Below are 134,156 nucleotides of genomic sequence, written 5' to 3' on the forward strand. Positions count from 1 at the left end.
CTGCAGATGCTGGACCCTCCTGTTTGAAGCCACACGTCAGTGCACATTCACCCAAGGGATTTCGTGGTTGACATGCAGGATGAGGGAGGACACCCTGCATCCCACGGGCTGGCCCCATGCAGCACTTAGAAGGGTGTGCTGTCACCAAGTGTCTGCCCCATGTGCAGGAAGACATTGCTGCCCCCAACTACAGCACTGCTGGCTGAGCTGACCGCTGACCTCTGAGGGTGTGTATGAAGCTGAGAGGAAGGAAAGTGCTCCCAAGGAGCAGCCTTCAGCTGGCTAATTCAGCTGGGTGGGCCCTGCACAGGGTGATGCTGAGCCCGCACAGAGCTGCCCATGCCACCTTCATCCCAGCAGTGTCACAGGTTATCTTGCTGGGCCTGCTGGCTGCAGGGTGCTCTCATGTTGCCCTCTTGTGGTCCTAGAAAATGTGAGACCGTCTCAATTCCATTTACTTTCCAAGGCAGAGTCAGAGGAGGGAGAGTCCTTCCCTAGAACAGTTCAACCAGTCCAAGTGGCCACATCACTCACCCTCGCAGGCTGCTGTGGGGTTGGCAGTGCAGCAAAAAAATTGGAGCCTCAGTTGCAAGCGTTTTCCCCTACAAGAGGATTCCTACAAGATACCACCCTCTGGAGGTCTCTCTCTGGACTGGGATTTGTCGAGCTCATTCTCCTCCCAGCTCTGAATATTTTTCTGTTGAACAATTTGGTAAAGCTCCACTTGGCCGTGGCTGAGGTCTCCACGTGAAAACATGGTTACAAAATGTTTCTGAGGCAGGACTTTTAAGCACGCCCCTCAAAGACTTGCCATGAACTTCGCCCGCAGTGTTGCAAGAAGCGTGGGCTGAAAAGGGCACAACCTTTGGATGTAACATCTGCAGGATAGGGATTTCTTATGCTTTTGAGGTTTCAGTCAAGGCAAAAACAGTTGACAGGTTTGTGTCAGAAAACACAGCAAACAGTCAATCCTCCCCATCTTCTCTGGGCCACTCATGATTTTGCAGACCTCTTCCCCACCGTATGTCCTTCTTACAAGCTGAAGAGTCCCAGCCTACAGCTTTTCACTGTACAGTCTGTTCCCATGTCTCTGAGCATCCTTACCGCCTGCCTCCAAACCTTCTTCCACTCCCTGTTACCCTTTCTGAGATGAGAGAATCAGAACTGTATGCAGACCCTGGAAAAACATTTAAACAAACTGAAGCCAGGCCCAGTAAAATGAACCAAAAATTCTTATAAGTAAAACTGTGAGAATCTTGAGATAACCAGGAGGGTGGATAGAACTCTGCATGCAGTGCCTTCTCATTTCTGTATCTGGCATGGAGGAGGCAGAAGAGGGGAAAATACAAATAAGTGAACTCAAAGAAGAGTGAAGCAGCTTTGATGGAGATGTCAGCAGACGAGAGCTGGTCATGGAAGTGACCTGAAAGGCTGAAGGAGGGATTGGGATGATGAAAAACGTTCAAAACCTTCTTGGCAGGCAAGAACAACAGAAATTTTGGGTCAGAGGACATCTAGAGCCCTGTGGCAGGGGCTGGTGTCCATTCCTCAGCACCAGTAAACCGTCTACAAGCATCCATACCTGCAGGGAACAGAGCACCTAGTTCCCTGTGCAGCTTCAGGCCCCCTGCCCACGGCATCGTGCCATGGCAGCAGTGTGGGTCCCCACCTCAGGAGAACAGACCAGGGACCTCAGGGAATCAGCACCCAGCCTGTGCACGTACCAACACGACTCTGAGAGCGTGCGTGCGATGCGTTCCGCACACCCGCTCCTGGCTGGTGGCAAGTCAAGCTGAGATCTGTGTGGTTGCTATGGAGAAGTGTAGCTAAATGCACAAACAAGTGCCAAACAGTGGTAACTGCTCAGGGGGACTTAGAGACTCCAGGCTTTACAACGTGTTGCTGAGGGATGGTATCCCTTGGGGCATGGAGGCTTTTTTTAGTCTGCCAGGAAATCCAGTGCGGGACCGACTGTACTTGGTATGCCAGAAACTCTTGTGATGCACAAACTGGCCCTCTCTGTCATGGATTTCTCCCGAGCTATTTGTTTTTCTCCATCTTGATGCTTTGGCATGATCATACAATGTATCCAAGCAGCCAAGGAGGCTGCTAGCGGCAAAGCCGAGACTGCACCAGATGAACAGTGCAGACCCACTCGTCAGCTGCTGCCAAAGCTGAAGCCGGCAAGGCAGCGAGATTCCCATAAGGCAGCAGCGTGGAAGGGGAGCCCCGGCAGTGTCTGCGAGGCGGCAGCGCTCCGTGGGGAAGTCGAAGAGGGTTTGCACAGGCAGCTGCCTGCCGTGCTCCGCGCCGGGCTCGCGGGTGCTCTGCCGGCAGCTTGGTCCGGTGCATGGCGCACGGGTGCCGTGTCCAGCCTGGAGGCCACGGGGACACTGTGTCCCGCGGTGGCCCGTCCCCGTGGGCCGCCGGGGGAAATGCCTCGCAGCCTGGGGCCGAGCGCGGCCGAACAGGGCGATGTCCCCACGTCACCCGGGGGCCCCGGGCTCCCCAGGCTGAGGGCCAGCCCCGCGGAGCAGCTCCGCCTTCCCAGCGGCACCACGCCGGGCCGGGCCGGGCCGGGCGGAGGCAGCAGGGCGGCGGGGCGGAGGCGCTGGGGGCCGGGCCGGCCGGGACCCGGGCGGCGCTGGGCGGCCACGGGCGGGCGGAGGCGGGAACGGTACCCCCAGGGCCGGAGCGGCCGCGGCGCCCGGAGCGGGCCGGGAGAAGGTAGGGACCCGCCGGAGCGGCCGGGGGGAGCAGGGCGTTCCCCGCCCGCCGCCGCCCGGTCTGGCCACTGCCCCGCCGTCCTCCCCCCGCCCCGCGGCCGCCCCGGCCTGCGCCTCCGCCGGGCCCCGGCGCGGCCCGGCCCCCGCCCCGCTGGCGCCTCCCGCGCTCCGCACCGGCCCCCGCTCGGCTGGGCGTGGGGGCTGCCGTGGGCCGGGGGCTGCCGTGTGCCGGGGGCTGCCGTGTGCCGGGGGCTGCCGTGGGCCGCGCTGGCCGGCGGCGGGGGCCCCAGGCTGGGGTGCTGCGAGCTCGGGTGGGCGCGCTCCCCTCGTGCCAGCCGCGCCAAGGCTGCGTGTGGCCCTCCAGCCCTGCGTGCCCGGCTGGGTGCGCGCTGTGTCCCATCCCACAGCACCCACGCTGCCCTGGGAGCACTTGGGTCACCTGGGCAGCGGAGAGCAGCTGTGCGGCACAGCGGGAGCCGCCCGTCTGCTCCCCTCATTGCATGTTGGGATTGTGGTCTCTTAAGCCGTGTTTGTACAGGCAGTGGTAAGTCTGGTGGTCACCGCCAGGCAGGCAGGCAGGCAGCTGATGGTAGCTGGTGTTGCCTGGACAGCTTGTTGCAGGGGAGCACCTGGCCCTGTAGAAGCAATGTGGGCGTCCCACAGTGGTTCCGCACCCGGAGTCTGTAGTTGTTGCACCGATGAGGGTGGCACAAGTGGTTGTACTCAGAGGGCAGAAGCTCCAGGCTGCAGCACTGTGCCTTTCCCGGGTGCTCTTCCCAGGGCATTCACTCTGTTCAAGGCAGCCTGAGAAGAGAAACTTAAAAGAATTCCGTGTTTGTTTTCACTCCAGCAAACGCAAATCCGTCTTGCAACACGGGCAGCCTGGCCCCGTTGCCTTGTACTTTAACAGAGGTGAACTCGAAGTGTCTCCTCCAGTGGCCGTGCCAGGGGATGAAGTCTTGGATTACTCTCAGCACAGTCTGAGAGGCAGCTGCTGCTCCTCTGCTGTCCCTTTTGCTGATCCTAAGTGGTACCTCAGCTGATCCTGTCCTTGATGCAATTTGGCCTTTGGGTTCAATCATCTCTGCTGCTGTTCCTGGTGTTTGAAATTGTCCCCCCACTTCTGGCCTTTTATCTCTCATTCTCCTTGCCGTAGTACCTAGGAAGCCTCTGGTTGTGTCATAAGCATTAACATCTGCTTTGAGGTTTGTCATGATTCCGTAACTTTCAGTTTCTTCTTTAAAGGCTCTCTTTCCCCTTGCCTCTGCCATCCTCTCCTTTGCTTCCATTGAGATTTTACCTCTTTGTCTGAAAGAGTTCATAGATAGAGAGTTTGCAGTTTTGCAGATGCTTTGCCAAATACAGCCTCTCTACCGAGCTACAAGACGTCACCATCATCCCCCTCATCTTGACTCACTCTGGCTGCGAGTCGTGCTGGGCAGTGTCTAAATGTGTCCTGCTTGTGTGTGAGGCCTCCATAGCGCCGGTAGTGCCCACGTCTCTGAGCTGGCCTCCGCTTTCTGTTCGTGAGATCCTCTGTTCTGTCAGGGCCAAAGGTTTCAGTTTTCGCTCCAGCTGCTCTGCTTAGAATTAGCAGTGACATTAAAAACTAGTATGAACATACAACAGTTTTAAAGAGCTGTTGATATGGGATGGGAGGAGCTGAGCAGTAGGGGCAGAGAGGAAAGGAGTGATTCTCAGAGCTTTACAGGGCACCACCTCTGCTAGCTGTCATGGGAGCCATGGCTGTGTGACCTCTTGGGGTTCTGAGTGCAGCTGAGGTGTCCCTGCAGTGGATGACTTCAGATGGACTTTGTGACAGTAGTGATGTGAGCTTAGGTGGGACAGCCTGAGCTGTGCTTACCTTAGCACTTCACTGCCTTAACTGATGATTTCCCCTCAACCTCCAGCAAAAGTATATTTCTAATCACGTTGCTCAACCCCACTTCTGAGTGACACAGCTTTTACTTTGTCTTATTTTTAGAACCTTTCTGTTGGGCAATAAAATTTATTGGTTCCTTCTCAGGAGCACCTAGGGACTCTGAAAGGAAGAGGTCCAGATAGCAGCAGAACCCCCGCTGGGGATTGAGGTTCTTTGGAAATGGTGGCAAGCAAAGAACAGTTTCCAAGTCAAACTCAAGTAATTTCCAGATTTCTGGATTTCCCACCCAGCAACCAAAGCATCATAATGGGCTTCTGTCCAAAAGTTATTTTGAAGAATATTGTTTAGGGTGCAAAATCAAGTGCTACAGTGTTAAGCAATGAGCCCCAGTTCAACTTGTTTTGGATATATACTCAAGGTGTAATGACTAATTTTGTAATTGTATGCTACTTACCACCAGTAGCCCAGCCACAGGTACTGCACAGTAGTGGTGGTTCTTCTCTTGGGGTTTTGTCTGTTCCTTATTCTAAGTTGTATTGTTTTAGCCTGTCTGCAAAACTGGCAAGAGACACAGCCATGCACCTTGGGGTGGGAGAAGACAGGACTTTGTAACACAGTCTGTAAGGTGAAAGCTGCCACAGCATACAGAATTTGGGAAACTCTTGTCTCTCAAACTGGTGTTCTGGCCTTTGTATGCTTGAGTCCCCACTGCCAGGGATTAAATATCCATCAGGCATCTTGCTCACGTGTTGTGGCAAGGTGTTCTGCTTTGCATTAAAAATTGATGCTGTGCTCTAGTTTCCAGATGACTTTTGTTTGCTTTCTGTCTGTCTCAGCACGAGCTCCTCTTGCTTCCTTGCCATGCCACTCTTAACCCACACAAACACCACCAGCCTGCCCTCAGCCGCGTCCTGCAGCAGAGAAGGTGAGAACACCGACAGCCAGAGCCCAGCAGGAGAGAAGCAGTGGTTTGAATGACTTGTTTGGTACATGGTAGAGCTCCTGTGCCACACAGGAGGCCGGAGCTTGCTTAAGCAGCTCTTTACTTGATAGTCCTGGTTCTTGAGGGGTTGGTGATCCAACCTCAAATGTATTCATATCAATGATTTTTGATAAATCAGGTCACATACAAAAGCTAAAGAGAAGCTATTTCTTTTTAAAGGGAGGAGATTCCTCTTCCTCCTGGGAGCCATGTGGCATTAGGAGGTGGAGTGCAGAAGAGCTCTCATGTTTCCCACTGTGTGAAGCTGAGCAGGGGGACTCTTTGGGATCTGCTGAGACAAGCAACATGTCCTAACAAGAAGCTGCAGTCATGAGCGTTTCCCTGGTGGGAGAAGGATTCTCTCCTCAGCACCATTACTTGGGGGTTTGCCCTGCTTGCTGCACAGTCCATTCTGTTGGGATTCATAGGATCAGCTCTGCATTTGCTGGAGCCGCAGTCCCTGCATTGGCACCATCTCCAGCTGGGGCCCAGGCGGCCTGGCTCAATAGGGTATTGTTTATTCCACCCAGGAATGTGCAGGCGAGCAGGGACCTCGGGGAGCTTTACACAGCAACATGTTCTGCTCTGAACAGGGAGACTGACTGCGGGTGGCCACAGCTCTGAAGGCTGGTGGGAGCAGTCAGGGTGTGCTGGTGTGTGGATAATGTCCTACCCTAGAAATGTGAATGAGGACTGTGCAGGTTGTGCAGATGCATTGGGGTATGGAGGAGGGCTGTCCAGACTTGGAGAACACGGGAAGGAACAGAGAAAAAAGGTAGAAATATCTTAGTATGTAGTTAGTAAGCTTCTGTTCCTGACACAATGGTGTGAGAAGCCAAGCGTTAACTCCTGGTTCCTCCCACTGTGTGCTGGATACTGATCCTGCAGCCTAGAGTGCAGCAAGAGCTGCAGCAGCTCTCTTGTCAAAGCCAGTCCCAGCAGCTGGAGGGTGCACTGAACTGAGGGGTGTCTCTGTCACTGGGGGTGGATTGTGTTTTCAGTGAACAGACATTGAGCTATAATGAGTGGAAGGAGGTATGAAAAGACCTAGGTGAAATGCAAGGTGTTTTTTCAATTTTTAAAAAGATCACTGACAGTATTTGTTTAATATTTTTAATACTAATTTCTCTAATAATTTTGTGTCAAGCTTGTCTTTTGTACATGTCTGGGAGTATGACCGTTCCTCGTCTACTGCTCATGCAGGTTCTGAGATTTTTTTAGAGATTGAGACATCTGGACAAGAATCTACTTGTCCCTCTTGTGCAAATCCTGCGTGCCTGTTTTGGTCTGTTTGGTGAAATGTTAGTTTTTCAGTTACAGTGCTGTCATACTGTCCGTAGTCAGTTCTAACACTGCTGCTTCATGAGTGAGAAGCTGGAATGTATTATTTAGTGGGGAAACAAGTGGGAATAGCACCTGTTAAGTTTGGTCTCCTTGCTGCTTAATTTGTGGCATCCATGCATCACTGTTTTTTATCCCATGGTCTTAGCAGTACTTTGGGATAGGAGTGGATTAGCTGCCCTCAAACCCTTTGGGTCTCCCTTTTTACTGGAGCTGTTAATACTTCTTGTAATAAGTCTAAATGCTCTCTTCACATTGCTGCCTTATCTCTTAAGTGCTTAAAATCGTTGCTTCAGTATCTTTAGTAGTCCTGCCTCCATCTAAGTGAGGGTACTTTTAGCAAGTGCCTGACAATTAGATTTGATGCTGGTGAGTCCGTTATTCAAGATTCCTTACGCTGCACAATTTCACCTGCAAAAAGAGGAGGGATAGAAGAAGTTGTCAGAGTCTGTGTGTAAATGCCTTTTCTCGGCTGCTGTGACTTGACCCAGTCTGTGCTGAAGATCTCAAAACTATGTTGTAACAGAGTTAATGGCCATCATTTCATTCTGGTCCCTCCTCTCATCAGCCCACGCTGGACCAGACACACTCCAGAGCTAATAACAAAATGGGATAAGCAGTGTTCCATGAAGGTAATGTTAGTTAGTATGTGCTGAGCATGCATGCAGGCTGGGGGCAGTGATTAATGCCCTGGGAATCCACTCTCTGCCTTACTGCACAATGCTGTTGTGTCAGGCTCAGAGCCTGGCACCAGGCAGGCTGTGGTCGGACGCCAGGAACACGTTACCTGGTTTGTGCAGGATCAGGCAGTGAGACAGAGCCTGTGTGTTCTCAGCAGGGCGAGTTCCTGCTGCGCCACAGCTTCATACTTGCACAGTGAGGTTCTCTTTGGATGCGGGTCTGCTGCTGGGCGGGGGCAGGAGTCCTGTGATCCGCAGTCCTGACCTCTGCCAACCTGAAATCCCAGAGTTTGCTCAGTTGTGGCAGAGCTCTCCCTCCTTCCCTCTGGCAGGCAGGGATCACCCATCCTTGAGGTGAGAGGGGATGGTGCTTGGCCAGCTGTCAGGAGCCGTGACTCACAGGGGATCACAGGCAGAGCCCTGCTCTCCCTGCAATCTGCTTTTACTTCTGGAGCCTCTGCGTGAGCTGTTGCTGAATGTTTGTTTTCGCCAGATCTAGGATGGATCTCAGAGAAGCTCAGGTCCACTATTAAGCCTAAAGAGTTGGACTCAGTAAGTTTCCAGTCTGGAATATGCTGGGAGGCTTCCTTCTCTAGGTGGGGGTTTGTAGAAAATGTTGGCAGGCAGCACTGCATGGAGTAAGACAAGGCCAAGGTCCTGGAAAACATAATATTTTGCGTTCAATTCATGTCATGGAGCAACCAAACTCCGCAAGACTGATTCAGTACTTGCAAATACAGGGGCATGCTGTCTAGACTCGGACGGAGTCAGGGAGTGATCTTGCTCTTCTTGGTACTGCTGAGGGAACATGAGCCTGCTGGGATTCTTTTTTTGGCACTTTCAGAAGTTGCTTCATGCTTTCTTACGAGCTGCCTCTCAGGGAATGCTTTGGACATGAATAGGTTAGTGGTTTATTATAACTGTAATTAGTATATACATGCCAGAACTATTGCAGCCCTGCCCATCCCTCTCTATCTTCTGTCTCGTTGGAAAATCTTGCACATTTTAATGAGTCCCCAGAGCTGCAGGTGTGTTAAATGAAGTGACACTCCTAGTCTCATGGGCAGGATCAGTGGGAGGGCCATATTCTCAGCCCCAGTCACTACAGCAAAGCCAGGGTTTGGGTCTGCAGCACACATACTGTAATCCTTGCATTCCTCAGCCCATTCTTACATTACACCTTTGACCGAAGAAATACAAGAGATCTCACTGTACCATCATGTGCTCCTGGAGAAACTATCCCAAGGCAGAAATTATGCCTGCAATATGTTTTCCTCTCTTTGTCCAGTGCTGCTGTGAAGTTTGAATATTCAGAGTACGGCGAGGATTCCTAGGAGCCTGAGCTCAGCTGGCAGCCTGTCTGGGGGTGGAGGGCAGCCCGGATGCCTGCAAGGGGCTGCTGCTGCCGCGCCTGTTGCTGCTGCTCCTGTTCCCATGAGAACATGCAGCAGGCGTGCCCCAGCCACCCCACCTCAAACAGCACAAGGATCCTAACTTGTCTTTAGTATTTTCAAGCTAATTGATGGATCTTCCATCTTTTTCCCTGCTCCACATGGTCATGTTTTTAATGCTGTTACTCCTTCTGCTTCAGTAGGTTTCCGCTACCCTGAACTGCAGCTCTTTGTGCTCCTGATTCACTCCAGTCCATTCATGTCTTTTTGGTGGCAGAGTGCTGTCTGCTGCTGGATATTGGGCTCTTTGTTTGTACAGCCAGCACAAAGCTGGTGACAAAGGGACAGCCTGTGTCCCAAGGAGCCCACGTGCTATGGGGAAGGCAGTGGAGAGCAATAGGATCGACAGACAGGATGGCAGAGGTGAGGGTGTCCAGGGCACAGCGTGCTGGCTGCAGCAGGGGAATGGCTGGGGGCGGGGAGAGACGTGATGAGGAAGCTGTTCCCGCTGAGTACAAACCCGCTTTGTTCCCAGGAGGTGAGTCGGACTGGATAAACAGAGTGGTCCCGTCAGCAGAAAGCCTTTCCCTGGCTGGATCCCCCACTGGCACTCTCACTGGAAGTTGGCCGCACCTCGTCAGCAGGGACATATTTCTCCTCGCTGTGTTAGCTTCTCCTCTTCCTGACTCTCCGGGGCTCAGGTGGGCTGTGTGTGACTGTATGGAGAAGAGGTGCCCTTGTGGGGCCTGCGTGTTGGTGTTTTGTTGTGTTGTCACTGTGCTCTTTCTGCCCTGAGCTGGGCAGGGAGTTTGACAAGCTGGGATGGGACGGGTGTCAGCGGCTGGGCGGCGCTCGGAGCCGGACCGCTCACTGTGCGCTTCGAGACACTTGGGGAAAGGAGGAGAATGGGTCCCACAGCAGGGAAGTTGTGTCCAAACGGACAGAGCAGGGACTGTGCTTGTGATGTGGGAGGAAAGCAGCCTGTGCCGAGGGGGCTGGTGGGGAGGACGCTGCTGTCCCAGCGTCGCAGAGGGCAAGGCCCTGAAAGCACCGCGGAGAGGTGTTGGCAGTGCTGTCCTGTGCCTGTAATTGCAGGGGGTCCGGAAGTGAAAGCAAACTGTCACCCGTCTGAGGTGCAGGTGAGGAGTAATCTTAAAGTTTCTGGTTGCTTTGGATGGAGGCACCTTTCTGTTCCCATCCTGAGGAATTTGTGAGGAGGCGAAGGAGCAGCTTAAGCTGCCTTGGTGCCGTGTATTTCCTTGATGGTGAGGCTGAAAAGCAGAAATGGTACAGAAGAGTGTTCTCAACAGCCACTTCCAGAGGAAGGGGGGATCCAGGACATAGTCGTTGATGAGTCTCCTGCCAGGAGGAATTTTAGCCTTGGCTCCTAAGCCTTGGACAGGGTCTGCACCCCTCGTCTTAGTCTGACTTCTGACAAGAACCATGGTGAGGCCCCCCAGGGGACGACTAAGCCAGGTACCTAGCCAGGTACCTAAAGGCAGAAAGGGTATTTCCAGTCTGACCCAAGAATGAGGATGGTGGTGTGAGCTTGCCTGAGTGGACTTTGTGTCTCTTTTCTTGCTGGGCCAGAACTGTGATGCCGGTTCAGCATGCAGTTCCTGTGACCCTGAGTGGTGGCATGGGGAGGGGTATGCCCATGCCCATCCTGCCAGAGAATGTGTGGTGGGACATGCAAGTGGGTGTTGCTGGCTGCCTACTGGGCCCTGGCAGGCTGAGCCCTGCTCTGTATGTCAGGGAAATGCTGTGCTTCCTCCCCTCCTCTTGCTTCCTTCCTGATGGGAATTCACTTCCAAATTTCTTGCTGCTTCTCCCCCCACTTGCAGCACAATCACATGTCCCTACAGAGATAGCCAGAGGGGCCAGACAAGGCAGGTTAGACCATGGGGGCTGCATTGCTGCAGCCCCTTGGCTCCTGCGGCACGTGTCAAGGGGTGGCAGGGAGCTCAGGACAGGACCTCCTCACACTGTTTCTGCTTCTGTGCTCAGGAAGGGTTTTACTTCCTGAGCCTATGTGTGATAATTTCAGGTGTTTCTGGCTGCTGACAAACTTCTCACTGTCTCAGCCTTAGGCACTGACCCACCTTCAGACCCTGCACAATGGAGGCTGGCTCCGTGGTACGGGCAGTCTTTGATTTCTGTCCCAGCGTCTCTGAAGAGCTGCCCCTCTTCGTGGGAGATGTCATCGAGGTGTTGGCTGTGGTGGATGAGTTCTGGCTCCTCGGCAAGAAGGAAGGTGTCACAGGTAAGAGCTGGAAATGCCTGCACCTGGGTCCATAGAAGTGCCAGCTAAATGTCCACTCCATGAGCACATCTTCCCTTGGTGGGGAAGGACCTGATTTGATTTACTAATTCTTTCAGGGGACTTTGATTGGAACTGAGAGTGTAGGTTGCCACTGGTCTCCTGCCAGCTTTGTGTCAATTATTCAGACAGCTTGTGTGTTGTTTTTTGAGAGAGATTAGTAGAGGGTCAGTTCTCAAGGAGATGGGAGCTTCACAGTACTGGTTGTTCCATTCTCTGTGGAGAGACTATCCATTTCCTGGCTAGTTTATGTGCTGGCCTGCTGTGGCAGTGGAAGGGGAGAGAGGAAACAGATGCACTGAGAGTGAAAATGCATCCACTCTGGAAACCAGTCCAAGTGACCTTGTCAGTGGGAGATAGAGCAACAGTGACCATGTGTCCCCCCAAGCCCTCTGACTCAGCCCCACTTCCTCCTTTCTGCTTCAAAGCGTCTTCCTGCACAAATTGTCATCAATATCTAGGTGTCTGAAGGGGTATGCAAGTCTCTTAAACTTTTAGGGGGGTGTGAGAAACTTCTAAAACAGCAGAATGCTCTTAGTGAAACACTAAGAGTCTCACAGTCTCTGTTTAGGCAGCTCTTTCTCATCTTAATCCTGATGTTAAGAAGATGTGTGAGCTCTTGGGGAGATGAAAGCCAGGCCACTTCAAAGCATAAGCCTGCCTCTGTCTTCAGCATGAGGGTGGGACTGATTTCATCCCTGGCTGTAGGGATGGGGCTGCTATTGTAGCAGCAGTCTGGTGTCTCCTAACAGCCACAAGCTGTCTACTGTCTGAAACAAAGGTGGACAGGAGCACTTCCCTCCTGTGCTCCATGTAGCTGATAAGTGACATTGAATGAGCATGTGCCTGATCCTGTTGCTGCTGCTGAAGTCACTGAGCAAGAATTATGTGTGCAGTTTTCAACAGAGTTTTGTCTCCCAGCATAACTGGTGAGGTTGTTCTATTGAAGATGAAGCTATTAAGAAATAACAAACAGATGTATGTCATAGCTCAAAGATAAAGAAACATGCTGAAGTCAAAGTGAATGTTTTTTAATGACCTTTAATTCAAAATCCAGTTGCATTCCTGCTCTCCCTTAGGACAGCTGTTGTAGTTTTCTGCCCAGCTTTCTCAGTTAAAGTTGTAGGGAATTGAAAAAGCACTTTAGAATAGAAGCTGTGGAGGTGTTGCAGCCTAGTACTCATTACTCTGCGGAACAATTACTGTAATTAACTCCATGTACAGTAATTCCTTTCTTACAGCATTATGTTGTTTCCATGTACAGAGCAGGAAGCTAAGATAAGGAAAAAGAGAGCTGATTAAAACTGTAAAGGAGTATAGCAATGCCAAACAACCTAAACACAGTGCAGAGCTCTGGGTGTCTAGAATATGGTGTTTCCACGTTTTATTAGAAAATATTGGGTCATCCAGAGGCAATGCTGGATGTGGTACTAGCCCATACTTCACCATATCCCCTTGCCGCAAATTATGTAGGAAAGACATTTTTAGCGGCCTTTGCATGCCCTATGCTCCCAGGACTGAAAATAGTATCTGGCTGGTATCATGTGGTGGCCAACAAGTGTGCCATGGTGAAACAGGTACACAGAGTGACAAAGTGGGGAAGGTCCCTGGAGTCCCAGCAGTGCTGAAGCTGTGACAGAGCCTGTGACTCACAAGTGAGGCCATCCCGAGTGTGGCAGCCTGAATTCTGTGCTGAGACTGCACAGGGGCCAAGCCCTATGGTAGACAGAGCACTAGGTGGCTATGCCCAGTCAGAAGACACTGGTCTCATGGTCCAGCACTACTGGATCTCTTAGTCCTCACCATGGATCTGAGTTGGGAAGGAAACGATAAGGGCAGAGAAAACCTAGTATGTCTGTTCCTGGAAGCTCCATGCTGATGGCACAGTCCCAGTAATGCACACAGCCTGTGGTTGCCTGGAGTGAGCCAAGGGCTCAAAGCTTTTTGTTCTCTGTTAGTTCTTAAGTACTTTAAACCCCAGGAATTCCTGACTCCCAAACTCGTTCTTCTTCCACAGGCTATTGAGGCACCCAGGGTAACTGGGTATTTTCCTTTAGCAAGAGATGAATAATTGCAAAATCAGGAAGGAGGGTGGACATGGTGGTGGGTCACAGGAAAGACTCATTGCTGACAACTTGTTCTCCTTTTAGGGCAGTTTCCTAGCAGCTTTGTTGAACCTGTGGATATTCCCCCTTTGAAGCAGGGAGAAAAACTGTTTGTTTGTACCAATGACTTCACATCTCAAGAGCCAGGGAGCTTGTCATTGCAGAGAGGTAATCTCCATTCCCCACCTTTGCTTTGCACCTCAAAAGCCTCACTTGTCCTTCCTGCTGGAGGAACCTAGTCACAGCATCCTGCCTAGAGGGACAGAAGAAAGAGGTGAATCTTCTAATACCTCGTGACATGGATCATGTCAAATCCACCATGGTCCTCTGGGCTTCTGCCACTTTGATACCAGTTTCTCATGATCGGTCATTACTCATGAAATTCCAAAAATTGGTGTCACCTGATCATAGTAAATTTACTTTTAACTGGCCTCCAATCCCCAAATCTTAGACTTGCATTTGGGGGAGAATGAAAGCTTTGATGCACCTGCACGGCTTTGCAGCCAAACTGTATATCTTAGATGTACAAGAGGCTGCTGATACTTCATGCTTTAACCCCATCCTGTGCTTGTGTGCATTCCCAGCATGTACTGTGCTCTGACAGAGTGCCAGTCCTCACCCACAGCCAGGAGGGAACACGGGGAGGCAGGAATAAGAGGTGGGAAGGAATAATGGGAGCAGTTTTGAACTGGTGTGTCTCATTCTCTGCAGGAGACTTGGTGATCCTGGGGGGGTCCCTGGCCTCCAGCTGGCTCCAGGGCCGAAGCAGCTGGGGTTCCAAGGGCTTTTTCCCCTCATCATGTGTGAGGGAGCTGTGCCTTTCAGTTCGGAGACGTCAGCTGTCCCAGAGCACTCTCCTGGAGGTGCCTGCCTACTCACTGGGCCAAGCCCGGGCCCTGATGGACCTGTCTGCTCAGCTGGAGGAGGAACTGGACTTCAGGGAAGGGGATGTGATCAACATTGTTGGTGTCCCAGAGCCTGGCTGGTTTGAGGGTGAGCTCAGAGGCTGCAGGGGCATCTTCCCAGAGGGTTTTGTGGAGCTGCTTACTCCTCTGCGAGCACCAGGAACCTCAGTGGATCCAGAGCCCACAGGGACTTGTGACACTAATGGGACAGTAGACATGCCCCCCAAAGATGACAACGAGCCAGGGAGTACTTATGGTGTTGCCCTCTATCAGTTCCAAGCCCTGGAGTCCCAGGAACTGGATTTTGATGTGGGTGACAGAATTCGGATTGTAGGCATTCTGGAGGATGGCTGGCTGGAGGGGGAGCTGAGAGGAAAACGTGGCATCTTTCCACACAGATTTGTGAGGCTGGAAGCCTCTGAGGCTTGCAGGGAAAAGGTGGGTACTGGGGGTCTGCAAGGTGGAGGCAGTTGTGGATTGACCCTCCATCAAGATCCAGAAAGCACTTGCTCTGAATCTCCTCCTTTGCCAGGGAAAGATAGCAGGGAAAAGGAGGATGGCTTGGCTGCATACCCTGAGCCTGCCACCATTTTGTCTCACAAGGCAGGGAGGTCAGAGGGTCCTCTTGGCACTGACTTGAGACAGCACCAGGCCTCTCCCAGCACAGGACCCCAAGAGCCACATCCAAAAGGCACAGGGGGCTCAATCCCCTCTAACCACACGAAGACAGTCAATGGCATTCTCTCCTCTGCTCAGCTGCCTCCCCCGCAGGGCAACAGGCCTGGCCAAGCAGGTGAACTGGAGCCTGGGGGGACCCTTTCAGCCTCCCCAGGAAACTCAGAAACTCACCCCCTCCCTCAGCACGATGGAGACAGCCCCATTGTGCCCTTGCAGGCTCCCCACTTCCCCCAAAATCCTTGCAGGAACCAGGCGATTTCATCTCCTAACAGCTGGGCAGAATCTCAGCCCCAGGAGAGCCAGAGCAGCACCCAGGACCTAGACAACTGGATGGACAGTAAACAGGAGAAGTCCAAGCCCTGTTCCAGCTTAGGAACTGCTCAAGTGGTCCTGGACACACGGGCTGGGAGCTGGAGGGAGTGCTGCCCTCTTGCAGTGCAGGGGGATGGCTGCGTGGACCTGGACTCCAAACTGACAGAGCAGCTGGCCCAGTTTGAGAAGAGTCTGTCAAGTACTGGTGCGGAGCAGGACAAGGTCTCCCGTCACTTCTCTATCTTGGACTACAGCTCTGAGAAAGACATTGTCCGTGGCTCTCCTGAAGCTGTGTCCCACTCCAGGCAGGCAGAGAGGAGAAGGGCCCTGAGGCCACCCCCTCCTCGGCCCAGCAGCCTCGCGACAACCGCTGTGCACGTGCAGGGTGGCCAAGTGCCCAAAGGCAGGTCCCTGTCCTTCTCGGTCAAACCCTCCCGGCCTGCACCCCGGCCTCCATCCAGCAGCCAGAGGAAAAATGTGGTCCCTGCACAGCTTCAGCCCAGCACCCCAGAGCAGCGGGTGGAGGAGGGACGTGAGGACTTGACACAGGCAGGATCAGCCTCCTCCAGCTCCATCCTGCTGACTAGAATTGGAGAGGTGGAGCGAGATCTGGAGGCGTACAGCAAGACCCGTGCCGAGCTAAGCCTGATGCTGGAGGAGCAGCAGGATGAGCTGGTGAGAGCAGAGACCATGGAAAACCTTGATTTCTGTGACTCCAACATTGAGAGCCTCAGCATGGAGCTGCAGGAGTTGAGAGGTGAGTCTGCAGCAGCATGGGATGGGGGATGCTTCAGGAGCACAGGTGCCTCTGCTGTTTTACAGACACTGTTGAAGGCAGTCTTTTATACCCTACTTTAATTCCTGATTTTGGTCATTTTGTAAGCACTGTTGCAGTACAAATCATCATGATTTTGCCTTGGAAAATCACAGTGTCTTTCTCTAGATGTCCCTTTGTCCTGGTCTTCCCCACCCCCTTTTCCTTCCAACTCTCCCATCTTGCCATCTCCTCTTCCAGCCCCACCATACATCCAGAGCCTTCATCTCATCCACTCCCAGTACGCCTGTGATGGAAAGCAAAACCACAGCTGCTGCAGTTCCAACCTCCCTGCCTCATCCCCTCTTATCTGTAGTGGAGTGAGCAGCAACTTCAGGGTGGCTTTGCTGGTGGTCCTGCAGTTGAGATTTGAGTAGTTGTCTGTGCTGTGACTGCCCTCAACCTGTCAGGGCACTGGGTTTCCTGTGGTTTCTGCTCTGGTGCTGATACAGGGGATTTTTCACTCAGAAGAGAAGGGGTACATAGAAGGGGACTGAACCTGGCCTGGGAGTGGGATGGATTAGTGGGCAAAAAGTAAAGCCTGCCCCTGTGTTCCTGCCATCCGTGGAGTCCTGGACAAGAAAACGGCACTGTTCTGTTGGTAATAGCAACAAAGAGTTTTCAATTGTGGCATATCTGTAGCTGAAAATGTGACTTTTGTTCTTGCACTCCAGAAAAAAATTACTCAGGAAAGAGGAATTTGCCATTATTATATCAGCACATTTGTTCTCTGAAACCTGAAGGTGCCATGTAAAGATCAGTGCTGTTAATTACATTCACTTGATATTACAGTAGACAAATGGAAAGATGGGACCACATACATCTTCTCCCACAGTCCCTTCCCAGGCTTCTCCCAGGAGCTCTGACACTGCAGTTCTGTTACCAAAACCCACGACATGCAGGAAATGTGGGCACTGCATGCAGGAGGTGGAGTGAAATGCCAACTCCTGCCTGGGAATTACTCACTCTGAATTCACTGCCTCCATCCTCCCACTGCTTAATCAGCGCTGGGGAGCCCAGGCACTTTGCTGCACGATCATGTCTGAGGCAGAGCACATGGGAACGAAGGCTGATAGAGTGCACCAGGAAAATAGGGTGACAAACAACCTGCATGTCAGTGGTATGCGAGAGGCATGCTTGGAAGGAGGCCTAAAGGATTTGAAGCTAGGTGAAATAACTTGAAGGTAGGAAGCAGAAAATCTAGGCTGAATCTCAAGGGAAATTTTCTGAAGGGATGGGTCTTGCTGGGAAATGTCTCCTACTGTCCCAGTGCTTCCTGGCAGAGGACCGATCCTGTGGAACCTGTCCCCTGTTGGCTTCTGGAAGTGGAAGCTTTAGGCAAGAACTAATGCACTAACTTGAGGCATCCTCAAGTTAGTAAGCTTCCAGTAGTCCTAGGAGATTTTTCTCCAGTTCAAGAGACCTCTCTAGCCCTGTGATAAAGACGTCTCCTACCCAAGCTCTGTCATGTCCCTCCTGACACATCTGAATGTGGCCAGAGAGCATGTCTTGCTAGCCCAGTTCTAGTGCAGCAGGCCAGAACAGTAACTTGGTGTTGCATCAGCTCAGCAAAATGTGTTTGGGCCATGCCTGAGGCGTGACCTCTGCGTTACCACTGTTAGGGGAACATGGAGACACATCGAAGGCAGAAAAGCTCTCACTAAGCTTTGACCAGCAACCAAAGCAGGGCAGGCATAGTCTTGAGGGAATCCAGCCCCTCAGTGTATCTTTTGGGGAGCCAAAGGAAGAGTAGAAAATATATGGTTTTCTACCATAAATCTTTAAAATCATCAGGTTGCTTTTTTGGAGTGTCTTGAGCACACTGGGGTGTTGCTGATCACCAGGCTGGGGCAGGATTAGCGTTTGCCCTCCTGCAGTTGGAGCAGGAGAATTGGTTTTATTTTTGTCTTCTACCAGCTGAGAGCATGGGCTCTGCATTCCTAACAAGTGTTGCAAGAACCTGAGACATGGATGACATCCACAGACTCTCACGCTCTCTGTCAAGGGCATGTTGTGGTTGTCTCTTGGTTTCTTATAGGAGCTCTCTGTTTAGCATGGAAAATTGGGAATATGTTGTGCCCTGCAGTGAGAGTGCATATTTCTATAGCCTCCTGGAAACTTATTTTGTGTGTTGGCACTGGACTCCGTAACCCAGGTAATCCCTTCAAGCCTGTTCCTGTCAGCGGGTGGACCAGCTGTTCCCGCTAGAGCAGGGAACCAGGCATCTGTGGCTGCATGGCACTGTGTAGGCACTGCTCTGTCTTGCAGGGAGCAGCTCCTCTCCTGATCTTCCCATGACTGTGGATGAGGGCTGGGAAGGGAATGGGCTCAGCATCAGGGTTGAGCCAGGGGCAGCCTGAAGGCCTCAATTTGCCCCAGCGAGGTGTGGAGCAGAGCCCAGCCTCTTCTAGACCACGTTGTTGCCTTCATGCTATCAGGGATGGGAAGGCAGTGGAAGAAGATCTGGTATCCCACCTCTGGTTTGTGGCTTCCTGCAGTCTCACACACGCTCTGTTTCCCTTCCCTGAGGACACTGGTCTCGGGGCAGGGCCTCTGCATGCTCCAGTGCCCTCCTCTTCCCCTGCCTCAGAGCTGCCTGCAGAGAGCCTTTGGCAAAGCCGTGGAGCCGGTTTGGGCAGTGAGAGCCTGCCCAGCCTGGCTCCCCTCCTCGCTCCGGGCTGGTTACTGATTACTTTGGGCAGCAGGTGGAGGAGGCCGGGGCTGGCAGTGATTGGGCCCGTGCCTTTGCTGGCTGGTTTCAGGAAGCAGCACCTGCGTTTCACTTGGGACAGGAGTGCTGGAGCAGAGTGGAGAACTGGCGTCAGCCCGGGGCAGGGCTCAGAGAGCAGAGAGTGAGGGGAGTGGGCCCCTGTGCCACACCCCACAGGACTGTGCACACCTATCCTTAGAGGAAACACTGCATGGAGGATCCGAGACAACCGCAGCTCCTCAGCTGGGAATATGAGGACTGTTGTGCTGTACGGAGAGAGGACGTGGCTGGCTGCAACGACAGACCCAGGGTGACGAGGAGGCAGTACCCGGGCAGCCGAGGAGCAGACAGCGGCTGGGACGGTTCCAGGAGACAGGAGGGCATCTCCGTGGACCAACAGAGCAGGAATGGAGACTGTGGAGGTTTTTGGAAGGGAGAGATGCAGTACATGGACTGCAGGAAAGCAGATGATGTTTGGGAAGGCAAAAGACAGGATATAGAGGGCAGAAACTACAGGTTGTATGAGAGGGAGGGTGTTCAAAACAGAAACTGCAGTTCTGAGATAAGAGAAGGGCAGAACCGAGAGGACAGAGTACCTGGGCAGTACAGGGAGAGGGGAAGGCAGTATGGAGAGGACAGGGGTCTTGGAGACTGTAGGAAGGAGGGAAGGTGGTATCAGGACTACAGAGATCCTACGGACTACAGTGAAGATGAAAGATATTCTAGGAAGAAGGAACTGTGGCACAGGCAAGAGAGGGACTCTGGGGAGTATAGGGAGAGGAGAAGGCAGTATAGAGAGGATGGAGGCAATCTAGTATATAGGGAAGGGGAAAGGGGGTATAGAGATGATGGAGGCCCTAGGGCATATAGAGAGCAGGAAAGGCCACATGTAGGTACCAGGGACCAAGTAGACCAAGAAGACACTGAGCAACAGAGGAGACCCAAAGGCCATGTCATGGACCACAGCAGTCCAGGCAGAGGTTGTGAAGTTCCTGCATTTGCAGTCAGGTCCTCAGGAGATGGTGGCATGAACCTGGGGTCAGGTACCTGCTACACACAGTTCAAGACATGCGTTGTTGACTACGACAGCTATGGGGAGCTGGAAGGAGAAGCCCCAGGGCCTGGGATGCCAGCCAAGAGCAGCAGTGGAGCAGAGTGCTCGAGGGTACGCACGGGCCGGCCGGACTGGAGCCAGCTCTGGGAGCAGGAGGCTGAGGAAGCAAACAGGGTGGGCTCTGTGCTGCAGCGGAACAGCTTCTACAGACGGACGGCTCCCAGTGCCCTGCGGCACTCAGAGTTTGTGCAGACCAGGAAGAAAAAGCAAGGTACACAGGGAAATGGTGGGCAATTCCCTTGGGCGTGCCTTTACCCTGCCCTTCACCCAGGCACCAGGGCAGCACTGGGACTCTGGTGCACGTGGGTGGCCAGCACAGACAGGCTCTCACAGGAAGGCTCCTCCCTGGGATTTACTGAAATGAGCATCATGGTCATCACCCCTCTGTACAGCCTCTGCAAGGGGATTTTGTGGAGGCCCAAGTGAGAGGGAAGCACAGGTGGCACAGGCTCAATGCTGTCTGTTCTGTCACTCCTGAGTGTTTCAGGTACACCCTAAAACTTGTGGCCCTGGTTTGTCTGTTCTTTTAGGGCCCTGAGGAGGTTCCTCATGAGGGAAAGGGTGAGATGCTGGGTTATTTCCACTGCCTGTTTTACTTTTATAACCCATCATGAATAGATTCTACGTGTAAGAACCAATTCCTGACCCTGAGCATGGCAGCTGTTCACAGGCAGTGCAAACAGGAAATAGAGGAAACTGTTGTAGCACTCAGATATATGCAGAGAGCAAGTACTCAGAGTTGTGTAATTCACCTGGGCAGGACACTGAGGCACCTGCATGTTGGGGGGTGTCACCGATGGGAATCTCCTGCGTCGCCAGCCCCTCGGTGTTTCAGTGGTCCCTTGGCTGTGCTACATATTGCATGCCCTGTGTTCTGGGTCCCCAAGCCATCCCTGGGTCTCCAATCCTATCAAATAGCACCCTGGAGCTGGAGAGTCACCAAAGTGGAAGGCTTAGGCTGTCTTGGCATGGGTGAAATCATTGCATTGATGTGGCTGTGTCAGAGTCAGCTGCAGACAGATTTGTGAAGCTTGGCTGGTTGTTGGAAGAATATTGGTGTGGGGGGGGAAGTGGCAGCAAGGTGCTGGGGTCTAGGCAGAGGGACAGAAGGAGCCCTTCTTGACGGACAGGCCTCCATGTGTCTGAAAACCTGTTCGTTCCTGTGCCCTTTCTGCCAGCATCTGTCTCATGTAGCTGTGTGTGTGAACTCTCCGTGAAGTGGGATTGAAATGGAGAGGAAAACTGCAACAGCCAAAGCGATGGCAAAGCTGGAGGCAGTGACTACCTTTGCCTTAGCATGAAATCTGTCCTCTGGAGATATTTGATTAAGCAGGCTCCAAAGGCTGCATTTCTGCACTCTCCAGCCACCCTGTTAGGGTGGGACTTTGCTCAGCTGTGTCCCCAGGGCGAGGAAAGGGAGAGGCTTTACAGTGCCAAGACGTCCAAAGGGCAGCAGGGGAGCCAGGAGGAGGCCAGGAACAGAGTGGGATGGGAAATTGTCCACAAAGCCTTAGGAGGCTGGAGCAGTGCTGGCTTGTCCAGCTTTTGCAAGAGTTGAAGGGACAGACTGTGATGCCAAGTGAAAGCTTTCACTCTTCAGGGCTGAAGGATTTTTTTCCCCACTGTGGCAGACTCAGGGGCATGGGAGTAGCTGTGAGAGGTGCCGGGCAGGATGCCCTCATCATCAGCACCAGTGTCTCACAGCAGGAAAGGAAGGATGAATGCTCCAGGTATTTCAAACACTGTCTGTCCATCCTGTGGCCTGTTTCTGGCTGCAATTGTCTGTTACTTTCCTCCTCCTGCCCTGCCGGGGCACAGTGATGGACCAGCAGCAGCTCTCCTTGGTATGTGATGCTTGCTGCTGTAGCTGCCTCAGTGCAAGATCCCACCAGCACCTCCCCAAAAGAGTTCCCATTGTGCTTGACAGCAGACACCCTCCTACGCAGGTGGCAGGGAAAAGGCAGCTCTGGTTTTCCCTCAGTGTGTGCTCCAGGCACCTTTTCTAATGCTGTTTACTTCTCTCACAGGTTCCTCCTCAATCCCCTGAGTAACAGAAATTGGGACTTGAAAGCCTCAGTAGGGATCGTAGAGTCATAGAATGGTTTGGGTTGGAAGAGACCTTACAGATCTTCTAGTTCCAGTGCCCCTGCCATGGGCAGGAATGCCACACACTAGATCAGGTTGCCCAGGGCCCCATCCAGCCTGCCTTGAATACTTCAAGCCAGTAGAGATGATCTTTTCTGTTAGGAGGGTTATCCCACTTCTTACAGATTTCTGTATGGTGTAACCGGGTGACAGCTACTTGGTTAGAGCACCTCTGCTGGGATGAGACTCAGATATGACTGCCTGACACATCAACAGGAGAACCCACCTGTCACAACTTTGCTGCTTAGTCACCATCACTCTTAAAAGTTTTTTGCATATTATGTGTTCTATTTCAGCTCTGAACCCCAACCTTTTTTCCTAAATTGGAGCTTTTTAGTTGATGGATATTCTTCTCAGGCAGGTACTGTCATAAAGTAATTTTTCAGTCTTCAATTCTTTGTAGTGAAGTCTTAAAATACCCATGTCAAAGACTCGCAGGAAGACCTTTATGTGTTTATTCTTCCTGATGCTCACTCATTTTTCAGTTCAGACTTTTAAAACAGTGGACTTGAGGGCTGGGTGAGGGATTCTGGGTGGGTGTCAATACTAGTTTACCTTGCTATGCCCCTGTGCCTTTGTCTAAAACCCCAGTTGTCCTCCACAAGTCAGGGAACTCCTGCTGAATTTTGTCTGATGAAGCAAAATAATTACTCCCCAGAATACAATCCTGCATGTGGCTGTGTTTCTTGTTCCCATTAATACATTAATGCATTTGTCTGCATTAAACCTGCTTGGTTTGAATAATTCCATCTTATCCAGGATACCCTGGATCACTCAGTGACTCATATGCCTCATCTTTATTTTGTGATCCTGTTTAATTGATCTTCAGTTCTCTACATGACAGCAGTGATTTTCCATTTACTTTATTATGTGAGATTAACTAAATCCAGTCTTTGTTTAGAAATGCCTTTTTTTCTGGATAGTCTCCACTGGCAGTGGGTTTTCAAGGTCTTTTTCTTTCTTTCTTTTTAGAAAGAAAGAAGCAGAAAATTCATTGTATAATTCTACCTTTTCGCCAGGGTTGCCAAAAATGTTGGATTGTGCCATTGTAGGTTTTCTTTTGTCCTGGATGGAAATAAAGGTCTATTATAAAGCAGCATTTTATTTCTTCATTTAAAAGATGAAAATTGAATTCTACCATCCATGGATTTTTTTCTTGATGTATTTCTTTTCTCATTTTTCTGTGCTTCAGAGTTCCTGGTGTGTCTATTATCTATTATCCACTTTCTATGCTCATTTATATATTTATATTTGCTGTCTTTATTGAAGCACAGATGCAGGACAGATTTTTCATCAGTACAGTTCTCTTCATGTTTTTTTCATGTCTATTTAAAACATCCTTTTAAAGAACTTTCAGCTTTCATTCTTTTTTCTCTCGGTGTTTTTGCTCACACTTCTGTTGATGCCCTGACTCAGCTTTAGCAGCTTAGCTCTTTTACACCATCATATTACTTCACTTTTTTCTGTGTCAAGGATTGCAGTCATCCTCTGCTCACACCCAATGCCATGGGGCTGTCTGGGCAACCAGAGGCTGTTGGGGGCGATGGTTGTGGTCTCACCACAGAGAGATATCATCAGAGAGGTATCTCCACCAAGCAGGCTCTGCATTAGACATGTTTGGGACACCATGCCATTCCAGTGGCCCTGGAGAAGCATCCCTGTTCTGCCCCCGTTCATCTCACTGGTGTGTTACCAATGTCTGGAGTAAGAGTTTTCGCCCCAGCCAGATCCTGCTCCTGGCAGCGAGTTTAGCCTTTCGCTCAGATTAATTATTCCCTGCCCTAGTTTCATCGCCTCCCCTCTCATGGTCGGCAGTGGCTCCTCCCCTCCTGGCCTCCACATACTTCAAATATTTGCAGCTGGTTTGTTTTGTCCTGAGTCACTGCTTGACTGTGCTGAGCTGTGGGCCCGGGGCCGGGCTTGCCTCGCGGCTGGGTGCAGCTCCACCGGAGATTCCTGGGATTGTCGCCGGCGCTGATGGGCGGCACGTCCCTCTCCAGGTTGCGTTAGCGCCCGCCGGGCTGCGCCGAGCCTGCGGGATGCTGCCAGGTGAGTCCTGAGCAGGAGCAGTTGAGGGGCGATGCAGACTTTTGGGAGAGCCCTGCAGCGTGGTGCACATGCATCCCATCGGATCTGGTCTTTGTGGGCCATCTCTGCTCCCAGAGCCGGGCAGGGAAAACCTGCATGTGTGCTCCCAGTAGGAGGGTGGGTAATAACAACTCAAAGTTTTCGTTAATTGGAAGAAAGCTGATGACGGTGGCATTTCTCAGACGAGCAGGATGAGCCGTGTGATTGCGACAGCAAGTCGCAGCCTCCCCGGGAAGGGCAGAGGTGGGAGTGTGCTCCATCTTCACACCTCGTTGCCAGGGCTGGGTTACGAGCTGGTGTTGGATCTCTCGTGGGTCAGCAGGGGTACTAGCAAAGCTCAAAAGCAGGTGCTCCTGGGAGGCTGACTCAGACCATCAAACCAAGAAGAAACAGGAGAACAAAATCTGAGTCTCTGAAAATTGTGATTGAGAACATTGTTTATGGAAATGTATTTCTGAATGCCTATTTGGCAACTGTGTCATGGGTAAAGATGAATTTGTCACTGGATTGGAATTTGGTGGCTTCATGAGAAATACGAGTCATATTCCTGCAGGCCGACAAAGCCCATTCAAGCTGTGGTGCATGTCTTAGCACCTTCAAAGTTGATGGGCATGATTAATCAAATTGAAAGGTAACATTTAAATTGAAAATCTGTGAAGTAAAATGGAGATCTGTTTCAAAAATACTTACTGGATGACCAAAACCCACAGCTGTGAAATTGGTGGGTTTAGTTAACTGCTTAACAAGCCTCATTTAGGGAAAGCTGCTGTTAGACATACAAGAATGTGTGACAAACAGGAAAAAATAAATTGATGACAATTAACAGAGATAGTATGAAACACAAAAAGTGAGAGTTTTTAAATGCGTCAGAAAGAAACACTAATACATATTGGTTAGATATAAGAGCCAAATATTAAAAAATAAATTTTGTATTTGAATATTTTGAGCTGCAAGTGTTTGGAAAGAAGTAGGACACCTTTTGAGTTCATTGCTGAAGGAGGATGCTGGACTAGTCATAAACAACAAGAATCCTAAGAGGCTTGACTGCAATGTAGCCTTGTTTTTGAAGGAATCTTGAACTTTCCAGAAAGAGCAAGAAGGCTGGAGGAGAATTCATTTGTATGAGTCTTCAAAATCATGCAAATACTAGTACAGTGTAAGTGAGTAGAACTGGTTCCCAGCATTGTGCCAGGTCAACCGAGCTGAGCTGATGACTACTGTGGGCTTAAAATCCGTGCAGGGAAGGTTTTAATTTCTCTTCCATAGGCAGGGATTTGAGACTTGCCGAAGAAGGGTGTCATGGAGCTGGCAATCTCACAAGTGTGGGTTGAATCCTTGCCACAGGGTACTTTCTGTAAGGGCCTAACCTAGATTTACTTGCCTGGGGTTTGCTTGGTGGAGCATGGGGAGCTGCTGCACTTGCCAGCAGCACTGGGCATCCCCAGCTTTGTTTTGGGGAGCTGGAGCCAAACACATGGTGTGACTGCAGTTTAGCTATGGCTAAGGCTGGGAGCACAGCAGGGTTGTTTGGTGGTGCAGTAAACTCCCGAGGTGTCCTGTACAAAACTTAATGTGGTGGCATTTTGCCTGGGGCTAAATATAAAATCCTGCTCTTTGACCAAAGCAAATGTAATCTTTTCCATTTGTCTTCCCAAATGCTGCTGCATGGGTCATTTCTGGCTGTGATTTTGGCTTGTCTTCATTTTCGAGATTCTTCCCAGCCTACCCCATGCAGTAGTATCATCTCACCCGCCCACCCCCTCTGGGTTTCACACACCTGTTTGCATTGCAAATTAACACCTTCCTGTTTCTTCCCGGTTGCCTTCCCACTTGAGCTTGCTCTCCTGCAAAACAAATGCCATGCCTTCTTTAAAATAACTCATTTGTTATTACTTCATTAACTCTGAGCCACAAAGACTTGCTGACTGTATTATCTTGGTGTTTAGTTGTCCCTCCTGTACATTTTTCTGCTCGTATCCTGTTCAGGCTCCAAGTCTAGGGATATCCCTGTGGGTGTTTGTGGAGGACCTTGTGCAGCAGGGCCCAGTCTGCTGCTGTGACTTTGCAGATGCTGTGGAAATGCAAAGAGCAAAACCAGTTAAACCCAGCATCTGCTCCCAGGCCCTCCTTGCAGATTCCTGCTGCGTTAGAGTTGATAAAGTTCATCATCAGGGACTGCTGGAAAGCCAAAGACAGGCTCTGATGGGGTTAGTCTTAAGGATAGTTGCCAGTAGGAATCAGTGAGGCCTTCTCTTCCCAATGATTGCATACTAAATGTAGTGCTGGTTGTGTCACTGAGTCGTCCTCCATGGAGCTGGTCGTTTTGCCTCTCCCCAGGCTAGATTTCAAGGCAGGGCAGCAGAAATGCCAGCTGAGAAAGATGAGTATCTTCCTTCCCACATGGAGGGCATCTGAGCGTTTCAGCTGGGTTTCCCATCTGCCGGGCTTGCAGTGGGAATGATTTTGAAGCTTTTCTTTCTGCAGAGAGGCACAGTGGTTCATCCTCAGTCCAGGTGGCTGTAAGAACTTGCTGCTTGGTGCTGATGCTCCTGGTTTCTTCCCCAGCTGCTCTGCAGTGGGAAGGGCCAAAAGGGCTGGCATGGTTTCAGATAATCATGGGCTGAGTCAGTGTCTCAGCTTGGATGTCTTCTTTCTCGGGTTGTTTCAGTGTGAAGACCCCGGCCTGGGAGAGCAGTGGGCAGGATGCTTAGGCTGAGGCAGCAATTTTCCCATGCCATGTTTCATGCTGCCGTGCTGGGTACTGCCATCACCCCACAGGGCACAGCTGGGGGCTGCCTGCAGCCTGCCCAGCACCTGGGCAGAAGCAGCTGGGAGCATGGGGGTTTCTTGGGGCCGTGCACAGTCGGTGCTGTGGTACCAGGATAAGTCCCAAGCCCTGCTGGGTGTCCCTGGGTTTAATCGATGCTGAGCCTCCTGTTGCCTGAGGCTGTCACCGGAGAGGTCAGGGAGGTGGAGGTCTGGAAGTGCCTGTTCTGCAAAAACATTCCTAGAAATGTCTGAGCTGGGACATGTCTGCAAATCTAAAAAAAAAATCCGCTGATGGAGGGCAGCTGGGGCTCCGTAGCAGACGGCGCATTTGTGGCATCAGCCATTGACATGAAATGGGGTACCCGAGGCAGGCTGGGCGCTGCAAGGGGCTCCGTGCTGCCCTGAAATGGGGGAGACCCGAGTGTTCCTGGCCTCAGAGGGGTGACCAGGGGGCGGTCGGGGAGGGGCGGTGGGAACACTGTGGCCGTGGTTTCGGTCCGAGGGCACAGCCTTTGAACGCAGGCAGGTGGGGCAGAGAGCGGCGGGGCCCAGGCATCTGCGGGGGGATAAAATGCCTCAATGGGAGCGGGAGGGGGCTGGGCCGGCCCGGGGCCGCAGGTGGGACAGAAAACCAGGAGGAGAGGCGGCCGCGGGAGTCTGGACGGGGCCGAGGAGGGCGGCCCGCAGCCCCGGGCCCTGCGGGCGGGGCGGCCCTGCCCGGCCCCCTGGCCGGGATCCAGCTCCAGGCTTTGCCGGCGGCAGCACCGTTGCGGTGCCCGGGGCCCTCCGCGGCCATTGAGATGGAAATGCCCCGCGGCTGCAGAGCGGAGACCCGGTTCCCAGCCTGAGGGAGGGGTGGCCGCCATTGCCCGGCGGGGCAGCGGGGGCTTCCCTCCGTGTCCGCAGCCTCCCGGAGCCGCGGAATTGGAGAGCGGCGTGGGAGAGGACCCAGGTCCCGGCCGGTACAGGGGCAGACCGTGTGGAGCAGGTTTGTTGCCCGGCGCGCCGGTGCCGGGGCTTTGCAGCGTTCCTGGTGCTGCGAGGGTGGGCTGTGGGAGCAGCCGGGTCTGCCTGCAGCCCTGGGGATGGCCGCTCTGGAAAGGCCCTTGGTCTCTCAGTAGTGCTGTTTCTCAGTTTCATGGGTTACATGTGTCGCAGTTCAGGTGCTATTTGTCTCCTGTCCTTGCAGCCTTGCTGGAGCATGATGATCTCGTTTATCTGTCTTGCAGAGATGACTCTCCTGTCCTCCCAGACACCATCCCTGGAGCCATCCTCGGCCGCCACTGAGAGCGCAGAGCAAAGGATGCTGGAGAAGAGGGCCAAAGTTATTGAGGAACTGCTTCAGACAGAGCGGGACTATATCAGAGACCTGGAGATGTGTGTGGAGAGGATCATGGTGCCCCTGCAGCAGGCACAGGTAGGAGATGGGAAGGGAGGGAAAGCTGTGGTGCAGAACTGGTGAATTGGGGTGAGGATACTGAGTCCATTTAGTTCTCTAAGGCGACAAAGCAGCACGGGAACCCAGAGAGGACATTTAAGCTATTCTGAGGGGAGAAGGGTGGTTCCCACAGCTCCATGCACTTGTTGCAATAGCCCATCTGCTGTGAGATGCTGAACTCTCATCTTTGCTGGGAGCAAGAGACCTGGTAGTAAGTATCACAGATTGATTTTCTGGGGCAGGAAAAGTTTCTCTTCATTTGGTTTATAGGTTAAATTCATTGGCAGGAGAAATAAGATATGGAGTCTCGGCATGGGACAGATTTAGTGGGAAGAGAAAGAGAAAACCAGGTGAGCAGAGGCAGAATTGCTGGGAAAGAGAAGGACACATAAGGAGTGAGAGTTTCAGTGCACTGGGGGACAAGGAAATGCGTACAGGAGTCACTGCGACGAAAGGAGGGCGCACCAGGTGCCTGCTGTGAAGCTGAGGACTCATGGGTTGCAGGAGGGCAATGCGGGGGTGGGTGGGGGGCTGTCGGATCTGGCTGGGACATGTTCCCCATCCAGGACATCTCTTTTCCCATTTACTAGATGCAGAACATAGACTTTGAGAGCCTTTTTGGAAACATCCACATGGTAATTAACTTCTCCAAGCAGCTGCTGTCCACCTTGGAGGCTTCAGATGCCATTGGTATGAATTCTGCTGTTACCTTTTCTCAGAAGTCTGGGATGGGCATTGCTAGTGGCAGGACATAACAGTTTAAATGGTGGGAGAGGATCACTGGGACTGGGCTTTCTCCCTGCTGGTCCCCATTGCTACTCATCAGTCCAACAGCGAAGCCAAGGAGATCTGTGTTGCCCGAGAGGTCACCATGCTGAGACACAGTGCCTGTGGCCATCCGTGGCCCTTTGCCCCAAAGTGCTGCCAGCTCGAGTTGTTCAGGCCTTGGGCTGCCTGTGCCTTTGCTCTGTGGCCCCAGTGACCAATGTCTCCACTACTCCTCCTGGGAGACCTGGCTTGATTGAGCTCCCCGTGCTGGTGGGTGATGAGGAGGGGTCCTGCATGCTGTAGTAGCACTGTCTTCTTGAGCTGTATGTGTGGAACAGGGACACTGGATGTCTTATCATGAGACACACCAGTGTTTTTGGAGGCAGCTGGGGACCAGGAGACACTCAAGTCCTGCTTTGCTGCTGTCTGCAGGGCCAGTGTTCCTGACACAGCGTGCAGAGCTGGAGAGTGTCTACAGGGTGTATTGCCAGAACCATGATGAGGCCATTGCACTGCTGGAAACCTATGAGAAGGATGAGAAGATGCAGAAACTACTTCTGGACCTGCTGGATAGCCTCAGGTTTGAGTCTCTGGCTGTGGCAGCCACCAGGCTGGGATAGGGGGATCAGTTTCCAACATCCGTGCCCCTCTGTCAGCAGTGTTTGGACAGTTCAGGTGGTGACTGGAGAGGATCTGACTGTGGCACTGCATAGTTCACCAGGCTCTGGGTTCAAATGGCTCCCTGCCCCAATGCACAGGTTCTGGGAAACCTATAGACCCCCTTAAAATCTGCAGAGAAGCCACCAATGTATAGAGAAGGTGGCATGTCCTGGACTGAGGGCTCCTGTTCCCCAAACCCTGACCCACCATGGCTGGTGAGGAAGAAGCTGCTTTGCCTGGCTCAGCGAGTGCCAGGGCTCCAGCTTGTGGAGGTAAATGTCCCGGCAGCCAGCAGTGCCGACAGCTGCTGTGGGAGAACGGGGCTGCCCACTGCCCTGGCAGCCTCACTGGCAGGGCACAGACACTGGCTGCGGGATTGCACACCTGCCACCCTATTAACCCTTGCTTTTCTTTGCTTTTTGGCACTCTCTGGGCCGGCAGGAGCCTGTACAGTGAGTGGTAAGTGCATCCTTCCTCTTAGTCCCTGCTTGTCTGTCCGTGTTGGTCTGGTCATTCCCTTGCAACTAACCTCCTGCCACAGGCTGGGTGCATGCTGGGGGGCCCTAACAGTGCTTTGTGGAGGCACAGCTGGGAGGAGAGGGGTGTCTGTGGCATAATTGCAGCAGTGGCAGTGGGTAGGCTGCACAGGTAGGCAGCACAAGTGATGAGGTGAGGGGAGGTCTTGGGCAGGAAACAGGATTTGGGAGCCCTCAGCCCCGAGGAGCCAGGAAAGCCTTGCAGTGACTGTAGTCCTGCAGTCAGTCTGTCCTGCACTGGGAGACAGATGTGGGAGTTGTGTGGTGGAACAGCATCTGAAACAAGTGGCTCTCTGGCAAGTGTGAGGCTGTGCCTATGTGGGATTTCATGGTGGGTCTGGTAATGGAGAGGATCCTGGCTGGGAAGGATCACCTGGTGCAAGGGAGGACCAGAAACCTGGGGTTGAACTGAGAGCACCAGAGTTCAGGAGTGCAGTGAGTTTGGGCATAAGGGCAGCATGACTTAGAGAGTACAGTGGATTTAGAGGCATTGTAGTTCTGGGTCTGGTTGGCACTGGTTTGAGGGGGCAGAGTTGGACTGACACCTGATACATCTCCTTTGTCCTGTCTTTCCAGGGGTTGCACAAACTACATTAACCTGGGCTCCTTCCTCATCAAACCTGTGCAGAGGGTGATGCGGTACCCACTGCTGCTGATGGAGCTGCTCAGTGCCACCCCCGAGGCTCACCCTGATAGGGCACCACTCACAGCTGCTGTCCTCGCAGTCAAAGAAATCAACGTCAACATCAACGAGTACAAGCGCCGGAAGGACCTGGGTGAGGAGCTGGGCAGAGAGAGACAGGACTGGGTGTTCTGTGGTTGGTGTCTGCTGGCCACTGAGCCTTAGCTGGCAGCCATGGTCACAGAGGAAATCTCACTGCTCAAGGAAGTTTGGCCTCATCACCTTTGTAACTGCCCTTCGAGTAGCTGCTAGTTGTGAGCAGATCCCCCTCTGCCTCCTCATGTCCAGCTTGCCTGGCTCCCCCAGTTCTCCTTGTGGATTAGGAGCTATGACTCCCCACATCTCTCGTGGCCTTCAGGCACCAAAACTAGATGCAGTACCCAAGTGTAGCCTCCCTGGGACTGAACAGAGGGAGAAAATTACTCCCTTTGATACCTGCTGGCCACCCTCCCTGTTTTCCCTTGGAAGCCCCTGGTTCATGCAGATCTTACACTTTAGTCCTGCCTCATAGCCCCACTGAAGCTGAGGTGACAGAAGCTGCCTATCATTATTGCTTGCATTTGCTAAAGAAGCAATGTAGAAGCATATGTCCAGTGATTGTTGTACACCATCTTCTACGTCATCTTATGCTGGCATTATGCATAATCCTGTGGAAGAGCTTGAATGGTTTGTCTGCAAACTGTAGGGCATCTCAAGAACCAAATAGGTGGCACAGTGCTGGATGGGATGGGAGGTTATGATACAATATTTTACAAGGGCATGTAGTGATAGGACTGGATAAACTGAGAGAAAGTAGATTTAGATTAGATATAAGGAAAAAATTCTGTACACTGAGGGTGGTGAGGCATTGGATCAGGCTGCCTGTAGAAGTTGTGGATGAAAGTGTTCAAGACAAGGTTGGATGGGGCTTTGAGCAACTTGGTCTAGTAGATGTCCCTGCCCATGGCAGAGGGGTTAGAACTAGATGATTTTTAGGTCACTTCCAACCCAAGCCATTCTCTAATGATGCGTGGGGTTCTTCAGACTACAGAGGCTTGGGGAAGAGGAGAACTAATAAGTTGATTGTTGATGAGGCAGTGTAAGACATGGGTATTTGTGCTTACAAAGGTTTTGATTTCTGTATCGATCTCTTTAGTGCTAAAGTACAGAAAAGGGGATGAGGATAGCCTCATGGAGAAGATCTCCAAGCTCAACTTCCACTCTATCATCAAGAAATCCAACCGTGTGAGCAGCCACCTCAAGCATCTCACAGGCTTTGCACCCCAGGTACTGTGCATCAGGTGCACTTACACCCTGCAGTGCTTCTCCAGAGGTACCTGCTGTCCCCCCACACCCCTTCCCCCGTGCAGCTCTCACCCAGGCCAGGGAGGCAGAGTGAGCATAGGGTCTGAACCACCCATCTCTGCTGTCCAGCTTGTGGGCAGGAGGGCCCCACATCTTGCACTCTGGGAGGTGCTGAGTCCTGCATCGCCTCCCTTGAAACACTTTCTCTCACAGCTAAAGGATGAAGCCTTTGAAGAGACAGAGAAAAACTTCCGGATGCAGGAGCGTCTGATCAAGTCCTTCATCCGGGACCTTTCCCTCTACCTGCAGCATGTCCGGGTGAGTCTGTCTGGGTGTGATGCCCAGCCCGTGGGGCTCAGCATGCCCCTCGTGTCTGCATGGTGTGTCCCTGCAGTGCCTCTGGCCACGGCTCCTGCCTCAGCCCTGCAGAGGGGTCTGGGCTGCCCTGGGAGCCCCTTCTGGGCAGCAAGGATGGCTCATCTGACTATGTCTCTCTCCCTGGTGCAGGAATCAGCTTGTATGAAGGCACTGGCAGCAGGGAGCATGTGGGACCTGTGCACAGAGAAGGGAAGTGGGGACTTGGACCAGTTCCAGAAAGTGAATCGTCTCATCAGCGACCAGCTCTTCTCCAGCTTTGTGAGTGAGGCTGTGCTCTCGCGTGCTGGGGATGCCCCTTGGGGCCCATGCTGGGGGTCTGCTGCAGATGGGCAGGCCCTGGGAGGCTGCAGGGAGGGTAACCTGGGAGAGCTGTGAGCATTCCTCCTTAGCTCTGCCCTCCTGAGAGCTTTGATGCCTGGGAGTTTATGAATGTGCCTGTTAGATACACATTTTTTCAGCCATACCTGAAATGCTACAGCTCTTTATGTGAGTGGTTCAGGTGCTTCCCATAGAGTTACCCATGCTGGCACAGTTATGTAAGATTATAGAATAATTGCTGTTGGAAGGGACCTCTGGAGATCCAGTGGGTGCCAGCAGGAGACAGTGACTATACTGTCCTGGGGAGGTTGTGTGCTGGAGAGTGAGCTGCTGGCGTTCACAGTGGGAGAGAGCACCTTGTCTCACCTTCTCACTGCACCTCTGTCCCCCAGAAAGAGCGGACGGAGCGGCTGGTGAGCTCGCCCCTGAGCCAGCTGCTGAGCATGTTTGCGGGGCCCCACAAGCTGGTGCAGAAACGCTTCGACAAACTCCTCGACTTCCACAACTGCACCGAGCGAGCGGAGAAGCTGAAGGACAAGCGAACGCTGGAGGAGCTGCAGTCAGCCCGCAACAACTACGAGGCCCTCAATGCGCAGCTGCTGGACGAGCTGCCCAAGTTCCTGCGCTTCGCCAAGGAGCTGTTTGCCAGCTGCGTGCGGGGCTACGCCGAGGCACACTGCGACTTCGTGCGCCTGGCCCTGGAGGAGCTCAGACCCCTGCTGTCGGTGGGTTCCTGCAGTGCAGGCAGCACCCTGGGCTCAGAGCAGCACTGATCCCTGCAGGGTTTATCCCTGAGCATCACTGGGACCTGTCACATCGTGGAGGAAGCTGCTACTGCGGTTTCAGGCCACAAGTGACTTGTGGAGGGCTCCTGTGGGATGCTCGGGTCAGGCATTGCAGGGTTATGATGCAATTGTGTGTAGAAGGCTCTTGGAGCAGTGGCAGAAGAGCATTCTCCTGGGAGAATCTCGGGTCATGAGTTTGGGGACCACTTAGAGCTGAGTCCAGACAGGACTGCAGACCTGGGTCTTACACAAATCACGGGCAGGACTCAGACCCCTGCCGTGGTCTGCTCTGTAGCTCTTGGCTGCTTCTCCCAGCAGCTGTCACCTAACCAGGATCCCCAACTTTGCTCTGGTTCCAGTTGCTGAAGGTGTCTGGCAGGGAGGGGAACCTGATTGCCATCTTCCAGGATGAGCACAGTCGAGTCCTCCAGCAGCTCCAGGCCTTCACCTTCTTCCCAGAGTCCCAGGCGGCTCCCAAGAAGACTTTTGAAAGGAAGAGCATGGAACGGCAGTCTGCCCGGCGGCAGCCCCTTGTCGGCCTGGTGAGTGCCCTCTGCCCGGTGTCAGGGCTTGCAGAGCCCAGGACAGCCACTCACACCTGCCTTGTTCCTCTGCAGCCGACCTACCTCCTGCAGTCAGACGACATCCGAGCCACCCTCCTGGCCCGCTATCCCCCAGAGAGCCTCTTCCAGGCTGACCGCAATTTCAATGCTGCCCAAGACCTGGATGTCTCCCTGTTGGAAGGAGACATTGTGGGCGTCATCAAGAAGAAGGACCCCATGGGCAGCCAGAATCGCTGGCTCATCGACAATGGGGGTAGGTGGCTGTTCCCTGCCCTTGGTGCCTGCTGTGAGTCCCCTCCTCTGGTCTCCCTGTGCCCCAATCTGAGCTCCCTTCCTCTCCCTCTCTGCAGTGACGAAAGGCTTTGTGTACAGCTCCTTTCTGAAGCCCTACAACCCCCGCCGCAGCCAGTCAGACATCTCTGTGGGCAGCCACTCTTCCAACGAGTCGGAGCACAGCAGCTGCTCTCCCCAAAGCAACGCCACCCTGACCTTCAGCCCCAGTGGGGCGGCTGTCACCTTCACTCAGAAACCCCTGCAGGACTCTGCCTCACCAGCAGATGTGTACCAGTCCCAACAGCCCCCACTGGAGGTGGACTCCCCCTCTCTGCCCCAGCTTGGCTCTGGTGACAGGACAGCCCCACTGGCTGGGACAGTGACGTCTCAGCGCCGCTACAGCCGCCCCGAGCCAGGCTGCAGCCCCAGCTCTCGCAACAGGCACCCCACCAAAGCACATCTCAGGCCCACACCCTCGGTGGAGGACAGAGACTCTGGGCTGGAGAACAGCGAGTCAGAGGGCAACCAGGTGAGTTCAGCCACCCTTATGGGGCTGGGGATGCCAAGGGCTAACTGCTTAGTTTGGCTGGGGACTGAATCATCCTCCTCCCTGGCAGTGACGGGAAAGATGTAGGAGGTGGAGTATGAGACAGAACTAGGCTGCAAATGGGGGTGGGCAGAGGCCAGGATGGGGCCAGGGCTTTCGCTGTTTGGGGAGAAGGACAAAAGCCCACACATCCTGTGCAGTGTCAGAGTGAGGCTGTGTGGTGTGACTATCCAACTGATGCTCTCCCCTTGTCTGGCAGGTCTACTACGCTCTCTACACCTTCAAAGGCCGAAACACCAACGAGCTGAGTGTGTCAGCTAACCAGAGACTGAGGATCCTGCAGTTTGAGGACATCACAGGCAATCAGGAGTGGTGGCTGGCCGAGGCCCATGGGAAGCAGGGCTACGTGCCCTCAAGTTACATCCGGAAGACAGAGTACACGTGAGACAGCAGACAGAGCCTGCACACCATGCCTTGTTCCTGCTGGGACTGCTAGGGGCCTCGGGGAGGCTGGCCAGCCCTACAGCCCCCGCTGCTCACCCTGAGGCTGTGCCTCTTATAGCTGTGCAGTGCTCCTGGGCCCCAAGACACTGTCTGCCATTACCCCTTCAGGGGAGGGAAGAAGGGTGGGCTGGCCAGGTAGGCAGGAGCAGGCAGCTTCTATGAGGGCAGGGGTGAGTTCACCCCTGAGGTGTGTTTGACATCCTGTGTCCAGCCAGGAGCAGGGGAGCAAAGCTTAGGGCTGTGGCCTGCCCAGGAGGGTAAGGCTTGACTAAGGCTGAGGAGCTGTTGTGGATTTAAATTGTAGAAGGCTATTGCTGAGTTTTTGGAGGTTGTCTTTAGTCAAGTAGTACTAAAAGCAGCTCAGACCCTGTGAATGTGCTCCCTGTGCAGCAGGAGCCTAGTCTCGCCTGTCTCTGCAGGACTCGGGGTGGGACATTTACACATTGCCTGGGGAAGCAGCTCTGAGGGTTGCTGGGAGTAGTTGAGCTCCAGGCCTGGGCTGGGTATGGCCTCTGAAACCCTCACAACAAAGCCCCCAGCAGGTGCCTTCTCCCAGGGGCTTGGCCTTTCTAAGGTCTGCTGCTGCCAGCAGCCATCAGGTTCTCATCTTTCAGGTGAGCCAGAAGCCCAGAACACCATACCTTTGCCAGCAAGGCAAGGTATTAGTTGTGCCCAGGACCCATCTATGCACTGGCATGCCCCACCTGGCTGCTCTGGGCTGGGGCAGGGCACAAGCTGTCCTTCAGCCTGTTTTTTGGGGTGTCTGACCAGAATTGCCTCACCTGTGCTTTCCTGCACGGCATGGGAGAGGGTGCTGACATTCTGGAATGGCAGGACCATCCCTGGGAAGGGTGTGTGATACCTTTTGCTGGGTTGGTGTGTGATACTGCTGCTGCCATGTCCTGAAGGGAAGAAGTTCCCTTCATGGGGCAATGTTTGTATCCCCTGTACTGCTGCTCTGTAAATAAAGATTTACCCTTGTGTATAGAAGGTGCCTTTGCAAGTATTGGGAGAGCTGGGAGGAGTGTCTGGCAAGTGCGGGGAGCAAAGACCACAGACTGCATCCAGAACCTACAGGGCCAGGAAAAACATTTCCCTTTCGGTGGGGTCCAGCATTCTGCTGCCTTGGTGTTTGTGCCAGCTGCAGCTCAGGTACGAGGAAACCCTCAGAGGAACCTTCTTTATTAAGATGAAGTAGTTGCACTGCCCTCTTCCCCCAGCTGGGTGAGTGTTTGCCCTGCTCTAAGTGGGCACCTGCTCCCTGCACACCAACAGCTGAGGTCAGGCCCAAGAACAAGTTAAGGGTTTGTCAACAGTAACCACCCTACTTTGTGTGTGCTGGTTGCTCTCCAGCTTGTCTCCAACACAATCAGGTTTGCAGTCTAGAGCCACAGTCCAAAATCTGCCCCACAAGTGGTTGTGATAGCCTCAGGGAGGGCTCATTTGTTTGCACTACAATCAAAGGGAGCAGTAGCCGCAGGCAAGCAGCCCTGGTTTTGCTAGAGAATAGTGTTCTTGGCTGAGTAGAGCTGTGCCACTGAATTTGGACTGCCCAGCTCTGTGTAACCTTTGTTGGCAGCTCTTCCCACCCAAGCACTAGCCAGGCTTAAATCTAAACCGGGGCTTACTTAACATGCCTTGACATCAGCTTTTTAGTTAGAAGACGACAAAGTTACAAAAAGTAAATAAATTACAACATTCATTCTTAGATTAAACTGTAAATTTCATTCCGTAGTCCAAAAACATCTCTAAGGTAGGTTCACCTGGCATGGTGAAGTACAAAAACTAATGCCACCCCCAATGGAGGTTATGTTCTCCCTGCCTGGCCAATAGCTTTTCCCCTCTATCCTGGAGTACATTATGCAGCTCCAGACCCTTGTGTGCACAGCAGGCAGGATGCGGTAGCAAGGTTAAAAGCTCACTCGAGTCCAGATGCTCTGTCCCGGGACAACCAGAGAAGCCTCCCTCTCTGCTTCCCCGCTGCAAAGAGGCAAATTCCTGGGCAGCTTGGAGACACCGGTGCCCACTGGGCGAGTGGCAGAGGAGGAGCTGCCTCACACCCCCGGCCCCTGCAGCGCTCCGCCTACAGGGCGGTGGTTTCTATAATGGCGATGCCGGAGTCCTTCGCCATCATGGAGAAGATGCCCTGCTTCATGAGCAGCTCCTCAGGACTGTCAAATTCCACAATCTGCCCAGCCTGCAGCACCATCACCCTGGCAGAAGGGAACAAGAAGGCATGAACTCCCAGGATCCGAGTGGATAGTGCTGCAGCCTCACCAACCCTCACCCCTCCTAAACCACTTTATGTGGTTCTCCTCTCAGCAGCAATGAGGGCACAGCCCTCCTCCCTGTGCTGGCGGGGTCACACACATGAGGTGTCAACAGCAAATACCTCTATGGTCTGTTGCTGTAAAGAAGGATCCCAGAAAATGTTTCTTCCACAAAGGCATAACTACTGCATGGGCATCCGTCCTCTGCTTCTGTTCTCCTCGGCACGGTGTATTACTGCCTCAGGCACTGCATCCACCCCTGGCCCTCTGGCTGCATTCTTGCTTCTGCTGCTGTCCACCCTCACCCCATCCTAGGAGTCCAGATCCCCATTCCCTTTGCCCCACAGTACTGTCCCGTGATACCTGTTGCTGTCCATGATGGTGTGGAGGCGGTGGGCGATAGTAAGGACAGTGCAGTCAGCAAACTCTCTCCGGATTGTTGTCTGGATTAAATGATCGGTTTCCAGATCCACGGCTGCTGTTGCTTCATCCAGGATGAGGATCTTGGCTTTGCGGAGAAGGGCCCGAGCCAGGCACACCAGCTGCCTCTGCCCAACACTGGGATGAGGTGAAGAGCATGAGTTACTAGACGGACACTAGCAGAGCTTCTGCAAGCCTACTGCCTCTCGCTGCTCCGACCCCAACACCGTCCCTGGCCTTTCCCCGCTGACCATCTGCCACCCTGAGCACCACATCCCTCAGAATCTTGCTTTCTGGGCCACCACAGGAGGGTTGGCTCACACTAGCTCTCTAAGACTCCTCGGCCGTTTTCTTCCATCTGCACTTCCCAGAAGCTTCTGTGCATCATATCCCTGGACAGCCACTTCACTGGAGGCTGCTGTTCCAGGCTGGACCCTGGGACCAAGAGAAGGGAGGGGAGCTGAGCCTGTATCTCTGCTCACCTCAGGTTCTCCCCTCCCTCGCTCACGAGATGCAGCAGCCCCTCAGGAAGGCCTTGCACATATGTCTTCAGATGAGCCAGCTCCAGGGCCTTCCAGACCTCCTCGTCTGAGTACTGGTCAAAGGGGTCCAGGTTCATCCGCAAGGTTCCAGTAAAGAGCACAGGGTCCTGCCAGGGACAGCACTGTGTTCAGCCCCACCACAGCCATTCAGCAGGGGCAATGGCTCCAGGCCTCCAAGTGTGGCCACGTCCTGCCCACAGCACTGCCTGCAGCTGGCAGGGGATGTGGTGACAGCCTGCTCACAGGCCTTTGGCATGTCCACAGCACCCAGGGACGCACTGAGGCCATGCACTGCCTGTGGGGGGCCATGCAGCAGTGGGATGTGGAGAGGTGGGGATCAGCTCACCTGGGGGATGATGGTGAGGTTCTTGCGCAGGTCATGGAGGCCAATTGTTGCTATGTCCACTTCATCGATGATGATCTTCCCTCCAGCTGCCTCCAGCACCCGGAACAGGCAGTTGGTGAGGGAGGATTTTCCAGCACCAGTCCGGCCCACAACCCCAACCTGTGGAAGCAGCTTTTTAGACCAGCTGACAGGGCTGTAGAAAACAGGGCAGATGGTCTCCATCTTGGTCTGGTGGGCCTTCCTGCCCTTACCAGCACCCAGGTTGTCTGCTTTGGTTCCTTTTCTGCAGTTCGAGTCCCCAGGAGCCACATCCCATCACCATCCCACCCCAGTGCACAGACTGAAGCCAAGAAGAAGAAACAGCTTTAACAGTCTCTATATAAAGAGTGTAGTGAGGGCAGAGGCACCTTCTCAGTGCTCCCAATATTACAGGAGATCCCCTGAAGAACCAGGTCCAGTTCAGGTCGGTAGCGAACTTGGTAGTCAACGAACTGGATCTCGCCTTTGCTGGGCCAGCCACGCGGTGGACGCTTTTTTGTCACCCATGGAGCCTGGGGGAGGGCACAGGAGCATTAGGGGGGCTCACTCTGCGATGCTGCCTAGCACCAAGCTGTGCAGCTGATGGTTGCCTGGACCCTGGTTTCCTCACCTCATTCTTCACCTTCATGTACTCATGGACCCGCTCCACAGCCACAATGTTGGTCTCCAGCTCCGAAGATGTCCTCACCAGCCAGTTCAGTGTCTGGGTCACCTGCATGGCAGAATCAAAGGATGCAAAGCTCAGTGGCCCCCAGGAACAACCACCTCCCACCTCAGCCCAGGACCGAGACTCAGGGACTCATCCTGGGCACAAGCATCCGTGGCCTGGTTCCTAATGCTCCGCTGCCAAGAGACAGCCCACCTCTCTCCAGCCCTTCAGAAACTTTACTGCACCATCTCTGATACACAGCAGGGCCATATTCCTCCTCATAGCAGCAAGCATCCCACTCACACTGGGATGGATATATGCTTCCCTGGCTCTATAGCCACTCCCTAGCTGGTGGGACACCCCAGATAATCCCATTTCCATGGATGACAGCTGGTGTCAGGGCAGCATCCTGCCACCAGCCCAGAGCTCCCAGAGACAACCCTGTCCTGGAAGGATAAAATGCTTTCATTCACTCACATTGAGAGCAGAGGAGACAGAAAGACCCACGATGCCGCCCTCCAAAGTGCCCTTTGCAATCACTGCTAGAAGCGCAGAGAAGAACACCACCAGGCTCCCCACGAACTCCAGACGGATGGCCAGCCACCTGTACCAGGAGAGGACAGCTGAAGGACAGTGAGAGAGGCAGGGAGGCATCTGCCTGTGCCCAACACAGAGCCCAGCAGTAACAGCAGCACTGCAGCAGCATCCCCACACCCAGGCATGAGCCCAGTGCTCTACACACAGCACACAGTTGGTACATGTACACAGCAGGTTGTTTGTGGCCAATTCTGCAAGCAGGTTCATTTATGTCAGTCCATGTCTCACACATAACCTCCTGTACTGGTAATGCCATGTATGAGAAGAGCCCCAACCATACAACCCTCACACATCCAAATCATTTACCAGTAAGATTCAAAACCAGAAAGTGCCCACATCACACTCCCACTGGGCCTGGAGGATCACCTTCTTCACAGAACTCACCAAGGGCATCTCAGCCCTTGACTGCACAACTCATCCTGCCTGGCCTCTGGACACTTTGTAAGGGGGCATAAAAAAATCACCCTAAAACATCCCATTGCCACAGATGGTGCCCCTATCCTAAACTCCCCCAGTACCTACACAGACCCTCAATGCTGAGATCAAGAGGGAGGACTGCAGCATCTCAGGGACCTCCCTCAGGACCCAGAAGCCCCTGGGCAGAGGTGCTGCAGGCTGTGCTGTAGCATAAGGGGTAAAATTCACCTATTTGATATTATCCAGGAATAAACACTTTTCTGATTTATGTCCATGGTGGTCTCATTGTGCTTCAGGAACCGTTCTTGGTGTCCATAGGCCCTGATCACGGAAAGGCCTGACACTGTCTCACCAAAGTGAGAGTAGATGGGAGACCTGGTGACAGAGTCCAGACGCCTTAGCTGGCGCGACGTGGAGATATAGAAGCGCTGAAACGAGGGACACAGCTTGGTTACCAACACAAAGCCCAGCAGCCACAAAGACACTGCTCTCAGCAGGGCAGAAGCTTAACTCGAGGCCCAGTTAACTCACCAGCACAAAATAGTAGAAGACACTCAAGGGAACGATAACGACAGCAAAGAATGGAGTGGCCAGGCAGATCATGATCAGTGTGCTAATGATGGCCATGAAACAGGAGAGCCAGGTGCGGAAGGACATGGGAATGGTCTCATCCACTGTGAAGATATCCTGGAGCATATAAAAAAGTATAAAGAAGCAGTCAGTGACCCCAGAGAGAAGGAGAAGCCCAAAGGTCCCATATATACAGGGTTCCTACACACTCGTACGGTAACACAGTGCCAGACACTTGTAAAAATATTGGATGACCCTGAATCAGTGTTATGGTCACAACATCATTTAGGGCCACAGTTCTTAGCTTGGGAACAGCTGAGTTAACAGAGAAACTTCCTGTAATATTCCCCTGTTACACAGACCAGCTTTAAGAACTGCATCTTCATCAGGACTGAGGATGCAGGAGCAGTAATTGAAGCAAAGAGAGGGACAGGGCAAACTCCAGGTCCATGCAGGTGCACCCAGGTCTCCATCTGGTTCATCCATCTCCTAGCTCGGCACCACATACTCTCACAACTCAGAGTAAACCCAGCAGGCCCATAGGCTTTATTTCAAGAGAAATTTTTGTTCCCAAAAATCAAGAGACAGCACCAAAGGAAGAAGTAGAGTAGCAGCACACTTGAAATTACCTGTATTTTCCCTCCTTTCTCATTTTCTCTTTGTTTCATGACCTTCACTTACATGGAAAAGACTATAGATTTTGTTGGACATCTATAACCAGAAGGACTTCTCATTGTGGGACATGAGCTCTAGGCTCTTACCTCTCTTAGTAATCTACTATGGACCCTCTTCTGTTTCTCCAGATCTTTCTTGTCCAGGTGACCCCAAACAGGACACACTATTCAGGTGTGACCTCTTTATCACTGGGCAGAGGAGGTAAAAACTTCCTGTGATTTGCCACACTGTCTTTCTAATATAGCCCAGGATGTGGTTTGCCTCACAGTCAGCCTTGCATCCACCATGCCCTCCTGGTCCCTTCCTGGCCCTTACCTGGGCTCAGCTGTGCAGTGCTCAACAGGAGCAGGGTTATGCCACTACCCAGTGCTCTCCAGACCTGCTGGAACGAACACCTTCTGCATGTTGGGTTGTTCTCTTACCTTGGCAAACCTGTTGACGATGCGGCCGGTCGGGGTGGTGTCGAAGAAGCTCATGGGCACGCGCAGGATGTTGCTGAGCAGCTGCTGGTGCATGACGCGGGAGGCTTGCATGGCACCCTGGGCAGACAGCATGGTTGCAAAGAGCAGGAAGAGAGCTGCAGGGAGAGCACGAGGCTGTGTGTGACACGAGCACCAGCTCGTGTGTGACACTGGCCCCTGGCACCCTTTGGCTGGATGGACACACCAAGCAGACACATCTGCAGTGAGCCACTGGGATAATCGTGCATCCCACCTTCTTGGGAGGCCACAGCAGCTGCGTCTCAGCACAGGGGAGGAACACTAACTTTACTGGAAAGCCTTGGGCCCTAGCACTATGTCCAATCTGATTAAGGAAAATGATCTTAAAGCTAAGGGGGCAACACAGACTTGGGGCAATTTATGCTGCTTTCAGACTAGCGTGTGTCATCAGTTCAGTCAGGAGCTGGAAGGAAGGCAGCAGGCAAATGAACACAGTGCTGGGTCCCCTGCTCCTTGCTGCACTGCTGCTGCAGGCCTTGCAAGTCACATCCCTCCTGGAGCACACAGATGAGGCAAGTGGGAACCGCTTCCTCCCACCCTCACCTTGTGACACCCCCAGTGCCCCAAAGACACCGATCCGCAGGTCCCGCTGCTGCGTGGGGTAGGTCTGGTTCACGTAGTGCTGCGCGTCGTCAGTCCAGGCAGTGAGCCACAGGTTGGTCCCCACATAGGCAACGTATTGTCCAATGTAGCCCATGACAATCCAGAAGGAAAAGCACGAGCCAACAGCACGCAGGTACCGCAGGTACATAGAGAACTTCACCTGTGGACAACTGAGCCCATCAGAGCGCAGGCAGTGACACCCAGCACAGCCTTGGTACTCCACCCTGCTGCCCACAGTGCTCCCCTCCACCACCCCGCCCACCAGTCCCAGGCAGCTCTGTCTCCTTCGTGTCTCTTGGCTGTGGTGGGGCCACAGCCAGCTCACACCAGCTTCCCTGAGCCACAGTCAGGGTCTGGCAGCACTTAGTCAGAGCAGCACAGTGCTTCATCCCTCCATCCTCCTAACCCTGCCGGTTTCCACAGCTTCTTTCTCAATCAGTTGTTGTCCCTTCAGCTTCTTTGGGGGCTCCTCCTGGGCCTTCTTCCGGGAACTGGTGCTCTTTCTACTAAGGCTGCAGGGAGGTGATGAGTACCATTAGTCACAAGGTCTTGGATCAGTCCTAATCTCCTGGGGGTCCATCTCTATGCTGCACTGGGTCTCCGGTGGTGGAGTCCTCTGGAGAATAATGTCCTAACTGGGGCAGCTTTGGGTGAGCCTTGTGGAAGCACTAGGCATGTACAGCCATAAAATTATAGCCTCATTCCCAAAAGCAGAACTAGCCAGCAGCACGAGTTTCAGGGAAGACAGCAGAGTAAGGCTGTGGCACACTAGTGTGAGTAAAGGCAAAATCAGGTGCTCCTGACCCAGAGTGGCTTGTGGTAGGAGCAGGGAGGGAGGCTCCCAGCAGGACCTCCTCAGGAAGCCCCCAGATCCCTGTCTCCAAGGGAGCAGTGCATGTGGCAGGGGAAAGAGCTGAGAGCTCAGGTCGTGTCCCACCTGCAACTCGATTTTCTCCGATGGATGCTGGCCTCTCGCTTCAGGGTCATGGTCACCACATCCCCAGAGCCCTCCTCCATGCAAGGATCGACATCTTCATCAGCCTCCTCTTCATCCCCAGCTAAAGCAACAGCTGCAAGCACAGGGATGGGGGAAGGTAGGGTCAGGCACTGAGGAAAGAGCATACAGCACATCCCATACACCACACCTCTGCTGCGCTCATCTCCACGCTGCACCCTAGGCCTAGGCTGTGTCCTACCACCACATATCACACCCTCTCCAACCTTGCTGCAAGACCAGCACAGAAGGAGGAGGAAGAAATACATTGTGCAGGAGGGAGAACTGACAGGGGACATAGGGCTAACAGCCTGCATGGAGGCAATCCCTGCTGCTGACTTATCCCAGCACCACTGGCCAGACCTCAAGCAAACATTTGTGCTAGTTTAGTAGGTACAAGATCTGGTAGGTCATATCACTCCAGCTCAGAAATGTCTCTTTGAGCAGGTGAAGATGGGTCCTGTAAAGACATACTGGGAATAGTCAGGCTGCAGCTGGACAACTCAGCTGAGCCCTGACAGAGTGAGCATCCCCCTGACCTGGCACTACTCCTCCCCATAGCACTGGGGAATATGATAAAGATGAAATTTTATCCCGTGGGAAGTTTAGAACAAACCAAAGGATTTTTCTGACCCCAGCATCACAAAAATATGGAGCCTGTTGCCACATAAGTTTTTGGGATACACAATAAATGAACTAAAAAGGGAGTAAAAAATTTAAACAAGTCCTGTGCTGGATGTTCAACATAATGCCTGAATGCAAACCTTAGTCAGGAAGTCCTTGTGCTGCTGATTGCCAGAAGCTGAGAAGGAGTCACAGCAGGCATCATTGGTGCCTGGGCTGGATAGGGCCAGGTCAGGCTGACAGATCAGATCTTCTCATCCCCAATATACATGCACAGCCCCTCTAACTGCCACAGCCCCACTGTGTCCCCAATACCTGTGGTATTTTCCTCTGGCACATCGTCCTCCTGGTTGCCATACAAGTTCAGGAACTGGGCAAAGGCCCCCTTCTTTGCAAGTAGGGTGCTGTAGGAGCCATGCTCAGACACTGCTCCTGCTGCCAGCACCACAATGTTATCGACCTGGGGCAGTAAACTGATACTGTGCGTCACCAAGATCCGTGTCTGCAACAAAGGGGTTGCAGGGTAGTGATCATCAGAGCACCCCTCATCCCCAGCCATCGGTCTGCAGGCTCTCCATTTCCTACTTGGGGACTTCTCTGTTTATCAATGCCTGGCTATGAGGACACAGGGTACCTCTCTGGGGACTCATGACGCCTCTCCTGCCTGCTGCAGCCCCACATGAAAGCTACAGGATTTCTCTCTGTCCCAAGCAAGCAACCTCAGACTTCCTTGGATCATTAACACCATGCCAGTGCCACTCCCACCTGGCTGGGTGGTAGGTTGCAGGGGATGGGTGCTCACCTTCTTTTGCAGCAGCCCTTTTGGCCCCAGCACATGCTCAAAGAGGTACTTGCCCACGTGGGCATCCACGGCAGACAGCGGATCATCCAGGATATAGATGTCTGCGTTGCTGTACACCGCCCGGGCCAGGCTGACCCGCTGCTTCTGGCCCCCACTCAGGTTGATCCCCTGGAAGGGAAGGCCCTCCCTGAACATGGGGCTGGCACAGGGCAACAGCTCTGACCTCTGCTGCAGGTGCTATCAGAAACCCATAGTGCCCAGGGCTGGTACCTTCTCTCCAATCTCTGTCTGGTCACCTGCAGGCAGCAATTCCAGGTCTGGAAGGAGGGCGCAGGCCTCGAGGACCTGCTGATACTTGGCTTCATCCAGTTCTGACCCGAAAAGGATGTTGTCTTTCAGCGTGGCGTTCTGGATCCAGGCCTGCTGGGGGACATAGGCCAGGGAGCCCTGGAAGGATACACAAGAACAGCTACCTGTCAGAGATCAGCCTGAGTACTGACTCCTCCTGCAGCCTGTCCTTGCCCTGAGCCACCACTCTGGGATGGTTCTGCTTCCCCACTGAGCTCCCAGGCAGCCCCAAAGCCCCCTGCATTGGCTGGCTCCTCTTACCTGGATATTGATGTGTCCCTTGATATTCTCCATCTCCCCAAGCATGGCTGACACCAACGAAGATTTGCCTGAGCCCACAGCTCCCACCACAGCCACCAGGCTCCCAGGTGCTACGTCCAGGGTGACACTGCAAAGACATGAGGGCTGAGGAAGCAGCACTGCCAGGTCGCCCGTCAGTTCCTGTGTGAGACCAGCACAGAGCAGTGTCTCTGGGACACTCACGTCTAGCAGCACTGTGAGAGGTGATTGCCCTCCCCGACTAATAACACACAAAGCCTCCCCCTTCCCAGCCCTCTGCCCCTGATGTGGCACAGAGCACTCACTCTCTTATGGCAGCGTCACCGTCCTGCTCCCAGGCAAAGGTAGCCTCCGAGAAGCGCACGGCACTGCCTGTCAGAGACAGATGTCCCTCAGAGAGGGGAAAGCCCAGGGCTGGGCCAGCCTGGGACCCACAGGGAGTAATCTGGAGGTTCACCTGCCTGCAATGGGGTTGTGGTGGATAGCTGAGGTGTCCAGGTCTTCTCCACTCAGGTAGCGCTCCAGCCTCGCAGTCGACACATTGGTCTGCCATGAGAGAAAGAGGATGAGGACAGCACGTGGGCATGGGGCACAGATGGGTGGGCTGGCAGGAGCCCCACAAGAAGAGCACCACATCACAGAGTCCCCACCCAACGTCTGAGCCCCAAACCTATGTCATGCATGTGAGTCCTGTCCCACCCCACTGCCAGCAGAGTCCTGTGCACTGACCCTGGGGATCCATCACACACCCAAGCTCCATGTGCTGGTTTGGACAGGGGCATAGGATCCCCCTACACCCCCGGCCCTGTATGAGGCCTGACCTGCACCAGGGAGGAGAGGACCATGGGCAGCATAGCCATGGGGAAGCGCAGCACATTGAAAAGGGAGATGGCAGTAAAAGCCGTCTGTGCATCCAAGATGTTGTTCTCATCCATGAGCACGTAGACAGCAAAGCTTGCCAAGGAGACCTGGGACAGATATCAGGGAAAGCCACCATCAGTGTGGTTGTGTGCTGCTCAGACCCTCACACTGCCCCAAGGCCTCAGCAGTGCCTTCCTGCTGGAGACCTGTTATCCTCCTGCTTCCCTTCTCCTTTGGGCCCCATTTCACCATCTCAGTGAGACCTCTTTCCACTACAGCTCTCCTGCCAGCAGCCAGAACCGTAATCTGCATCCCAGGCATCCACCAGCCAGGAGCACTCCAGCTGAGGTTCCAGATATTTCCCATTCCCTTGGACACAGCCCAGCCCCAGCTCAGAGGAAGGTATGTGCCTCCCCAGGGCTGTTGTCACTCACCAGGAAGGGAGCACATGTGAACACGAAGATAGAGATTGACTGCAGGTAACCAAAGTTCACCAAGTTCTTGAGCTCACGTGCACGGATATCATTAACTCGCTTCTCAAAGGAGGGCTCCCAGGCAAAAAGCTTCAAGATCTGCAGGATGAGCAGTGTGAGCAGATTCTGGCCTCACAGGAATGCCCACTTCCACACTCAGCTCACTGGTGGCCAGCACCTCCGTCACCAGCTCCTGGCTTGCTCAGAAGCCTGCTTGGCCACTGCATCTCCCCTCTCCCGTCCTGCCCACGGCTTACAGCACTCCCCAGTGCACTCCCACTCCCTCAGCCTTAGCCTACAGGTCACCGCCAGCCCCTCTGCCACCATGCCACTACCACAGCCATCCAGGAAACACTCAGAAAATCCTCTCTTGGCTCTCAAGTCCCAGAGCTCCTCCCCAGCCAACTTTTCAATAGATGAGGAAGCCAAGGGAATTGCTGAGACCCAGACACAGGGCCCCCAAGCTAGACTAACACTGGTGCAGCAGGGTTATACAGGTGTGCTGCCTCCAGGTACAGTGCACCAAGAAGAGGGGTGCAGCAGCTGCCCAGGGAGTCTCCACTCCATTGTTCACCTTGATTCCATTGAGGACTTCAGTTATTATTTTCATGCGTTCGTCCTTGTTCTTCATGTTCCTCTCCTACAAACCGAAGAGCCAGACATCACCTAAACCAGACAGCAGCTCACCCTTGGAAATACATCTGGGCTGCTCCATAGCCTGGAGAAGTCATCTCATGAAGGTGAGCCTTGGCTCCTGGTGGCTCTGGACAAGCTGGGGAAAAACACCACTGTGCTGTCAGGTAGAAGCTGAAGCTTCATCTTACAGTTGGCAATATCTCATTTTTAGTCCTCAAGGCTGTGCCCAGTCTGGTTCAAGTTCAGCTGTGATGGTAGAACAGATCTCACCTGTCTCCTACTCATGGCAGCTGATCACCTCTGGCTCAGGCTAGAGATACCCCCAGCCAAGTGAGATCAACTTCCTAGGCTGGGAAAGATCCACAGCATAACAGCAAAGGGTCGGGAGTGTGGAAAATGAGGGAGGGGAGCAACAGTGGGGACGGACGTGGGGGACCAGGGAGGATATTGCACCCACCACTGACCTGAATGGTTTTGGCCTTGGCAACCAGGAATGCGTTTATGGGGATGAGCAGCACCATGGTTGCAATACCAGCCAAGACAGAGGGGCCCAGCTCTCCCCAGAGGAAGACAATGGACAGGATAATTTGCAGGGGGGATGACCATAGCTGGTGAACAAAGTTGGCCATGTCCATGAACCTCTGGGCATCAGCTGACATCAGATTCACAGTCTCTCCCACCGTGGACTCCTTGCGGGTGGCTCCGGACATGGTGAGTGCCTGGAAAGAGAAAGCACAGTCACCACAAGCCAGTCTGGGAGCAGCCCTGCTGCCAGCAGCGTGGCTCAGAGCAGGGAATTAGCAGGCCAGGCTGAAACCACTTCTGAGTTTGCTCCTGGTGCCTCTGTACTGGCCACACGTGCTTTCCTCACTGCCTGCAGACCTGGAGCCACTGCATGCTGGGGGCAAAGAAATGCATCCCCGTGCAGGAATCCTAGTGGCACCTGCCCTAGGTGTTGCACTGCTCTGAAGAGAAACCTCCCTCAGCCCCTGGTAGCTGTCAAACACATGGCTGCAGCTCCCAGGTCCCAAGCAGAGCTAGGGCTCACAGTGTCCCCAGTGCAGGATGGGTGTCCCCCAAGCTCTCCCTGTGCCTTCTGAGGAGCAAAGTGCACACAGCCCAGTCACCCCAGCTTGATGGGGCAGGCAACAGATGATTTTATCCACAGCCCAGCTTGGAGAAAGCCAACAGGGGTGATGACAGAACCATACAGACCTTCTTGTAGATGGCAGCGATGAGACTGGCACGCACGTTTATGCCAAGCTGGAAGCACAAGCTGAAGTGCTGCTGCAGGCAGAGGGACTGGATCAGCGCTGTCAGGAAGAGCAGGATGGCATATAAATAGCCTTGCCAGGCAAAGGCATCCTCGTCCGACACAAAGGCAATCAGCAGCCTGGAGGGGAAAGAAGCTCATGAGACACACACTCTACTGAGACAGACCCAAGCAGGGTGTTCCAAATGAATGCAGGGAGAGCATCCTCACAAGAGTGGTGACCAAAACCCTGCCCCAGAGAGCTGGCGATGCTCAGCAAGCTGGGAACCCTGTTCTGCCAGGGACACGGCAGTGAGTCACTAATGTAAGATCATCCACAGAGACCGTGCTGCTCTGCAAAACAAACCAGGGAGGCCCTGCTGGGCTGAGCTGCACAGACTCGTGGAGGGCCCCAAAGAAGAGCTGGGACTGTCTCCAGGGAGGGAGCAGGACTGCATAACAGAGAATGCAGGGAGGAAGATATTACACGTAAGAGCTGGCAGGCAGCTCAGATCAGCTCTTCATTAAAGTGCATCCCAACACATTCTCCCACTTTTGGTGAGGGCACAAAATGTCCCCAGGGTCCATGGCTGGGAGAGGCACACATATGGAAGATGGTGGGGCTGAGTACAGCGCACACACTGGGAGGTGGTGGGGCTGGATGCCAAGTCAGGACAGGGACAGAGAGAAATAACTCACTTCAGCAGCTGGGGGCTGACAAACACAAGTGCGTCATGCACCACCTTGAATGCCACCGCTAGCAAGAGGTTCTGCCGGAAGGTCTTGGCCAGGGTTTTCATCAACCAGCCCCTGGCGTAATCCTTGGGAGGGCCAGAGTCCTTGTTGTCTCCCATCTTCTTCTTCTTCTTCCTTGGCTGCTTCTCCTCCTAGAGGGAAGTCCACACCAAAGTGAGAGAGCTGGTTGTGCAGGCATCCTGCATCTGGAAGGAATTCCAGGGCAGCACCTCACAGACCCCAGATCAGGCATCCTAAATGAAGCCTTAGTTTTAACTCCTGTCACATTCCCTTTCACTGATCTCTGATTATGTCACACACACCCAGGACTAACACCTTCTCTTTTGTACCAAAGACAATTGTTGAAACCCAAACCAGCCTGAACCTTTCAGGCCAAAAATCGGGCAAATATCATGAAGAATCTGAGGCCAGGGGTGGTCATGGAATGATGTTCACTCTGACCTCTGTTGCTGGGAAGTATCTGAGGTAGATAGACATAAGGGAACTGCTTGTACTGCAGACTTGAGGGTGGTTCCTGTCTTTATGTAAGGCAGAAGGATGGACTTTCTTGGTCTCTCAAAATATGGGGATCTGCCAAGGACACAACAGGAAGACCCTGTCATGGGTTCCCCTATCTTTGCCCATGGACCTGCAGGATCAACGAAGGGAAAACCCAGCAAAGAGGGCTGCAGGAAGTGAGGTGACCCTGCTCCCCAAGGCTGGACCTGGATGTCTCAGTCTCATACAAGACCAAGAGCAGGAATGGATTTACCAGCACCAGGATGTCTTGGCTCTGGGCCTTGCTCATGCTGTTCACATGGTCTGGGTCACTTCCCTGGCGTCTCTTCTTGCGTTTCCGTTTCTCCAGTTCTGCTTGGGCCTTCCGCATTGCAGTCTTCATGTTCTTCTCAAAAGCAGTGTAAAGAGCCTTTGTCTTGTCTTTATCTTTCAATTCCCAGACATCCTCTATCTCCAAAGGCTTGCGATAGCCCTTGAAGACCATGCTGTGGGACAGAGAAATCCCGTTGGAATACTTGTTGGAGACTCCTTGCTGCAAGCGCAGAGCCTTCACACCCAGCCTGGCCCCGGGCTCAGGCTGCACAGGCTGCACCCAGTGTGGTGCCTCTTCCAGGTAACTCCAAGCAGCCTGTGCTGCAGGTTCCCCTGGGGCACCCCTGCATTTTGGCAACCCAACCTCCTTCAGAGCCCTGCTCACCTGCTGTACCATTCAAAGGTGATGGAGCTCAGGATGGAGGCTGTCACCTCTGGGTTCTATGGTGCAAAGCAAAGGGCATACTGAGAGATTGTTGACACTGGGAGACGGTGTTGACAAAAGCTGATTTAGCACCCCCAGCCATTAAGGAGCATCATAGGTTTCAAACCATGCCAGCTCCAGCCCCAGAAACCTCATCTCACAGCCAGCAGCAGCCCCCTCTAGTCATATATGCAGATGCCCCGTGCTATAGGCTCCAGCTCTTGCTGGGCCCTGTGGTGAAGTCCTCAGGTCTTCCCAAGGAGCCTGGAGCCTGCATGGAGCCCGCCCTGCCCCACACAATGCTCAGGATGTGGTGCCCCAAACCCACTCTCACATAGTCCTCATACCTTCTTCCTGATTTCCTTTGCTTCTAGGGCAACATCTGAGAAGTTTGAGACAAGGAAGAGCAGCAGCTGGAGCCCGTAGGAGATGAAGAAAAGGATAAACCGTGGCAGGTCAGAGATTGGTTCCTGCAGGAATGGAAAGCTGAGGTTATTGCTGGGGGTTATCTCAAGGCCACCTGGTGCTCAGAGACAAGATCCATCCCCTGGCTGAGCCCAACAGAGCACTGCAAAACTCGCTCTGAGTCCTGGATCAGCTTCCCTTTGCAACCTCTCCCTGCTTCTCCCTGACCTTCTCCCATAAGTGTTTAAGGGGAGAAATTAGACAGGATGAATTTCAACAGCAATTCCTTCTCAGGTCTTTTCTGGTTCCCCAAGGTCCCCAGGGCAGCTGGGACCTCAGTGATACCACAGAGAGCTTTTCAAGAGAAGAGTATGAAGAAACTTTCTTTGGGAACAGGACAAGGGTGGGGGAAGCAGAGAGCTTCCTGCCAAATCCAACCTGCAGGGCTTTCCGGACGAGCGACTGGAAGGGCAGTATCCCACTGAGAAGGGACAGTATCCAGAAGCAGAAAAGCACCCCCGAATCTCTGCACAAGCAGAAGCGTCGTGCATCATGGATCAGCAGGACCATGATCTGGGGAAAAGACAATCAGTCAGAGGTTCAGGTAGAGCTGCAGGACTAGGTCTGGATCTAAAAGTGCCTTCAGAGCATGTGTCCTGGGATGCCAGCACACATGATCTGCTGGGATTCACTGCCTTGAATATCATGAGTGCCTGAACACACCACCAACCCTTTGTTAGTTTCAGAATTAATTGCATAGGGCAAAGGTTTATTTCAGGAAGATATAAGATCAGGTTTGAATGTACCCTGACATCACAGCAGGGCACTATCACTCTTTTTAGCTGTTCTCAGTCCAGATTCTCAGACATGTCCAGCTGTGAGGGGTTATACCCTGTCTCCTGCACGTTGTCTCCTGACCTGGAACTGAACCTAGATCACATCCCAGCAGTGCAGCCTCTCTGGGCAGTGCCCTCGCCTTATCATCTCACATGGACTCTGCATGTGAAACTAAATGACAGGATAAAATAAGGATAGCAAATGAGGGTGTTACTTTAGCTTTCAAGTGTAGCTCCTGAGCATTTGTTAAGACTGTTAGAATATCCCATGTCTCACACAAGATGTCTGTAACTTGCATGCACATATTCCATCAAGCTAATAGCCCCCAGGTCCTCAGCTTTCTCCTCTGCCTGGGCATCCCGTGGTACTTCCAGGCTCTCTGCACAAAACTGAGCAGCAATGTACAGGAAGCTGTGAGACATCAGAGCAGCAAGCCATGGTCTGATGTTCACACTGCAAAATCACTCCTGTGAAACCCACACTGCTCCTAGTAAAGCTTCTGTCAGAGAGCTCAGCTACACTTGCAGGCATAGAACCATCCCAGTTTTAAGGATAGCAGCAGGGAGCACTGCACAACCAGGCACCTGCCCTCAACATATTGCCCTCAAGCACCACCCACACATGTTTGGGGCTAGTCCTACCCAATCTCCAGGCTACCCTTCCCTCGTGGAAACGGCTTCCCACTGATGTCTGTGCCAGGGAACTCTTGTGCTGCTTGGCGCTGCAGCCTCTCCCTGTCCCTGGTGCCACACACCACGCTCACCGCTGAGCCCTTACCCAGGTGGCGATGTACAGGCTGGGGTTCGTGTACTGGACAGCTGGCACAACGTCCTGCTCAGCGTCCTCTACAAACGCCAGGGCCAACTCTGCCACCGCCGTCAGCATCAGCAGAGTAGCCAGGACCTGTGGGGAAAGGGGGCCAGCCCGTTTGTGGACACGGGGAACCACTGGGAGACAACAGAGTTCGGCATGAAATACACCTATAAACACTTTTCAACTCAGACTTGGCCTGGGAGAGCTTTCAGCCCTGTGAAACTGCAACAGTTCCACAGGAGCACTGCCATCATTTTAAGTTTGGAAGAAAACAGCCCACAAGATGAGAGGCCCCAGTACACACTCTGCCCTCCCTCCCACTGCATCCCAGCCCTGGTATCCCCTCTGTCCCAGATACACCTCATGCTGGACTCCCCTTTACCTTTCTGTCCCAGATGGTCCCCTATCCCACTGCTCCTCCCCCCCCTACACTTCTCATCTCTCCATCCCACACCTGACTGTAGCAGAGTCTTCCCACTCACACCACCTACACCTCAGGCTGCTCCAGCCTGTCATCTGTGCCCCCTCAGCTCCACTCTACCTGTTTGATGACATAGAGTATGGTCACAGAGGATTTCTTGGCTCTGGATTTGCACATGGGCAGGAGCTGCCATGGGGCCAAAACCCAGAAGAAGCCAAGGGGGACCCAGACCAGCACAGTCTGCTGGAAGCACACAGGCAGGTCAGCATCCGGACGAGCAAGGTAGGAATCATTCTGGGGGCAGCAAGGACAGAACACCGAGTCACGTGGGATGGCTTAACTCTCACTGGGCTCACAGGACAAGAGCCAACATTCCAGTAGGTCCTGCCCACCCAGCTCTACCCTATCGCATCCCCCTTCAACACCCGCCCTCCTGGCTGAGCATTTCAGCACTCAGCCGAGGTCCCAGTGATATCCCTCTCCCCATCTCTCTGCCTGAACGTGGAATGGCCATCCCTTGCTGGAGCCAAGCCAGCAGAAGCAGCTGAAGCCAAATCATTCCCCGAGAAGTCCATACAGGGTGCCCTGTTTTCCCAGGTGGGCTAAAACAGGACAGAGCTCACTCAGGGAGGCATTATTGCCTCACTGTCTGGTGAACACTGTGCAGGCAGTGCACAGCACTCAGTGCCATGGCAGTCCTGGATAAACAGCAGAACCTCTGCCACCCACTGGCAGGACAAGCTGTGAGCCTTGGAATCCACTGCTCTCCCCCTCCACTGGGTGTCCTACCCCAAGAACAGGCAATGGGGATGGAACAGCCACTCACCCAGAAGATGGAGCCGCAGAACTTCTCCAAGGCTGCTGACATAGTTCAGGGGAGAAGAAGCGGCAGCTCCTTCCCCTCGCTCTGCCCAGCTGAGAGACCTGGGTGGATGTTTGGGATAAAAGTCCCCCCACACACCCTCAAGCGGTCTTGGGACAAAATCGCTGATGACAGATAGTTATTAATTAACTTGGTGCTATTGCACAAACCAAAGCAGTGACCAAAAGGGCTTGGAAAGCTGCAGAGGCTCAGAAGAAGGGAGGAGAGGAAGACCCAAGAAAGAGATCAAAGGGGAGATACAAGGAAATCACAGAGTCACTGCAGGACACCGCAGCCATTGCTCAGAAACCACAGCCTTGATCAGTGCACACCAACAGACACAAACTCCCCTGGACCTGCTAAAGACATGACTGGTGCAGCAGACCTCTCCAGTGAGAGAAGCCGGCTGAATGCCGACGTAAAGGCCACCAACAGCTGGTGCCACCTGGCAAGGGGGCCCATGACACCAGCAGTACCCCAGGTCTGGGAATTTGCAGTGCCTGGCAGCTGAGCTGACCACATGCTGCACTGGTCTGAGTCCTCAGGATCCATGATCTTTTTACTAATTTCCAGCCTGCAGAGCCTGAAGATTTTCCAAACTCCTCCTTTTGCTTCTTTCTTTTCCACATTTCCATGTTTTCTGTTTGTTATGGCAGTTGGCTAACCACAAAACCCCAAAGAGACTTTGAATCTTCATTCTAAGGTAACCCCCAACATCTGAGACAGAAAGAGGACGACTCCTGAGGAGAATGTCTGCCACTGAACCCTTGTTGATTAGAAAGGCCTAGGTGTGACAGGGACAAGCGGGGACGGTGCAACTAAGGCTGGAACTGGATTTGCTTTATCATGTGTGCCCCTGAGGAACAGTAGATAAAAGGGGACAGTAGAGTGACTGCAATGATTACACTGTCTCATTATACATGGAGTTAGTAGATAACTCAGAAGTCAAGGGTGACACAATGAGTAATTGCTCAGGAATCATCAATATGAGAGAAAGGCTCAATGTCCAAATCAGTGGTTAATTATTAGCAGTTTGTCTGATTAAATCCACATGTTTCTGCAAATAAAACTACCCCTAGTGCTAGGTCCTCCAGGCCAGAACCAATACACTGCCCCTGAGAGCTGCAAACTGATGTAATGAATAAGGAGCAAGTGAATTGCGCAGTCACTCAGCCCTCGACCATCTGCACTGCCGACGTGATTCTTCTTTCTGACACAGGTACAGATGTCCTCTGGCCTTGCTCAAAACCACTTGGAGCACTGCTGCCAAGGGGGCCACTTGCTTATGGCACCTTCCTAGGTAATGCCCCCTTGTCTCAGTTTTTAGTACATGTCACAGCTCATCCTCACCCCATCTTTGGTCTCTCAGCACAAGATTCCGCTCTTTGCAATGTTCAAGGCAAGCACACCTCCACTTTCTCTACCCTCACAGCTGGGACATGCTCCTCCTAAAAACCCACAAAGCCTTACTGTCCTTCAGCTCCTTCCATAAATCTTCCTCCACTAAAATACCCAGAAAATGTTCACTGGGACCAAGATAAGCAACGCAGTAGCACCTCTTTGCCAACAGTATCAGTTTCCCTGTGCTGCCCTGTCCTTATCCATCTGTTGTCCAGCATAACTTTTCAAAACTAGGCATTGATCCATGCCTGTCTCACACAGGGTCTGGTCCAGAGGTCTCTGCTGGGCAATCTACAAATTCCTCCAGCCCTCACTGCTCATCTCTTCTCTGAAGGGTTTGCCTCTCTGTCTTGTCATGCTGTAACTCCATGTGAGTACAAAAACCTGGGGGGCTGGGTCAGCAGAATATTCATCTTAATTGAGCTACCAGTATCATAATCATGACCATGACTCATGAAATCTCACAACATAAGCCATGAACTCTTAAAGCAGGGATTCCAAACTGTATTGACTATAGCCACAAATTTAATCACTCTTTCCAGGTTTTGATCCTTCCTACTGCCTGCACATCTGTCAGTGCTAAAGCAGGCTGACACCAGCACTATGCAGTCATTCCCTTCCCAGCTCCTCTGTTAAGAACTTCGGTTCCCAAGGTTTTGGGAGACACAAATATCTCTGAAGATCCATGTGAAAAGGTGGATGTACCCTTTAGGCTGAAAATATGTAATCTTGATGATAGGTTTTCAATGCTGTGATTCTATTTTAGGTGACAAAGGTGCTGCCACCTTGCCAAGTATCACATTTTTTCCATACATCCTCACAGGCTGTAAGCTATTGCCAAGATGAGACGAGAAATTTGTACCCTGCTTTTGCTTCCTGAGGTCCAGTATCTCTGCTGTCAGAGGGATTCTCATCAGCTTTGTCATATTTTACAGAAGAGCAGGCAGCAAGAATAAAGGTGCTTTACCTCTGGGTTTCTGCTCTTCTAATGGACCACCCTGATGCCATTCAAATCTTTCATTGGATATTTTACAGAGTAACTGAAATGAGTCTGAGGTTTCAATCCTGACTAGGCAGTAATGACCCAACAGGCACATTCCCAAAGCACTGTCTGGAAAACAAGCAGTTTATGTTTTATGTTGGGACAAAAACCTGGGAACTCCCTTAGGAAAAGCACCTTGTCCTCCCAAGAAATCTCCTCATACACCAATCCCACCTCGGAGCACTGAGGGCCCACAGCCCAGCATGTCTCACAGCTTCCTCACCTCATCAGTCAGGTGCTTCTCACCACTTACAGCTGCTGCATTGCTAATCCCCGCCTATCCTACTGGCTGACCACAGCAGGCCTTGTTTCCCAGCTGTGGCTATGATGTTTCCCACCCTGGCATTCTGGATGTGATTGTATTCTCTGGCACAGCAGGGTCCTGATCAATTCAGGGTACGCAACATAGGTTAGTCTTACCTGAAAATATAAATAAACTTTAGAAGAGCACAGCAAAAGGGGGGCAGCTGCAGTGTTTATTTGACAATCACATGCAGTGCTACACATTTCAGTCCCCCTACTTGCTCATTTCCCTTCGTCCCAAATGCTGCCAAACAGCTGTCGCTGTAACATCTGGGAATGAGTCCTTTTATTTAAAATGGCCAACGTAAGTTTCCAGGCCAGGGACTTCAGGGGAAGCCAAGGGAAGAGGTGTCAGGCTTCATCACCTAGTGCACATCCTCTGCAGCTTGAGGATGGAAGCAGTACCCATCTGTCCATGTGCCAGGGCAGACCCTGGAGTCTCAGCGTTCTTGTCCCAGCACAGAGCCGTCCACTACAGAATGTTCTTGGCAATTGCATTCAGGGTCCTCACTTTGGCCACATCTGCCACCTTTATGGAGTACTCGGGGGCAGAGAAGGACGCTCCCATGGCAACGTTCGGATTTCTGTCAGGAAAACCAGCCATTAGTGGTGATCTGCTGGTGATACAGATGAGTAAGACCCACCAAGAAAAACACCCCCATATTTCCCTGAGTCTCAGCACTGGCCAAAGATGGAGCCACCCAAACCAAAGATGAGACAGTAACAGAAAGAACAATAATCCAAAGGAGCGCAGACCTATGGGCAAATAGAACCCATTCCTCGCTCATTTCTCAGAAGCACATCCCACTGGCTTCCCAAATCCTACATGCTTATGTTAAAAGTCTAAGGCAACTACACCAGCACCTGCCTTCCCAACTCCCAGGGCAGCAGTAGCAAGAGAAACACCCCCAAGGATCTGGTTCTGCACAGAACTCATGTCCACATGAGCACTTCTGGATTCATACACAGCAGAATACAGCGTCGGGCACCAACATCCCAACCATAAGAGCACAACTAGTGCTCAGGAAGCTGTCTGAAATTTATGCCACTTCTACAAACTCACATTTACATTCACGTAGCCTTTCCCTCGCAGGGTTCTCCTAAAAAATAAATTTAAATAATCAGTTACCTGAACTTCATCCCTGAGTCCCGAGCTGAGCGAGCAGAGCAGTGAAACTCAGAAGCAGTGGAGCCTTCCAGAATCCGCTGCAGGTTGCGCTCCGTGATGCCACCTCCTGGTGGGAACAAGCCCAATGTCACACACCGAGCAGGTGACACTATTCCAGACCTGACATCACCCCGGGACCTCTCACCACTGAGGGACAGGAGCCATACACACGGAAGGGAAAAACAGCCCTTGGGACAAGAGACCCAGGCACATGAAAAGAGACAGGAGAAGCCTTGGCTCATGTTCTCCCACAGATCTAGAACCATCCTCAAGTCCTGCAGGGGGCAATAGCTGCAGGGCTCTGCCCTCCCCAACAGGCTGCATGGCCTTTACTCACACCAGGATAGGAGCTGCTCCTCCTGGGCAGCTGGCCCAGAAAGCCAGATCAGAGAGTGGATCCCAGGACAAGAGGCTAGGAAGGAAGGGCTAGGGATTGCAGGACCTGGTACAGATGACAAAAAACATTACCTGGCACCACCACAATTCTGCCCTTCGCCTGAAAGAAGAATAGCATGTTAGTGACATTATTGAGCACTACATTCACACGTGCATTTGTGAGGCAGCAAAGGAACCTCACATGCAGCACTTTCCACGAGCTCACAGATGTCACCGTGGTCTATAATCTGTGCACTCTCACCCATCTCTTTTGTACCATTCATGTTTTACAAGGAAAAGTGGAAAAGAACTTGCAATTACAGCTAAGACAACCTGTCACCATTCCCTCCTACCTCTCCATCCCACCTGGCTACCTCTCAGGTACACCTGTTGCACTTTCCTAAAAAGAACTGTGAGACACCCAGCAGGGATCTCACTCTGCTGTTTGCATGGGCTCATCATGCCAGCTGTTGGAACCAACTCCCACCACCCTCCCCCAGTCTGCAAGCAAGAACAACCCAACCAGCCTTTGCTGTGGGAGACTTCGGGGCCCAGCCCACTTGGACTTGGGGAAACATTAAAGCCAAGCAAGAGAGGGAAGGCAAGCACTCCTTGACAGAAGTCCCCTTCCAGAAATGAGGAATACCATAAAGCAGCTGCCTGCAGGCAGTGCCCAGGGAGTTACCCAGCGGAGCACAGCAAACACTCACCTGTTCTGCAAGCCTCTTAATCAAGGACAATCCTTCCAGTGCTGAGCTGTCACAGCCACTTGTCAACACCCGCTCAAAGCCCAGGGAAATTAGGGTCTCCAGTGCCACCAGAGGGTCATGCACCATGTCAAAGGCTGAGGGACCAGAACAACAGCTCAGAAATCGCTCGGTTCATTGTGCTCAAGCCCCGTCCCTCAGCCAGCTCCCCTGAGGAGCCCAAAGGCAGTGACAGGAAGGGTCCTGCTCACACCCTGGATTCACAGCCCCTGACTGTAACACGCCCCTTGCAGCAGTGCCAGGGCCACCATACTCAGCTCCTCAGACACCTTTTCTCTCACAGGATGAGACAGCCCCCTGGAGCCTGAGCCCACTGGACCTTTTCCCTTGTGGGGAATAGTACAGCCTGCAGAGCTTTCCCCCTCCAAAGAACATCAAGCTCAGTTCCCTCCCTGCCTCACCTTCCCCCAGCAGTGGGACACAGACTGGACCCTGCCCAGGGCCACTGTCCCTGGCAACTCACCGCGGTGAAATGTGACTGGCAGGGGACGGCACACAGCTGCAAAAAGAAGACATGTGGTCAGTCAGGACTGGTACAGAGTGCCTTGTGCTAGAACCAGAAATGTACATGACATGGAAGAGGCAAAAGGCTTCTCAAGCCATTCCTGGGGAGGTCAGAAGAGTCCCCATTCTTGCTGAGAACAATGCAGTGGCTACTGTTTATCCAGGCTCTTTTCGTGGGGAAGAATTCTTCTGCCCTTTGAGAAAGCAACAAACCTTTGTTTTTACGGGTAACACCAAAACCCCCCAACTCATCTGGAACATGCAGAACCCTCAATCCCACCACAGGTGACTTTCTCTGCAGGAAGGTTGTATCATCTACCTGGGGAAAGGACAGGACCTCTCTGAAAGCAGGACAGCTGATTTTTGTGATTTCTTTCACTACCTACGATTTCTGCTCTCAGACCACAGCAAACTTCACCAGAGGTGCACTAATTACTGTGCAAAGCTTACTTATTTCTACAAAAAGACATCCACCTGCTCCCTGCCCTGGAAACAGCAGAACACACATTGGCCTAGTGGAGCTAAGTCCTGACAAGACCCTTTTGCTGCACTCCTTACAGCACATTCAGCTTCATATGCGAACCTCAGCACCACATCACCGGGGAAAGGCTCAGCCCTCTTTAGCTTTGGCTGCAGCTCCCCAAAAATATGCAAGAAGAAAGAGAATTTGCTTCTGCATGTTTGTAGTCTGGACTAACAATCTCCCACTGCAGCTTCAGTAGCTTTTTATGTGTTCACACCTCTCTCTCGTTATCTTTTCTCCCCGTGTGTGTTAAGAGAAAAAAATGAAGGTGAATTGCCAGCTACACACAAGGCCAAAGTCCAGGAGATACATATGCTACACACCTGTAGCAAGGATATAAGGAAAAGAAAATGAGGAAGGGAGAGAATCCAACAGTTGAATGCCCCCAAAACCGCTCATCAAAGCCTTCTTACACTTTGCTATTACATCCCAGGTAACCTCAAACTCTCTTTGTGTGAACGGCTTGGGGTTGTGGCCCTTGGTCCGCAAAGTTTCTTAACTACTTAATGTCTCACAGGTACGGTAGCAAATGAAACCGAAAAAGGTGGAAAGAGACAGCAAGACTGCAGAAAGGATGAGCAGACTGAAGCCCTCTGTACAGCTAGCTCTACGGCACCAGCCGGAGCAGCGCTGCAACGCTGTCACAGCACAGAGCTTTGCCTGGAGCCAGCCTTACCCAGCAGCGCCGTGCAGAGCTCCGTGTCGATGCGCCCGTCCTCCGTGAGGGCCCCGAACACCAGCCCGTCAGCCCCGTGCAGCTTGGCCAGGCGGATGTCGGCTTTCATCACCTCCACTTCGCGGTCCGAGTACAGGAAATCCCCGCCGCGGGGCCGGATCATGACGAACACCGGGACCCGCACGCACTGCTTCACCACCTGCAGCAGCCCTGCGGGCGGGACAGGGGCGGCTCAGCACCCGCCGCGGCAGCTCCGGCCCCGGGGCGGGCAGGACGGGAGCGGGCGCGGGCAGGGAGCCGAGCGGGACACGGGGGAGCGGAGGGAGACCGACGGGGAAGGCGGCACAGGGGCGGGCGCGGCTCACCCATGCTCGGAGTGGTCCCTCCTTCCACGAGGCCCGCGCACAGCTCGATCCGCCCGGCACCTGCAGAGAGGAGCGTCAGAACCGGCCCCGCCGCGCTGTAGCCCCCTCCCGCGAGGCCCCCGGGCCTTACCTCCGCGCTCCGCGTTGACGGCGGACTCCACCGAGTCCACGCACACCTCCATGAGGAACCCATCGTCCATGCCTGCGGGACGGGAGCGGCGCGGTCACCCCGGACCGCCCCATGGCACCCGCCCGGCCCGCACCGGCCCCGCGGCGGGCCCGCCCCGCTTCCGCCTCAGGCCCCGCCCCCCGGCCGCGCTTCCGGGCCCGCGGCCCGGGCCCGCGCCGCCCGTTGGCTCGAGGGCGGGCGCGCGGGCGGGCGGAGGCGCGGGACGCGAGCGGGGCGCGCCCACGCCGGCGCGCGGCGCGCGCAAGCCCCGCCCCTCCCCCGGGCGCCTCGGCCCCGCCCCCGCCGCCGCGCGGGCCCCGCCCCCGTCCCGCACGCGCCCTCACCACCTGCGCTGGCGGCGCGCGGGGGTCGCTGCTCTGCGCTGCCGGTCACGCGCCGCGCGATCGTCATGGCGACGCCCGGGCGTGTCCGGAAGTGCTCGTCCCGCGCTTCCGGCGGAGACACTTCCGGCGTGGCTCGGGATGCTGCGGGCGGCGCGCGGCGGGGCCCGGCGGCTGCTGAGGGACGGGGGCCTGGGGGGGCCTGCACCGCCACCGCCCCCGCCACCGCCGGCACACGGCCGCCTCCCCCCGCGGCTCTGCCTTCAGCGCTGCCTGCTGCAGCAGGCGCCCCAGCCCGCCGCGCCGCCGCCCGCCGTGGGGCGATGGCTCCTGGTCTGCAGCGGTGCCGTGGCCGGTGCCGTGGTGCTGGGCGGCGTCACCAGGTGAGCGCGGCACCCCCAGCCCCGCCGAGGGGTTCCCTGGGGACAGCCGTCCCTGTCTGCCCTCCGGTCCGCCCCGCCGGTGACCCTGTGCGGCTGCCCCCACACCGAGACCCACCCCGAGAGTGCCCGTAGAGCTCTTCTCGTGCCTTCCCTTCCTGGCTGCAAGGGCACATGGCAGGATAGGGCTGGGAGTACCGGAGAGACTGTTCATAGCCTATTGATGCCACTTGTGGGGTAACTCTTACACATTTATCGTAATTTTAGGTCTGGTCACTCACAAACTCTCTGATCTCCATCCTGTTTCTAACTGTGAGCTAAAGGATTGTCTGAACAAGGGTTTTAAGGATTTTCAGAGTATCCTGACTTGGAAGGGACCCACAAGGACCATCAAAGTCCCAGCTCCTGGGTTGTTGTGCAGCCAACAGCTCTCGCTTCAGTTCAGTAGATTTGCCTACTGTCAGGGAGTGAGTTGTGCCTGTTCATGTCTCTGCTCCCAGGCTGACAGAATCAGGTCTTTCTATGGTCGACTGGCACCTGGTGAAAGAGATGAAACCCCCCCGAACACAGCAGGAATGGGAAGCCGAGTTCCAGAAGTACCAGAAGTTCCCAGAGTTTAAAATGTGAGTGTGCAAAATTGGAAGGAGGGTGGGCTGAGAGCATCCCTGCTGCAACTGAGCCGCTCAAAAAACTCTTGTAAGAAGGAAAATGTTTTCTGAAGTCTCTTGGAAGGCACACAAAGCCTGCCTGGTGGTGGCTCCTTTGTTCCCTGCCTTTCTCTGAGGAAGGTGATCCCGTGTCGTGCAAAGTTCAGTCCGGGGCTGTGAAACAATTGCTTTACTGTCCTTTAACAGCCTGAACCACGACATGACACTGGCAGAGTTCAAGTTCATTTGGTACATGGAGTACTCGCACCGCATGTGGGGCCGCGTCGTGGGCCTGGCCTACATCCTGCCTGCTGCCTACTTCTGGCGCCGGGGCTGGCTCAGCCGGCCCCTCAAGGGCTGTGTCCTCGCTCTCTGTGGGCTGGTCTGCTTCCAGGTGAGAGCTCTGCAGCTGCAGGGATTAGTGACAACATCTGAATATTTAAAGATCACCTAGTTTTAACCCCCCAACCAGGCATAAATCAGTTTTGCTAGATCAGTTTGCTCAGAGCTCTATCCAACCTGACTAGGGAAGAGGCATCGACAGCTTCTCTGGGAGACCTGTTCCAGTGCCCACCACCCTCACAATAAAGAATTTTTCCCAATATCTAATCTAAACCTGCCCTCTGTCAGTTTGATATCTTCTGATTCAGCATAGATGAGACAGTGAGATTCATGATAGCTTGGTGTCAGTGACACCATGACAGTGTGTCAAGTGCTGGTAGCTAGTTGAAGGTAGAGGAAACAAGTTGCTTTGCCCTCAATATTTATCCCATTTTAGTAGTTGCTGCTGCCCTGTCTGGCTCTAAGCCCTCTCCTGTTTTGTTAGGGGCTGCTGGGATGGTACATGGTGAAGAGCGGGCTGGAAGAGAAGCCAGACTCCTACGACATCCCTCGGGTCAGTCAGTACCGTCTGGCAGCACACCTGGGCTCCGCACTGGTCCTGTACTCTGCCAGCCTGTGGACAGGGCTGTCTTTGCTGCTTCCACGACACAAGGTATGGAGTGGTGTGTCAGGATTTAAAAGCCCAGGGCAGTGTCAGTTCAGAGGGCTGGGGTGTGGTGTGAAGAATAAGTGAAGGCTGATGGTGCTTCTCTTGTAGTCTCTGTTCCTGACTCTGACATAATATTTACAGAATACTTACGGTGTTACAAAATACCCATTCTGTAAACTTCTTGCTTATGGCACACTTGCTTTGGCATGTGCTGTTCCAGTCAAAAGTGATTAGTCTCAGAATTTGTGGAAGCTCAGGCAGGGCTGTGCCTGGCTGGGCTAAATGGTTCGTGCCAGTAACTGTCCAGGGGCCACTTCTGCACAGAGCTTGATTAGCTTGGTTTTGAGGGACCACTGAAGTGTGGCTGCTGTGTGGTGGTCTGTATATTGCCTCTGTAAAATACAGGCCAACCCTTCGGCCTATGTATGTAGTGAAGGATTTTCTTAGCAGCACTGGAAATGCCTTGATTATTTATTTTTCTTTGTTTTGTTTTGTTTTACAGTTGCCAGAAACCCATCAGCTCCTTCGCTTGAGAAAATATGCTCATGGCACTACAGCTCTCATTTTTCTTACTGCTCTTTCAGGTAAACCTCTTTCTTTCTGCTGTCCAATTTGTGACTCATTCCTCTCTGCTGGTTTGATTTTTTTCTTCTGATCTGGTGGGGACTGTGAGCAACCCCATCCATTCTCTGGGAAAACTGCTGCTGTCAGGGAGCTTACAGTCAAGAACCTCCTCACTGGTCTTTCCCAGACAGGTGGAGATGCACCTTTCAGCCTGCCTGTGCTGTGGGATCTCTGTATATGTTAAAAGAAATTCAGGATCAAGCTGAGCTCTTGAACGAGAGCTGTGCAACCTGGAGTGACACCTTTGCCTGCTCTGGTAGTCTCATTTTCTGCTCTGGAATTGCAGGTGCCTTTGTGGCAGGGCTGGATGCTGGCCTTGTGTACAATTCCTTCCCCAAAATGGGGGAGCGCTGGATCCCAGATGATCTCCTTGCCTTCTCCCCTGTGCTGAGAAATATCTTTGAGAATCCTACAACTGTACAGTTTGATCACAGGATCTTGGTAAGTGCTGTCTTCCTGATATGTCTGGGCTGCTTCTTGGTTGCCTCCTGCAGCCAAGCTGTCTCTTCTTTGGGCTGTGGTTCTGTCAGCTTGAGTGATTTCTAAGGTGTCCAAAGGGCCTGAGAGCATCTTACCAGTTTGCTTCTGCAGGAAGAGGAAGTTTAGCATTGTTACTTATTTTCCGTGTGGCCTTCATCCTTAAGGAGGTCTTCCTCCTGCACAAGTAACACACTTTGTTTCTCTGAGTCTCCTTTTCCATAACATGAGCTACAGTGTGGGGTAGCCCTTGCTATTGAAATGTCTGGGAAAGCTGTGTGAAATAAAACTTGGAAATCCTGATATTGAACACTTCCTCCAGCATTTCTGAACTTGTTTTGCACTGTAGTGCCCTATGAAAATATCTCAGCTAGTTAGAGCAATCCAGATATTAAATACCACTGGCAGCACTGCTGTGAACTAAGCTGTGGCTAAGACTAAAAAAAGAAAGATTAAGCTGGATCACCTGGGGTGACCTGCACAGAAAGATTATGTGGGTGAACTATAGCTGAGTGGTAGAAAAGAGATCAGTTTTCCAGATGACAGCTTCTACCTTCAGTTGTCAAGGTGACAGCTGGGGAGGCAGCAGACATAATCCCCAATGACTTGAATAAAGGAGAAAAAGCTGTTGAAAATAAAGCATTCATTTGGAGCAAAATAAAAGTCTCTGTAACTGCACTTAAATTTCAGGGTTGTTAACCTGATGGCGTGGGAGCTCTAGGATTTGGTCATGGCCATTAATATGTTTCTTTAGTTAAATATTGCTCACAGAATTTCTTTTACTGCATGGAAGGCACAGCCAGAGGCCAGTGCACCCATTTCCCTTGAACTTTCATTGAAGGACGGTTGTTTCCCTTCCCTTCTGTAGGGAATTGCCTCTGTCACAGCTGTCACAGCACTGTACCTCTTCTCGAGGAAGATCCCACTCCCACGAAGGACCAGGATGGCTGTGACTTCCTTATTGGCCGTAGCTTGCATGCAGGTACTGCCCTTTTTTTTTCCCTACTCCTTTGTAGCACATTCACAAGACAGAGCTGACCCCACTGGGATCAATGCTGGCTCCAAGAGCCTGAACTGAGAGATGGAGCTGCCTAGACCCCACACCTCACCATCCTGCATGCACACTCTGAATTTGGGGGTGGCAAGTCCTGGTGTAGCCATGAGCCTTTCTACACCACACTTTGTGCTGGGAATGGTGTATCAGCGGTGCATCCACAACTGCTCTTACCTCTTCTCCCTTCTTGGCAGGTGGGCCTGGGCATCAGCACCCTGCTGCTTTATGTCCCTACGCCTCTGGCTGCTACGCACCAGTCGGGCTCCCTGGCCCTGCTCAGCATGGCACTGTGGCTCATGAGCGAGCTCCGGAGAGTTCCCAAGTAACGCACCGGCGGGAGAGCCCTCTCGGGGAGCCGCACCGCCGGACCCAGGGGCGGCCGAGCCCCCGAGACCCGGGTGCGCAGGGGGATGTGCGCCCAGCCGGGCTGGCGCGGGAGGCGGCAGCGGCGGGTGTGAGTGCGAACTTTGTAACATAAAGGAGTTTTGTGAATCGGCTGTGTGTGGCTGGGTGCTCCTTTGCGGAGCGACGTGCGGAGAGATGCGGGGGCCGCGGGCCGGGGCCGGACCGAGCCGATCGGGGCCGGACCGAGCCGAGCCGAGCCGAAGGACTCCGCCAATGGGAAGCGACGGTGTCGCCAGTGCGGCGCGCTGCGGGCGCGGATTGGCGGCGCGGCGCGGCAGTGGGCGGGGCGGTGTCCGGTGCGGAGCGGCCATGACGGCGCACAGCTTCGCGCTGCCGCTCGTCCTCTTCTCCGCCTTCTGGGGCCTCGTGGGCATCGCCGCCCCCTGGTTCGTGCCCAAGGGGCCGAACCGCGGGTGAGTGGGGGCTCGGGGGGTACCGCGGTCGGGGGTTCTGGGGCTGGGCCTTCCTGTGTTAACGGCGGTGTCTCTGCAGGGTGATCATCACGATGCTGGTCACCACCGCCGTGTGCTGCTATCTCTTGTGAGTACCGCGCGCCGGGCCCGGTACCTTTCCCCCCACCTCTGCTGGCTTCACCGGGACCCGTGGCTGCTGCCCAGCTTCCTCCGCCGTGGATGGATAGGACAGCCCCCGGGCTGCGGCCCGCCTCCCTCCCGAGCCCATCACCCCCGGGACAGCAGCCGCTCCCGGCGCTCTGGTCCTGCCAGGGGGGCTGACGGCAGGTTGTGTCCCTTTGCAGCTGGCTCATCGCCATCCTGGCCCAGGCCAACCCCCTGTTCGGGCCGCAGCTGAAGAACGAGACCATCTGGTACGTGCGCTTCCTCTGGGAGTGAGCAGTCCCTGGGAGCTGGCGCCTCAATAGAGACCCCCGTCAAATCCATCACCGTGAGTGGGCAGAGAGCTGGGGTGGCAGAGACGTGCCTGCTTGCCTGCCTGTATTTGGCTGGGGAGGGAGCTGCAGCTCGGCCCTTGCTGGGCTGGGGGAAATGCTTTGACTTCTGTGCATTGTGGCTGTGGTGAGCTGGTCCCAGTGTGGGGCTGCTGATTCTCTGCTGGGCCTGAGCAAATCAAGCACTGTAGCTCTCAAATGTGTGGGAGCTTCCTCCTGAATGCAGTTTGGTGCTAACTTCGTTTCTCCTTCTCCCAGCTCTTGTAGCTGTTCCAGCCTCTACCCTCCTGTACCAGACAGCCCCCAGAGGTGCTGGGACAGAGGCTGGACCCGCTGCCCAAGCACACCTGGAGCACTGCAGCCTGGATGGATGGTTGGTTGGGCCCCTGAGCATGGCATGCAGCACCCTTGGATGAGGGCCTACTAATCCAGCACTAGGAGCAACCACGCTATCAGGGAGAGATCCCTGCAGCTGGCCCAATGCTGCAGTGACTGAGCACCATCCTGAGAGGGATCTGTGTGTGCTGCCAGCGGATCCTGTCCCAGCTGTGCTTGCCCTGTCCTCTTGGTGTGTTCAGTCCTAGCCCCCATGTGAAACCCCTGCTCATAGCCCAAGCTGCCCAGCTAGTTGCCCTGTCCCTGGTCATTACATCCCCTGGCTGCCCCTCTGCATGAGAAGGCAGGAGCCATTGCATACTCTGGTCTGGTCAGTCCTCTGTGGTGGGGGTGGGAGAAGGGAGGGCTGACCTTGGAGGAGCATGCAGACCCCCCTGGGTGATAAGGGAGGTGTTGGGGTCTGCTGGAGGGGATGAAAGGAGGGGGCTGTGTCTCCCACCTCAGCAGTGAGGCAGCTGCAGTAGTGTTTAGGCATCTCCACCACACCAAGATGGGTCCAAGTTCTGAGAAGAGCCAAGTAGGGCATTGTGTTTCAGGTTTCCCCTTATTTATCAGATAATTTATCAGTATTTATTTATTTGTCTGTGTTTAACTTGTGTTGTGGAAATAAATCCTTTTTCTAGTAAGTCATGCTGGAGGCCGAGTCACATTCTGCTTTGAGGCTGAGGAACAGTCTTGGCTTTATTCAGACATCTTTCCTTTCCCCAGCATGGTTCTTGCACCATGAGAACAAGGCTGGGATCCTCAGCTGTTGAGCAGGAGGTTTGGCAGCACACTGGTGAATGGAAAGTTTTATCCTTGATGCCACCTGTGCACTCATGCTGTGGGACCAGGGTCACAGGTAGGGAACTACATGTGCTAGAGAGAGAACTGAGTACCTGCCCAGCCTCTTGCAGCTGTGCTGGGGCCATTTCCATGGCTGTGCAGCAGCTGGAGCAGCTCAGCAGCCTCTGCCAGGCAGCTCTCTAAGACTCAAGTGGGGAATAAGGTAAAAAGCAGAGACCAACATCTTCCAGGGGCTCTGACTGGGCTTTTCCTCTTAGTAAGAGGGCAGCAAAGGATGCTGTCTCCAAGGATCCCAACAGTTTGGTTCAGGTCAGAGCTCCCCTTGCTGCTACCAGCTCAATTAAGCTCAGTCTTGCTGGAATCAGAGAACAATACTGGCAGGAAAGGAGCTCCATTGTTCACTGTGGCAGCACAAAGCAGCAGCAGTGCTGTGCAGACATGCAGCCCCCCAGCCACACCACCAGCCAGAGCCATTGCTGCTGGGAGCTGCTCACTAGGAAATGAGACCAGTGCTGGATGGCTCAAGGGGTTTGTTTATTGCTACAGGAATGGGAACAGCTGAGTTCAGTAAAAAGTGACAAACTTCATTGGACCATCGGTGGGGCTCCAGCCCCAGAGAAGGTTTGTGCCTGTGTGCACAGCTGCAGCCCCGACCTCTCTTGGGGCCATGAGCTGGGCTGAACTGAGGTGGCTCTCCCAGGGGCAGGGCCAGCCCATGCTCATGGAGGAAAGAACCACAAGTCCTGACACTGGTGCCTGGTAAACGTGTGGGACACCATGGGGCAGCTGTGCCCAGGAGGGAATGTGTGAAAGCAAAGACAGCCCACTTTGGTGGTGCTTCAAGAACCAATCAGTGAGCAGGGCTCAGTCTGGGATGTTGGATAGGACTGTAGGATTGTCCTCGGAGGGAAGACATGGCAAAGGGCAGGACACCTCTTCAGGAATGCTCCAAGAGGGGCCAGGCTGGGCAGAGCAGCCTGGTGGAACTCGTGGTTTACCTTGTTCCTGCAGTAACTTAGCTGGTGCCTGCTGTTCTCCAGACCTGGGCATGCCACGGCCTGCAGAAAGGCCACCCCAGGTGATGAACCACAGCACCTCACCAGGTTGCTCTGCAAACTGGTGGCTGAGTCATGGGGTGGCTCAGTGCTTCTGGCCAGAGCCCTGGTTTGGCTGCCTCAGAGATAGTGTCCTTTTTATCTGAGGAATCTGCCAGGGCTGCAGCCTTGAGCCTGCTGGTAGCAGAGGACTTTGCTCTACACCACACAGTGAGGCAAAGGCCAGAGGCCAAGGAATGCAAAGATTAGGACTGGGGCAAGGTGGAGAGGAAAGCTCTTGTGTCCATAGCTGCCTCAGCCCACAGACTCTGGTTCTGCTGCAGAGATGATGGAGTGCAGAGTTCGAGATGGTCTTCAAGAAAGAGTCCAAGCCCTTGTACCCCAGGCTGTCCGCCAGTCCTAGCTCTGCCGGTGCAGCTGGACGCTGGGTACCCCTGGCATCACGGCACGCTTCCCTGGCCCAGTGGCACCACCACCTTGTCCAGCCAGAGCAGCGTGTGCTGGGCCGAGCGCAGCTGCCGGCGGTGGATGCGGCGCAGCCGCAGGAGGTAGAGGACGATGGCCAGCGCCACGACCAGGATGCAGGCAAAAAAGAGATAGTGGTTGTAGACAAAAGAGAGGCGCAGCCAGGAGACGTGTGCTTGCCGGATGCTCTCCTGACGGAGATCCCTGTGGAAAGGAATGTCAGGACTGGCCACGAGATGCAGTGGGGCACTGCCAGGGTCCTGCCATGGTCCATACAGAGCCCTCACCCAGTGCAGTTACTCCTGCTCCTCCCCAACCACCCTTCCCTGCGTGATGCCATCAGCGAGCCAACGGTACCTGAGTGGCAGAAATCGCGTCTTGTAGAGGATGGCTCCCAGTGTCCACTGCACCTCCCGGTCGTACACCAGCTGGGCCGTGCGCAGGCTGGGGTAGTCCAGCGGGAACTGGAAGCCCTCGTGAAGGACTTGGTACATCCAGGCTGATTTGAAGCACTGATACCTGCAGACGCAGCACACAGGAGCATCAGCCAGACACTAACGACTGCACCAGTCCCTTACCCCAGCAAAAGCCCCCCAGGAGGTCCAGCCAGGGCACCTCCCAACAAGTCCATTTACTTCAGCCGGTGCTGGTCAGCATGCGCCGAGTAGAGGCCACCACGGAAACGCTGCATCAGCACCTCCCACCGCTGGCTGCAGTACTCCTGGGGGAAGGAGAAGTTGGGGTTCAGAGCAGAGAAACAGCCCTCACTCCCAGCACCAGGAACAGCAACTCCCCAGCCCCTGTGCTGGGGCAGCACCCACCTGGGCAGCAGAGGTGAAGGTGGGGGCACTGTATTGGCCCCCCAGGCGCAGCACATCCTCGGTGCAGTAGAAGAACTCTGAGAAGCCGTAAAACTCACTGTTGCTGAAGTCGATGGGTGCTTTGTAGGTCTCCACCAGGGAGGCATGGCTGCCATTGGACCCTGCCAGGAGGGGCTGCAGCAGCTCTGCACAGGCCTGCCAGTCCCCTCGTCCCCGCACGTACAGGGTTTGGCCACCCCTCACCACCGTGTCCTCCAGCCCCACAGGCAGGCAGGGGTCCAAGAAGGGCATTTTGGGGCTCAGCCCTGTCTGCTGGCTGTGCAGGCTGGAAAACAGTCCAGGAAGAAATGGCAATTGCACAGGGGGTCCTATACCATTTCCCAGAAGCCTAATCTAGCCCTGTCCCACATCCAGATACCCTCTGCACCAGACCAGGCTGTGTCCTCCTGTACCCTGCAGTGCTGGTGCCTGCCCTGCCACCTCTTGCTAAGGCTGAACTCGCCAGATCTGTCACGCTGGCCTGCAGCTACATGCTCTGAGCACCTGTAGGGTGCAACAAGGCACAGCCCACCCCACCCAGCTCATGGGGATCTGCACCTCTGCATAGCCCCTGGGGATCTGGAGGCAGGGTTTGTTCCCGGCACAGGAGTACCTGGGCACCAAGCCTCTCCACCTCTGGCGACAGCTTCATGTAGTGCTCTTGGAAGGAAAGGAGAGACAGGAGACAGGAGAGCTCAAGGTGTGGATGCAATGGAAAGATGTGCTGAGTGAATCAGTGGTGGAGGAGAGAAAGTCAGAGCAGGAAAAGCGAAAAGCCACTAGAGGGGCCTCCCTGTAGCCTGTCAGGAGGAGAGAAGGAGGAAGGCAGGGAGCTGTGGTACTGATAACGCCTGCCAGGTTTGGAGAAGGGCAGCAGCCAAGCACTCTGTGCCAGCCCAGGCACCTGCCGCTGCCACACAGCTGCTGCCAGCGTGGCTGTGGGAGCTGTTATCACCACAGGTGGCTCTTGAGGCAAATCCAAGGGGGAGAGGGCAGCATGAAGGAACCAGCACCCTATTTCACAATGCTCTAGCGGGGGCACCACTAGGTGAGGCAGCAATACCGGTTGTGCACATAAGTTTGGTTCAGCACATGTTCCTCATAGCGCTGCCGGGCAAAATTGCCCCCGAAGCCCAGGAAAGTGTTGACATAGACACGGTACATGTGGCCAGTGTGCTGCACGTCACAGCCCAGGTTGAATTCTGCCAGCAAGCTCTTAGCAGCTTCCTCCTGGTGACACAGATACATCCATGATCAGCAGCAATCCAGAGCAGGCAGGAGCTGCTCTCGGGGACCAGACACGCACCTGCTGTGGGGAGGAGACGGCTCCAGAGTCGGGCACTTCGTAGGCAATCTGCAGGGAGGCGCCTCCCATGTCTAGGATCCCAACTGTTCGTTTCCGAACCAGGGACTTCCCCTGGTCCCCCACCGCTACGGTGACCACTGCATCCTCCTCTGCAACCCACAGCAGCACATCAGCAAGAAGCAGGGCCTGGGGCAGCATCTTCTCCCTTCCACCATCACCCCCACAGCTGCCTCATGGGGATCCTCGACCCCTGCAGGCAGACCCCAAGGGCCACCTGCAAGGACCACCTCCCAAGTCCAGGAAAGTTTCACACATATAACAGGGGTCAGGCATTGTTGCCTACTCCAGAGGTTGATCTTAGCTACAGCACTGGTCCAAGGTCCAGCGCGGCTCTGCGCAGACCCTCCCAGCTGTTCTATGAGCAGCCAGACTCACCGTCCTCATGATCAAACCGCCCCAGGACAAAGTTGATGCCAATCCATGCATAGACACCTGCACAAGACAGAAAAGGTCATTACGACAGTATACTAAAGAGGAACAAGCAGTGCTTTGTGGCAGCTCCTACCTTCCTGCTTCCCTGAGATCACTTCTGCATGTGATTTGGAGAAGAGGAAATCAAACTCCAGGGGCACATTTCTCACCAAGTCATCCAGGATTGCAGCTTGCTGCCTGCAGGGGTGCAGGAGAGGGACAGATGCTGAGGGACCTTCACCAGCATTGCTGGTGAAGAGACCAGGAATCCCCGAAGAGACCAGGAAGCCCCACAAGTTCTGCTGCTGCAGCCAGCATGTTTTGGAGACCATAAACAGATCTATCTGTTTGAGATCCTCAGTCAAAAGCATCTCCTCTCAGCTCCCTCCCAGCATGCTCAAACCCTCCTTCTGCATCCCTCACCACTCGCCCCAACAATGCACCCTTTCCTTTCTCAATTCCCCCTCACAAGATTCTCGATTCTCCCGCAAGGCTCAAGAGCAGGCAGCTGTCTCGCCCTTCCTCGGGGCTGAGGGATCCCAGCGCATCCCTGGCTCGCCTGACAAGGGCCGAGAACTCACCGCTCGGGCAGCAGCCGCATCCCCGCCGTGCACAGGACGTAGAGCGGCGTCTCCTTGTGCTTCCGCGCCGGGACGTGCGCTGCCGCGAACCGCAGCAGAGGCCGCAGGTAGGGGGTGGCCTGCTCGGGGGCTGCCGCGGTGACGGAGATGCCTGCCGGGGAAGGCGGCTGTGAGCCAGCCCGCCCCGTCCGTGCGCGGGCGGCTCGGGGCCAGGACCGCGGCTGGAGAGGGGCAGCACGCACCGGGTTTAATTTTCTTGACGACGGGGCGGCTGCTCCGGTCCCTCATCTGCTTGATGTCCAGCAGGTCGTGGGGGTTCCCGTTGTGCGGGGGCCAGAAGTAGACGAAGACCCGGGACCCGCTGCTCCCGCAGTCCACCACCACCCCGTAATTAAGGGACGAGTCCTCGGTGTCGGTGGCCGCCAGGTCCTCCGCCCGCGCAAGGTACCTGCGGCACGGCGGCTCAGCACCGGCGGCCGGCGGTGACCCCGCTCCCCCGGCGGTGACCCCGCTCCCCCGGCAGCCCAGTCCCCGCTCACCTCTCGTCCCGCCGGAAGGCGCGGGGCGGCGCAGCCCAGCGGCGGGGCACGGCGGCCGCCAGCAGCAGCAGCAGCCCCAAGAGGAGGGCGAGCCCCAGTGCAGCCGGGCGCTGCCGCGGCCCCGGGCACGATCCCACCGAGCGCCACGACAGGCAAGAAACGCCGATCCTGAGGGCAGAGGCCACTGTTCAGCACCGGCGCCGCGCCGGCCCCGACCCCCCGGCCCGGCCCGGCCCGACCCCGCTCACCTGGCCATGTGCGCCCGCCGCCGCCCGCCCGCGCATCGCCGGTGTCGGCGCCGCCGCCGGCACCGGCGGACACGTCACCGGCCACCGCCGCCGCCGCGCCCCGCCGGCCGGAGCCCCGCCCCCCGCGGCACGGCGACCAATCGGCTCCGCCGGCCCTGCCGGGGCCGCGCCCGTGCCGCCCGACGATCAATCGCACTGGGCGGGGCGTGGCCCCCCTGCACGGGCGGGGGCGGTGCTCGGCTTCGCCCTTGCTCCCGCGTCCGACCTTCGCCGGGAGGCGTCACGTGGGGGCTCCCAGCGAATCCCGAGCGCCCAAATACACAGCACGCGCCGACGTCCGGAGTGGCGGGCTCGCCGGCCAATGGCGACTCTCCGGCCCCACGGAGAGGCGGGGCGAGCGGGCCAAAGGTCGCGGGCGCACCGGCCAACGCGCTGCGCGGCGGGGCGGGCCGCGAAGTTGAGAAACCCAATGGGCTGCGAGGGCCGGCAGGGCGGGCAGTCCCGGCAGCCAACGGGCAGCGCGCCCGAACGCGCCGGAGGGAGCCGCCGGCCAGTGGCGGCGCCCGAGCCGCGGCGCCGGCGGCCAATGAGCGAGGCGTGCGTGGGCGGTGCGCGGGCCGCCGAGCCAATGGGCGCGCTGCGCGGGCGGGCGCCGGACGGCGGCGGCCAATGGGCGCCGGGGAGGGGCGGGGCGGCGCGGGGCGCGGCGGGCGCGGGCCGGGGCGGCGGCGGCGGTGGCGGCGCGATGGAGCTGGGGGCGGGAGCGGGGGCGGGCGCGGGCCCCGGCGCGCGGGGTAGCGCGGAGTCGGGCCGCGTCCTGCTGCTGCTGATGGGCGGCGGCGGCGGCGCGGGCCGGGCGCGGCGGGGCGGCGCGGAGACGGAGGTGGCGCCGGGTTCCGGTCCCGGTGCCGGCCCGGGGGGCCCCGAGCCGCGGTCCCCGCCCGCCCCCGACTACGAGGCGCTGCCCCAGGGCGCCGCCGTGTCCACGCACATGCTGGCGGGCGCTGTGGCGGGCGTCATGGAGCACTGCGTGATGTACCCCATCGACTGCGTCAAGGTGCCGGCGGGCGCGGGGAGGGAGGGGACGGGGCGGGACACCGGGAGCCCCGGGCACGGTCTGACGAGCCGCCCGGGCGGGCCCGCCCTGTTTTGCAGACGCGGATGCAGAGCCTGCAGCCGGAGCCCGCCGCTCGCTACCGGAACGTGCTGGAGGCCCTGTGGCGCATCGCCCGCACCGAGGGCGTCTGGCGGCCCATGCGGGGCCTGAACATCACCGCCACCGGCGCCGGGCCGGCGCACGCCCTCTACTTCGCTTGCTACGAAAAGTTAAAAAAGACGCTGAGCGACGTTATCCACGCGGGGGGCAATAGCCATGTGGCCAACGGTACCGGCCCCGCCACGCCGGGGTGGGAGCGGGGTGGGAGCGGCAGGTTTGGCGGTAGGGAGGCCCGGTCCCGCCGCGGGGTCGGGGTGCCGTGGATGTCCTAAAGCCCTGTGCTCTCTCCAGCCATGAGCCAGCCGCACGGTGCCGGGCACGGAGAAGCACCGCTCCGCGCCTGCAGAGCTGCTGCCAGGTATCTGGCGTGAAGCAGGTTAGTGGCCCTGGCTCGGAAGGATGCTGGTGGACAGGAGCTGCCTGCAGACAAGCTGGGACTGGCCGCGGCCCCGTGGGTTGGCAGTGCCAGAGCTCGCCCCAGGAATGCCACGTGGTTTCAGAGCCGGTTTCGGAGCCCGTCTCGCCATGGTGCCCGTTACTTGTCTCAAGGACCTGCCACAGTAGGGACAGCATGGGGCTGAGGGGAGAACAGGGCACGTTGTTCTGCCCTTGGCAGCCATGCAGCGGAGTGCCAGCAGGCTTCTTCATGGGGCATGGGGACACTGACCATCCTAAAGCCTCCCTGCTAGCTGGTGGCATTGGCCTGTCCCCCAAGGAGTGGGCACAAATAGTCATGGTCACCCCTTGGGACTTGGCAGCCCTGTCACAATCTTCTCCCTCTCTTTCTCAATCTCACTCTGGGTGGGAACCCCTGAGGATCAGCCTGCCTTTTGGAGGGGAGATGGAGGCCACCTTCAGATCTCACCTTTTTCCAGGGGCCTCCTCCTGTGCCTCGGCCAGGGACTTGGGGCTGTGGTGGAGCCCCAGGGTCCCTCACCTTTCCCCCCCTCACATGTGGCAGTTCTTGTTTTGCAGGTGCAGCCGGGTGTGTAGCAACGTTGCTCCACGATGCAGCCATGAACCCTGCTGAAGGTAACGATGGTCCTGGCCTGCTGGGAAGGGGAGAATCAGGGTCTGCTCAAGCCTTTTGGGTCCCCTCTGTAGCACAAAGGGTGCTCTTGTTACTTGCCTGACTGCAAGGGTTCTTTGGGCGCCCGTGGCTCTGGCTAGGGACCCTGGTGGCTGCCTGTTAGGGACAGGGTAGGTAGAAGAGATTTACTCAGGAGCACAGCAGACTAGGAGCTGGGAGGACATGGGCCTTTGACCCAGGAGTTTGACTGGGAACTGTTACCTGGAGCAGGAGAGAAGGCAAGAGAGATGGGGTTGGCACTGCTGGAGTCATTCTAAGTGTATGGAAGCTGGGCATTGCTGTGGTGAGATCTGGGGAAGATGCAGTACAGTTGTGGGCTTGTGTTCAAGAGGAAAATTAGAAGAGTAGGGCACAAAAACATGCTAGAGAAGTTGGGAGAAGGGAGATCTTGTGAAATGTCTGGAAGATGCTGATTTTGGTGAGCCTGGTATATATGAAAAAAGCATAAAAAGTTAGTAATTTTATTAAGTCCATTAAGGTGGTGGGAGAAGGAGAAGCAGTGAGGAAAGGCCAGTCATGAAAGTATTTTCCCCTCTTAAAACTGGAGGGTTTGTGATAGTGCAGGCTCCAGCTGATCTGGGCCCAGCACAGCTCCTGCCTCCCCACTGCATGGCAGGGACCCCGAGGAGCAGGCAGCTGCCAGAGCGTTGTCATTCCTTCCCTGGAGCTGCTCTTGTCATGACTGTAGTAGTTTAGCATTGCATCATTTTTAGCTCCTTTCGGTCACATTGAAATGGTGGAGGTAGAACAGTGGCAGGCTGTGCTCTGGGCTCCCTTGTCCTGCTCTTGGATGTGTTAGGGGGGTTTGGCACCTGAGTTGTGCCCAGGAGTGGCTGCATTTCAGCGGTGGCTGCTAACAATTCCTGGCTAATGGGCTCTGCAATTAGCTGTGGTTATTCTGGGCTGCAGTGGGGGTGGCAGGGGAGGGACAGTCTTAACCAGATCGAGAGCTGTCTGGGAAATAAAGAGACTGGATGCAGGGGGAGTTCTTCTGACTGAGTGATAGCTCTGCAGCAGTGGATGGGGAAGCATCAGTTGCAACGGGAGCAAGGGTGGATCTGGACTGTAAGCAATGGGGTATCAGAATATTCCCTGAGTCTGTGGCATGTGAGTGGCTTCATCGTGGTGATGTCTGTGTGACAGTGATGCCTCAGCAGATGTAAATGGCTGGTGTCCTGTCTGGAGACACAGGGGCACTGGTGGTTCGAGTTGTCTGTCTCCAGCTCTTAGGCCAGCGTGACCAAACTCCAAGCATTTGGAGGAAGCCTGGCTTTGTGTTTACCCTTCTCTCTCCTCTTCCCCTCCGTGCCTGGGTCCCGGCTGCTGCTGCCACCGCCTGTCCCAAGTGGTCAAGCAGAGGATGCAGATGTACAACTCGCCTTACCAGCGTGTGATGGACTGTGTACGGGCTGTGTGGCGCAACGAAGGGGCCGGAGCTTTCTACCGCAGCTACACCACCCAGCTCACCATGAACATCCCCTTCCAAGCCATTCACTTCATGACCTATGAGTTCTTGCAAGAGCAGCTCAACCCCCACAGACAGTACAACCCAGGCTCCCACGTGGTCTCCGGAGCCTGCGCAGGGGCTGTTGCTGCTGCTGCCACTACGCCTTTGGACGTTTGCAAAACACTGCTCAACACCCAGGAGTCCCTGGCCTTGAGCTCCAACATCAGCGGACACATCACAGGCATGGCTAATGCCTTCAGGACGGTGTACCAGGTGGGCGGTGTGACCGCCTACTTCAGAGGGGTCCAGGCGAGAGTCATTTTTCAGATGCCCTCAACGGCGATTGCCTGGTCAGTGTACGAGTTCTTCAAATACATCCTTACCAAACACCAGGAGGAGCGTCGGGCTGGGAAGTGAGCCAGAGCGAAACACTGTTCCAGACCTGCCTCACATCCCCTCCTGGTTTGTCTTCTGACCCCTCTCCCTTTTGGTTTGGTTTGTGTTGAAGAGAGGGGGCAGCGAAGCCCTTTGGGGTTTAGCAATGCCGCTTTTTGCCTGTGGCTGTTGCAGCTCTGCTCAGGCTGCACAGCTTGCTCTCTCCCGGGGTCCTCCGAGATGTCCCACTAGGAGCTGCAGCCCAGGTCACATCCCCTGGCACTTTGGTGGAGCTGTGCTCCTGTCCTTCCCTTAACCACAGCATCTCATGCAAAACTCACTCCTCCTCAGAGGGGAAGGTGAACGTCCTGCCCTGCCCCCGGCAGGGCCAAGCTGAGCTCGCAGTTGCCAAGGAGGGGGTGATGGCAGGATGCTGGGGGCTTTGTGTGGCTTTTGGCTGAAGCAAAGTATAAGCCGTGGCCGTTGTCTCGTAGCACGCACACGTGATGCTGACTGCCCCGGTGGTGGTGGTGGGTGAGGGGAGGATGGCACTTGAGGAGGGAGCCTGTAGGTTTGTTCTTGTTCCTGCTCTTGACACCTCCAATAAAATCAGTTCTGCTCTATCCTCATGTCCCATTCTTACTCCAGCATGGCCCAGCTCCCAACACTGTGCCTTTCTGACTGTGCCTACTGCTGAGCTCTTTTGATGGATGCCAGAGCAGGGAGGCAAGAGCGGTCTGGGGGTGCGTGTCTGGCCCAGTCACCCTGGCAGCATGCAGGGATGAGGGTGCCCCTATCCCCTTTGGCTCCTGGTCCATTGCCTGCTGCTAGTGTGGGTTGTGACCCCACAGGAGTAGCTCCGTGGCCAGGTAGTCCCACACCCTCAGTCTGGCTGGGGGTCCTTAGGATGCTTCCAAACTGCTCCAAATGGAGGTGTTGGCAGGAGGGGTTGTGTGTCAGGAGCAGCATAGGAATTTGGTGCTGAAGGAGGCTGGAAGGCTTTGTGCACCTCATATAGGAGATTTGGGTCTCAGCAGAGCTTTTGCCCCATAATTTTGAGTAATTGGACTAGTTTGATGCTTGTTGAACATCTTAAAATTGCTAGAAGTGCTAATATCTTTTCCAACCTAGTGGTAATTAGTAGAATAACTTTTTTTAACATGTTATTAGTTGTCTTGATACCAGTTTATTTTAGGGTCCCACCCAGGTATGGAGCTGTGAGCTGTGCACTAAAGTATTGCCTCATTGTGCTGACCTGCCCAGAGCAGATCTCTGGGTTTCTTGAATGAGGTGCTCATGGGTGATGCCTGACTCTCCCAGCACATTCAGGTGTGGCATGTGTCCCACAGAGCTGTGCCCGAAATAATTCCCTGGAGGAAATGCATTCACAGCTGTGGTATTTGCTGCTGGTGGGTATCTGGGTCGAATTGGGGCCGCTCCAGAAGATTTGCTGGCCTGGTCTGCACAGAACACTGCTGGAGTGGGCTGTGGTGAGGACAAAGAGGGGTTTTCCTGTGGCTGGAAAAGCTGCTGGGTGGCCAGGGGGGATCAGTGGCCCTCAGTGGCCATGGGCTCCAGCACAGCTGGGGGGCTGGAGGGCAGGGACCCCTGCACTGCAGGGCTGGGTGCTTGACACCCTGCCCAAGCCCCAGCCCAGCTGTGTATCCACCTTTCCCTTACACATCTCTCTTGCCCTGGCTCTGAAGGTGGTGAGGGAAGCTGAGTGACCACCTGTGGGATTTTTGATGGCTGCCTGGCAGGTCTGGATGTCCCTGGCACAGAGCAGCCAGTCACCCTTCTGCAGCCTGGGCCCACCTGAGTTGGGTGCTGTGCCCATCCTCTGCTCCCTGGCATGGGCTGCAGGCCCCTGGTCCCTGCCTTTTCTGCACAAGCAGAAGGATGAGAAACTCCTAAAGGACACAAAAGCCACAGGAGGTCAGGAACTGGAAGTTTTCCCACTTTCAGGAGCTGGGGCTTTAAGAAATAGTCTGAGTATTGCAAGATTTGGCAGCCCTGCAGCTCCTCCACCCGAGAGAGAAGCAGAGATGGCTGGGAGACACCAGGGCAGGATTAGGTTGGAGGGCAGGGCATTAGACAGGAGTTTACAGAAGATGGGTACAACTGGGCTCTGCCAGGACAGATCTCTCTGCCCAGGAGCTGAAAGCTGTTGGCAGCAGAGCTGCAGCTTTGCCTTTAGCCCTCACCGTGCACTGGGGCAATGGGGACAAACCCTGTGGAGGGAAAGGGATAAACGGACAAGGGCTGGGGGCAGATTCACACTGTTAAATCCATCAGCTGCTGGAAGAAGCTCTATAAATGTCAGTGGGTGATGGCATGATCGAAAGTGTCTCCAGGGTGTTTTCCAGGAATAACTACCCACAGAAGTGCTGAGGGAGGGAGTGAGACCCCCAGGAACAGGGAAATGAAAAGTCAGCACAGCCCAGAAATGCTGCTGTGTGAGCAACTGGCTGAAAGTGTTCCCCTAGCAAGGGCACAGCCTTTCTGGTGGCTCTGCCAGCTTACCCAGCAGCAGCTGGGTGTTGCCCAGTGCAGGCAGCAGCAGCTCTGCAGGGAATGGCACTGCCTGTGATGGGTTTGGCACTGCAGGGACAAGTAGAGGTGCCATGGGGATTCCCATATATGCCTTGGGCCAGGCCACGATGGACAGGAAAAATGTCCTGCTGCCATCTCTGAGCTGAATGCCTGTCACAAACTAAGGGCTGGCCGTGGCAGCGTGCCAGCGTGGCCTTGCCAGCCAGACTGGTTCCTCTGGCACCTTTGGCACGATGAGATGCCCAGGGGCAATGGAGTTATTGGCTGGTTCAGCTATGGCTGCTGCCTTTCCAAGGTCTGATAATGCCTCTCAGTGTAGCCACACTGCTCTGGGTCTGTCCTCTGGCCTCCTAGGTATTTGGCTGTGCTTCGAGTGAGATCTCTCCTCCTACTGCCTCTTCTGAGTAAAGAGACTATTTTTGGCTTTCCAGCAAGGAAGCAATGCTCAGCCCAGCAGAGTTTTGGAGACAATCCCTTTTCCTTTCACTTTCCTGCAGGATCTCCAGCCACATCCAGCACAGGCAGGGATTTGCTGCTTACTTTCTTGTGTCCAACTGCCCTTTGAGCCCTGTCCTGGGTTGGGGGAGCCCCACAGCCCCTGAGCAGGCAGAGCTGGGAAGCACCACTGGTCTGGCCCTGCTCCAGGTAACAGGTCTGGGGCTGCCACAGCTGTGCTATGGCACAAGCCCAAACTATTTCAGGCAGCCTGAGGTTGCCATGCCAGGAGCAGCCCAGGAGCCCCCAGCTGCCTTCCTGGGGTAACTGGAGATGACTGCACTCCTGCAGGTTAAGGGCAGAGCTGGGGTGAGGGAAGCTGGGGGCCGAGGGTTCATCTTACTCAGACAAAGAAGGGGAGATCTCTCCAGTGTCTGTCCTGTACCTTCAGCTGGGGCTGGTAGGCTCCTGGGCTGCTCCTGCCTTCATGACCCCACAGAGGGCACTGGGGTCCCAGTGCTCAGAGGCTTTTGCCAGCCCAGCTCAGGGGCAGGCAGAGGAGCAAGAGCACTGCCCTGGAAACCACATCCCTGTGCTGTCTCTGCCAGTACCCTGGGCTGCCCTGAGGTTTCCTGCCCCACAGCCCCTCTGCAGTGGGTGCCTGACAGCCCTGCTCGGTGGGAGGTGGTGGCTGGAGCCCATGGGGAGCAGAGAGGTGGGCTCCCAGCCTCCCTCCTGCCCCAACCCACCCTGGCTCTGGGATTCCTCAGGGCTCTGTCAGGCCCCAATAAAGTTGTACAAGTTCTCATGACCTCCCGGCCTCACAGCAGTGCCAAACGCAAGCGCCGGGGCTCCTGGACACAGAGCAGACATTGCCTCTGGTGGGCCTGGAAACCCCTTCTGACCCACTTTGCTGCCCGGGTTAAACTGAGTGACAGCTCTGGGCTAGGCTGGTCCCAGCCTGCGTGCCTCTGTGCAAGCATGGCACTGCAGGGAATAGCCTGAAACACTATTTCCCTTTCTAGGCAGGGAACGTACCCTGAAAGGTAAAGCTGAGGCTGAAAACCTGCTGTCTTGTCTATAGAGAACCACTAGAAGAAGCAATCCTCTGGGCTGGAACAGCTCTTGGCATGTCTGCTCTGATGGGGAGATACTGATAATACCCATACCTAGTGCAGGCTTATGTGTCAAATTCCCCCGCCACGGGACTGCAAAGTGGCACCCTGGCTGGAGCTGGGTGTGGGCAGGTGGCCTGTTGCACTGGGGAGGCGGCAGGGTGGGGAAGGAGCTGCTCTTGGGCTGGATGGGAGTGGCATGGGATGGCAGCAGGGGTCACTCTTGCAAGCGTCCTCCATTAGGGCAGCTCAGGCACGCTGTGACACTAGAGCTTGTTCTGGGATCATCCTCAAAAGCAGCTGAAGCGATGGCTGTTCCAGGAGGTTGGTAGAGGCTTCAGCCCTAATCTCCCTGGCCCAGCATGCCTGCAGATACTGCACTGGCAGCCCCAGAGAAAGCCTGCAATGCCCCCGGGGCAATATGGCTTTGGGACTGACATGGAGGACTCCTGGCAGGCACAGACCATGCCTGGCACGGCTAGGTGGTGCCAAGAGAAATGTAAATCCAAGCACCTTTGGGCGCCCGTTAGACCTGAGCAGTACATCAGCTGGCTTATTGCCAAGGGCTATAAAAAAGGTAGGGAATTGGGCCAATACTGGGCTGTGCCTCAATGTGGGACGCAACTCCCTCTGGTGAGGACGCAGCTGTGGCAGGCACCAGGCGCTGGACACCAGCAGCCGTCCTACGTCCTTGAGCAAGAACTTGCACGGAGGAAACACGTTAGCTGGAAGCCGCAGGCAGTGTCAGGGCATAAGGAGTTTTAGGGGAGCTCCTGGAACTAGGTGAAACGCATCATTCCGGGGCAAAAAAAAAAAAAAAAAAAAAAAAATCAGAGTTAAAACCTGCTGGGTCTCTCACAGAGAGAGACACGCCGGGTGCTCGTGCTCAGCTAAAAGAACGCAGCAAAGCATCGCTCGCTAGCAAGGGTCCAGCACGGTGGCTAGAGGCTGGGAAGGGACACTGGCCTCGTCCCCAGCTCTCCCGTGGCAGCGGGGCACGGGTGGGTGCGTGCCTTTGCTGCGTGCACAGCCCGCAGCGATGCTGCCCGGTGCAGCAATGCTCCCGCGTGGGTCGGGAGTCCCCCAGCTCCCGCAGGGCTCTGCCGGGGGGAGACACCCGCCTGCCCAGAGCCCACGCAACCCGCCCAGGCTCCCGATGTCCAGTCTGTCTCGCTGACCTTCCTAGCGGGGACACCACACCCTGCCCCGATGCTCCGCAGCCCTCCAAGCCTTGCAGGGGGACTCGGGCACCCCCAAAGCGAGCCAACACCAGCTGCAGAACCTCCTCGGCGCGGGACGGCGGGGACAGACGGTGTCTGTCACTCCCTGTCCCCGGGCACTGGCCGATAGATGGCGGTGGCGTATCTCGCTTGGGGACAGGCCCCGGGAGTAAGTGTCCCTGTCCCTGCTGGCAGCCCGGGGGACCTGAGGATCCCAGGCAGTATCCCGGGATCCCGCTGGCCCCGGCACTGCCCGCCCGCAGCAACCCCGGGCGCGGACAAGCGTCGTCCCCGGGGAAGTGTCTGTGGGTTTTATTGCCTAGGTGGGAGACGGTGGCATGATGCAGCCAGGAAGGGCTCTGGCAGGATGCAGGGGCAGCTTTGACCTTCAGCAGCACTCTGCCCTGGAGGGGACGAAGATTCAGTCCCCCTCTGTGGATGGGTCACCTGGATCCTTGGTTGAATCAGAGAGAATCCCTCGTGGGTCACCTGGATCCCTAGTGGCAGCACTGTTGCGGGAAGAAGGAACAGCTAAAACATGCAAGTCCCATCACCCTGCTCAGTCAGGTGTAGTCATCTTGTGATGCAGTGATTCATCCGAGGGAGGGAGACAGGTCCCTGCCCCTTGTGCTGGCAGCCAAGTAGTGGGAGAAAGGCTCACTGGAGGCTCCATAGCACAAGTACCAATATTTTCATTACCTGATCCATGGCTGGCAACGGCTTTCTTGGCACTGGAGAGTTCTTGTGTGACAACCCCATATTGCCATTGACAGGAGGAGCTTCCAGCATCTCCAACACCTGATGCTCCACAGAGCCCCAGTGCCCAAGCAGCCTTGGCAACTCCCAGCTCAAAGGCTGGGGTGGCTGCAGTGGGAAGCTCTGCAGAGCAGGAGCTGCCACTCCACATGGAGGAGCAAGAGCTGGGCACCCCACTAGCAACCAGCTGGCTCCCCAGGCTCCCAACCCAGGCAGCAGGAGGTGGCTATGATCAGGTTGAAGTAGATGGGACCAGAACCCAGGGATTCCTGCCCAGATCCACGGGCAGCCTGACCAGCCTCACTGGGAGCAGGCATCTCCCTCTGCATCCAGGGGAGCTCCTGATGGCAGCAAGTGGGTGGTGGAGACAGAAGAATGAAGGATAAGAGAGGGATGACCTCAGCAGTAGGGAGGGAGAGAGGAAGGGAAAAAGATGTCAGGAAGGAGAGGAAACCAGAGCATAACTGTGGTGCTGAAGAAGGAACAGCACAGCTTCTGTGTAATCCTGAGCATGATGGAAAGGCCACAGAAAACCACCAAGAACTGGGCTTTGGGTGGAGCCTCCCTAGGAGCCACTGGACAGAGACAAGTTCTGCTCATGGGCTCCTCCTTGTATAGGAAACTTGAGCAAAAAACACAACTGGAGCCTGCATACAGAGTGGGTCTGAGGCCTGGGAGTTAAAACCTAGCTGCCCCAAAAGTCCCTCCTTCCCTTTAAATCAGTGCACTTAGAGAATTCCTGTTTGAAATCAATCAGCACCTTCCCAGCTTGATTCCCAAACAGCAGTAAATCCCCCAATCAACCAGGAAGAAACACACGCCCCCTGCTCCTTGGTTATGGCCATCCCCATCCCTCCCTCCCTGATGTCCCTCCGGCCATGGCACCACCACAGCGGGACCATGCCGAAGGAATTTCCACCAGAGATTTCCCTGTGCCTCTCACCCTGCTGGAGGCATCCCACTTCTCCCTGGGGTGTGGGGGACAGGGTGCATCATGGGTGGGTGCTGCCTCCAGCACAGCCACGCGGCAACTTCCCTCCATTGTGTCTCTCCTCCGTGGGCAGCTGGTCCAATCTGCAATCTCCCACCATCTCCCTCCCACTGGCCTCTGCCGGCTATTCCTCCTCTTTGGAGTGCTCCACTTCCGCCACCCTGCTCCGGGCCCTCCAGTACCGCCGGCTCTTTGTGCTGTTTTGTCCTCCCGATCAGGAGCTTTGGGCGAGGCTCTGCAGAGGGATCCCTCCCACTAACCCCTTACCCTTCCGCCAATCTGAGCGGGTGGGACAGCTGGGATCTGTCCCAGCAATGGGGTTTATTATGGTGGACATCCAGAAACTTCCAGCACCATGCAACATCAGCCTGCAGTCAGGCCTCTTGGAATCCCCCGGCTGGGCGCCGTTCCAGCTCCGTGCAGGGAAAGAGGGGTCAGGGTTGTCACCAGGGGCAAGTGGGGAGAGCTCAATACTGACCTCACAACTATGGCTGGGTACTGTTGGTGCTGGATCATGCTGGTCCTGCCCAGCATCACTTCTTGCAATTCAGCTGTGGGCTCCCTGTGTGTCCTTTCGCTTTACAGACCTGTCCATGCTCTAGAGACTGACTACAGACCCGGGCAGCATGTCCCATGCTGGGGCTCTGGTCTCATCCAGAGGCTCTGGGTGCTGCTGAGATGCAGTGGATTTCTCATCAACTGCTATGTACTTTGAGGAGATGTGTTAAGGTGGGAACTCCTCTCACACACCCTGATTTTGGAGGAGCTGCTATTGTGGTTACGGTTCCTCTGGCTTGCACACTGAAGCATGAACTCACACGAGTCCCCTATCTTTGCAGACAGCAGTCTGGCAGAACACGGAGGAAAATGCAACTCTTTCCTATGGCAGAGACAAATCTCCCCAGCCTGACTGCTGCTGTGAAGAAAGAAAGCGCATTACCTTTGTTCTTGGCTATCCTGTTTCTACCCACGAGACCACAGGGCCTTAACCACTCATCTCCGAAAGCCAAGAGCAGGGCCTGGGCTTCCTCTCCTGCGACACCTTACTGCCATCCAGCAAACAATCAGCTGGGCGTGCCGCATCCTCTCCCAGCGCCGGCCCCGTGAAGCCTGCCAGCCCCGGGGTGGCTCGCGGGACAGCGGGGTGCCGTGCCGAGCCAGGTTGGGAGCCGGAGGGCCTGCGGTTTGTCCTCTCTGTCCCTGCAGTGGAAAGAATTTATCCCATTCCTTTCAAACAGCAAACCCCGAAGGTGCACGTTCAGCTTGAGCGCTGGGAATGTGCAGCCTAAAACCCGGGGTCAGTAGCGTCAGCGGTCGTTGTTACCTGCTGCTTCTGCGAGGGCAGAGCCTGGTCCTCTGCTCGGGACAGAGGGACTGTCACACAACACACATTGGGAGGTCAGGGGAAGGACAGGGTGGGCAGCGCTGCGTCAGAGAGGTGGCATATCAAGCCCCTGGTCTGCGTCCTTCGCGCCGGCTCCAAGAAGGCTCCGCTGGAAATACCTTCGGAGCTCCAGCGTCGCGGCCGGACAGATGTGCGGGACGGCACGGGAGAGCTCCCAACGCCTTTGGTCCCCGCTGCCGCCCGGGGTGCCCCAGACGGGGCTCTGCGGGTGTCCGGCCCTCCCCGGCGCGGCTCCGGCCCCGCGGCGGGGCTCGGCAGCACCCGCACGGCAGAGGCACGGCCGCGGAAGCGGGGCCGCCACCGCCCTGAGAGCGCCTCGGTGGCGACAGCGGGACGAGGCGGCCCGGGACGGGACGGGCGGCAGGCGACCCCGCGGCCGGTCCCGTGGGGCTCGGGGGCCTCGGCGGCCCCCTCCCCCTGCAATCGAGCGAAATGGCTGAACATGTAGCAATAATGCCCCGGCATTCAGGCTGCCCGGCCCGGCCGGCCCTAATCAGCGGCCCGCGGACCCCCCTCCTCTTCCCCTGCGCTCCCAGAATGGGGAACAAAACCCAGCACGTTTCTGCAGCCCCCGCGCATAAAGCGCCGGGCCTGGGCCTCAGTGGGGGGCAAAGCGGCCCGTCAATCTCGGCGCCGGGGCCCCTTTGTCCCTCGCCTCCCTGCCACACCTTTTGTTCCCGAATCCAATAAGCGCCTATTCCCGCTACCTTCCTCGGCGGCTCCTTTCAGCGCTGGCCCGGCGGCCACAATGGGCCCGGCTCTGAGCTACGCGGCCCCATTCAGCGCCCTTGGCACGCTCACAAGCCGGCCGGGCCGCCCTGCCCCGCGGGCACGACGCGGCGACCGCCCCGCCGCCGGGCACGGGCCCCGGCCTCTCCTCCGGGCACCGGCCGGTGGACGAAGGAGGATCGGGCGGCGAATATTGCACCTGGTTTATTGACTGACTGGGCGAGCTGGCGCTGGCAGTGACCGATACAGAATAGAGAGAGAGGGGCCGCGGCACTAGCGGGCCCCGCCGTCGGCTTTTTACAAGCAAAGCTGCTCCGCTGGCGCGGCGCGATCGGCTCCGGCCCGCCCGGCCCGCCCGGCCGTCGCGGCGGCTCCGCGGGGCGGCGGCGCTTCGCTGCGGGCTCGCGCGGCCCCGTCCTGCCGCGCCGCTCCGCTCCGTCCGTCGCCGGCCCCGCACCGATGCTCGCGGGAGCGCCGGGGTCCCGCCGCGCCGTCCCGCCGCCGCCTCCGCCTCCGGTCCAGGGCGCGTGGCGCGCGGCCGGGCTGCGGTGCGGGTGATAACGGGGCCGCGGAGCCGCCGGGCCGTCCTGTCGGTCCGCTCCTGACCCTCAGTGCGTGCGGGCTACCAGGCCCGGATGCCCTGCAGTGCGCCCTGGCCGCAAGAAGGCCCCGCCGCCGCCTGGTGCAGCGGCTGGCTGCCGCCGCTGAAGCCGCCCAGGCCGCTCACGTTCACGAAGGGGCTGGCGGCCGCCGCCGGGCTGCAGGCGGCTTGCATGGACGCGCCGCCGGTGCCCGCCGGGTAGGTGCAGCCGTAGCCGGGGTTGTAGGAGGCAGCGTTGCCGTAGCCGTAGGCGGGGAAGCCGTTGTAGGAGTAGGGCCCGTTGTACGCCGAGCTGTAGCCCTGCGACCCGCCGAGGCACGGCTTGCCGTCACGGACCAGCACGGGCACGGCCACTCTGCGCGGCGGCGGCGGGGCCGCCGGGCCGCCCAGCTCCAGCGACTTGTCCTGCCGCTGCCGCTTGCACTTGTAGCGCCGGTTCTGGAACCAGATCTTCACCTGCGTGGAGGTGAGCTTGAGGCTGCTAGCCAGGTGCTCCCGCTCGGGCGCCGACAGGTAACGCTGCTGCTTGAACCGACGCTCCAGCTCGAAGACCTGCGCCTGGGAGAAGAGTACGCGCGGCTTCCTCCGGCTCCGCTGCTTCGGCCTCTCCGCCTCCTCCGCCTTCTCCGTTGCGTCCAGCGGCTTATTCAGGACGCAGCTCTCTGTACGGGGGAGCACAGGTCACGGGTGCGCCTCGCCAACGCCGGGCGCTCGCTGCTCCCGACGGGCCCCATCGGCGGACGAGAGCTCCGCGCCGCGCCCTGGCCGACCCCGCGCCTCTACGCGCCCGTCGGGGCACCGCGGTGCGGGCGGGGAAGGCAGCCCTGGGACCGGACGTCTCCGGCACTGCCTGTGTTTGCCAGGGCCCGATTCCGGCGGCGGGGCCAGGAACGTCCCCGCACCTCCAGGCCGGCTGCGGCGTTACCGCTGCGGCACCGCGTGGAGAGCTCCGGACCGCGTCGCGCACAGCGCCGGGCACCTGTTCCGCCGCCGGGCCCCGCCGCAGCGGGTGCGGACTGGGCCTAACCCGACCCGTTCCTCCCTCTCCGCTACCGAAATTACGGAGCGCGGGCCTGATCCGGCACCTCCGGGCTAGGGCCATGCGGAGGCACTCCCCAGGGAGGAGGCGAGCGAGGCGCGGAGGAGGGCGGTGGCAGCCCCGCGACGTGCCCGTCCCGGCTCGACATGATCAAGGGACGTGGAGCGGGTTGCAGCTCCAGGACCAGGGCTTCGCGGGGCGATGCCCGAGGGCTGGGAACGCACCACGGGCAGCTAGCGCGTGGCCCGTCCCGGCGGGCCGGTGCAGTGCGGGGAAGCGCGGCGGAGCCGATACTCACTTGGGTCTCGGACTGCCGGGTCCAGCTCTTCTCCCGGGCCGGGGGCCTCGCAGGAGCCACGCAGTACGGCGTGAACGTAGTTGTCGGCGGAGATCCGCGCGTCCGCCTGGCTGCCGGGCGCTGCCATGGGGCTCAGGTAGGAGAGCTTTTCCTCCTCCTCTTCCTCCTCGCCGTCGGAGAAGCGGGCGCCGTCGGCGGCCGCCAGCAGGCAGGCAGCGGGGTGGAAGTGGTGCTCCAGGTGGTGCGGGAGCTGGGCCCCATAGTGTGGGTCCTGCTGCTGCTCCAGGTTGAGGATGTCTTTGACAGAGAAGGGTGTGGAGGTGACGGGGCTCGGTAACATCATCGGGGCAGCGCAAGCGGCCAGGCAGTCCCGCGGGCCCGGCGGCGCTCGGGCGGCTGCTCGGCGGGGAGCACCGCGCCCGGGTCGGGGGGAGCAGGCAGCGCCGAGAGACGAGGGGCCGCGCCTGCTTCTGTCTAAGTTGCCTCCATTAGCTCAGCGCTGGGGGTCTGCGTTTTGTTACAGCTTCTGCAGGGACAGCCAAAGGCTCAGGAGCCTCCTCTGCCCCGGGCCGGCACGTCACGGCGAGGAGGGGCCGGGGGCGGCCTCGCCATTGGAGGGAGGGGGAGGCAGAGCCGGCCCCCTGCCCGGCTCCGGCCGCCCGGCCAGAAATAGCAATGTATTAAGGCTGCACTCGGGGAGGCTGCTTCCCCGTAGAGCGCCCCGCCGGCCCGGCACCCGCCCGGCGGGCGCGGGGACGGTGCGCCGGGGTCGGGGTCCCCGCAGAGAGCCGCGGCAGCCGCCGCCGCGCCCCCCAGTGCTAAGCACGTGTAGGTAGGTAGGGACCCCCTCCCCGCCGCGCCCCGCTGGCCCCTGCCCGCACACAGTTCGGTTCGACCCCGGCAAGGGCCGACATGTGCGGCTCCGCCGGCCCGGCCTCCCCGCCCCACCAGCACGGCCCCGCAAGTGCCTCCCGCGGCCCAGGACGCGTAGCGGAGGGGGAGGTTCGCCTCCGCCACCCCGCACCCCTCCCGGAGCCGACGGCGACCCCGCCGTCCCGGACGGACCGTAGCCATGCGACGTACACGTAGCCGACCCACTCTGCATCCCCCTGCACCCCCGGTCCCTCCCGCCGATGCCCCCGCAAATAACCCCGCGACCGGCCAATCTGCAGACCGGCCCAGCTCGCCGCAGCCGGTGCGACACGCGTTCGCACAGGGAAAAGCGCGCTTCGCCGCCGCCGCCGGATCGGGCCCCGCAGCCCGCGACCGCCAGGCCCAGTCGCGGCGGACCGGGCCGGGCCGGGCGGGCAGGCCGGGACCGCGGTAACGCGGGCCTGGGTGGAGAGCGCTATACCGCGGCCGTCGGTGTTTCCTTTCGTTGTTTTTCGTTTTCTTTCGTTTCGTTTCGTTTTCTTTCGTTTCTCCCGCCGGTAACGGGCGGCCAGCGGCTCCGCGGAGCCACCTCGCCTCCGTGCCGGCGGGTGACGCATCGAATGAGCCTGCCGAGCTCTTCCACACTGCTGGTGCCCCGGCCACAGGGCTTCGCCGGGTAACGGCCGAGTCCCCCGGTGATGCGGGGGTGCCGCGGCCCCTCGGCGCTCCCCACGGCCCCCGGACTTTTGCAGGGGCTCCGAGCTGCCGCGGCGCGGGGAGCGGCCGCACCGAGGGAGGCGCAAGGGGTCCTTGGTGAGATATTTCGTTGTGATTAAAATCGTGCTGCCCCGCAGGGCTTGGATCGGCGACGAGGGGAGGCCACCGGAGCCGGGCGAGTACGCCGGGCAGGTGAGTGTCCCGGCGCCGGGGCTTCGCGGGGCCTTCCCGGGAGTTTCTCTCGTGTTGTTAACGTCCGGTGGCTCCGCCGTTTAGCGGCTCTATCCGTGCCCTCGTACCTTCGTCTTTCTGCACGCCCCCGAGATGTATTTACTGGTGGCGCAGCCCGGGACAGGAGCCGGAGTCCCGAGCACTTCGCCGCAGCTCATGTGCTACCGGTGCCGCGGCAAGGCCGGTTCCCGTTCCCCCGGCGCACCGGACCGCTGCCACCACGCAGCTTCAAACCCCTCACCATATAAATTCAACGATTCGATCTCTTCTCTCCGCTCCCCGCCCGCTCCCCATGCGAGACGCCTTCCTGCGGTCCGGACGGTGTACGGGGAAAAGCGCCCGCAGTAAGCAGGCCTGACCGGGGCCCGACTCTTCCCCATGCCGCCGGTGCGCAGGGAAACCCGGCGCTGCCTCGGCCCCGAAAAGAATTAGTAACAATTAGCTCCTTATCGGTGTTACACATCCGCCACCGTCCCGGACCGGTCCCGCCCGCCTCGGGGCCCCGGGCTCGGGGAGGTGCAGACGCGGGGCCCGGTGGCAGCGTGGCGAGCGGCCGGGCTCTGCACAGCGCCGCGCTCCCCGGGAGCCCCACTGCGGCCGGGCTTCGCGGCGGGGAGAACAGCGTCAAGGGCCGGTGCCCTCGGTGGTGGCGGCCATAAGAACTGCCGGGCTACAGCCGATGTCCGCCTGCCCGCCCGTCTGCGGAGCAGCAGCCGCCGTGCCGAGGGCCAGGGCCCGGCCCCGGCAGGGTCTGGCTCGTTTGGCGCCATCGCGCTCCCGCCCGCAGAGGGATCCCGGACGGGCCGACTGCCAGGCGCGGCCTGTGGGCTCTGGGAGCCCGGGTCGGCCATAAACAACGCTTCGGGATGTCTCCCCAATGGTGCGAGTGGTTCTCCCGCTGGGACCCACTCATTTGTGCTGCTGCCGGCCACACGGACTGCTCGGGGAGCCCACGCCCGACGGAGGGAGCAAGCCGGGCCTTTTCGGGGCGGCCTCATCCTCCACCAGTCTCCCGCTGGGGCAACTGAGCCCGCGCTTTCCCCCCATGCCAGCATCCCCTCTTTGGTGGAGGCGGATCGGCGATGAGTTCCCGGCTGGAAAAACCGAGGAAGTGAGGAGATGGTCGGGCCCGACCGTGCCTGTACCGAGATGGCTGGCGCCGAGGAGCACTACCGGACCGAGGCGAGAGGTGCAGAGGTACAGAAACCAGGGGGAGGAAGGAGCGGGGCAGCCCTGGTACCTGCCGGCGGGTGTCAGCCCCGGGATGCGGCTGCAGGGCTTTCCCGAGCCGGCTGGGCTGGGGTCACCGGGCTATTAATGGTTATTTTATTTATATCATTAGCGGCGTCCCCTGAGCTCTGTTTACAGCAGGGCCTTGTTGTCCCGGCCGCTCCTGCGCTCTGTTTAGACAGGGGATTATTGTAATGGATGGAGCTCGCCGTGCGGATGCTGCAGCAGAGCCAAGACAGCCAAGAGCTTCCCCCCCCCGGGCTCGGGAGTGAGCAGCAGCCCTGCTGCGGCCGAGCACACCGCGGCGGGCGAGCGAGCGAGCAGCGCGCTCCCGCCCGAGGGCCCCGGCCGCAGGCAGCCCGGTAGCAGCGGCCGCGGCCGGGGGCCTCGCTCGGGGCGATGCTATCGGCCCCAGGGCTGCTAATTGCTCCATTAGTCTAGCGGGTGCGGAGTGCTGGAGCCGGCCCCGCGCTAATGGCCGTAAACAAACAAACACGCTAATCCGGCCCTGTCTCCAACCCCCGTGCTCGGGGAGCCAACGCGGCACGGCGGCGGGAGGCGCTGGCCGGGCGGCACCCACCTGCCCGCCGCCCCAGGAGGCCCGCAGCCGGAGCGGACCCGCGCCGCCGGGAGCTGCCCCCCGCACCCGGCTCTATTTACACAGAGCCTGCCCTTGTGTAAACGCTGCGCGCCGTGGTTTATCTCAGGGCCCGTCTGGTTCTCGTTCTCTGTCAGCAGCGCCCGGTGAAGGATGGCCCTTTCCCAGGAGCTCGGTCCTGATTTATGTGAGAACCGCAGCGCGCCGGGGACGCCCCCGCACGGCGGGGCCGGCGACGCGACGCGGAGAGGCGGCGGGTCCCGGAGCAGCGACCCGCTGCCGGGGCCGCCGGTGGGGCCGCGCCCCGTGCAGCCCGCACCGGCCCCGCACGGCTCGGTCACCTGCCAGCAGCGGACCCCGCCGTCCGGCACGGCACGGCACGGCACGGCACGGCACGGCGCTCCGCCCTCTCCCGGGTCCGGCTCTCCTCGCACACAGCCTCGGCGCCCCTCACGGTGCACAGCGGGCGCGCCCCGAGGGGCTGCGCCAGGAGCGGACACGGAGTGGCTCCGCCGGCAGCTCCCAGCCCGGACTCACTCCCTGAGTGCGCCCGCCTGGTCACGGCTCCCGGGGGAAAGGATGGCGTTTATCCCTGCCCTGTCGCTTGCACGGGAAAGGCTCTTCACAGCTCTGAAAAGAAACGTTATCAGTATTCCTCAGGAGAGCAGAGGGCTTCTGCAGGCAGTGGAGCCAGGTCCGGGCATGGGATGCTGCATGCTCACCCAGCAATAGGCTGTCTACATCTCCTATTGCTGTGTCCCAGCTGTGCCTGGGCAGTGCCTAGACCATCCTGTTCACTCGGGTCTGCCACTTGACACCTGCCTGCACCTCTCCGAATCTCAGAACCAGCTGGCTTGGTTTGACCAAGAACCACCCAAATAATGCCCATTTTCTTGAGAAATACATCACTGCAAATATCTGCTTTTCTTCAGTATTTTTTTGCTCCATTGACATTGGCTGATTTACTTTTGTTTCACAGTTCTTGCAGGAATGTATGGCTTGGAAATATGTCCTGAAACAAAGCCTCAGTGAAAAATAACTGTTTTCTTAAGGTCAGAACCAGACTCTAGCATTCTACACATATGTTTTCAAGGTGGGAGGTTGGTTTGAGGGATACCAGTAGCTGTGTGAAACATTCAGTGTTCAGCACTTTGAGGGATAGGAGCAGCGAGTGCAAGGGAGCTGCCCATTGCAGCAAGGGGAACTCAATAGTCTTGGACCCCAAAGGGGAGGTTGTCCTTGATTTCAGTGCCTGATGGGCCTCTGAAACTGGGGCTGACATGTTGAGCTTGGTGAGAGCCAACTTGCAGGAACAGGTAAAGGTCATCCTTCATCTAAGGCAATGCAGGATAAGAAATGCCAGTGCCAAGGACCCCCTCCTGCTTGCTTTTATTTGGCATCTCTTGTGCACAAAGGATATCCAGGCTTCACAAAGCCACCCTGCTGCACAACACAGCCCCATGACTGTGGACGTGCAGAGGGTAGCAAAGCACCTCTTCCTCTGGAGTAGAAGCTGTCATAAATCACAGTTACTGACCATGCAATGAGAGGGTCCCCTGTCCAGCAGAAGGAGGACACTGCTGCAGGCACACGTACATCACCCCGTTGGTGGAGCACACCCCACAGCCTTTCTGGGAGTACCTTTGCTCCGTGTCTCAGAAGCCATTGCTGTATGTTTGCATCCATGAGGTTAAGAAGCTGAAATTCATCCTTCAGCAGAGGCCCAGCATGAGGCTTGCTCACCACTCGCATCCACAGGCCTGCGTACCACTTGCATCCCATAGGGCTTAAGTGGAGCCTAAGTGGACCCTGGGCCTTGTGCTGGCGACCTGCCCAGTGCTGGATTTCAGCTCCGAGCCCAGGCCTGCTGCTCTGATTCATGCATGTAATCCCGCTGAGGTCAGCGGGTTTCATCCTGCTCCCACCACAGCCCGCGGGACAGTTCACACGAGAGTGGCAGGGTTCGGCTCTGTGTTTGCATGTGCCATAGAAAATGGAACAATTAAGATTAAACCAATTAAATTTTAACAGGTCTGGAAAGCGTTTTATTACATAATAAACTGGAGGGATTAACCACGTCGGGCTTTGCTGCATGTGTGCTGGCGGAGTGGTTCCTTGCTGTCCGCAGCACTTGGTGTTCCTCCGGGCTGGGGACCTCCCTGCGCTGCCGCTGGGGCCGGCTCGCTGGCAAACACAGGGGCCTGGGAATGCAGCTGCATGCTGGCTCCTGCTCCTGTCCAGCACTGTCCCCTGAAGCATTCTGGGTGCAATGCTTTCTTTAGCCCAAGCAAAGCCTTTTCTAGAAGAAATTCTGCAAATTATACGGTGGCTATTTCTATGGCTTCCTTTGGGGAGAGGGAAGCCCTCGTGCTTCTGTACAGGCATGCTGGTGAGGAGCAAGTGGCTGGGCTGGCTCTGTGCAATGTGGTGACAGATGTCTCATCTTGGAAACAGAGCTGATAAGTTACTCTTGTTTAGGGCATCTGCCTGGCAGCCAGTCTCCACTTCTCTCCCTGATTAATCAGGATTCCTATGGCTGTTCCCATGCAGATGAAGCCATCCCGGCCATGGCTACCCCCGGAGCTGGCAAATCTGTGCAAGAAATGGTATACCACTGTGGGTTTGCCAGGGTGGTTTCAGGGTAATTGAGCTGAGAAAGGATGCAGAAACCAGCTTTGGCAGAAATTATGCTGCAACCTTGGCTAAGCACATGCATAGGACAGTGCACAGGCCTCTGTGTGGTGGCATTCCTCAGCTCTGCTGGCATTTGTCTGTAAGGGGCTGACATTTTCTCCGAGGGGCACCCACAGCCAGTGGCTGTTGCACTGTTCCGTCTTCTCAACTGTAATTTGATGCTGACCAGCTCAGGAGGATTGGACACAAATATCCTCTGTCGTGCAACAACCTGCACTTGGGGGCTAGGAAGGAAGATGGGGCTGGGGAAGCTCATAATTTCTGTCTCTTTTGGGTAAATATGGGTCCAAAGCCTGTCAGGCTCAGCCCAAAGACATTTTGCACGATGTTTCCAGAGGCCACAGCAGGCCAACTTCCAACACTGTGTTGGGTTTTTCTCTGTAGGTGGAAGGGTTGCTGTGGGTGGGGACTGTAGCATGTTCAGGGACAGTGAAGGCAAACTGCTCCCTGGCTGATTACCATGCCTGGAAAGGTTAATGGCAGAGCATTTAATACCCATTCTTTTGTTTTCCTTTGGAATACTTTTTGTATTTAGCCATGGCTGTTAATGTGGTTCCCTCCTGAACCCAGATCCTCACCGACAGCTGCTGTATAAATAGGGCAGCCCCTGTGTCCTGCACACGGGGAGGCAGGTAGGAGATTTGCAAGCTTCTGTTAATAGTTTATCTCTGAGTCTGCCTAATGAACTATCCTGGCAATTACTGTGCAGAAATTGTTAGTGTATCCTGATGATTCAGAACTTTCTAACAACAACTCTGGACCAAACTATAAACTGTTTTTCTATCTTGGAGTGGAGACTTGAGAGAGGACTCCTAATTGTTCTCATCCCCTCAGGGGCCAGAGCTGGATTATCCCACACAGGCTTCTCTGCAAACTTGTTTTTAGTCTATCGGTGGGCCCTCTGCCAGACCAAAGGGATGGGGAACTGTTTTCCAGATTTAAATCCCCCCCCTCCACCCTTCCACTCCACTTACACCTCTGAGGAAGAGCATGGATTAGAAAGGATTTGCCCTCATGGGGCTTTGGTTTGGGTTTGTGAAGATCTGTCCTTAAAAGCGTTGCCTTTTTTGTTTTATCCCTATGTAAACCTAACTCCCAGCTTTACGTAGGGAACGGGCAGAAGTGAAGTGCTGTGTTGTTCAGAGAGTAGAGATCTCCCATTTCTTTTGAAATACCTGCCTTTAAATGGTATTTCCTCTTGGAGACAATGGCTTAACGTGAAGGACAAGCAGGTGCGGATGGACAAGGGTGGTGTTTCAGGAGCAGGGCATGGCTGGACCCCTCCTGCTGTGGTTCCTGTGCTTCAATCATGCATACAAGAGGCTGGCTGACTCAAAGACTCAGCCAAAATATGTCCCTGTGCCAGCACTGACAGGGCAACCTGGATCTCTTGATATGGTTCCTGTCTTGTCCTGGTGCTGCTGATGTTCCAGCACACTGGAGACCATGGGCATCCAAGCATCTCTGGGATGCTCTCCCAGGGACCCATCCCAGTGGTCTGCCCCGGGATCCATCCTGCACTGTGAGTGACCCGTGCAGCAATGCTGTGTCAGGCCAGCAGTCAGGCACTGGGGCCATAACAAAGGTGTCGGGGAGTTCACATGGAGCCAAAGTAGTTCTTCCCTTCCTCATCCTTCCCTTGCTGGGGTGGCAAAAGGCCACACTGCCGGCCATGCCCTGTCCCACTGGAAGCAGTGACGCCTGTCTGGCTGCCAGGACACCCCGCCAGCCCCGTCCCAGGCACGTTCCCTGCACCCAGCAGCGGCGAGTGGGCTCTGTGCCGCATCCCAGGGCTGCCTGGGCCCAGGCTCCCTTCTCCAAACATCCCTCCTGCCGTGCACCCGTGGTACCCCTGAGACTCACCCACGTCCGCCCCGTGCACCCGCCCTTGCTGACGGTGGGGAAAGTAGGAGCCGTGTCCTTGCGCTGACCTTCGTCTGACCTTCCAGTAACGCTCGAGAAACCCTCGGAAAGGCTTTCTCATTGTGCAGCCCCAGGGTTTCCAGGGAATTAGTCAGCAGGCTGGAATTGTGCTCTGTGTATGTGACCCCCCCTTATCCCCCCCTCCTGCCTCTCCCATCTCTGGAGCCGGACCGGTCCAAGAGATATGTTGCCAGGGTGACAGCGAGGTGTGATGGATGGACAGAGAGTGGCTGTGGAGTGGCAGGGCCGCTGGTCAGTAACCCAGGGCTGTGTTTATAAGAAGGAAGAGGCTGTTTCCTGGAGCTAACATAATGCAGCTCTAAAAAAGGCAGGGGAAATACATCATGCGAGGGGAGCGCAGCCCGGGGAGGGGAGGGCCACGGGGAGCTCAGCACCACAGCGAGCCTCCAGGTCAAGGTGCCTTTGACAGGGGCCTTTTTTATAGGCCATTTGCGTGAGAGTTCGCTGCTGTTTCTCTGCAGCCCTGACAGCGGCTCAAGGCCCAGCCGGGGCTTGGGGAGGGTCTAATCTAAACTCGCCGATTTCCAGCCCTTCTCCTGCAGGACCCGCTGATTTATTTGGAAAATAAATAATCGACACTGACTATTGTTTCGTTGCTGTGGAGCGACAGTCCCCTGCCCTCGGCGTGGGGCTCTGCCCTATCCCACGGCAGACACTCGGAGGAGCAGGGAGCTGTGGAAGGACCCTGATGCTGAGAGAGAGTGGCTTAGTTCAGTGCTTCTATCTGCCCCCCCCACGGGGGAAGGGGTGATTCTTTTAGCTGTGGTCCCTGCATGGGGTGGGCACCTGGGGCATCACTCACAGTGCTCGTTGTGCTGGACTCAGAGCTGGGGCAGTGGTGACCAACTGGACAGGCAAGGGAATATCCCATCCTCCTTCCCAAATGACAGCTGTGGCGGTTTGCCTCCCTTTAGCCACACTGCAGTGTGTGAGGCTCTTGTGCCCAGCACTGGCATCTCCCCCAGTGTGGAGCCAGGGGCTCTGCAGCCCCACACACCTGCTGGTGCCACAGCAGTGGGGTTATCCCCATGGCTCATGTCACCTCTGAGCCCTGCAACCACACTTCCCCTAATGTCACCCCTTCTGCCGGAGGGCCTGGCTGCAGGCAAAGCTGCTGCTCCTGGTGCGGCAGGCAAGGGTTTTCACTCCCCAGCCGGCAGTGTGGGAGCTGAATCCCCCAGGCAGGTTGGGACACCGGGACCTGAATCATCATGACTAATCAAAAGCAGCTCCCCAGAAAATAGACCCTGATGTTTCCCTACCACCAAAAAAAAAAAAAAATTCCAACTAAAGTATTTCAGAAAAAAAAAATCCTCACACAAAAAAGGGAAAAAATCAAGGATCATTTTGCTGTAGGTCCCAACCTTTCCTGAGTAGGCATAACTGCTTCTACTACAGCTGAAAAATTATTTAAATGTTGAAATTTTTTTCTTTTTTCTTCTATTACTTTTATTCTTACAACTCTTCAATGGCTGAGGAAGCGATACTGCATTTAGGGTTTTTCTTTTTTTCTTTTACAATAATGCTCTAATTTTGTAAAGCTTGAGAGTAGGGAATAAAGGATGAGAAAAGAGGAGGAAATCCAGCATGAACGTCAGCCATCATCAGGCAGCTTCAGGGCGGTGGAGAAAAAGAAGACAAAGAAAACCTTGAAACACAATGTTTTCAAATTTCAAACAGCTTTCTTCTTTAGAAAACTGAAAGGAAAAAATTGTTTCAAAATATCCCATTGAAAAGTTAAACGAAATTGCTTTCCATAGAACAGTTTTCAATCTAATTCTTTTTGAGCAAGAAAATTTTAAGCAATTTTTTTACAGAATAAGCATAAGTTTTATAATTTGTTTTCCACATCATTAATAATAATTCTACCTCAATATAATAATGAAAATAATCAATTTACATTTTTCCAGCAAATACATGTGTTTGGTCCTGTCTTCACTAGTGTGGGAGTAATTTTTAAGTGGAGCCTTATTTTTGGCTGAGGCTTTTGCTTGTCCCTTTTTTCATTGGAGGAGTGTTCTGTCTTCAGTGATTTCACACTTCCCCCACTCTAATTCATGCAAATACTGCCACACGCCCAAATTCGTCAATGAGTTCAATATTTATCAGCAAAAAAATTTTTTTTCAACCCAGCCTGTTCAGTGTCTAAAGCCACTTTCTAAATAACTATTTGGTGAGTATTTGTGTATTTAATGTTTGCATTGTTCTAAGTGACTTTCAACATCAGATTCTCTCACCCACTTTTCCTTCAAATTAGCACATTCACAGGCACTTATATATGAATTTGAGTTTGCCCAGATTTTATAAAGCTGTACTTGAACAACTTGCAAAAAAACCCAATCCATATTTTGAAGTTATTTCGTTTTGTCTGACATATCCTTCACAGCTGCCAGTGCAGGGAAAGGCAATCCATACTTCTGGAAGCCCTTGTGCTGGCAGTCTGGGACAGTGCTGTCTGTCTGGGGGCAGCTGGATCACACTGGTCCCTGAGCAGCCCATCCCCACTGCATGGATGTCTAAGATCAGCCATGAGCATGGGCTGAGTTTTTTAAAAAGCACTCTTTATTATCGTTTTCATGCCCAGTTCTTGTTGGATTTGTGTCGGCCCTCTGTGGCACCCCGGGACACGCGCTGTCCAGGGAGGAAGCGGGGCTGGGGAGGGGCAGAGGGGGCTTGTCTTTCCAGCACTGCAGATTAAGGCCGCCTGGCTCCTCTGCAAGCCTCCCCAGGTGGCCATGATATTTCTAAAGGACTTGTCCCTGTGCCGCAGTAAGCTCATTAGCTAATTCCCTTATTACAGAGCATCAACTGAAGCATGTGTGTTTAGGCTGCCAGGGAGCCCCCTCTCACCTTCTTCCCCAGCTCTTCTCCCTTCCTCGCTACCCCCTTCTCTTTGTTTTAGCTGAGAAGGTGGGCTTTTAAAAGTCCCCTTGCCCAGCCATTTGGAGTGCAGGCTCCTCCCTCCCTGGCTGGTCCCAGTCTCGGGGTACCCGCAGTGACAGGGGTGGCCAGGGCAGGACCCCACTCGCCCAGCATTGCAGCACAGTGCTCTTGCCTCTGCCCAAGGGGCTTTTTGGGCCCGTTCACATTCCCACGTCAGTCTCGGAGCTTGGCCAGGCAAAGGCACTGAGGGGCTGATTCAGGCAAAGTGAGGCATGGGGAGGTTCCTAGGAAGAAGACTGTGGCATGAAACAGCCGTGGTGGGATGCTGCTCTTTGCATAGTCACCCTGGGTTTTGAGAGGGTCGATGGGCTCTTGCCCCTTGTCCCCTGACCCCAAAGCTGTCAAATTCTCACCTGGAGGTGGGGAGCCAGAGCTTGTGGGGCCAAGCCTTTTGCTCTTAAGCATGGAGAGCGTGGGGACCCTCTTCCCTCACCTCCTGCTCTGGGAGAAGCCCGGTCACAACCCCTGACTGGGGAAGAGGGATGGAGTGGCAGCCCACCCTCTTCCTTCTGGGGGGCCACACCGCAAAATCCACCTCGCGCCGGCGCTTTCCGGCCCTCTGTGAGAATGTACAGTTTGTGGCTCCTTCATTGACTTTGAAGAATGTCCCTTTATTCACAATGTTATTTCCTTTAATCACTGTGAGGTTGCAGGAAATCTTCTTGGAAAATTGTTTCAGATTGGCTGGAATTACTGTACTGTTGCAGGGATGGAAAACTCACTTGAACTTGTTTTCATTTTACCCTAAAAAGTCACTGTCCCCAGAAGGTTCAGATGAATTTGGATAAACATGTGAGTTCTGAGGATGTAGTTGTTGTTGAGCATTTCTTTTCCCTCCCTTTTTTTTTTCCCAAATGAATCTTTGTGGCTTTCCAAGTTCCTGAGCTTTACTCAAGACCAGGGGTACAGAACTAAAGGAAAAAGGGACCTTTGACATAAACAGATCATAAACAGACTGAAGACAGGCAAATATATCATTAAGTGACACAACCCAAGAGTTGAGAGATAACGAAACAGTGACAGCTTTGGCCATCAGCAGGGAGCTGAATCAACCAAATTTTCTACCTGAGCATTTCTGTACTGGCTGACATAGGAAAGACAAGATGTGCTAAATCTGGGCTTTCACAGGAGTTTAGTCCCATTTCCACATGAAATTCTTGAGTTCTTGTGAGTAATGGAGAAATGTGGTCTAGGTGAGTGTGTGACTACATGAGAGCACAGCTGGCTGGGAAAAGGTATTGAAAGGGCAGTTTCCCATGCTCAGTCCTCAGACAGGGCCTGGTCTTGGTTTAGGGGTACTCAGTGCTTTCATCAGTGATCTTCACTTGCAGCACCAGTCTGCAAGAGTGATTTTCCTGAGAAAGCAAAGAAACCTGAAATAAACCTGTTGATAAGAACAAATATAGGGCTCTTCTATGAGTTGGCAAAAATCAACATTGCAAGCACTGGCTGGGGATGAGCAAGGTTGCTCTGTGGGAAAGTAGCTGGAGGTGACAGTGGGTCCCACAGGGAGCGTGAGACAGCAACAGCCCAAATGAGAAGAGCAAAATCAGACCAGCACACATAAACAAGGTGTTTGTAAGACACCTGATGTGATCCTGCTGCATTTAAAGAGTGTAAGACTCAGCACTGAATTCCACTTGGGGCTCGGTGTTTCAAGTTGCTGCTCTTGGAGAAAGCCCAGGGAAGAACGAGATCAGAAATTCAGAAAACATGACATACTGGAGAAGGCTGAAGGGTAGCTTAGTATCACAACACCAAGACTGCAGGGAAATAAGATAAAAGTCTTTAAATGCATAAAGACCTGCTACAAAGTACAAGATAATGGGCTATTCCTTGTTTCCAGGTGGGTAGAAGAAGAAGCCATAGACTCACCCTGCAATGACTGCGGTAAAAGGGATTAAAACTTGTTTTTCCTGGGAGCCGACATCACCACTAGAGGCTTCTTTTAGGAAGAGTTTAGACAAAAGCTCCACCAGGAAGGGTTTGATTTGTTTGGGGGCAGGCAGACAGGCTAGGTGACCTTTCAAGGGCCTTCCAGGCTTATTTTTTATAATTCTGTGAATACAGATACTAAAAAGAGGGAAGATCACTTTGCCTGTGGCCAGTCTATTCAGGACTGGTCCTTGTCAGGTGTGTTTTGCTTCAGCTGTGAATGTTTCCATCAGAGCTTTTTTTTTTTTTTTCTTTTTTTTTTTTTTTTTTCTTTTTGTGTTATTTACTCCTAACCAATTTTTTTCCCCTATTGAAATTTCCCCCTGTTTCTGTACATCACTCTGATCCTACTTTTCCTGGAATGGTCATATGCCTTGTGTGGTCCCCTGAAGCCCTGTACAGAGAGACCATTTCTCCCCCACCCAATGTGCCATACATCACACAGTATCCAGAAGCATCCTGGGGCAGACCCCATATCTCTCATGAGCTTGCCTGCTGACAGACTCCTGGTGTTCCAAGCTCGTGCCTCGCTCCTGGTTTCAGTCCTGTCGCAAGGCCCAGCGGGTCGTCCGTGGGCTGGGTGTTTTTCTGTTTCTAAAACAGGAGCAACAACTGTCGTCCCTCTCCATCTGTGGGTTTGCAGATGTCAACTGTCCAGTGTTTACACTGAGCTTGTGCAATGGGAATTCTTCTATGTGCATTAGTAACACAATGTATTTTTACTCACGATGTTTAAGATCAGAGTTAGTCATTAGATCACCTATGCTGATCTCCCCGACTGCCTTGTCTTGTTACTCCTTCTGGATCCGAATAACCTGGGCTTTCACTAACGCACAAAAGCATCTGGTCTGGAGGTGCAAGGGAGTTCATGGTTTGGTCTTATTTAATCACTGATGGTTAATCCACCAGCTAATCAGCATTGCTCAGTAAATGTATGTCGTATTTCTTATGCAGAGTTGTCTGGCTTTTAATTTCCAGCCATTGATTCTTGTTCTGCTTTTTTGGCTGGAATAAAAAGACGTTAGCACATGGTATTTTCTTACTGTGAGAGTACTTGTGCATAGCAGTCAAATTTCTTGAGCTTTTTTAAGAAGAAAACAGGTTGAGCTTGATTCTGTCACTGTGGGGTGCGTTCTCCTGCAATTGTGTCTTTTCTGTGCCTGTTTTCTGCACTGTCTCTCATTTCACAGAATAATTTTGGCCTCAGGAACTCTGGCAGTGCAGCCCGCTGGTTGGGCCTCAATCCACTGAATTTTGGAAATGTCTGAAGATGCAGATTCCATCATTTCACTCAGTTTTTAAGTCACCTTGTTTCTTCTCCCTTCCAGCCCATACCTCCCCACTCTGTCTGCAAGGATGCTGTGGGAAATATGGGGGGTGGGGAGGGGGTGGGAATCACATTTACATCTCTCACTTCATCTGGATCTTTCTAATGTGGGGCACCAGGCTAGTTACAGTATCTCAGGGTTGGCATCCCATCCTCTGCTGCACAGAGCACTGCCTCAGAGCTCCCATTTGCTGCTCTCCCAGCTCTGGTGCCCAGGACTATGTTCACCAGGTGGTCCCAGCATCGCACTCACATCCATCTGTTCACCCCCAGGATCCCAAACAACCCCAGTCAGAGCCAGAGCCTTGTGTTAGTCCCTGCCGCCCAGAGGGATAGCCCACTTTCTTTGCCAACACATCCAGTTTGGCATTTGGTTCAGTCAAAACCCACAACCAGGTACTCCATCTTTTCCATGACTTGTAGGGCTGTAGCCAAGGCTGGCAGCAGCGGACTGGTGCCAACTCTGAGCTCTCCTATGCCTGCACTGGGTACCTGGAGACCAGTGCTGACACCATTGCAGCAACATCTCCCTGTTGAGAACAACTCCTGGAGACCAGTCAGGGTGTAGGTAATGAGTGGGCAATCAGTATTAATTAAGACAAATACTTAACCAGAATGTTGTTAAGCACCTCGCAGATACCCAAGAGTCTGACACCTCACTGTTCCCTGTTTCTTTGAAGCCCTTGCTTTTGGTCCTATGGGCAGTTTGAGTCCCTGCTTGAGACACAGTCAAACCTCTTTGTTCCCCGTTTTGAAAAAGAATTTCCTCAGAAGATCCAAGGAGGAAGCTATGGACTCATAATACCTTCACCATATATGGTGCATTTCATCTTTGGTTTGTGCCCTGCATGCCGCACGCAGCCGGCGAGCGCATTATCCAGCCCGGCACGGCTGGGTGCTGCAGAGACCAAGGCTCAGCACAAAATCAGGTACATTTTGGCCAGGCTTCTGCTTTTCCTTCTGTGCAATGTCTACACTGGACGAGTTTGGCCTGTGCAGCGATGACTGGTGGTGCTTACATGTGCTTTTACAGTAGCATTTCAAAGGGCTGGTTGCAAGGAGGTGCATGCACATTTCCTGTATGTCTGGCCAAAAAGTCAACACTTGAGAGCACCAGGGAACCCTGCAGTCCTGCAGAACATGCCGTTTTGGTGTTCACAGAAGACAGTTTTGTCTAAACCTGGGGAACGTCATGGAAGCTGCCATTATTTTCCTGCTCCTGGATTTGCTTAGTTTTATTTCTCATTCTGTTAGTCCATGACCATCCAGCTGGCTTGTTCCTGCACTGCATGGGTCCCAGCCCTGTGAGATGTGGTGGGAAGATGTGCCTCGTTTGGGATGGGGACTCAGGTTTAGCCTTGCTCTCTCCTGACAGCTCAGAGGTGGCAAAGTGCGAGTAACTGCTGCAGTGCTGGTGTGACAAGTGACAGGCTGGGGGAGTACAGGTGTGCAGCTGCAGAGGTCAGGTATGTCCCCAGGTGTCAACCATGCCATCAGGGGCACCTTTTGTGCTGGTCAGCCTCCTTAAACCTGCCCAAACATGCCAGAGACTCTAACGGCCAGGCAGGAGGACAGACCCGGTGCTTCCAGGTCTCCTCTCTTGACATCCGCTGAGTCCCCTTCCCGCACTAATCTTGTCCTTCTATCCAAAACAATTATGGAGGGCTTGTTGTTTTTGGCACAGTCCTTTATTTACAAATCCCATCCTGCTTATAGCTCATGGTTTCATTATCCTCTAGATGTTTACAGAGCTCCTTTTCTTAATATTTGTGCCATTATTTTACTAGGGATCCGGGTGAGACTTTCCAGACAGTAATTGTTTGCCTCATCCTCTCCCCCACCAGCTCTTTTTGCAGAAATGCACATCTCCCCACTGTCCCTGCCAGCCCAGGGCAGCCAGAGGGACAGGGATGGACAGGACTGTGGTCAGGAGAAAAGAGTTGCCCTGTTCTGAGGGGAGGGATGTGCAGAGGGCTGTACCTTGGATCTCTGATGTCGTCTTGAAACTTTGTGCTACTAATGAGCACCTCCCAACCCGTCTTCCCCCTCTGCAGGCTTTTAGCTGGCTCGGGACTGCGTCCTGGGAAGGCAGACAGTGGCAAACCTGTCACTGAGATTTTGGGGTCATTAGCATGGTGCAGACGTGGGTCGGCGGCTTATGCTGTTCGTGGCTCTGATGCTGGTCCCTGCCCCTGGGCTGTCTGTCACAGGGGCTTGTTTAACTTTCTTTGCAACAATATCACAGTCTTTAATCTGTTTATCCTCATAACCCTGCTATGAGGTGAAGGATAGTTATCCTCATTTCAGAGGTAGGGAACCGAAGGGATTCTTTTCAAATGTAGATCAGTGTTTAATGATGCAGAGATAAAGATTTTAAAAACATGCCTGAGACAACAGGCGTATGGTGTGTAACTGAGCTGTGTTTCTGCAAATCCCATTAAGTGCCTCTGCCTTTTTCAGCTGGTGCTCTCTTGAGGCAGACCTGACATGAGGAAATGCCACGCAGGCTCCAGCCTCCTGGTCCATGGGTGGGACACAGGCAGGACAGAGCTGAGCCCGTGCCTTCCTTCAGTACCCTGGGTGTGCCATGGGTGTGTGAGGCTCCAGGCACTCACGCCTGAATTGCATCAGTGAGTGTGTAAGACCCTCGGCAGTGTTTGGGAATGAAACTTAAAGCCTGTTTGTACTGCAGGTGTGCAGATAAAAGTGTGAGGTAGGAAATACAAAGGGGCACTTGTGCAGCACCCCTCTGGCTGTGCAACGCAGCAGGGCTGAGCTGCTGAACGAGGAGCAAGCAATGAGAGCAAGCTCTTTGCTCTCACTGCCCAGACAGCTGGAATGGACAGTAGATTTGGTTAAAAACCCCAAGCTGTGGTTTTTGTGCTGTGATCCTGGCAAGAGGTGTTCCTGGCTGCTGTGGGGGCCTTTCCTGGTGGCTGGCCAGTGGGGTTGGGTGCTGGTCTCAGGGCTGCTCCTGGGCAATTGTTGCTGTGCTTGTGGGAATGTGGCAGCTCGTGCAGAGAGGAGGTCAGCGCCTTTGTCTTGCTGCGGGGAGTTTATCTCTGCGGATCTTGCCTGCTTTCCTGGGTCAGGCTTTACCTCCGCTGTTATCAGCAAATGCAGGAACAGCCCGCTCCAGAGCCAGGCTGCATAGGAACCTCTCGACCCCCTTGCAGGGGGAGGCAGCACTTTCACATCTCTCCCACGCTAATGGGCACCCAGCAGGCCGGCGATGGGGTGAGGTGTGCCATGCCCTGTGGTTGCTGCTCCTCCTTCACCGCTCTGTCAGCGCCATTCCTGTGCACCCCAGCGGTGTGGGATGCAGGCAGCAGTGAAGGAGGAGGCAGCAGAGCTGGCAGGGCCCTCCCTGGTCTCACCTCCCACCGGGCTCTTCACCACAAGCACAGGGGACAAATCCCTAGTGGCAGCACTGATTCCCCCTTCTCTGCTGTCCCAGTGCACCCTCCCCTTCTCAGCAGCTCCGTCCGGACCCCTCCAGCTGTCTCCACAAACCCAAACCATTAGCATTTCCTGTTCAAACATTTCCAATAAATAAATGGAGACATCATGCCACAAGCCCGCAAGTGACCCAGAGGCGGGTCCAAGGCCGGGATGGACACGACCACCCAGCGCCCGACCCCCTGGCTGGGCGCCAGCCCTGCCTTTGTTTGAATTCCCGGGTGAGTAAGCGCTTGGCTGACGCCAGCTGAAACGCTGTAAGAAATTATTTTTGATATTAAATAAATTGTTTTCAGTAAATCTGCTCCTACACCAAGGTCCAGAAGCTACCCTCAGCACTGGTCTCCCTGCAAGAGAGCTGGACTCCCTTTTCTTGGCCTTGTCCTGGCTCTACTGGGGGACACTCCCTGTCCAGAGGGGTCCAGCTGGGACCGGCTGTGCTGCTGTTGCCTCAGCCCCATGGGCACAGCTCCCTCGGCTGCCCGGCAGCCTGGGTACACCGTGGCAGAGCAGCTCCCTGCAACACATCCAGTGTCTCTGTCCCAACGCTTGAGCCAGGCTCACTGGGGAGAGGGCAAAGGCTTAGCCAGGAGGTTTGCTGCCTTTGGGAATGGCAGCTGTCTCCTCATGTCAAAACCCATTTCCTTGGCTGTGCAGAAGTCTGTGCTGTGACATAGACGTCCCTGTCCTTTCCCCCACGGGTCTGCCACACCCTTAGGAAACCACCTTCAATGCACCAGGGTGCCAGCTGTCAGTGCCTGAGCAGGTCATGGTCCATGGGTCAGTCCCCTGACATCTGCCAGCAGGTGCTGATGCAAAAGGAAAAATTAGGGGAAACTCCTGGGTGCCTGTGGGAATGAGTAGACATAGAATAGGTAAGCGTGGCCATGAGTGGTCCATAAGCCAAGCTAGGATGCCAGGGACCCCAGGACTAATGTGCAAAATGGTTTTAGAGAAATAGCGAACCTCTGGCTGTGCCCAAGAAGCTGCAATAGCAGAAGAGGTGTGAAGCTGATTAGGTAGGTGGATATGCTCCTTCTTGGGATGCACAGACTTTGTTCTCACTGCCCTGAGTTGCTCTCTGGCCTTGAGCTAGAAGCACAGATGGAGTTGGAGCTAACCAAGTTCTGTCATGGTGGCAGTTAGGAAAAATACCAGGAACATAGCTTTCACTATTTTTTTTTAATGTATGTTTTGCTGAAGCCAAAACTTCCTGTAGGAACATGGTGTTTAAAAGAAAAATTTTGCTGTTGAAATTTTCTGAAGCATTTGAAGGGATTGGAATATTCTTTGAAAGAGAAGACATAGATATTCTGCTCCAGAAGCATTAATTCAGTGGGGTGTTATGCTCTGGCATTACAAAACTTCAGAAACTGAAATACAGTGAAGCCATATTTTAAATAAGTTGTTTTATGGAGAAACAATAAAGTCTTTTCTGATTTTGATTTATTTCATTATAGAGCTTCTGCTTTGCTCAAGAGAATCTCCTGTTTCTCCCACCCACAGCAGGTGAGAGACGAGGTGGGATAAGGGGGCAGGGGGCTGCCACAGGCACGGTGCCCGAGCAAACAGCCTCTGAGCACCCAGGTTGTTGATCTGCAGCTCAGCAGAGTGGGAACTGATTTTTTTTGGTGCCAGTGGGTGAAAGCCCTGGCACTCTCCATCTGTGTGTGCAGTGGGGCTGGCGGGGCAGGAGGACAGGAGGTAGATGCTGCAGGGTATCGTGGCCAGGAGCTCAGACTCAGGGGGCACCTGCAGGGCTGTGCATGGGCTCGTCCAGGGCCACGCTGCGCTCCGAGCTGCTGCCAGCGCCCTGGTGCAGCGGGAAGGTGGTGGCAGGGCCCCATCCCCCCCCGACGGTGCCCCTCGGAAGGACCTGCACCCCGGCTGCCACCAGGGCCCGATGCCATCAGCACTCGGAGGCGCTGACAGATGGACCCATGGACCCGGCAAGGGGCTGGCGGGGGCCGGAAACTCCTGATCCCTTTTTATCTGCCCCTCAGCCTGCTCTCTCATCTCCCTGTCATGCTCTGTGTCTCGCCCGGTATCTCACGCTCCTATTCCTGTGCCTTGCCGGCTGCTGGGGGCTGCCCAGCCTCACAGCACCCTGCGGCCAGGCACGGGCCCCAGGCTCCCAGCCACAGTGTGAGGTTCTGGACCACCCTCCCCCGGGACGTTCTGGGCTTGGTGCCTGCAAGGAGCACCAGCTCTGAGTGAGGGAAGGCACCGCAGATGCCCCCATCCCATGTCTGCATGCTGAGCATCAGCCACAGTGGCAGGCAGGTGCCTGGGACAGGGCTCCATGGCTGCCGTGCATGGCAGGTTGGAGTGGGAGGGAAGGATCAGGCCCAGCTCAGCATCGTTGTATCCTCTGGGGTCAAGGAGCCTTGCTGCTGTCTTCCTCAAATGTACCACCTGCTCCTGGGCAGGGTCCAGTTGGGTGCCAGCTCAAAACTAATCACGAGCATTTTACTTGGCTCTCGTGACATCCCCAATCCCCACTGCTCCATTGCGAACCCACTGTCCCAGCTGGGCAGGGTGGCAGTGTCAGGATCCACAGTTAATGTAGCTGCCCCTAAATGCACCGCCAGAGATCAGCTAATCTGATAATTACAGCAACAAAAGCCATTTAGACAAACCATGACCTGACCTCCGGAGCTTGGAATGAAAACATTTTACCCTCCTCTGTCTGGATCCTGCACTGAGAAAACATCTGTATTCAGAGGATGCTGGGAAAACAGCCCCCGCACGGCACCCACTGGGAACAGCCTCAGCCCTGCTCAGTGCCACAAACTGCTTGAACCCAGCCTCAGACTGAGAGGGCAGGCTGCTAAACCCTTGCTGTGATGCCAGGATCGACAGCATCCCAGTACTGGGCAGGGCACTCTGGAGAGGAAGAGGTTGAGGCAGAGGCCAGAGGGGTGTGAGGGTGAATCTTGCGAGGGGGAGTGAATGGGATGGGGTCAGTGGAGCTCACCATCATAAAAATGGCTTTTTTTCCAAGACCATGTGACGCTTGACGGTGTAGGGAGGCCATCACCTGGTCTCCAGTGGTCCCTGTATCCCTGCAGCAGCCTGAGCTCTGCAGGAGCCAGGCTGGCTGCCAAGCCTCTGGCTCCCAGGAGGAGCTGAGTGTGGGGGGCCCTGTCTGCGTGTGGCACAGCCGTGCGTGCCCGGGGGCTTCTTCACTCTGGGTAAGGTGTGCAAGCTTTCCCACTGAGTGGCAGGTCATTGCTGGCTGTCAGTCCAAGGCAGGAGATGAAGGAGGGATGCCTCAGGGCTGGCTCCCATGTTCCTCCTGCTTTTACATACATGTTGGTGGCACCCTTTGTGTAGGCTGAGGAGATGAAAGCTCAGGGCCAGAGGGATATTGCTAACGCAAAGCCACCCAGCTCGGGGGCCCGACGGCCTGCTGCTTTGTCTCTTATTGTCTCGTTCTTGCATCTCTTCCCAGTGGAGTCCCACTCCGTGCTGTCAAGGGCATGGGACACCGGCCGAGCCGGAGGCACCAAGCGCACTGGCAGGTAACTCCTGCTGGGTCAGCGACCCCAGCCTCGGAGGCACGGGTAGTGGCACACACGGTTTCCACCAGACTGGCAGCACTGAGCTCACACTGCCCAGGAACTCCTGAGGAAGGGGAGAAAAATGGTGCAGATTTGGGGAAACTGCATTTTTTTCCTGCAACGAGTGCTGCTCAGCCTGCTCTGTCAGTCCCAGACAGCAGCTTGGTGCAGCCAGCTTGGCAGGCAGCACCCCTGTGCCTTTGTGAATTCCCTGTTCTGCACTGGGAAAGCACTTGGCCATGTCCCCAAGTATCCCAGTGCTCTTTGGAAAGTGGAAGGATTAGAAACCAGTAAGTGCAGTGAGAGCCTGATAGTCTGGGGACTCCCTAGCACTTCTGTCTGCTCCAGAAATAGGATGCTCCAAGCAGCCTCTGTCCATTTTTCCCATTGCAGCATTCCACTTGTGCAGTACTTTACTCTCAGTGAGCAGAAAACATGACTCACCCTGCAGTGGGCTACCCCCAGATCCCTCTGATGCCCTTCTTTTCATCAGCTGCTTCCTTGCCCACCACTGCAGTATCCCTCATTTAGCAGAATCCACTGACCTTGAAAAACTCAAGAGCTCTTCATCCAGTTGGGACTAGAGTTAAGGGTAGGGTTAGGATTAAGGTTTGGATGCCCTGACAGCAGCTTGGCACATCAGGTGTTTGCAGAGCTTCACAGCTATTGCAGAGAGCAGACCTGAAGCTCTTCTTGGGTTTCCGTGCAGCTTTTTCTCAAGGCCTGAATGAAATTTTATGCAAGTTGGACTAAAAACCGCACCAGGGCCAAGGCTTTGGTGTAGCACTGCTGTCTTGCTCCTCTACCTTTCCCATTACGCTGTTTTCTCTGAAGGCAGAAGTGCTGGCATGCTACTGTGCCGACAGACAGCTCTGCCTCTTCCCCACTCTCATGCTAAGCAGAAAGTGCACTGGGTAGTTCTTCCAGGTGCTGCCCGGAGCCGGGAGAGGCGAGGGCTGTGCCCCTGGGCTCCCTCCCGGGCAGCCGGGCTGTGGAGCCACCTTGGGCATGGGAGGGGGGCAAGGAGCCAAACTGGTTTTCAGAGGGATCTTGGCTGGATTTACAAAGGGAGCGTATAACACGGGTTGTCTACAAAAGCATTTGGGGACAGCATGGCCTTTCCTGTCCTATACCCCCGTGTTTTATTTCACGAAGGGGGTGTGTGTGCGGTGTGTGTCACGCTGTCGGGGCTGTTATTCGCGACGTCCTTCCCGTTTCCCTCAAAGTCTTTCCCAGATGTAGCAGGGTCATGGGCGGATTCTCACAAACTTCAAAAGCCGCTCGAGATAGGTGGCGGGATCCTAACGCAGCCGGCCTCGCACCGGGCGGCAACAACCCCTCTCCCCGAGTAACCGTGGAGCCATCCACGGGTGGATGCTCGAGCAGCCCCAGGCCGCCTGCCCCGCCGGGCCGGAGCCGTGGGTGCCGCTCCCCGCGGGGCTTGCGGGATGCGCGGCGGGATGCGCGGCGGGATGCGCGGCGGGATGCGCGGCGGGATGCGCGGCGGGATGCGCGGCGGGATGCGCGGCGGGATGCGCGGCGGGATGCGCGGGCCGGCTCTGCCCCCTGCCGGCACCGCCCGGCACCGCCGTGCCCCCGACGGCGGCCGCGCCCAGGAGCCCCGGGGCTCTCCGCACGGCTGCAGGGCGGCCCGCAGGAGCCACAGAGGGCCGGAGGCATCGTGAGAAGCGCTGTGCCTGCGCGACGGCCGTGGAGTTTGGCAGCGAGGCGCTGGGAGGAACACCCCACGGATCAGTGCCATGTCCCGAGCTAACGAGTGGTAGGGGAGACCCTCCTAGGTGACCCTGGGGTTTCCCCGGGGCTGGGAGGTTCTCGGGAGTCAGCCCACAGCGTCTGACCTGCAGGTGGCTGTGAATCAGGGAAGTGCCTTAAAAACCCGGGGCAGACGCACAGGGGCGTCCCCGTGACCCGCCCTGAGGTGGAAACACACCCCGTCCTCACAGCGGTCTCCGTCCCGCACCCGCGTCACTGCAGCCCTGGGCTGCCCCCGCCCCCCGGGCACTGCGCCCGCACCCATCACACCTGGGCAGGGCCACCCGGCACCTGCCGGCACCCGCCGAGCCCGGCACCCCGGGCACAGCACCCTGGGGCTGCCGTTCACCTCGACTTTGCGCTCCAGAGCTGATCTGCAGCCCCGGGTACCTAATGGGGACTGTGCCGTGACCCCGAGCACTGCACCCCCGGGTACCTAATGGGGACTCTGCCGTGACCCCGAGCACTGCACCCCCGGGTACCTAATGGGGACTGTGCCGTGACCCCGAGCACTGCACCCCTGAGCACTACCGCAGCGCAGCGCTGCCTCGGGCACGGCATCCCCCGCAGCACCCCGTATTGCACGGCGCATTGTACCCCGGGACCCCTTCCCCATCTCTGCAGCTGCGGGAGTCCCCCCGGCCCCGGGCGCCGCACCCCCGGCGGCGGCTCGGCACGCCCGGCCCCGGGCCCGGCCCGTCCCCGGGCAGAGCGGCGGTCCGGGGGCACGGCCGGAATGGGCGGTGCCTGCGTCCCCGCGCAGTACGTCAGCGGGCGCGCTCCCCGCCGCCATTGGCCGCCCGCGTGGCGCCCGAGGCGGGGCGGGGCCGCCGTTGGCTGGCGGCGGGGGCGGGCCCGGGCGCGGCGCGCGGATTGGTCACGGCAAGCGGCGGCCCCGCCCCGCCGGTGAAGGTGAGCGTCTCCTCCAGGCGCCGCGCGCCGCCCGTGCCGAACCGGAGCGGACCGGACCGCAGTGGCCGCGCCGCCATGGCCGCCTCCATCTTCGCCGCCGTCCCCCGCGCCCCGCCTGTCGCCGTCTTCAAGCTCACGGCGGATTTCCGGGAGGACGGGGACTCGCGGAAGGTCAACCTCGGCGTGGGCGGTGAGTCCGTGGCTTTGCCCTGCTCGGCGGGGCCATTCCCCGCGAGGCGGGCCGGTCGGTGCCCCTGCGGCGCCTTCCGCACCTGCTGCAGCGGCCGGGCGGCAGCGGCGGACCCCGAGCCCCAAAGGTCACCGGGCCGCAGCAGGCGCCCGGTCGGGCGCGAGGAGGTGGGCGGGCAGCGAGGTCCAGCGGGCGTCAAGGTCGTGGGGCAGCCCGGCGCCGTCCGGGCCGCCGTCCTCGGTGTCCCGGGCCGGTCCCTCGGGGAGCCGGGCGGCGCAGCGTCCCCCCGGTGCAGTAGGGACGGCTCTCCCTTTCCCGCAGCCTACCGCACGGACGAGGGGCAGCCATGGGTCCTGCCGGTGGTGAAGAAGGTGGAGCAGATGATCGCCAACGACAACAGCCTGAACCACGAGTACCTGCCCATCCTGGGCCTGCCCGAGTTCCGGGCCAACGCCTCCCGGATCGCCCTGGGTGATGACAGCCCTGCCATCAAGGAGAACCGGGTATGTGGTGGACGAGGAGCCCTGGGGTCCCTGGGGTGTCTCTACAGCAGAGTAGAAGAGCACAAATGCGTAGAGTACAAAATGTGCGTTTTGGCAGGATTTGGGCATTTCTCACACGTGGTCTTTCTCGATTGTAGCTTACTTGATGAACCCATCTCCTTGAAACTGTTTGTGCAAGTAGTTGTGGTTTTGGGCAAAAACCAAACGTGGGCTGTGATTGGAATCTGTGTTTTCCTTAATCTTTTAATAGTTTCCCCACGGGAAACCCAAGTCAGATAATATACCACCTTTCCTGAAATAAACTACTAGCTGGGAATCTGTTCTGTGCCAAAATATAACAGGAATGGCTGGAGTCTATTTATAACAGTAGAAGTTGTCAGGATGGGCCTGAGCACTGAAGGAGGTTGAAGACCACTGGAAAGGGATGGCATTCTGACTGGGGTGACCCCAGGGGACACGTTTGGCATCCTGTCTCACCCTTGCAAGCTCCTCTGCATTCTACACACTGATAGCAGTGTTGACCTGGGTGGACAAAGCTGGCAGTGTCTCTGTTGCAGGTCGGAAGTGTTCAGTCCCTGGGCGGGACGGGCGCTCTGCGGATCGGCGCAGAGTTCCTGAGGCGCTGGTACAATGGAAACAACAACACGGCCACCCCAGTCTACGTCTCTGCTCCGTCCTGGGGTGAGTGCAGCTCTCAGGGAGCCCTGTGGGTCAACCAGTGAGAGAGGTACAGCCCTGCTTCTTGCAGAGGCCTGGGCAGTGAGAGAGGGGCCTTCCCATGTGTGTAGTGGGAGATGCTGGGACTGGAGAAGGTAGCTTGCTGGAGATAGGGCCTGCTTTTCTGAAAAGTTATTTCTTTCCTCAGAGAATCACAATTCTGTATTTATGGATGCTGGCTTCAAAGATATTAGAACATACCACTACTGGGATGCTGCCAAGAGGGGTCTGGATCTCCAGGGGCTGCTGAATGACATGGAGGTAAGTAAAAATGGCACGGGATGGGCTGAGCTTGGTGCTGTGCTGTTGGTATCGGCAGCTGGCTGGGCTCTTGTGTGCTGTGCTGGGAAGTGGATCACTGCAAAAGAGGCTGTTGTTGCCCAGAGCAGCTCCAGGCCTCTCTCTGTGCTGCGGGTGCCTAGTGTTATCCATGTGTGTATGTGACCAAGACATGTTCTCTCCTCAGCACGCCCCGGAGTTCTCCATTTTCATCCTCCATGCCTGTGCGCACAACCCAACAGGCACAGACCCTACTCCCGAGCAGTGGAAGCAGATTGCTGCTGTCATGAAGGTATGGGCTGCTTCTGGGGCTAAAGCAGTGCTGAGGGGACAAATAGCTCTTGAGCCAGCCAGAGCATTTGTATCAGAAGTGGGCTTTGGGAAGTGGCATGAGATGTGGCAGAAGCTGAAAGAGTCCCACAAGGCAGGTGTTGAAGGGAGAGGTTGACAGCAGAATGGTGGTTGTCTGTGCTCAGAGCATAGATGCATTGCAGTTCTTGTGCCTCCAAGTTCTTGTTCTCAAACTCTGCGGAATGGGCTGTAGTGAGGTTTCTCCTGCTGGAAAGATTATCCACAAGCAGGTGCTGGATAGTAGCATGTGAAGTGGTGTACTTCTTGTGTCCTCAAATGCAGTTTTCTCCTGCATTGACTTTTATTGACCACTTTCATCTTTCTATTCTTTTACCCCAGTAGAAAGAAAGTTATTTCTGTCTCGTGTTGCTGGACCACTTTTCCTTTGAATTCGCACAGAAACTCAGTGGTCATTTTTCCCTCCTACGGGTACTGTGGGGGGTAAAGCAGAGGTTATGGGGAGGGGATTTCCCTCTAACACTGTTCCTCCTTGCAGCGCCGGAACCTGTTTCCATTCTTCGACTCGGCGTACCAAGGGTTTGCCTCTGGCAGCCTGGACAAGGATGCCTGGGCTGTGCGATACTTTGTCTCCGAGGGCTTTGAGCTCTTCTGTGCACAGTCGTTTTCCAAGAACTTTGGGCTCTACAGTGAGTGTCTGGCAGTAAGCTGGCCCAGTAGCATCATACCCAGACAGATGGGGCTGGCATGCTGAGGGGTGGGGAATGCTCTGCTTTGCCACGACATGTGGAACCAATGGCTCACATCTCTTGGCTTGTCCACAGATGAACGGGTGGGGAACCTGACCGTGGTGGGGAAGGATGCAGACAACGTGCAGCGTGTGCTGTCTCAGATGGAGAAGATTGTGCGCACCACTTGGTCCAACCCTCCCTCCCAGGGCGCGCGCATTGTGGCAACTACACTTTCTTCCCCGCAGCTCTTTGATGAGTGGTACGTGTTGCTAGGGCCGGTGGGAGAAGGGAGGAGAGGGAAGCTGTCTCCCTGAGTGTCAGGCTTGGCCAGATGGCTTCAAACCAGATGGGTGCCCATCCTTACACTCTGCTTCCTGCCTGCTGCAGGAAGGGCAATGTGAAGACAATGGCAGATCGGGTCTTGCTGATGCGGTCAGAGCTCCGGTCTCGCCTGGAGGCCCTTGGGACCCCAGGCACCTGGAACCACATCACAGAGCAGATCGGCATGTTCAGCTTCACAGGGCTGAACCGTAAGTATCGAGTGGCCTGGTGAAGGGAGGATTGGGTGAGGACAGTTTTGCTGTGGGTGGACTGGGCTGAAGCAGTCCAAGCAGGAATCTCTCAGCCTTACTGGAGTTGTGACATCACTGCATCTGTGGCTGGGGAGGGATGAAGCATCAGAGAGTATTTCAGTGGCCAGTGCTTGAACTCTTTTGCTTGTTGTGAAAGATTCAAGCATCCCCGACTGGTTCTTTGGGCTTTTCTGAGCTGTGGGTCAATGCTCTGACCTGATGCCCAATTGTTTCTGCAGCTAAGCAGGTGGAGTACATGGTCAAGGAAAAACACATCTACCTGATGGCTAGTGGGCGCATCAACATGTGTGGTCTAACTACCAAGAACCTGGACTATGTGGCCAAGTCCATCCATGAAGCTGTCACAAAAATCCAATGAAGCACATGAACAACCAAACTTACATGAAGTCACCAAAGCTATAGTGTGTAGTCCATGTCTTTCTCTGCTCATGGCTTGCCTTTTCCCACACCTCTTGGGGTTTAATAAAGATGGGAGCTGTAGTTCAATCAGGGATAATCATCTGACGTTTTTTAAGTGGTCCTTGCAATATGGTAAGCCAGTGTCCCCAGGAGGTGGGGGCAGCATGAGCCCCCTTGGCTCTTGTTTCACAACAGCAGCCTGGTCTTCAGGCCTTTCGAGCTGCATCTTTAGCACGTCCAAATCAACTCCATGTAACTGATCATTTTGATCATGGTGAAGTCTGGTGCCAGTGCAATGCACTGTGGGATAACAGCCCAGTGGTTGGGATCTCACGTGGCTTGTGAACTAATGTCACTCAGTAGTATTTTGGAGAGGGGTAAAGCTGTTGCTAGCTTCCTCTCTCCACCTGTCCCACCCCTTCCCAATTTTTGAGCCTTACACGAGCAAATATTTGTAATTGTGATAATTGCTTCTTTGTGTTGCTGACATGAAATTAAACCTTAGTCTCTGAATGCTACCCCTGCCTTGTGTGATGTTGTGTCTTCAGACTGTATGAACCTCTTCCCAGGCTGAGGTTAAAGCCTCAACATCCTGGTTTGTCCACTTACTCAGTTTGTTTCAAGGCTGTCCCTTTCTCTCTCAGGGTGTGTTGCATCTGTTATGATCTACTACTAAAGGGGGATTCTTATTGGGAGAGTGTTGTTGAGAGCTCCCTGTGACTACATGAAGCCAACCAGTTCCTCCTATATCCATCTTGTGTTCTTCCTGCCCCCCTGCCCTGTGCTGCCCAGCTCATCCTGTCTGTCTGTCTGTCTGTCTGTGCTTGCTTTCTGGATGGTCAAGTGTTTCCAGCTTTTTGGCCATCCCTCCTTGGCCCAGGGCTCCTGGGCCGCCCCTAGGGTGTCAAAAAGCAGATCTCTTCTGTTCATCCTTTTCAGCAGGCCCCTGGTGAACCACCATCTACTCCCATTGAGCCCACTTCAGGGCCTGCCAGCAGCAGCCTGTGTTTCTGGCACTGAAAAAGAGCTGGGACCATCTGTTTCTGCTCTCTGCAGTTACTGCAGATCTATTTGTGAGTTGACAGAGCAGCCTCCTGACAGGATCTTGTAAAGAAAGGGGACAGCTCCTTTCCTTGGGTCGGGTAGCAGTACTCACTGTTAGCCTGATGGATTTGCTTGTGCTGCAGCTTAGACAGAAAAGGAAAAAATGGTGCCTTATTGCCTTGTGTTTGCACAGAGTGCATGGGATCTCTCGTTTGTTCTTTTTGGGTTAGCATTCATGTCACAGAAGAGAGTGAGCCAGAGAGAGCCTTTCCTCCTCTCTGCTGGTGGGGAGCTTTTTCTCCTTTTGGTGTCCATTCACAACAGGGATGATGGGGAAGTGGTTAAAAGGTGGCTTCTAGGGGTGATCTCAAGAGGAGTCAAGGAACCAGCTCTGCTTTTGTTATTTATGATATTTGCTTACACTTCTGCCCTTACAGACCTCCTGGTGTGAAGACTGGCCCACCCCATGTGATCTATGTCGGTGTTTTGCTAGTCTTACCAGCCTTGTTTTTCCTAGCAAGTGACCTAAATTTCTCCTTTTCTGTGGTGTAAGCTCATTACCAATTATCCCATTCACCATGGCAACAGAGAACAGATTATTCCTTTCCTCTGTACAACAGCTTTTTATGTATTTGAAAACTTCCTCTCTCCCCTTCACATCCTTCACCAGTTAAGATTAAGTGACTCTATTTCCTTCAGCCTTTGGGGTAGGTTGTTTTCCAGCCTTTGCTTTCCTCTGTCCACATTTCAATTGCTGTGTGTTTCCTTAGAAGGGCAGTGCCCAGATAGGGCTGCAGTTATTCCAGCTGAAGTTTTATCAGCATGGGTGGACTATGAGATTTCTGTTGTTATCTGTCAGGCTGTACTCCAGCACGTGTATCCCACTATTGTGTTTGCAGTGGCCTGATACTAACTCCTGGTTTTCCCCCAGTCCTTGTCAGCACTGCTGTGGCTTATCGCTCTGCTTGCCAAGTGCTCTCCAGATTCATGGCAGGAAACTGGGCAGCACTTGCTGATCTGTTCTCTTGCTTCCTTCAGTTAGGCCGAGTCCTGTACTCCAGCCACTTCTGGCCCTGGGTAGGAGGGCAGCCTGGCCTGGTGGGAGAGGTTAGCATCCCTCCCTACACCCATGGACACAGAGAGGGCATCACTCAGGGAAAAATCACTTTTAATGTTGATATCCCCATTGCATTGAGCCTCTACAAAAACTACTCACTGGTCTGTACCACGCCGAAGTCTTGGTGTGAGCCTTCCTCACACCAGCAGGCGTGTGTGGAGAGCAGGATGGTCCAATGCAGCATGGAGAGGCCCCTCCCCAGGGAGGGGGCTGCACTCGGGGGGGGAGCGGGGCTCCTTGCCCTGTGCCTAGCAGGGCTTTGGGAGTGCTGGGCTGTGTCGATGGTCAGCGTGAGCGAGGCGCTGCAAGCGGGCGTGTCACCAGGCACGGCACAGACGTGCGCTGGGGCCTGAGCTGCGCGGGGCACCCCCCAAATAGCACATTCTCCTCGTGGTGGAGACCACATCTGTGCAACACCCAGCACTGCTGGGCTCCGGGCCTCGCTGGGATGGGGATGGTAAATGATGTTAAAGGGCAGTTCTGGGTTGGGCTGCCCCTCCCTGCACTGCCTGCAGGGATGCCGTGACAGACACTTTTTCACCTTTCCTTTTTCCACCTCTTCCTTGATACCAGATGCCATCAGGGAGCAGCTGGGCAAGGGCTCTCGGACTCCAGCTAGCTGGTCCAGGCTGCCTGGGTGGGTTCAGCCCTGCCAGGGGTACATCCTTTCTCGCCTGGAGATGGGGCTCTGCACAAGTCCTGCAGGGAGGGGCGGCACGAGCGGGTGGACAGGCAGCGAGCGAGTGCAGACCTCCTGCTGCTGGACATGAGCCTCATGGCAGGAGACCCCCATGCTGCAGACCTGGAATACACAAGAACAGCCTGGTGCAGGTGCCCAGAACTTGTCCTCCCTGACCTGCTGCTGCTCAAGCCTGCAGCACCTTTCCTAGCCCCTCTCAGCGGTATACTGGTGCAGACACAGGTTTCTAGTGAAAACATGAGCCAAGGTCTCACTCCAATGTCTGACATCCAGTCTGCTGTTAAGAGCAGACCCTGCTCCATATCCCTTGACCCTGCTCCAGCCCCCAGCAACACACACACCTGCACAGGCTCCAAACCACACCATTTGGCTTTGCTGCCTGCAACTTGATTTTACACTATTTAAAATGAGTGACCTCCCGCTTGCTGGGGAAGGAATGTTACACCAAGAGGCAGGTTCCTACCTCCAGTCTGCATGGGCCTCCAGCACTGTGCTCTGGCCACGCTGCTGCTCAGGTGATTAATGGGGCGAGATTGGAGCTTTCCTCTGGCGACTTCTCACCTTCCGATGATGTCCGCCGCTTGCGCCCACCTGCAGCAGCAAGGGCACTCAGGGCAGGGGTGCACGTAGGCTTGGGCCAGGACCTAGTGGCTGGCTCTGCCTGAGCTAGCTGTAGGTGCAGTTTTGCCTGCTGCTGAGGTACTGACAGGGAAATAGGTTGCCCCTGTTCCATGCCAGCCCCGTGCAGGGTGTCCCCAGGACAGAGCTGGGGAGCAGCTGACACAGGCAGTGGGGTGCCAAGGCAGAGCTCTCCCCTGGGTGTGCCATCCCCGGGTCAGTCACTCACTGAGGGATCTCAGCAGCCTCTTGCCCAGTGCCTCCTCAGAGCTGCTCGGTGATGAGTTGGTCCTGGCCTCTCTACCCGGGGACTCTGCTTCCAGGACGGTCCCGCAGCACTCACTGTCTGCAAAAGCCCAGCGTGGCTGCAGCGCCTCAGGGCACCATGGCCTCGCCACCCCCAGGGTCAGGCGTGTGTGCCCCCCGGCCAGACTCACTCTGCCGCTTGCTGTTCTCCTCGTTGTCAGCCAGCTCCTCCTGGATGAAGGGGATGCCCTCCATGCGCAGGAACACTGACTCGCTGGGACTGCGCAGCCCCTCGGGGCGGCTGCCTGCTGGGACACAGGGCAGGCGTGACAGCAGGGCAGGGAGGTGCCGTGCCCTGAGGCAGGATGTGGCGGGATGCCAGCCATGGCAGCAGGTCCCACTGCCAGGTACCCCGGGGGACGCGAGCGCGTGGCAATGAGGAATTACGTGCCTGCACGCTGGCAGCTGTGTGCAAGTGCAGGCATCCACAGGTGTGTGTGTGCTAATGCCCACGAACCCCACTCCATGTGCAACTGCATCCCAGAGCTGGTGTGTGCATCATGCCGGAGGGTCCCAGCACAGACCCCCCAGGGGACATGCAGTGTTGGCCTGTGGCAGGGATAGAATGCTGCTGGGTGACTCACACATGATGCTGTTCCTCTCATTCAGGAGGGTGGCGGGGTCCTCCTTGGGTGTCTGTGGGGTTCCCCGCGCAGTCGAGGCCTTGGTTGAATCCCTGTCGAAGGCCTCCATGTCAGGGGACTGGGGTGAGCTGTCCATGCGGCTGGCCACCAGTGCGTTGTGGTACTGCTGCCGGGTCACCTGGGCACACAGACATGTGCACCCAGCTCAGTGGGCACCAAGCCCCACCAGGACCTCTCGGAGACTTGGTGGCTCCAACCAAACCTCCAGACAGCAGGAGTGAGTGCAGGACTCCCCAGCACCCACTGGGCACCTACCAGGCTCCTGGGGCACAGTAGGGCAAGAGGGCACCTGGACAGGGGTGGCCAGGGTGGGACAGTCCCTGCCAGCCCTGCCCATACCTTGACAAACTGCACGTCACAGAGGATGTGCACGGAGTAGTCGGGCGTGTAGATGTTGTTGCTGCTGCTGTGGAGCTGCGTGCTGCTGCCTCCATAGTCCTCCCGGTTGGGGGACTCGGAGCGGTTGAGGCCACTGCAGCGCGACGGTGACCTGTTCACTGCAGGAGGGGACAGCAGAGAGGCAAACACTCACTCTTGCTCGAGGTGTTGCTTGTGTTTCCAGTGCCAGTGTAGGGCCAAGGTGGACCAGTCACCTCCAGCGGCATTCCCCAGGACACGGGGCTGGCAGGGGCCCTGAGGGGGACCTGCAGCTGGTCCTCCTCAGTGCACGCTGGTGTGGAGATTGTGCCATGTCAGCCCCACACAAACCGAAGGGACCAGGCAGGACTCTGACCTGGTGCCAGCAGCAGGGGTTAGGGCTGCTGCCTGCCTGTCACTGACAGCTCTCCTGTTAATGCTGGCCTTTGCACTGCATTTGGCACAGTTCTCCTGGTTGCAGCCAGCAGCCTGTGAGTATTTGTGCAACCTGCCTCAAGGGCATGCTCCTGTTCACCCCGACTATGACAGATCAGGAGGAGAGGCTGCCACGGCAAGCTGGCCTGTCACTCACGTTGACTGATGGCCTCTGACACAGCATGATGGATTTTGTCTAGTCAGTGATTTATTAGGGAACAAAGGCAGCTTGTTCCTTGCATGGGTGACATCTGCTGACTTTGCTCTGCTGCTAAAATGCCCTTTTATTACCCGGATCACGAGAAAGCAAGGGGGGCAGGGCACCAGGCATGCAGTGCTGCAGGTCACTGTCACCAAAAGCAGCAAGTCAAAACCCCAAGTGCTAAGTGCAGGACATTACAGGAAGTGCACACCAAAGCAAGCCCAAGCTGTCCATGGCTCCCCCTTGTCCCCATCCCATTCTTCCTGGGATTTGCATCATACTGGGGAGGCTGTGGCAGGACTGCTGTCCCCAGTCTGCCACCAATGCTCCAACCAGTGAAGGGCTGCCCAGGGGTGCCGTGGGGTACTGCCCAGCATGCAGGGTTGAGGGGGCTTGAGGCAATGGGGACATGGTGCTGGAAAGAGCCTGCCACATGCAGAGGTCTCTGGCCAAAGCCACACCCTGTTACCTGGAGAGCCAGCCAGGGAGTCCCCTCTGCTGAAGGCGAAAGTACGGGACACTGAGACAGGCACTGCAGAGAGAGGGAGAAGGAAGGAGGGGACCCAGGGGAAAGGTGAGGGATGGAGGTGAGGGTGGGATACAGACCAAAAGGAAGAATGAGAAAAAGAATCATGTGCCAGCAGTCCTGGGCTGAGCTCCCATTGCTGTCTCCAGCATCCCTTCCCACCCCTTTAACACCCTCCTGCTTCTGCTCTGGGGAGGTGCTCGCCAGTCCTGGGCCACCAGCAGGAACACAGACTTGAAAGCTGTAAATCAGCAGGTTGCTCTGTGATGAGGTAAGGGGAGGTGAGGCTGGCAGGGAGGACCTGCTCCTGCCAGGCCTGTCTGCAGAGCCACACAACTTCCTAGGGCCCTGGCATGGGTAGAAAGCATCTCTTCCCCCATGGGTTAAGTGCTGGCAGTTGGCTCTAGCTCTTTACCAGCCATTGCCAGAAGAGGAGACTTGGTGGTCAGCTAATGCCACCTGGGAAATGGGTGGAAGCTAAATCACTGCACTTGGCATCTGGGATGCTTCTGTGTGTGCGGGCACATGGCAAAGGAATGTGCTCTGCAAAAGCCTCTGCCCCAGCCCCACAGCTGCAGGCAGGGGCTGGCAGAAGCTCTTCAAGGTGATGCAAAGCAAAAGGATTCATGTCAGGCTGCCTGCAGTTCCTTGCAAGGTCCTAGGTCTCAACAGCGTTAGGGTGATGCTGAGAAGAGCTGTGCACTGGGGGCTGATCCCTGCAGGAACCGCAAGAAGCCAGAACTCTGCATCTTCGGCTGCCTGACCCATTGCCACAGAGAAGGTAAATCATAGACACTCACTTTCCATGTTTTATTGCCATGGGTTACAGCAGCAGTGACAATTTCTAGGGCAGGCCATTCCCCCTCCAGGTGATTGCTGCCCTCCACAGCATTCCTGGGCCATGCCACAGGGGATGGGGGAGCATGGACAGACCAACACACAAGGGTGAGTGATGTACTCCTTAACACTTCCCAGTCTCTGCTTTCACTACTGCCATTGCCCACTTCAACAGTTGTGGGAGATGCAAGCCTGCTGGCTGCCAGCCCCCTCCTCCAGCCATTGCCATGATTCCCCCAGCTGCCAGCCCTCCTGCCCAAGGTGTCCTGCCCTACCTCCAGCCACTCCGTCCTCAGCACAGCTGCAACACTCTAGGAACTATCTGCTGCCTATGTGATTAACATTTTAAAATTGCTTCAAACGTAAAACCCCCAGGAAATTTGCCCTGCAGTCCCCTTTCCTAATCTCTCTGCTGCTCCCCCAGGAATTCCTGTTCCATGTCCTCCCCTGAATCAAAACCTTCTGCAAATAAAAAAGACATCAGCATGAAGCACTGCCCAGAATGACCTTGTCCAGAAGGGAGCAAAGGACGATTTGGTAACCACTAGCATTGACTCCGCACTCCCACTGCCTGACCCTCCCACAGCATTTGTCACTGCACAGCACCAATGCCAAGGATCAGCTGGTGATAAAACAGTTGCATAACAACAGTTAATTAATAACAAACTGTTAAATGCTCTAGGTTAATGTCTGAATTCTCAGCTCTGATACTCTACTCACACTCATTTCTTCTGGGCTTTCCTTCAAGGAGGAAAGAGGACACCAGCCTGACAAGGCAGATGCTCTGTCACCTCTGCCTCCTAGCCTGCTCCCTTGCTGGCCAGGGCTGGGACACCGCACGTGTCCCACTGCAGGCAGGAATGGCTGAGTGGCAGAAAACACCTCATGACAGCGTCATGTGTGAGCACTGGGAGCGAAGAAGCCCTGAGAAGCAGTGTCCCGGCAGGAGGCACTGCAGACATGCTGCTCCCACCGTGGCTTCTGCCCTGCCTGGCCCAAGGACCCTGGGCAGCACTCACTGCCTGAGCCCGGCAGGGCCCTGAGGACTGTCACCTAGGATACAGGACATTGGGCCACACAGCAACACCTGGCAGAAATGGGCCACGTCACTGATTTCTTCTGTCCAAACCGAGTGCACAGTGGACACACGGAGGAGCAGGAATGCACACTGAGGGGTTAATCCATCAGTCCATGAGCCAGCCTTTGGCACAGAGGCAGAGCAAGCAGCAGATGAACCCTCGAGCTGCAGAAAGACTGGGACCCACCGGACTGAGTCACCTGCCCCAAGAGACTCCCCCTGTTCTCTTGATGACATTCCTCCTTACACCTCTCTGAAGATTGAATTTAGTAGGTCCCTGTTTTGATTAAGCAGGTAGAGCATCTCAGCTTACCATCAGCACTGCAGATCTGACTGCAGCATCTGGGGTTTGGATGAGGGATGTGACAGACTGGGATTGGGCAGCACCTCCACCTGCTCCTGAGCCACCAGGGACTAAACATCTGCAGGGGTCATAGCAAAGAAGGGGGCACCTGCCAGTCTCTCCTAATCAGAGCTCCCTCTTAACTCCTGCAAGCAGGGCGTCTGCTTCTTAACCCATCAGGTCTGCAGGCAGGGAATACATTGGCACTGGAGTATCTACTTGGCTAATTTCCCACCCCTAGTGCAAATAGCTCACAGGTAAATAAGCCCATCTCTGCAATTCCTGAGCAGCACAATGCAGGGCCCATGTTCAGGTTGTGCCCTGAGCCTCAGGAAGGCAAATGGGTCTAGAGGTGTTATGCTGAGACCTAGAATGAACATAACACCCACCTGTGGGCACTGCCCCTTGCAGTGCCAGCCATGCTGGGACCAACTGGCAGAGACCTGGCACATGGTGGAAACTTCAAAAGGATATCAAAGGGACTTCCAAGGGACCTCCAAGTCACTCTGTGGGGACTTTGCTGCATCAGCCCCTCAGCATGCTGTTTCTCTGTCTACCTCTTTAAAGGGTGACCTCAGCACAGAGTCTGAGCTGTTTTGCATGGGGAGAAAAGCCATCGCTCCTCCAGCCAGCTGGTGCTGCAGAGAGGTTCTAGGGCCTCAGCCTGTCCCAAAATACTTACGTAGAAAGGAGGATCCTGCCAGGCTTCCCATTTTTCGTACATCGTTTTCTGAAACAACAGTTGGAGGTGTGGGAATAGCAGAGGAAGGGCTCCAGCTTGCCCCATGCCCTGAAGCAGGGCCACCCCATCCTATGGCCAGCCCCTCCTCCTGGCACCAGCTGGCTTAGCCTCCATGGATGCTGCTGAAGAAAAGGCAGGGCCAGAGGGAGCCCATAGAGGCCTCACCTGAGGAGACAACAGCCATGATGGCAGGGACACCATAGTAGGTGAATGCCCCATTCTCAAACCGCAGTCCTTCCTTGCCGACCTCCACCTGCACTTTCCCCTGGAAGGAGAAGGAAAACCCTCTCAGACAGGCACCCCGAGCTCCTGACCCACCCAGGGCTGCAGGGACCTCTGCCATCCCAGAGGATGGGCATCTTTGCTGACAGAAGCAGCCCAGAACAAGGTGGCAAGGAGAAAACAGGGCCACCCCCTGCCACCCTCTGCTTGCTGCTGCCCCAGGCACCTGCAGGATGAGGACAAAGTAGTCGACGGGGCGGTTGCGCTGGTAGAGGTAATGCTCCGCTGCCTTCTTGTTCTTTCGGTCATACTTGAGCTCCTGGATGACATTGGGGTGTTTCAAGAGCCGCAGCAGGATCTTCTCAGAGAGGTAGGGGGACTTGAAAGGCTCCACTTCTAGAGGGGAGGCAATACACAAATGCCATGCTCAGCAGGTCCGGGGCTGCCAGGAACCTCTCATCCTCTGAGCTGCACGGCCCCACACCTGCAGCCTAAGCACCCGCTGCCCAGAGGGGAGCTGAATGCAGACCCACACTGGTAGGGCAGTGGGATGTCCAGGTTGTAGGTGGAAGTTGCTCAGTGGAGGGGAGCCTGAGCCAGGAATGGCTTAGGGATGCCCTGTGGGGCTGGTGCTGCAGGGCTTGCACAAGGGCAAGTGTACCTGTTGCCATGAACCGATGGGTAGCCAGGAGGAGCTGTGGAGAGATCTTCACCTTCATCTCACTCTCTGAGAGCCTGAAGATGGAGAAATCCTGGGGCTTGCGTCCCCGGTGGGGAACCCGCTCCTTCTTCCGATTATCAGCTGCAGGCAGAGCAGAGCAGTCATTCGCCTGCAGCAGCCACAGAGCTGCTGCAGCTGCAGGGCCCCATGGCACATGCACACGTAGGGACAGGCATGTCTTGCTGCACCCTATGGCAGGGCTGCTGTGGAGGAGCAGATGGAGCAGTGGGGCACATAAACCATGCTGTGCATCCAGCCTTGGGAGCAGCTCCCTGGGCAGGATCATGAAACACACTTATTCCTCAGGAACAAGTCCTGGGTTGTCCTGGCTGCATCCATCACCCAGAGTTGCAAATGAGCTTGGGAACCACCCCAAGACATTTCATGCCCAACACAGATGTTCCTAGGTCAGGCCCTGCCCAGGCACCAGCTGCTTCTCTACTTCTCTATCTTGAGCATTCAAGACTCCCTGACACCTGACCAGCATCTCCCCACCATTCTTGTCTTTCCCATCATGACAGCAAATTACTCTGGGGAAGGACCACAATGTACTCTGGCCTGTTTCCTACCCACATGTCAGTCTGTCTGTGCAGGGTCCCACCCTGGCTCCTGCAACCGCAGTAGCTGCTCTGGGACACTAACTGTACAGATCCGTCTCATCCAGGATCTCGGACTTGATGATCTCCTCAATGACATCTTCCAGGGTGACAATGCCCATCACCTCGTAGAATGGGTCTCCTTCCCCTTCATTGTTCACCCGCTGCACGATGGCCAGGTGTGACTTTCCTGCAGGGGAAAAGCAGAGTGGCAGTGAGATCCTGATCCCAGTGATCCTGAGAGGGGTCCCCAGTGTGGTGGGCAGGGTTTGGTGTGAGGCAGACACTGTCATCCAAAGCCACCCCAAGTGTGCTAACCCAAGGAGAAGGGCTGGACACACAGCCCAGCCTAACAGGGCAGCTGCTGTCCAGAAGGATTTGTAGATGTAGGCTCTTTTTTGGGGCCACCTTCTTTCTTTACCCAGGCTGCGAGTCACTCTGTTCAGCTCTTTGACAGCCTCCTGTGCAGGAATGAAGTGTACATTATACCAGTTCCTCCTTACCCTCAGCTTCATTGGCATGAGACAACTCTTAACAGAGCAATAAGACAATGTTCTCCAGCACAGAAATGTGAATGTGTCCTTGGCTCTACTGATTTCCCTTATCCCCCTGGTGTTTTCTTATTCTGTGGCTAATTATCTTTCCTATTAAATTGCCATGAACAGCTCCCCCTCATCTTTCTAGCCATCACTGTCTAGACCAATCCTAATATTTTTCTTAAAATATGGGCAAAGCCTCCATCTTGAAACAGCAGCTGGATTTTATGCAGAAACATGTGTGTTTGTTTGCAGCTTTCAGTCCAGCTCCTGCAGAACTCTTGGGTGAACCATCTGGATGCAGACACTGAACACTTTTCAAGCCATCAGCTTGCACCTGAAATTCTTCTCCAAGCCCTGCCCTTGACAGCATCTTCTCTATGTTACCTTAAACAAGCAGAGTGGGACCAGGACCTTCATCTACAATGACAGTGACTCCTGCTTGGAAGTTCCAGTGTTCTTGGATCACAGTTTCAGCTTCCCTCACTTGTCCCTTGTAAGCTGGCAGCTCTGCTGACACATTCTCAAGTTTCTTGGTTTTGGCATACTTGAAACATTTCTATTTGTTTTTGCATGTCCAGCTCTCTGTAAGCTGTTTTGACTTTTTCAGCGTCTCCCTTCCTTTACTGGCTGCTCTGATTTACACTCCTGCTCAGCATCTTGACCAGAACCCAATTTCCAAGCCACAAACAATTTCGAGGTTTCTAGCTCCAATGTATTCTTGGACCTGCCAATGAACAGCACTGGGTTTCTTACTGCCTGTGTGGCTCCTACACTGCTCAGCAGCGCACACAGATTCTGAACCTCTAGTTTTACTTAAAAACACCCTCATTGGCACCACAGCCAAAAACCTCTCCTCCGTTTGCTCTGCATCCTGGGGATCTCCTGTTGCAATGCCTGCACTAACCCAAAAGTACTGCAACCACCTCTGGAAAGCTGTAAACACCTTATTTTTGCCATGGGCTCAGAGCTGAGCTCCTTGAGCAGCAATGGTCACCCAAAACGGGGGCAGGTTCCCTCTGCTGTGCAGCTGCCTCTGCCTCCGCTTGTCCCCTAAACCCATCGCAGCAAGCTCTCCTGCTGCTCCTGACAAGGGATGTGAACAGTATTCATGCACACAGGTGTGATAGGATGGGCTCCTGCCTGGTGTGCAGCTCCTTCCTTACCCGCAGTGCCTCCCGGCTCGTACCTGCAGAGGTGCAGGGACGAGCACAGCCCGAGCAGCGTGGCAGTCCCACAGACACCTCTTGCTGGGGATCATGCGACCTTCAAATAACCCTGCCCTGGATCTGAGACGAGCAGACGACATTTCTCAGCTGAAGATCAGCACTATACATTTCTCACAGCAAATCTTGGGCATTTTCCACAGTATAAATTCCCTCCTCCTCATACCAAGCTTTTATTGCAAGATTTCAGAGAGCAGCTCGCTGCCTCCCACGCCTACAGATTTAGAAATGAGAACATAACATTGCAGCAAGTAGCACTGAGATGCACTTTAAAAAACCAAATCAATAGCCTTGAGGCACTGAAAATTCAGCATGTCCTTTGGACTGGGCTATTTCACTCCTTTTGTACACAGGTTTGCACATCTTGTCTGTTCAGTGGGTAATAAAGCAACAGAGCACTTAAAAAGAAAAAAGAGGAGTTGGCTGCAAGACAGCAGCAACAGCTACGTTTCATCTTAGCAAAGTCCAGCTTTTGTAAAGGTCTCCTTTGCCAAACTCTGCTCCCAAACACTGGGGCCATCTGGTCTCCTACAAGTCCTCGGGTGAACGAGGAGAGGGAAAAAGTTATTTCTTTTGGCCGAGAGCTTGTTGTTAATGACATTTACATGCAACCCAAAACCACCAAGCCCTTACCAAGAGCTTAGGTGCTACTTAAAGGCAGTCAGAGAGTGATGGAGGCAATTCTTTTTTTGGCCAAACACCTACATCAACACTGCAATTTACACTAGAAATGTGATTCCAGCTCCATGTTCACATAGCTGCAAATGAGATTATTTAGAAATAACCCAGCACTGTTAGCCTGGAAGGAGACCCATGGTTTCACTGCGCTGGGGGCAGAGTCAGTAGGGCTGTTAGAGCACTCAAGAGTTCTTTATTTTCACAGAAAATAAACACTTGTATTCACACTCCAAACCCCCAGGTTCATGATTCCAGGCTAACACCCACGTTAGAAATGGAGCAGGTACCCAACAATGGAAAATTGTTGCAGTTCCATGTGGTTGCTCCTGCCCATACGGAGAGAGCTGACCCCAGCCCATGCCTGGCCAGCTGGTATCCAGGTCACAAAAAGCCCTGAATGCCAGCCAGTCCTGGTCCTTTCAAACGAGTGCTGCTCTCAGTTGGTCCCCTCTGGGAAAGGGCTGACTTGCTCTGATTTTCCACCTGAGGGACATGAGATCATTTGCAAAGTTGTGCCCCACCCCCCTGACCTGACTGGGTTCTGTAGCTCCTCCCATCAGCTTTTTAAGCGACCCCATGAATTTTGGTGGAGGGTTTGCGGGTGCCCTGGCTGTAGGGTCATGGCTTGTTCACTCCTGGGCAATGCTGCCAAGCTCAGCTATATCCCCCTGCCCAGCCCTGGGAGCTGCTACACTTGAACAGGAAGAAAAGCAGTGGCCTTTAGAGCATGTACGAGGGCAGAACCTGGGCAATGAGATGGAAGCAATGTCTAAGGGATGGTGGCACAGGGACAGACCTGGGGATGCCATAGGGGTCACATTTGCTTCTGCAGCCACTATCCAGCAGGTCAGCCTCAGTGGGAGCACAACAGACGGAGATGAATCATTTAAACAAACCCCCAAATTTGATCTAAAACAGCTTTAAGATCTGTAAAACTGATTCCAAACCCCATGCTATTGTAACCACTGCTTGCTAGCTCAAATGAGAAGAATTATAAGGGTGAGCTGCTTCCCCACTAGCAAGCTGTCACATGTGAACTTTACAGGGCTATGGCTGATGCGGGAAAGCACAGTGAAACACTTGAGAATCAAAGCCTTGGTTTGGCAAATGCAAGAACAAATGGGCAATTAACTTTCCTTGTGCGAGCAGCTCCGCAGGCCTCCGCAGGACTGCTCTCGCACAGGAAGTCTATAGGTGATTAAGTGTCTGCTCAGCATGGGATACAACTGCACTAAATTCTTTATGAGCTACATGAAATCTGCTCTTTTCAAACAACAGCTTCAGTGGAAAGTTAATGCCTCAAAATGCTAAATTACAGAGCTAATATAAACAGCTGAGAGCTTCCAGATGGAGCAAGCATCTGAACAGATATCCAAAGCTTTTATGCCCGTTTTTAGGAGCCTTGTTTTTCATAGGCACCTAAATGACCTTGGGCTCATAGATCCACCTCAAATCACCTTCCCCAATGAGAGAACAGGGTCTGAACACATGGAAATGCCTTGGCTTCTGGGAAAGAAAGTGCTGTTGGGTTCAAATTTAGCCCAGACTAATTCTTCATCATTTTTTTTATGTAGGTACCCTGCCAGAGGAATGTTAAAGATGCTTTAGCCTTGTCTTTTGTTCCACGGGATGAATATCCTGAGCATGAAATTCATTTTCATGAATTTTACGGTAAGATCTGAAGCTGTTATTAGGAGATCAAAGGTACAGGCACAAACCGTGAACCATTTACAGCTACAAAATGGAAGGCAAAAAAAAAAAAAAAAAGAGCAATTTTTAAATAAGGTTGATTTGTGAAACAACCATGATGTAACTGAAATCTATTTTCTCTGTGCTTTTCTTCAGAGCTCCCCACAGGGGCTGGCAGCATCTCTGTGCCCTCTTGCTGGCCTGCATCTGGAGGAAGTGGGGACCCTGATTTGAACAACTTGAACTGAAAATGTGTGTGAGTGTGCTCTTGTGTTACCACGACTCTGCAGCCAAGGTGAAACCACACATTGTGTCTAGAGGAGATGCACATCTACACCTAAGCAGGGGGGAAACAACCAAGAGGGCTGCAGGGTCACCCAGCTCCACAGGAATAAGAGCTACGTGAAGGAAAAACTGTAAATCCTAACCTAACCCAGACCTTTCTCAGAGACAGAAACTTCACCTGCTTACATCTGTCTGTAGCCTTTCTCATACTCTCATTTTGTGCTTTTCCTAATCCTAAGGAAGACTGTAAAAAGATGGAATATTTGAAATAGCTGATCTATTACCATTGACGAAGCAGATTAGGAGAGTAAGGAGATGATTAGAGGGGACATGGAACCTCATCTTCCATCTGTTGTGCAACAGGGTTCTGACCTCCTGGGTATCCATCAGCTCAGTATGAAGGTGCCTTTGACAGCTGTGAAGAGGGAAATGGGCGGCAGGGTGCCCTCTCCCCCGAGGACTTAGCTCTCTTCTTGCTTTGCTGAATGCCTGCCCAGAGCAGGCCTGATCCTGGGATTTTTGGGGTGGGATAGAGTAGCCCAGGGTTTACACAGTAACATTAGCACAGTTTAGGGGGAAAAGCACAGTATGTTTCAGGCAGAATTGCAGCATGAGACACTGAGACCATTTTTTCATCTATCAGCAACTCACTTGCTCTCAGCCCGGCAACCACATTCCAGGGGAAGTGTAGGTGGTACTTCCTGGGTAAAACTGGCTCCTTAACCCATACAACTGCCTTGGGAGGTCATTGCTTCAGCTCATCAAGATGCCCAGCAGTGACTATAATGCTTGCAGAAATCTCTTGAAGGCTGAGTTAAATTTGAAGCAACACTGTGTGCTTGCAATGCCTGCAGGCTCAGAAAGATGGTACAAAAAGCATCTGAAAGGGTATTAACCTCAATTCCTGGCAAATGCAAGCACCTTCTCCAATTTGCAGAAGTCTAATAGAGGCCGTGGAGCATTTTGAAATGTAAAGACAGACGCTAGGGCAGAGCTGTCCTCTGCAGGACAGGCTGTTTTCCCTGCTAAGCCTGAAAGTTTGGGGTTTGGAGAATTTATTTTTAGTAACTCTTAAAAGATGCCAAGCCACAGAAGGCTAATTTGAGTTGCAGCTCAGCCTCTGCCCTGCTGCAGGAAAATGAACATTAAGAACAAATTTCTACTGTTCCTCTGACAGAGGAAAGTTACTTGCTGAAAGGTGCCACTGCTGTGTAGAGGCTCCTCCAGGAAATCAGTCAACAAAATCCATAAACAACTTGAGAAAGGGACAAGACTATGACTTCCCAGTGGAGCTACAAAACAAGGAGGTGGACCT

The 134,156-nt window shown here is 55.2% G+C and overlaps 10 protein-coding genes and 2 long non-coding RNA genes across 26 annotated transcripts in view; 7 read left to right on the top strand and 5 right to left on the bottom strand.

Moving 5' to 3' along the window:
• The first annotated feature begins 2,640 nt into the window (after positions 1-2,640).
• On the top strand, positions 2,641-36,688 carry DNMBP (dynamin binding protein). 7 transcript variants are annotated; one of them, XM_069019788.1, is made up of 18 exons: positions 2,670-2,727; positions 9,538-9,703; positions 11,087-11,265; positions 13,473-13,595; positions 14,139-16,079; positions 28,192-28,379; positions 28,991-29,090; positions 29,601-29,748; positions 30,270-30,287; positions 30,941-31,140; positions 32,182-32,312; positions 32,544-32,648; positions 32,838-32,966; positions 33,419-33,751; positions 34,171-34,353; positions 34,429-34,627; positions 34,725-35,176; positions 35,454-36,688. In XM_069019788.1, the coding sequence occupies exons 3-18, from the start codon at positions 11,121-11,123 to the stop codon at positions 35,637-35,639; spliced, it is 4,581 nt and encodes a 1,526-aa protein (XP_068875889.1). In that variant the 5' UTR covers positions 2,670-2,727; positions 9,538-9,703; positions 11,087-11,120; the 3' UTR covers positions 35,640-36,688. The 7 variants fall into 7 exon arrangements, with proteins under 7 accessions (XP_068875891.1, XP_068875889.1, XP_068875890.1 ...); XM_069019789.1 differs by lacking the exon at positions 2,670-2,727 and adding an exon at positions 9,272-9,425; XM_069019790.1 differs by lacking the exon at positions 9,538-9,703 and having other exon boundaries at positions 2,641-2,727.
• A 682-nt stretch (positions 36,689-37,370) lies between these two features.
• On the bottom strand, positions 37,371-55,018 carry ABCC2 (ATP binding cassette subfamily C member 2). Its single transcript, XM_069019787.1, has 32 exons — positions 54,888-55,018; positions 54,182-54,355; positions 53,605-53,730; positions 52,429-52,563; positions 51,933-52,055; positions 51,547-51,602; positions 51,103-51,334; positions 50,295-50,482; positions 49,559-49,736; positions 48,808-49,062; positions 48,282-48,347; positions 47,669-47,806; positions 47,195-47,341; positions 46,831-46,919; positions 46,679-46,741; positions 46,356-46,482; positions 46,017-46,193; positions 45,747-45,914; positions 45,260-45,446; positions 44,264-44,396; positions 43,733-43,838; positions 43,267-43,486; positions 42,646-42,800; positions 41,510-41,665; positions 41,207-41,406; positions 40,442-40,568; positions 39,926-40,027; positions 39,684-39,827; positions 39,277-39,435; positions 38,871-39,037; positions 38,332-38,526; positions 37,371-37,911 (listed from the first exon to the last, which is right to left on the bottom strand). The coding sequence occupies exons 1-32, from the start codon at positions 54,927-54,929 to the stop codon at positions 37,782-37,784; spliced, it is 4,665 nt and encodes a 1,554-aa protein (XP_068875888.1). The 5' UTR covers positions 54,930-55,018; the 3' UTR covers positions 37,371-37,781.
• A 2,810-nt stretch (positions 55,019-57,828) lies between these two features.
• CUTC (cutC copper transporter) lies at positions 57,829-62,591 on the bottom strand. Of its 2 annotated transcripts, none has more exons than XM_069019799.1 (9): positions 62,564-62,591; positions 62,178-62,249; positions 62,048-62,107; positions 61,683-61,892; positions 60,443-60,478; positions 59,923-60,056; positions 59,306-59,333; positions 58,799-58,904; positions 57,829-58,253 (listed from the first exon to the last, which is right to left on the bottom strand). In XM_069019799.1, the coding sequence occupies exons 2-9, from the start codon at positions 62,245-62,247 to the stop codon at positions 58,142-58,144; spliced, it is 756 nt and encodes a 251-aa protein (XP_068875900.1). In that variant the 5' UTR covers positions 62,248-62,249; positions 62,564-62,591; the 3' UTR covers positions 57,829-58,141. The 2 variants fall into 2 exon arrangements, with proteins under 2 accessions (XP_068875900.1, XP_068875899.1); XM_069019798.1 differs by having other exon boundaries at positions 62,561-62,579.
• A 74-nt stretch (positions 62,592-62,665) lies between these two features.
• Positions 62,666-67,222, top strand: COX15 (cytochrome c oxidase assembly homolog COX15). Its single transcript, XM_069019797.1, has 8 exons — positions 62,666-62,940; positions 63,438-63,560; positions 63,792-63,978; positions 64,411-64,578; positions 65,078-65,159; positions 65,486-65,640; positions 66,545-66,658; positions 66,925-67,222. Exons 1-8 carry the CDS (start codon positions 62,699-62,701, stop codon positions 67,054-67,056), a joined length of 1,203 nt encoding a protein of 400 aa, XP_068875898.1. The 5' UTR covers positions 62,666-62,698; the 3' UTR covers positions 67,057-67,222.
• A 48-nt stretch (positions 67,223-67,270) lies between these two features.
• On the top strand, positions 67,271-69,068 carry LOC138112528 (V-type proton ATPase subunit e 2). Its single transcript, XM_069019800.1, has 4 exons — positions 67,271-67,548; positions 67,628-67,675; positions 67,893-68,038; positions 68,301-69,068. Exons 1-3 carry the CDS (start codon positions 67,271-67,273, stop codon positions 67,984-67,986), a joined length of 420 nt encoding a protein of 139 aa, XP_068875901.1. The 3' UTR covers positions 67,987-68,038; positions 68,301-69,068.
• Positions 69,069-69,737: 669 nt separating this feature from the next.
• On the bottom strand, positions 69,738-74,841 carry ENTPD7 (ectonucleoside triphosphate diphosphohydrolase 7). The gene is made up of 12 exons (XM_069019796.1): positions 74,750-74,841; positions 74,502-74,669; positions 74,205-74,410; positions 73,963-74,113; positions 73,476-73,579; positions 73,346-73,402; positions 72,911-73,059; positions 72,668-72,834; positions 71,566-71,890; positions 71,380-71,465; positions 71,102-71,263; positions 69,738-70,948 (listed from the first exon to the last, which is right to left on the bottom strand). The coding sequence occupies exons 1-12, from the start codon at positions 74,755-74,757 to the stop codon at positions 70,720-70,722; spliced, it is 1,812 nt and encodes a 603-aa protein (XP_068875897.1). The 5' UTR covers positions 74,758-74,841; the 3' UTR covers positions 69,738-70,719.
• A 494-nt stretch (positions 74,842-75,335) lies between these two features.
• SLC25A28 (solute carrier family 25 member 28) lies at positions 75,336-79,500 on the top strand. Of its 2 annotated transcripts, XM_069019802.1 has the most exons (4): positions 75,336-75,806; positions 75,905-76,133; positions 76,941-76,997; positions 78,402-79,500. In XM_069019802.1, the coding sequence occupies exons 1-4, from the start codon at positions 75,336-75,338 to the stop codon at positions 78,917-78,919; spliced, it is 1,275 nt and encodes a 424-aa protein (XP_068875903.1). In that variant the 3' UTR covers positions 78,920-79,500. The 2 variants fall into 2 exon arrangements, with proteins under 2 accessions (XP_068875903.1, XP_068875904.1); XM_069019803.1 differs by lacking the exons at positions 75,336-75,806; positions 75,905-76,133 and adding an exon at positions 76,148-76,341.
• Positions 79,501-88,481: 8,981 nt separating this feature from the next.
• Positions 88,482-90,527, bottom strand: NKX2-3 (NK2 homeobox 3). The gene is made up of 2 exons (XM_069020433.1): positions 90,020-90,527; positions 88,482-89,344 (listed from the first exon to the last, which is right to left on the bottom strand). Exons 1-2 carry the CDS (start codon positions 90,360-90,362, stop codon positions 88,704-88,706), a joined length of 984 nt encoding a protein of 327 aa, XP_068876534.1. The 5' UTR covers positions 90,363-90,527; the 3' UTR covers positions 88,482-88,703.
• A 189-nt stretch (positions 90,528-90,716) lies between these two features.
• LOC138112530 (uncharacterized) lies at positions 90,717-95,696 on the top strand. 2 transcript variants are annotated; one of them, XR_011151766.1, is made up of 4 exons: positions 90,717-90,851; positions 91,747-91,801; positions 92,893-93,037; positions 93,183-95,696. It is a non-coding gene; the product is annotated as an uncharacterized lncRNA (long non-coding RNA). The 2 variants fall into 2 exon arrangements; XR_011151767.1 differs by having other exon boundaries at positions 93,809-95,696.
• Positions 95,697-114,203: 18,507 nt separating this feature from the next.
• GOT1 (glutamic-oxaloacetic transaminase 1) lies at positions 114,204-118,457 on the top strand. The gene is made up of 9 exons (XM_069019813.1): positions 114,204-114,408; positions 114,730-114,911; positions 115,469-115,592; positions 115,777-115,889; positions 116,095-116,199; positions 116,755-116,905; positions 117,041-117,206; positions 117,335-117,477; positions 117,759-118,457. The coding sequence occupies exons 1-9, from the start codon at positions 114,294-114,296 to the stop codon at positions 117,896-117,898; spliced, it is 1,239 nt and encodes a 412-aa protein (XP_068875914.1). The 5' UTR covers positions 114,204-114,293; the 3' UTR covers positions 117,899-118,457.
• Positions 118,458-120,170: 1,713 nt separating this feature from the next.
• The window catches only part of CNNM1 (cyclin and CBS domain divalent metal cation transport mediator 1), a 19,672-nt gene continuing 5,686 nt past the window's right edge, over positions 120,171-134,156 (bottom strand). Inside the window, exons 2-13 of one of the 6 annotated variants that reach the window (XM_069019804.1) lie at positions 128,474-128,617; positions 127,772-127,912; positions 127,337-127,506; positions 127,054-127,153; positions 126,829-126,876; positions 123,832-123,894; positions 122,708-122,865; positions 122,309-122,486; positions 121,856-121,969; positions 121,648-121,764; positions 121,264-121,391; positions 120,171-120,902 (exon numbers count right to left, since the gene is read on the bottom strand). In XM_069019804.1, coding sequence (XP_068875905.1) covers positions 121,312-121,391; positions 121,648-121,764; positions 121,856-121,969; positions 122,309-122,486; positions 122,708-122,865; positions 123,832-123,894; positions 126,829-126,876; positions 127,054-127,153; positions 127,337-127,506; positions 127,772-127,912; positions 128,474-128,617 — 1,313 coding nt within the window. In that variant the 3' untranslated portion in view covers positions 120,171-120,902; positions 121,264-121,311. Of the gene's footprint in view, positions 120,903-121,263; positions 121,392-121,647; positions 121,765-121,855; positions 121,970-122,308; positions 122,487-122,707; positions 122,866-123,831; positions 123,895-126,828; positions 126,877-127,053; positions 127,154-127,336; positions 127,507-127,771; positions 127,913-128,473; positions 128,618-134,156 lie in introns of those variants that run through there. The other 5 variants (XM_069019805.1, XM_069019806.1, XM_069019807.1 and 2 more) reach the window with 5 other exon arrangements.
• The window catches only part of LOC138112535 (uncharacterized), a 7,136-nt gene continuing 4,089 nt past the window's right edge, over positions 131,110-134,156 (top strand). Inside the window, exons 1-3 of the long non-coding RNA XR_011151768.1 lie at positions 131,110-131,713; positions 132,442-132,538; positions 132,713-134,156. The exon at positions 132,713-134,156 is cut by the window's right edge and continues 4,089 nt beyond it. This is a non-coding gene — a long non-coding RNA (uncharacterized lncRNA). The remainder of the gene's footprint in view (positions 131,714-132,441; positions 132,539-132,712) is intronic.

This window comes from Aphelocoma coerulescens, chromosome 6 (genome assembly GCF_041296385.1).
Source record: "Aphelocoma coerulescens isolate FSJ_1873_10779 chromosome 6, UR_Acoe_1.0, whole genome shotgun sequence".
In the NCBI taxonomy this organism is placed as follows: domain Eukaryota; kingdom Metazoa; phylum Chordata; class Aves; order Passeriformes; family Corvidae; genus Aphelocoma; species Aphelocoma coerulescens.

Bases quoted from the DNA above. Each gene is read 5' to 3' on its own strand.
- DNMBP (XM_069019790.1), top strand. From the start codon at position 11,121: ATGGAGGCTGGCTCCGTGGTACGGGCAGTCTTTGATTTCTGTCCCAGC. The intron at 16,080-28,191 runs GTGAGTCTGCAG...TCTGTCTTGCAG, and splicing joins GGAGCTGCAGGAGTTGAGAG to AGATGACTCTCCTGTCCTCC. The intron at 33,752-34,170 runs GTGGGTTCCTGC...CTCTGGTTCCAG, and splicing joins AGCTCAGACCCCTGCTGTCG to TTGCTGAAGGTGTCTGGCAG.
- ABCC2 (XM_069019787.1), bottom strand. From the start codon at position 54,929: ATGTCAGCAGCCTTGGAGAAGTTCTGCGGCTCCATCTTCTGG. The intron at 47,807-48,281 runs GTGAACAATGGA...CTCATCCTGCAG, and splicing joins AAGTCCTCAATGGAATCAAG to ATCTTGAAGCTTTTTGCCTG. The intron at 39,828-39,925 runs GTGAGGAAACCA...GCCCTCCCCCAG, and splicing joins ACATGAAGGTGAAGAATGAG to GCTCCATGGGTGACAAAAAA.
- CUTC (XM_069019799.1), bottom strand. From the start codon at position 62,247: ATGGACGATGGGTTCCTCATGGAGGTGTGCGTGGACTCGGTGGAGTCC. The intron at 62,108-62,177 runs GTAAGGCCCGGG...TCCTCTCTGCAG, and splicing joins CGTCAACGCGGAGCGCGGAG to GTGCCGGGCGGATCGAGCTG. The intron at 59,334-59,922 runs GTGAGTGTTTGC...TTCTTCTTTCAG, and splicing joins TTAAGAGGCTTGCAGAACAG to GCGAAGGGCAGAATTGTGGT.
- COX15 (XM_069019797.1), top strand. From the start codon at position 62,699: ATGCTGCGGGCGGCGCGCGGCGGGGCCCGGCGGCTGCTGAGGGACGGG. The intron at 65,160-65,485 runs GTAAACCTCTTT...CTGGAATTGCAG, and splicing joins TTTTCTTACTGCTCTTTCAG to GTGCCTTTGTGGCAGGGCTG. The intron at 65,641-66,544 runs GTAAGTGCTGTC...TCCCTTCTGTAG, and splicing joins AGTTTGATCACAGGATCTTG to GGAATTGCCTCTGTCACAGC.
- LOC138112528 (XM_069019800.1), top strand. From the start codon at position 67,271: ATGCGGGGGCCGCGGGCCGGGGCCGGACCGAGCCGATCGGGGCCGGAC. The intron at 67,549-67,627 runs GTGAGTGGGGGC...GTGTCTCTGCAG, and splicing joins CCCAAGGGGCCGAACCGCGG to GGTGATCATCACGATGCTGG. The intron at 67,676-67,892 runs GTGAGTACCGCG...GTCCCTTTGCAG, and splicing joins GCCGTGTGCTGCTATCTCTT to CTGGCTCATCGCCATCCTGG.
- ENTPD7 (XM_069019796.1), bottom strand. The intron at 73,403-73,475 runs GTAGGAGCTGCC...TGTCTTGTGCAG, and splicing joins GATCTCAGGGAAGCAGGAAG to GTGTCTATGCATGGATTGGC. The intron at 71,466-71,565 runs GTGGGTGCTGCC...TCCTTCCCCCAG, and splicing joins CCTTCACCTCTGCTGCCCAG to GAGTACTGCAGCCAGCGGTG.
- SLC25A28 (XM_069019802.1), top strand. From the start codon at position 75,336: ATGAGCGAGGCGTGCGTGGGCGGTGCGCGGGCCGCCGAGCCAATGGGC. The intron at 75,807-75,904 runs GTGCCGGCGGGC...CCTGTTTTGCAG, and splicing joins ACCCCATCGACTGCGTCAAG to ACGCGGATGCAGAGCCTGCA. The intron at 76,134-76,940 runs GTACCGGCCCCG...CTTGTTTTGCAG, and splicing joins CAATAGCCATGTGGCCAACG to GTGCAGCCGGGTGTGTAGCA.
- NKX2-3 (XM_069020433.1), bottom strand. From the start codon at position 90,362: ATGATGTTACCGAGCCCCGTCACCTCCACACCCTTCTCTGTCAAAGAC. The intron at 89,345-90,019 runs GTGAGTATCGGC...TCCCCCGTACAG, and splicing joins CCCGGCAGTCCGAGACCCAA to AGAGCTGCGTCCTGAATAAG.
- GOT1 (XM_069019813.1), top strand. From the start codon at position 114,294: ATGGCCGCCTCCATCTTCGCCGCCGTCCCCCGCGCCCCGCCTGTCGCC. The intron at 114,409-114,729 runs GTGAGTCCGTGG...CCTTTCCCGCAG, and splicing joins GGTCAACCTCGGCGTGGGCG to CCTACCGCACGGACGAGGGG. The intron at 115,890-116,094 runs GTAAGTAAAAAT...TTCTCTCCTCAG, and splicing joins GGCTGCTGAATGACATGGAG to CACGCCCCGGAGTTCTCCAT.